Raw genomic sequence first — 132,122 nt, 5'->3', positions numbered from 1 at the left:
TGGGACCAAGGGCAGACCACCTCAAGATGGACTGCTTTGGCATGCAGACTATTTTTTAAAGGCTGGGTTTTTTTAAATATTTTATTTTATTTTATTTTATTTTATTTTATTTTATTTTATTTTATTTTATTTTATTTTATTTTATTTTATTTTTTTAACGTTTATTTATTCTTGAGACAGAGAGAGACAGAGCATGAACGGGGGAGGGTCAGAGAGAGGGAGACACAGAATCCAAAACAGGCTCCAGTCTCTGAGCTGTCAGCACAGAGCCCGACGCGGGGCTCGAACTCACGGACCGTGAGATCATGACCTCAGCCGAAGTCGGCCGCTCAACCGACTGAGCCACCCAGGCGCTCCAAAATTTTTTATTTTATCTATTTTTCTTAAGTAAACTCTATCCCCAATGTGGGGCTCAAACTCACAACCCTGAGATTAAGAGCCACGTGTTCTACTGGGGCGCCTGGGTGGCCCAGTTCGTTAAGCATCCAACTTTGGTTCAGGTCATCATCTCACGGTTTTTGGGTTCAAGCCCCACGTCAGGCTCTGTGCTGACTGCTCAGAGCCTGGAAACTGCTTCGGATCCTGTGTGTCCCTCTCTCTCTGCCCCTCCCCCACTCACACTGTCTCTCTCTCTGTCTCTCTGTCTCTCTCTTTCTCAAAAATAAATAAACATTGGGGCGCCTGGGTGGCTCAGTCGGTTAAGCGGCCGACTTCAGCTCAGGTCATGATCTCAAGGTCTGTGGGTTCGAGCCCCGCATCAGGCTCTGTGCTGACGGCTCAGAGCCTGGAGCCTGTTTCAGATTCTGTGTCTCCCTCTTTCTCTGACCCTCCCCTGTTCATGCTCTCTCTCTCAAAAATAAATAAATGTTAAAAAAAAGAAATAAAAAAAATACATTTAAAAATAAATAAATAAACATTAAAACAAGTTTAAAAAAAAAAAAGTCGTATCTTCTACTGACTGAGTCAGCCTGGTGCCCCTGGGATGCAGACTGTTGTGAGCTAAAGGCAATTGAGACCCTGCAGGCTCAAGAGAAATTTTTCCCCTCCCTCAACTACATAGAAGAATCTAAATTGAGGGTCTTTTTTTTTTTTTTTTTTTTTTTTTTTTGCAAAATAAGGGTTACCAATTAAATTTCATCTGAATGACCCATCTGTATGGCAGGACAAACATCTAATTATGAAATATCTGCTCTTCTTACTGCCCTGTGAATAGGATTTCTTCTGTTAAAAAAAAAAAAAAGATTAAACCAAGTAAATTTGAAGATTTAACTGGCTTTATTAACTAATTCATGAATCTGTCAGCACTGTAACTAGCAAGTAGAGAGGCTCACTGAAGAGTTGCTCAAAATGGAAGGTTTTTATAGAAGAATGATGGAGGCAAGAAGGTTTTTAGCAAAATAAAAGGATTGTTTCAGGTGATGGTGGTTTCTAGGAGGCAAAGCAAGGTGTCTCACGTGGAATACCTCATCTTTCTTTGGGGGATGGAGAGGATCCAGATGACAAAATCAATGTCACAGATTGAAAAATTCCTGGCTGAATAGTTAAAGACTACATTTCTGTGGGATATTGAACTGCATTTGGATTATATATCGGGCACTAGTTTGGGAACTCTGTCTAAGTGACACCATTTGGGGCTTGTGTTTATTTTTTACTGCGTTCCTCTGAAGTCCCAGACCTGTAGCCCCTTCTCCTTAGCTCAGGATGACATATATACCTCATTTTGCCTGACAGTCTTTGTAATCTCCATGTCTGTGGATTGCCTGTGCGTACACAATTAAATTTTATTATCTCCTGTTAATATGTTATTCCAGGTAGAACACTTGAAGGAGACTGGAATTCTTGCTCTGGGACAGTTGGCATAGTTGGCAGGACACTTTAACTTGCTGGACACTGCTTTCTCTGGACACAGCTGCAGCTGAGAGATCCTGGGACATCTGACGTACAGCCGGCACCAGGTAGGATTTCTTACCATGTCAGCCTGCTGGAATCTATCTGGGAAGTCCAATGGAACAAGAGCGGCAAGAGTCGTTTTTCTCTTTTTCTAAATTTAGATTAGAAGAAAATATGTGTGGAGTTGTTCCTTGGGCTTAACAACTCTTTGGTTACTGATCCCTTTCCTCCCAGAGATGATCTTTGTTTTCTTTTGTCTGTGTCTTTCATGTTGTTTGTCAAACAGACTTTGAATGTACACATGAGGGAAGGGCTATTGCTGATGGACACCTTGGAAGCCAAAGCTGCAAAACCGGTGGACAGGAGGCGAGCATTTAAAACCTGGTAGAGCGCTTGCCACTGAACTCAGAGACGCCCATGATAGGATACCTTGGTCACAGAATGGGTTAGATTGACACTAAGCTACCCACCAACTTCAAGAAAACTTCTGTGCAATCAGGTACACTATAAAATGGCACAAGATCCCCAATCCCATGGCACATTTCTCCTAGGTATTAGCGTGGCTCCAAGAGAAGACCCAGAGCTTAGATAAAGCTGTTAATGTACATATTCCAGATGTGATTTTTCCTTTCACCTTGTTCTATGTCCTAAGAGCTTGGTTTTGTGGCCAGTGAGAACAGTCTCTTTGGTCTCCACCTTTCAGATGGTGCACTTACCAGGGTGCATTTCGATGGCCAAATAGACTAGAATTCCAGCTGTCTCAGTTCTGCTGTGTCAGCTCTTAGGGGAGTTTGTCATGAGAGGTACCAGCCTACAGGAACCTTTGTTGTCTCAATCTTCACTGTTTGCTACTGCTGGAAATTTCCATTTCAGTAACAACAGCCTGGTGTCACAGATTAGTGGGCCTGTGATTGGAGGTATCTCATGTTTTTATGGGAAACCAGACATACACCATTCTTACTGCCTGTGCAAGGAAGCCCTTTGAGGTTTTAGACTAATTTCAGGAGTAAACTTTTGGATCATGGGGGTTGCATCGTTTATACCCTCTCTAGACACCTCTCGTGTCTTTCATTAAACAATTGAAAAACATACTGGTCTCCGTGGGTAGTAATAGCTCTTGCTCATTAATGGCCACCTAATGGATGCTTTAAATTGACTGGGGGTGTGCAGGTGGCTCAGTTGGTTAAGCCTCTGACTCTTGATTTCAGTTCAGGTCATTATCTCACGGTCGTGGGGCTCTGTGCTGAGCGTGGAGTATGCTTGGGATTCTCTCTCTCCCTCTCTCTCTCTGCCTCTCCCCCATTCATACTCTTTTTCTTGCAAAATAAATAAATAAACATTTTTAAAAATTGGCTGTGAGAGAGAGATATATATATATATACACATATATATGTGTATATATATATATATATATACACACACACACATACATGCAGTTGGCAGTCCCTTGGAATCTTAATATATATACACATACACATACATATACATATATATATATATACATATATATATATGTATATATATATACACACACACACATACATGCAGTTGGCAGTCTTAACCATGTCAGTCCCTTGGAATCTATCTGTGGAGTCCAATGAAGCAAGAGTGGTAAGAGTCGTTTTTCTCTCCTTCTAAATTTATATTTGCATATAAATATTATTTATAATTTATATTTATATTATATACAAATATAATAGAGAACACTCCATTGACTTAGTGGTATAATGGCTGGCCTCAGGGACTCCCTCGGCAGGATAAGAGAACAGAAACTAGACTTAAGACAAAAATAAATATCCACACCCAATATAAAATCCCCTTCTTAAAGTCCAGCCTCATTTCCCTACAAGATTTACAGAGATCACTCAGGCCTAATCTCTAGGTACAAAGTGTAAAGGCTGCTCATGTAAATGCTGAAAGCCAGAAATGAATTTAACAAAAGCACCCAGACTGACAATAGGGCTTGCTTTACTCCTACCTTCCAGGGCTCTTGAAATCAGGCTCTTCCAGCTTCAGACATTATTACCATGCAATATCCTTTACAGGTATATCCTAGACACCCACTGCAAAAGAATTTCTGTCCCCTGGACAACAGCACATCTTTTAAATTATAAAGACCTTTTACCCCTACTTTGAAAAGATCCTACCAAATTTAGAAAGTAACTAGAAAGATTATTTGACTATATTCACAACCTTCCCTTCACAGAGGAAACAAGACAACATTTTTTCATAAGTCCTCCTACAAAGGATCAGTGGAAGGCCAATATTCAGGGGCTGAAAGAACCCAAGATTGAATGGTGCATCCGGGGTGGGGTTGGGGGGGGCAGGAAGAAAGGCTTGTGTTAAAATGCATTACACAGACTTTACAAAGGCATAAATCTGTTGGTTCCTATTTTATTTAATTTTTTTCCCTGATATGAAGAAGCAAATTTAGTTAAAAAGACAAGTGTACCCTTGGTGTTTAGGCTATAATCCAGTTCTTTGGGGAATTAGAGTCAACTGTTTTTGTCTTACAAATTTCCGCAAAACCAGAAATGCAACTCTAAAAACAAGTCAAAACCCACCTATCTTGGGGCGCCTGGGTGGCGCAGTCGGTTAAGCGTCCGACTTCAGCCAGGTCACAATCTCGCGGTCCGTGAGTTCGAGCCCCGCGTCAGGCTCTGGGCTGAGGGCTCGGAGCCTGGAGCCTGTTTCCGATTCTGTGTCTCCCTCTCTCTCTGCCCCTCCCCCGTTCATGCTCTGTCTCTCTCTGTCCCAAAAATAAAAAAAAAAAAAAAAAAAACGTTGAAAAAAAAATTTAAAAAAAAAACCCACGTATCTTTACTAATCTTTAAACCTCACCTATTCCTATCAAAATGTTTGTGGATATTATAAAAGATCAGGATATTGGAACTAAATTGTTCTGTACTTAAAAAAAAAAAAGGTAAGTTTTAAATAGCAATTACCCTGAGACATTAGGAAAAAATAGGTGTTTTTTTTTTTTTTACATTCTTTCTCTATCCCTTCAAGTTATAAATCTATTTTTTTTTTTTTGAAATATAAACACAGCCCACAGTTGCCTGAGACTGAAGAAAGAAAAAACAGAAGGGGAAAGAGACCTTTTTAAAAATACAAACTCCAAGGGCGCCTGGGTGGCTCAGTTGGTTAAGTGTCTTGACTCTTGGTTTCTGCTCAGGTCATGATTTCATGGTCTGTGAGATCCCGCCCTGCATTGCACTCTGTGCTAACAGTGTGGAGCCTGCATGACATTCTCTGTCTCTGTCCCTTACCTGTTTACATGCTTTCTCTCAAAATAAACACTAAAACATGAAAAATAAAAACTGCAGGTTCTAACACCTCTGATAATGGGCAGATAAGTTCCAAATACCCACCTTCGAAAAATCTTGGGTAATCTCTGTGTGCCTTTGTGATATAAATTTTCTACCCCTACATTCTTTAGGACCTAAGAGCCGTTCTTTGAAATACAAACTTTAAGGGAGAAATTTTTCATCAGAAAAAAAGAAAACAGAGGAAGGTATTTGAAAACTGAGCCTGAAACTGAAAATTGAGCCTATAATTTCCTCTTCACAGATATTAGTAAAAACAGTCTTATCTGTGTATTTTTTAAAATGTATCTCCATGTATGTTGTAAATGTGGTATTTTTTCTGTCTCTGGATGGTGTTACTAAAATTAATCTGAAAAAGGACTCTATTTAAATGGTTTGATGGCAAGCATTTGTAAGGATTGGGCATTCTAAAACTCAGAAAGATAAGAACTAACTCATTTTTTCAAGTTCACATGATCTGGGAAAATATTAAGTATTAAAGCAAATTTAATGTTGTTGGTTTAATTAAGATATACATGTCTTTAAAATTATCAGCATTAAATATAAAACTTTTATTGTGTTTGTGTTTACTGAAAGTCAAGTAAGTTCATGGTATCTCTGTTGCAAATTATTTTTAGAAAAAAAAAGCTTAGAATGTCTGTGTCTAGTGCCTCATGAAGTTTTATTTGTAGTATAAACATAATTGTTAAGAACAAATAAATTAAAGAGATATAAATAAGTGAACACTTTTATAAGTGGATACACTTTTAAATAGCTCTCCAAATCTTTGGTAATCTAAAACTTTACAGTGTTGCTAAGTTAAATGATGAATTAAGTTAAATTTATTGAATATCTAGGTCATTTCCAAATTAGATAAATAACGAAACACTAAGTGCTAAACCTAGGTATCTGCTTTTGTCTTATTACAGAAAAAGTAAAGATAAATTTGTGTCTTTTTGTAAATATGCTTTATTAAAAAAAAATTACTGTGAGTTTCTAAGAGCTATGCAATACAGTCATATATTTGCCAAAATAAAGAACTCTTGTGTAGCAAACAGTTCACAATTGCTTACTACTTAGCTTTTGCTAGAAATTAAGGTTTCTAAGCACTAAAAAAATCTGACCAGTGTAGTGACGACTACTGGAAATCATAAGGGAAACAACTTTGTATGCAAGGAAACTAAGATTTGTGATTTCAGTAAAAAAAAGTATGAAGAATGAGAGTAAAGTTTTGGGGAGGGGGAAAGAAAGCAGTTTTGTCCTAAAGTGAGACAAAGACTTAGGAAGACTTAGGACAAAGTCTAAATGTAAAAAGGTTGCAGATTTGTGGAGGAGGAATCTTTAGAGAGGAGTTACATGTGTGGTTGACGCTTGCTAAGATTGAGATAAATTTAAGTAAACAAATGACTTTTAACATCAAAAGTACACTAGTGTAAAATATTTGTTTTCTCTTTGTTAAAAGGACAAATATTTCTCAAATATGGGTCTGCTCTTTTTTTTTTAAGTTCATTTATTTATTTACAGGGAGAGCTTGCACACACACGTGAAAGTGAGAGGGGGAAGGGCAGAAACAGTGGGAGAGAAACAATCCCAAGCAGGCTTCAAGCTGTTAGCACAGAGCCCAACGCAGGGCTGGATCTCACCAAGCTTGAGATCAGGATCTGAGCTGAAATCCAGAGTCAGACATTTAACCAACTGAGCCACCTATGCACCCCAGTCTGCTTTTAATATGAAAATAGAAACAAAGTGTTTCTTTACCTTTTAAGTTATCTGCCTAAAAAAAAAAAAAAAAAAAAGATTCTGTTTTGCCAAAATAATTTGCTATGTTTATTACAGATAATTTATTATTATAGTCCTTGATTACTTATGTAAACAGTGTAATATTAATACTAAAAGAGCTAAATTTTGCTCACAACTATGTAACCTTCTTTATTTGCCTTTGATATCTTTTATTGTCACTTCATTAAATGGATATTTCAATATTATTCCATAATGATTTCTGTTCATGTTTAATCAAATATTCAAACATTTTCATATTTTTTGACATATTTCCCCAAATGAAATTCTAAAATGAAAAGTTTTGACAACAGTCTAACTGAAATTTCCAGTGGGCCCCTGAAACATTTCAAAACAATAAAATTTTGAGAAATTAAACTAATTAGGCTTATTTTGTATGTTAAGTTACAGGGGAAGCATTGTCAGATAAGTGATATTAAACTTTTTTAGATTATATTTATAGAGATATGTTATTAAAATAAGTGTTCTAAAAATTGTGTAAATTTCCCAGAAAGCTGGTGATAATAACCAGGTATGTTATTATCTTGAAGTGTGTGTGTCACAAACTAGCCATATTTTCTTGTCAATTGCATTGTAATGAACTTGAATCAGCTCTTTAATCACGGCCATTTTTTAAGTCTTTTACTCAGATGCTCTTATAAAAGTTTCCTGCAGATGTGTTTCATCTTTAGCGAGAGTCATGGAAAGAACTCTGAGTACAGGTTTCTGATAGCTTTAAGATCATAAAACTGACTAGGTAAAAATTTCTGGTTCTACCAGAAAAACTGAATTCAAGTAGAACAAGAATTAATGTCATGAGACTTGTATAAACTAAGGAGCTATAAATTTTATAACTTTTTGTTTGTAACGTTGCTGACTTTTTAAAGCGTTTTGTTTTTCTTAATTTAAGAAAACTTCTAAGCAAACTGATAGTAATTTGATAAAATATACATTTGTGAACAAATTGAAACATTTGTTTTCTCCCTACCTGAACCCTCCAGAACTCAGAAACTCTCAGTTAGTACTCTTATATTTTTATGGCAGTATATTTATTTGCATAAGTTCAATAAGAACTCGTATTTCTTATGACAGGACACAACTGAAAACGTAGGTTATATTACCAAAACTTTGACTGGAATGTCAAAGAGAGATATGCATACACTCAGATATGACCAGCTTTAAGGAATTAGGGTAGACTCAGCTATGACCAGCTTTAAGGAATTAAGCACCTTGGAAATATCAGCCTGGTAATTTGTTTACAGACTTCCCAAAGCCTTACCAGTTGAGTAAAGAAGGTCGCTTCCTGGCAGGTGCAGGAAACAGAATATTTTGAGGCGCTTGGAAAAAAGGAATTCACCCAAATGTATACATATTGCAGGCATTGCTGATGGCAAGTATTTAGCTTGGCTTCTGTCCTTGAGAGGCTGTTCAAAGTTCAGTCTAGATATTCCTAATGAAAAGTTCCAGTAAAGTAGGTTTTAAAGAGTCTATATGGTACATCACTACTCTCACAGCACTTATGCAAATAATTGGGCCAAGTTTTGTTCTGTTTTTGTTTTTTGAAACTAGACTTGTTTTGCAAATTATTGTTAATTTGGCTATCTTTGGTAGAAATGAGAGTGATTACAGACAGAAAATTTGTTTCAATAGCACACTTTTGTAGATATTAGATTTTAATACTATTCATTATAAACTGGAGTAAATCCCTATTTATTCTAGCATCCTCCAATGTCTGGCTACAACCTCTAAACCAACATTTGATTTTTTTCCCCATCTTTTCAACTTGGAATCATTTGAGAGCTAAAATTATTCTTTTTCCTAAAGCCCTGAAAACTGACTATAAACAACTTGATGTAAACGTCAGAGAAATTGCCACAATGTTCATGTATAGATGATGTTTGTGTGTATTACTCTGTGGTCCACTCAAAAAGATGGCCAGAGACATTTAAACTACAAACGAAGACAATCTGTCAGATTATCCCTGCCTGTCCTCACTCTATCTGAAAATGCTTGCAGCCTGACATCTAGAAATCTTAACTGGCTACCTTTAAGAACTCAGAAACTGGTTTATAATTTGATCCAATCAGTAACTGTTATTTTGCTTTTGTTTCTAAAGAAATACCTCTCATTTAATACCTGAATACTTGAACCATAGGCCTGACTTTGAGAACACAATTGTATCAGTGCCTCCTGAAATGAATTTAACTGAATTGACTTGTTGTCAGGAGTAAGGGACGAGTTCAATGAGATGAAACAATATACCAGGTCAACTTCCCTGAAATTTCAGAGGAAGGAATTGTAGGGGCCAAGGGCAGCCTGCCCCAAGATGAGCCATTTGGCATGTAGACTGTTTGACCTGAAGGCAGTTGAGACCCTGTAGTCTCATGAGGAATTTTTGCCCTTCCCTTTACTACATAGGAAAATCTAAATTGGGGATTTTTTTTTTCCAGACTAAGGGTTAATAGAGATAAATTTTATCTCAGTGGCCCATCTGCATGGCAGGGCAAACATCTAATTATGAAACATTTGTTTTTCTTTGTATCACCCTGTGAAGTCCGTTCCTTTCCTCTTAAGTCTTAGACTAATACCCTCTTCTCTAATTCAGGATGACATATATGCCTCATTTTCCTGATTGTTTTTGGAATCCCGATGTCTGTGTGGATTCCCTGTATGTACGTTATTAAATTTGACTATCTCCTGTTCATCTATCTCATGTCAATTTGACTCTTGGTCCAGCTAGAAGGATCCTTAAAGGGACAGCATTTCTTGCTCCCTGACACCCTCTTCTCTGTATACCCCATGCTGAGAAGAATTCCTTAGGTAGGAATAGGAAGATCTTGAGGAATTCCGTAGCCAGCCCTAAAGTTAACACTATGTAGATCAGTTCAATGCATGAAAAATAAATATATAAAAAGACAATATGTGGCCTTCAGAAATATCAGCTGAAATGACTCACATTTTCAGGTAATAAAAATGAATTAGGTAAGTTAAATATTAAAGGTATTTTAACTATTGCTTTCAAGGCTTTTCAAGAGATGTGAAAATAATAAACCTTAGGTTAGTGACACAAAGGAACACATTTTTGGAAGGTGTTCTCAGGTCTGTGCATGTGTTTTTCAAGGTTTTGATGTTTTGCCAGTTTTTTCTACCATGGAATCAGAGCTTTGGTTTTTGGATCATTTCATGGAACAGCATGTTCTTTAAGTCCGATAATTCCTTATACAATGATTTAATTTGTATTTGTATGCTTCTTAATCTCCACGGTTCAAAGCCTGATTAATGTGTCTTCATGGAGCTTCTGGTCCTAGTGTTGGATGGGTAGTCAGTAATCACACCTGTTTTTGTAATTTTTGCTAATACAGTCACTTCAATACTTCAAAGCCAGGAATGAAGAATGCTTATGAGCCAAAACTGTTCTAAATGACCCATTAGATGATGTAGTTGAGAGACTAAAAGAAAAATTACCAGGTGTACTCACAACTGCAAAGAAAAGAAAAGACTCCCCCCATCCCCCCATTCCTGAAACCAGCCAGGGCGTGCTGGTTTTAGTCTGACCTAAAGGCAGGAACCAATCAAGTTCTGCTGAGTGGTTTGAAATAAAGGCGGGAACCAAACAAGTTCTGCTGAGCGTTCAAATTTAAATGTCAACCAATAACAGCTCTGTAACCTCAAAAAAATCCCTAACTTGTTTGTGCCTGTCTATAAAAGAAGCTGTAAGATCCTTGCTCGGGGCCTCTTAGCGTCACCGGCAACGAGTGCGCGGAGGACCGGGTTCGAACCTGCAATAAACGACCCTTGCCGCTTGGCTTTGACTCTGGACTCTGGTGGTTTGTTTTCAGGGGGGTCTCTCGAATCGGGGCATATCAGTAGTATTGGATCAATGGAAAAAATTCAATAGTTCAGATTCCTAAAGAGGTGACATTCAGATTTCCTTTGAATTTGCAAATCAATTATGAGTGTACTCACATAAAAAGTTACCATTTCTGTATCAAATTTGTTCAAATGTTTATCTTGTCATCAGAATTAATAAACAAATAAACAAAAATAGTCACACACACATAAACACCCACACACATATAGTCAAGCACTATATATATATATATATATATATATATATATAAATTATTTACTCTGTAAATAAATGGAAAGAAATGAGAAAGAATGAAGGATAATGCTTACTATTGATGGCTTAAGAATTAGAAGCATTAGGGTAAATCAACCCATTACCTATATTTATATTGGAATATATACAATTAAATAAAAATATGTTTTATTTCTGAGAAAACTTTATGAAAACAAGATTCACCTCTAATTCAGCCAAACTGATTAAAATAAAAACTAACTGGTCTCAAAAACAAAGACAGAAACAAAAAACTAACAAGTCTTACTGGCCACAGTCTGCACTTTATATATGACTGGGAGAGATTATCAGATTTTTTTATAAGAATAGGTCTACCATGACTTTGTCAAAGCTTCATCTACTTTGAGCAGTGAAAGATAATTTAAAGGCCATTTAGTAAAACTTTATTTTTCTATATCAGGAAACCTTTTATGTACTTTGCTTTGTTAGGGGAACAATGAAAAATTAAAACCTTAGCTAAAAAACAGTAATTAGTAAAGTAATAGGTTATTGGCCTCAGAAGCTCTGAAAGATTTTAAGATTCCCATGAAATTAGAGCTAAATATACTTTCCCATAGTCTCATTTAGTGGTAGATGGAGTCTATTACTTGAGCTGCATGTGTCTATTCCAAAACAGTTCACAATTCTTAAAAGCCTCTAGATATCACATTACAACATTGATCTTTTCTAGCCTACGTTCAGTTATATACTGAGTATTACTGATATCAAAGGAAACAGGAGAGAATGAGCCACTAATTCATTTGTTTGAATATTTGTTTGATTATCTTTTTTTGGTTGGAAAAAAAACAACAACAAAGAACAGAGTTATTAACTATGAGGACAATATAGTGTCATAGTTAATTGCCTAGATTCTTTAGTCGGACTGCTTTTGCCCCTACTATTTAGTAGTGGTGTCACATTGGACAGGTACTTGATTTTTTGAAGTGCAGTTTCATCACTTTTAAAATGGGAAAAATAGAATATTAAAAATATTACCTACCTCGCAGGTTTATTGTGAATAGCAAATTGCTAATGCAAATGTGTTGCTTAAAACAAGAGTGGCACAGGGGCGCCTGGGTGGCGCAGTCGGTTAAGCGTCCGACTTCAGCCAGGTCACGATCTCGCGGTCCATGAGTTCGAGCCCCGCGTCAGGCTCTGGGCTGATGGCTCAGAGCCTGGAGCCTGTTTCCGATTCTGTGTCTCCCTCTCTCTCTGCCCCTCCCCCGTTCATGCTCTGTCTCTCTCTGTCCCAAAAATAAATAAACGTTGAAAAAAAAAAAGTTTAAAACAAGAGTGGCACCCTGAAGTACTAAGAAACTGTTAGTTAATGCCCTTTTTGAAGTTGTTGCTGTTATTGCGGTTTTTACAATCAACCATTAACATGAGTCAACTCCTTGCATCCCAGATATGTCATAGGTCCACTGGCATTGCACGCATGACGATAAAAGCTGGAACACGGCAATTTAGAAGATTTCAACCAGCCTTGTCAGTTACTGCTTGGCAGGTTAACCTGAGCTCCAAATTCCCCATTTTACAATGGTGATAACATTGCCTGGCCCACTCTCCTAAACTAAGGTACAAGGAGAATCAAATGAGACGTGTTTGAAGGCTTCTCCATAAACCCTAAAGAGCTATACCACCGAGTTACTGATTGTATGGAATTAGTAACTAAATAAGGCAAAGACTCACATAAGAAGCACTCAGTGACAAGTGACAATCTGACAATCTCTTGACTTTGTTAGAGGCCAAGGGCAGGCTGCCCCAAGATGGACCACTTTGGCATAAACATTGTTTTGAGTAAAGAGCAAATGAAACCTGGGGCGCTTGGAGGGTTTTGTGGGTTAAGTGTCTGACTTCAGCTCAGGTCTTGATCTCGTGAGTTTGAGGCCCGCATTGGGCTTTGCCCTCAATGCAGAGTGCCGAGTGGGATTCTCTCACTCTCTCCCTCTCTTTCTGCCCCTCCTCCACACCCACACACACACTCTCTCTCTCTCTTAAAATAAATAAAACTTAAAAAAATATATATGTATAAGAACAAACAAAACCCAAAACCCAACAGATTCAGAAAAAGCTCTTTAGCTGTTCCCAACTGCCTGCAGGTACTAGAAAGAGAGCTATTAACAGAGATTCATCTTTATCTAAGATACTTATTTGTATAATAGGGGCACCCTTTGTTTTCCAAACATCTCTCAACTTCCTCCTAATGGTCTTTCTCATCTTTATATCCTTGGACTCCTGCCATCTCCTCACATAAGCCTCATGTTGCCTTACTGTCTTTGGGATTTCATGTCTATGTGGATTCCTCATATGTGTGAAATTCAATTTTTCTCCTATTAATGTGTCTTATGTCAGTTCAATTCTTAGTCCAGCTAGAAAGATCTTGAGGGCATAGTAAATTCTTTCTCCCCAACAGCGGCATCCACCTTTGACATTCATATTTGCTGTTCTTTAGCTTTTTGTTAAAAATAAAGTCCAAACATAATGGAATGATACAATAATGTTATGCATTTTTTAACAAACACAACATGAGTAAAAATAATGAAATGAAAGTAAATTGACCACTGATCCATTTACACAGAGAATAAGCTTTTTTTTTTCTGAATGAGTACTTTATCAGCAACATAAAAGGTTAAAATGTGATAAAATATTAATCATTTAATTGACATTTAAAGCAAAACAATTGCATTGAATGTAATCACAAGTATGTTTACAAAACCTAAGTATTTAATAAAATATCATTTAGAATGAATTTTGAATGCTCTTTAACTATGATTTCTGGTGTCTCCATATGATGGCTCCCCATATAACAAAGAACATCAAACTAGAACGAATAAACAAACAGTCCTAAACTGGTTTAATTAGATTCAAAGAGCTGGCAGTGATGTTTCACTTGAGAAGCATCAATACCTTATTGAAAAAATTAGAGTGCAAAACAACATTTGCTCTACTAGAATGATTTTAATGCTATTTAGTTTTTTTTTTTTAAATACATCTTGCCTCTAAATAGCCTTTGCCATTCACCTAGTACTTGCAAGCACATTATCCCCTTGTCTATGAGGGAGATGGGTTTGCTCATTTTAGATGTGAAGACCCAAGGGCGAAAAGGGTGAGGGACTCATACAATGATAAGGGCAATGGCTCTACTCATTGATCCCTTGGCAGATCATTGATTCCAAACCCATAGCTCTTTCCTTATGGCATCATTCTTTTCCTTTCTGTGTCTGGAGAAATCAACAATTGGTGTTTGTTTATTATAATGCCTAATAGAGTAGAAAGAAATCAAATCAAAAGAGAAGTTATCTGCAATGAGCTATGTAAATTGGAAGGAACTAACATAAACCTCACTTTTCTTGTCTTTAAAACAAAGACATTATAAATAGTAACTTTTATGCCTTTTGTAGGATTTTGGTAGGGATCAGATGAGTAAATTCAAAGAAATGCATTTTATATACAGTACAATTAATGCACGTTGTGTTTGCTCTCTTTATTATATGATTCTTTGAATGATATGAATGGTGAACATGAGTTTTCTTAACTCATGTTAAAATAAACTATGTACATTTTTATAAACACATTTCTTAAATGGATTGTAAATTCACATATGATGAGTATTTACTGTGCACCAAGCACTGTGATATGTCCTTTACATATATTATCATATTCCATCTCCACAATTGCCTTAAATCTTACAGCTTTAGACAGTTCAGTAACTGGTCCACAGTAGAACCAAATGCCAGCAGTCTTACATATCCCACTCTCCTATCTCCTTTGTGCTATTTTCTCACACGACAAAAGGGACTTTGTACATGTGAGTAAGTTAAGGATATTGATTTGGGGAGAGTCTCTTGGATTTTTCTGAGTAGGTCTAATGTAATCACAAAGGTTCTTATAAAAGAGAGACAAGAGCATCAGAGTCAGAGAAGATGTGGTGAGAGAGACAGAGGCGGGAGTGATTTGAGGCAAGAGCCATGAGCCAAGGAATGCAGGTGGCCCTACGTAAGGAAGAAAATGGATTCTTCTCTGGAACCCCTAGAAGGAATCCAACACTGCTGACACCTTGATTTTAGGACTTCTGACCTTCAGAACTGTAAGGAAAAAACTTTGTGTTTTAAGGCACTGAATTTTTGGTGATTTGTTAAAGCAGCAATAAAATACTAATACAGTTTTTTCAGTATCTTTTCTGAACCAAATTCTGAGATCTCTTGAAGACCTTGTTAGGGACTGAATGTTTATATCCCCTAAAATCCATATGTTGAAGCATTTCTTAATTCCCAATGTGATGGGATTAGGGCCCTTGGTAGGTGATTAGGTTTAGATGAGGCCATAAGTGTGGGGTCCTTATGAGGGGATTAGTGTCCTTATAAGAAGAGGAAGAGGTCAGCCATGTGAAGACACAACAAGAAAACAGGCATCTGTAAGCCAAGAAGAGAGACCTCACCAGGAACCAAATCTGTCAACACCTTGATCTTAGACTTCCTAGCTTCTAGAACTGTGAGAAGTATGATATTTAAGCCACCCCAGTCTATGGTATTTTGTTATGATAGCCTAAGATGACCAAGACAGACTTATAAGTTATATTTCTATACTGAGCTTTCAGAGATGTTGGTAATAATAGCACATCTTCCACTCTATTCCATGCATATCCTATCACTATGTGTATAGATCTCTTGTTCTGCCATTGGCTATGTTGTGTTTACTGAGAAAAGGATCATACTGATAGAGCTGATACATAATGTAGGACCACCGGTGGACCCCCTTCCCATGGTTAACCATAGCCTTCTTTGAAAGAATGATCTTTCCCCAGAATTATTGTCACAGAAATTGTTAGTCTTTCCATCAGTCCAAGTTCTGCATTGCAAGCAACATAAATTAGCTATGGCTAACTTAAACACAAAAGGAAACATACGAATACTGAGTAATTCACAGAATTACAAGGAAGACTGGAAAAATAGTGGGGAAAACATAAATTATGTGTAATTCTATTCATTTCCTGCATGAAGAGTGATCCAAGAGATATTGATTTGAGTCATCTGTATTGTATATATTACAAAAACATGTAGATTTGGGAACATTTCCTTTTTACAAGAAGATAAATAGTTTTATTTAATAGTTTTTCATCTGGGGAACTAAAAGATATATCTCTGCTCTTTGTGTTGGTAGCTGCCTTATAGGGTCTGAAGTTTTTTTTCCTGCCTGTTTTCTTAGAGCTCTCCCTTCCACTATTATCAAAATGGTCTGTTTCCCGACACTAATTAATTTTCCTTTTTTCTAAATTGCACTTGAACATCAGGAATATGTAGAGGGAGGTAGTTCATCCTGAGAGTTGAGCATAAGGTTTGAGAAAATGCCAACAGTGAAACTAGAAGGCTGGGAAAGGAAAAGGGGAGCAACATATGAAACTAATCATCTTGGGGGTAGGGAAAAAATCCCCAGAAGATGAGTCACATTTCAGTGATGAGTGTGAGAATAAAAATCAAAAGGCTATTTATCATGGGTTTAGCTAAAGATTCTGATAATGTATTTGAGAAAAAAATGCAGTGAAACCCCTGTAAACCAATTGATTGGCTTTTTTAGGTCTCAGTTCTACTATTTCATCTTCTGGTTCCTGACTTCCCTATTACTCTTTGGCACAGATTCTTACTATCTGTCATTTAGTCTTGGTCCCAAATATAATCTGATGGTGTATGGTTTAGCATTTTAAGGTCCCTTTTACTCTAGACTCAGTGTACTGGACTGTACATATCATCTGCCTAACATACTGAGCCTTGGAGAGCTAAGAATAACCAAGAGGGAAGGAATCCAAGGAAGCTGCATGTTCCTTACCTCTGTAAATACCACCATGGTCCAGAAAGTAGGGGAACTGTGAGTTGAAATGCTTACCAAGCAATCTACATAGTTAGAGAAATATTAGTTGTTAGCAGGTTTTTCCACCTGTTGGGTAAAACCTTAATAGTTACTCCAACACTTTGGGAAAGCTATAGTAGGTTATTGGGATTGAAAATGCTGATAAAAATCTCATGAGAAGTTTGTGTAAAATACAGATCTCTGGACCCCAATCCTGCTATTTAAACTGTTACGTCTGTGATTGTTTCCCTGGATTCTGCAAGTTTAACAAGCATCCTATTCCTCCAATGATTCTTTTATTTTGATGTTTATTTACTTTGAGAGAGAAAACAAGGGAGAGGCAGAGAGAGAAGAGAGGAAAGGAAAGAGAATCCCTAGCAGGCTTTGTGCTGCTAGCCCAGAGCCCAACGTGGGGCTCCAAAGGACGGTGAGATAATAACCTGAGCCAAAATCAAGAGTTGGATGCTTAACTGACTGAGCTACCCAGGCACCCACCTCCAATGATTCTAAAGCAAGTGGCCCACATTTAGGGTTCCACTGTCTTGTTCTCAGATGAAGTCTAATGCGTGGTACTCTTGGTCTCCTCTTATTCCTTGTCAAGGTTGAAAAATGAATGACATCCAATGTGCAGGGAACACCCTGTAAAAAAACTATAATACATTTTTAGACAGGTTGGATCAGCTACAAGAAAATTCTATACAGACTCTTTCCAGCTCTGGCAGTGATTGGCTCCAATTAGCGATTGCTTTGTAAGGCTCCTGCGTTTAGTGTAAAACATGTCCTGAAAAAAACTGCCCTCAGTGTGCTGGTGGGGAGAGAACCAGCATGTAAGAACTGATTGGTCAGAGCATCTGGCCAATGAACGCTTCCAGAGTACCCTCATAGCTCGTACTATAGCCAAAGAGTGGTGGCACCCACCATCCACATAAACAATGTATAAGAGACATTTCCTTGCCTTGACTCATTATTTCTTGTTAGGGGTGCCCTGTTCCCTCACCTGGGAACCACCAAGGTTTATAATAGGGAGTACGATTTTTGCTCTTAACTCACATGTGTTTCATCTTTCCCTGGAGACAAAGGGTTCTGGGCTCCTGTCCAGTAGGCTCAGCAGATGATGGGCAAAATCCAAACAGCACCATCAATGGTTGTCCTGATTTGGGAGAGGGAAAAGGGCACATCACGCTATCCCCACAGAGGCTTAGATGCATTGCCACATTAAGATTTTTCCTTCATTGTCACCTACTCTCAGTGCTACATGGCTTCCAGACTTGAAGATGGGCCTGATCTGGCCAAAAGCATCCAGTCTCCTGAGTATGTAGAACTGCCAAATGATTTGTGGCACAAAGTACAAAGCACTGCCTGATCCCAGGTACGTCTTCCGTAAATCTTTGTGCCAGGAACTGCACTGATCAACCAAGTGATCAATTTCTTCCCCTTCCTTGCAGTGAAGCTGGCCATGTCACTTCGTTTAAGCTAACAAAATGTGAACCAAAGGGACATGGGTACAACCTGCCACACAAACATTCCCATTTTCTTTCCCATCTGCCCAATGGGTATCCATGCTGAGGATGTTACTGAAGATGAGAAAGTTTTGTCTGTCCAGGCCCTGAATGAATGGTGAAGCACCACTCTTCCCCATCCCTAGTTTGGTGAGAGATAAATAGCTCATGTGGGCTACAAACATTCAGGGTTTTATTTATTTGAGGGTTAGCCTACCTTAAATAACACAGGACTAGCTGAGGGCCTTGCAGAGTGGATTACTCACCCTGGTAATAGGGTACCATATACAGCTTTCCCGGGAGAGGAACTTGAGGAAATTGTTTCCCCTATATTCTGTCCATCCAAATGAGTGTGGGACTGTGCCTTGTCCTTGTGTTACAAATTTGATTCCAGTTAAAGGACACCTGGGTGGCTCAGACCATTAAGTGTCCGACCTTGGCTCAGGTCGTAATATCACAGTTTGTGAGTTTGAGCCCCATGTTGGGCTCTGTGCTGACAGCTTGGAGCCTGCTTAAGATTCTGTGTGTCCCTCTTTCTCTGCACCTCCACCGCTCATGCTGTCTCTTTCTCTAAAAAATAAATAAACACTAAAAAAAAAAAAAAAAAAAAAAAAATTAAAAAAAGAACTTGGTTCCAGTTAAGAGGATTACTTTTCCGTAAACAGGAAGCAAAGGTGTAATCTGCGACTTTATCTGGTCTCAAAATCATCAGCCAGAAGGTTTGGCATGAGTCATAATATTCAAGATATTGACACAACAATCCTCTAGGGACCCCAAGCTGTGAATGTCTGTACTATTGGGCCAACTCCAAAACACAAACCTACCACCCTGTGCCATCTACAAAATAAATACAGCTCTCTCGTAGCAGAACGATGAGAGAACAGTATTAAAGTAAATCTCACTTTATAGAAGCTGTATTGCTGACAACTACATGCAGTTCTTAAGACCGTAAATCAAATCACATTTAGATGTACCAAGGGTAGATACTTAATGAAATCCTAAAATGAGCTAAGAGTTATAAAGGAAAGACTCTTTTGACACAGTGAACATTCCATCTTCTCATAATTTTCGTAAAGCAGGTTTGCTATCCTGGTGAAATATGCAAGAGCCACAGTCTCTAAAGCCCACTGGGTTTGGGAAGGTAATATAAAGTGATGAGGCAGTTTGGATACATTTAAGATAAAAGAGAGTGTTGGGGAATGCAGTGAACTAGTCAGTATTTTTCCAGCCCCAGTGAGGCCTCTGCTACTCAGGGACAGCCTTTCATCGACAGGATAGATTGTGGGCCAATAATGCCAAATACACTGAAATTCCTTAGCGAGATCTATAACTAGATTTTTATGCAAAATAATCTAATTTTTGAATTTTGGCATTCTGTCCTACCTTTGCCTACTTGCAAGCTAACAAGTCAGCCTGAGGCAGTTCCAACGATGCTGGCAGAAAACTCCAGATTCAGGAGAGTGACTAAGGACTGTATTATTCACAGCAATAGCGATAGCCAGTTTCCTGAGTCCCAATTCCCACAGGGTGATGCAAAGTGGGCCAGGAGACACCTGTGTATGCAGTGGGTTAAAAGATAGGAGCCTTGACCTTAGGGAACCTAAGTGTTTTATCCTGAACTGTAAGGGTGCCTCCCTTTGCTCCAGAGGGAGATACTATCTGTGTCTTCCAAAGTAGTTTGCTATACAAACATCCTTGAAAAAGATAGTGTGGAAAAAGACACTCAGAGCCTCTGGTCATAAGACCCACACCAATATGAGGGGTCCATGGAAAATGATCTCCCAACAATATTCATCCTTTGTTTCTACACCATCCTGGATTCTGGTGAATTTTATAAGTATAGCACTCTGATTAATCTAATTGAAAGAGCTGACTCCAAATCCGTTCAATTTGGCTCATACAATAGTTAATTATAGCTAGTGTCAACAGCCCTTGGGCAACAGAATGAGGCCATGATGAAGTACTGACCTCAACCTTGCCCCAGAGTCCCAGACAGCTGAACAAGCCCCCAAAACCACCAGGTCTAATTTAGAAGGCCAGGTGGCTTTCCTGTCAGGTTTTTGTAGTGACCTCTCCACTCGGTTATGTTAGAGATTGCATAGACTCCACTTTGACCTGCAAGGGGAAAGTCTACGGCAATATTATCATCATTCACAATCACCCAGACCAGTCAGTTGAGGCTGAGTGTAATGCCTTAGAGGGCCTAGGTAGTGTCTTTGACTTCAGCTAAAGGCGGGGAAATTTTAATTGCACCATTCTAACTGTATGACTCCCATCACAGGAACAACTGCTTGCAGTGTATGCATAAATAACCAGTCAGTTATTCCTCCAGGAAGCTTCCCTGAGTAATCAAGGATGGCCCCACTCTGGAGAGATCTCTGTAGCTGTGTGCAGTTGTTTACTCTGGGTGTTGCATTAAACATTTGAAGGTCTCCTATTCCTTCCTTGTTCCTCCATACCCCTACAGTACAAATCACTTGTTTTCAGAATGAAGGAAAATTAATGCTGTGCATCCACACAGGGAATACGGTCCCAGGTCGCATGTGGTGTCCCCAGAAAGGAAATGGAGTTGTTTACCATTCCTGGGATCTCTCAAGTGGATCCTGCTTTATTCGGGAGCACGGGTTGATAATGCCTCGTCTGCTGCTTCCCAGCAAGCTAGCAGACATTGGAGTGCCCAGTTCTGTTTCAGTACATGAGTCTAGTCTTTGTTCGTGGAGGCACTGGGGGCAGATGGCCCAAGCTGTGCTGTGGACCCATGCCACCAGCCAATGGTATTCATTGGGTCCATGAAATGACTGAGCAACAGTCACAGGAGTGGGGTGGAGAACACAGGTAGTTTGTGTAGGATACACACGTGCTACAGCCATCTCCTGTCTGATAGATTCAGTAAAGTTAAGGGAGTAGTAATTAATTCGTGTTCAGAGTTGTTTCACAGGAAATGGCAGGCCAGTAATCAGCAAAAGTTAAGGCATTTAAAACAGGTTAGAGCCATATTAGAGCATTTTCTTGTATGAGAAAGGATCCAGGAGTGGCTCTGGATGATAAAGATCATCAATATTCTTCCCTCTGCCACATCTCCTGGGGTTCAAAGTGTTTGCCCCCCGGGTGCCAGGGTTATTGCTCCTGCTTCACCACCATGAATTTGGGTCTTATTTCAGTAGTTATGACTTCATCTTTTTAAAATCTTTCTCTAATTGCACCCAGACCATTTATCTAGAAAGGTTAGATGGTGAAAGACAAGGGCATTTTTTAATGAAATTTAGAAAAATGGATTGAGTTCCCCACTTTGGCCTATCTGGGGACTCAACAAAAATTACAGTCAATCAAGAGGTCATCCTTATGATTTAGGACCATGTTAACACAACAAGGGAATCCAAGTGGCTAAACTCAAAATTAAGTCTGAATTTTCTAGGTCCCATTGTATATGGGGTGCCAACCTAGAGGCTGGAGAGCTATGCTGGCCTGGGATTTTCTGTTAGGAACAGAAAGAAGCATCATGTCCAGGAAAAGTCAGAGCAAAATCCCAAATTTTTAAATTCGGTCTACTTAACAGCTCTTTATCCCTTTCATTCTGTTCATTATCCAAGAAGCAGCCTAGAAGAGATGATTCCTTTCTTCAGACAACTGCATTCAGTAATCAAACTTTCTTATTAAGGAAGGTGATGGGAATACTGTCAAAAAAAATTGTAGTCAATTTTTGAGAAGCTCATTCTAGTCATCAATGATACAAGTATTTGAGGATGGTAGGAAGTATGGAGGTGAAAATTTGAGTATCAGGGGCACCTGGGTGGCTCAGTTGGTTGAGCATCCGACTTCAGCTCAGGTCATGATCTCACAGCTCATGAGTTCGAGCCCCGCGTCAGGCTCTGTGCTGACAGCTTGGAGCCTGGAGCCTGCTTCAGATTCTGTGCCTCCCTCTCTCTCTCTGCCCCAGCCCACTTGCATTCTGTCTCTGTCTCTCTCAAAAATAAATAAACATTAAAAAAAACTTTTTTAAGAAAATTTGAGTTTCAGCACATTGGTGAGTGGCTTTTGCACTAAAAACTACAGCATTGTTAGACTGCAAATGTTCCAAGAAACCTAAAACAATACAGAGCTTATGTGCAAGGACTACAATGCTTCAAGAAAGGGCCAAAGGTCTGAAACACATTGTTATGCCTGACCTATGATGGCAAATGTGTTGCTATGTTAGCTACAGTGATGAATCCAGGGTAGTGATGGTGGAAATCTGAATGGTGCAGTTTCATTCAGTCCCTGCATTCCATCCCGTGTCGTTAGAGAACAGATCCTCATCGCAGGCATTTACATGAATGATTCAGCAATTGTCATTTGTTTTGAGTGTTCATGGCCCCAGAGAGGGGTGTCTTTAGTCTGCTAATATGTAGCCGTCCAAAGAGCCAGGACATTAGCAACAGCCCAAGAATAAGTAAAAATATAACAGGACACCAATGGGTTTTAGCTTAGCTGAACCATCAGTGAACCAGGCCCAGACAGGTGGGAAACCTCGTCACCCAATGCCTCCACTGAGCCAGTAGCTTTCCTTTAAGCAGCAGAGTAGGGTATAAAGTTTACCCCACAGCGACAGCTGTCATTTTTTCTTATAAAGCAGAGATGCTGCTTGTGTGAAGCTCGCTGCCTGCTTGAATATCCTGTTTCTATTTACCTAGTGAAGCTTGTGGACCATTCCCACCTTGTTAATTATTGAGGCTGAGTCAACCCACCCTGAAATGGAAATATCAGACTGGACAGTCACAAGACCCTTATGAGTAAGGCATTCAGTTTTGACAAGAGTCTAATAGCATGCTGCCCTTCCTTCCTACCTTCCTTCCTTCCTTCCTTCCTTCCTTCCTTCCTTCCTTTTCCTTCCTTCCTTCCTTCCTTCCTTCCTTCCTTCCTTCCTTCCAGAATTCCTTCTGGCATTTAGGGAAAAAGGAAGCACAAGCATATAACACATCAAATCTTAATATACATTCAGATATTGATGTGACAACAATGCACTGAATTAATCTAAAAGGCCCCAAACACAAGGTATGTCTGCCTTCCTTCTCCACTATGATTCCTGCCTAAATCCCATTAATTTAATTCACTGCCCCATCCCACCAAAGACAGCTAGGATGATGATGTGTATACAACAGAGGTATACAATTTGATTTCCTTCCTTCCTCCTCCCCAAAGGCCTCCCAGCTCCAGATATTTAGGCAAGAGCTTATTACCTTTGATTTTCCTTGGCCCACCCCTAATTGTCTTTCTCCTTAACGCAATTGAGGTCAGAGTAGAGAAGAAAGGGTAGGTCAAGGGGTATAGAGGCCAAGAGTGGCTCTAATCCACTAAGCAAGGAACATCTGCTATTAGTTTGGAGCACATGGTGGTAGCTCATGGATTGACAAAATGAACTTCCAAAGTCTTTGACTCCGCACAACACTCTAGCAGGTGGACATCCCTTGATTCAGCAGCCACAGCAACATTGTATTCCAACTGGGGGCTTGAGGTTTGCTGGCTTTAGCTGACAAGTGATTGACTTAGACAACAGCAACTTCTTAAGGAGATCACCTTAGTCCGGGGAAATTGCCTCATTACTAAGAAAATATCTTTAAATTCTTGCCCAATTTAAATGTAAGGTCTAGGGGAGTTTTCCAAGGCTGCAGGTCTACCTTCAATAATTGATCTATTTCAGTCTCTCGTTCTCCAGTGAGTCACTTTGAGCAGCATTGTAAATCCAATTCAGAGCATTAAAAGTCCAAATATAGGCCAATGTCTGTATTAGCTGCTAGGATTGCTGAAACAAGTATCTGGGTGGCTTAAACATTACAAATTTATTGTCTGTACTGGGTACAGAAGACAAGAAGTCCAAGATCAAGGTGTCAGAAGAGTTGGTTCCTTGTGAGGCTGTGGGAAAGAATCTGTCCTATGCCTCTCACCTAGCTTCTAGTTTTTCTTGGCAATAATTCATTTCCTTGGACTTGTAGAGTCATCACCTTGATCTCTGCCTTAATCTTCATATGGCATTTTCCCTGTGTTGTCTGTGTCTAAATTTCCCCTTTTTATAAGGTTATCAGTCAAATTGGGTTAGGGGCCTAACTGCTCTAGTATGACCTCATCTTAACTAGTTATATCTGTTCCAACCTCATTCCCAAATAAGGTCACATTCTGATGTAGTGGGACTAGAACTTCAACACATGAGTTTGGGGTAATACAGTCCAACCCATAACAATGCCTTACTATAGTTTCCCATGGGAGTTTGTCTGTTTCAGGGAAATCTCCCCAAAAGAACCAAGCTCCCCTATGGCAGCCAGGACTATTGAAAAGAACATCAAGAACTTTAACTGTCATCTCTGAAGAGATCTAAGGTTAGCATGAAAGATTGCAGGAAGGGTTAAGCCTTAAGACTTCCCTCTACTGCCATCCTTCCTTCACGAGCATTGTGCATCCAGCATGCTCCTCTCCCAAGTGAGCAATCTGAAATTTTAATAATTCACCTGGTTTATGCAGATTTCCTTCCTTTGCTTTGAGTGTAAATGTGTATCTCGGTAACTATTGTCTGAAAAGGGTAGGAAACTTCTTTCAACCTGGGATTGTTCTTTCTACCATTTATGATATTGAGGTAGACTTGGGGCTGGCAGCCTGACTGGAGAGGAAGTCTTCTCCCCCAGGGGAGTGTAAGCAACAATCAAGCTGCTGCTCAGGCAACTGGCTTTGAACCTTCTTTCTGATACTTGACATGCAAATTCCTCTCTAATTCTTCCTCACTAGCAGACAACAAAATGGAGGACCATTTATCACCCTGCCGAACATACAATTTGGTCACCATCCTTGCCCTTGATTCCTACAGACTCGTCCCTCAAACCTTGTTAAATCAGCCCACAAGACCCTCATACCCTCTCTTCCAGGAAGCCATGTCTCTGTCAACATTCATCCTCTTTGCCAAAACTGTTGATAACTATGAGGAGTGAGATTTTACACCATTTGCAAATTAACAAGTTAAAATGCCACAGTTATGTGGATGCAGCCAGAAGACACAAGATTCCTGGGTCAGAGATTAAAGACTTCATTTCTCACAACTATGATAGCAGACAGAGAACATCAGCTTTATCTTGCACTGGTTCCCTGGGTCCCAACTTCCACAGGACAAAGTGGAGAGAACCCCTGTACACACAGCGAGTTGCATTATAAAAAAGAAGCCCTGAGCTTAGGAACAGAAATTTTTATAATGGCCACTAAATATGCCTGTCTTTTTGCTCAAGGGAAACATCATCTCTATTTTCTAAGATGATTTCTTATACAAGCATCCTGAAAATATAGTGTAGAACAAAGTCAATCTGTACTCCTGTTTCTCTACAAAATATAAAGGCAGTGATGGAAAGCATTTTTTTTTTGTTTTTTGTTTTTTAGCAGATTATAGCTAAAACAAATTGTCCCTAGAGCTTATGCTACTAACCATTACACTTGGGTAGTCAGAGCACAGTTTTATTCTTAAGTTTAGGTTTAAAAAATAATTTGATATTATGGGTGACTTGAAAAACTTGGATGTGAGTTCTGTTGAAAATAAAAGCATTACATACCTAATGAAATGTATCTTGGTTACATTAGTACCATCATTAACTGTAACTTTTTGAAAAGGGATAATAGCTGTCAGTCCTGTTTTTCCACACTCTTGTGTTGGAGGTTCCCTCTATCTGTAGCAGCAAGACCTACATGAGAACAAATGTGTTTGTGCTACTTGAAACAGCATTGCTTTCACTTGATTCAACAGTTCATTTTTCTTTTTAGACAGCACTAGTTTTAAATTTTAAAAAGGTTTTTATTTAACATTTGTTACAATATTTATGTGGCAGCACAAACAAGCTTCTGAGACACAGGATAACTTTTTGATAGACTTTGCAACTCTGCCAGAGGCAGAACTCAAAATAAATGTGTTATTTAAAATATCACCTGTGAAAGTAATAATAAAAGGAGTGTTGTTAGTATCAAGGTTTTCAATGCAAGGTCCAACAGTGATTCTATTTCACATAGAGGAGAAGTGAAAAGAAGAACTTAAATTAGAAAAAAAAAATTGGGATACCTCTAGCATACACATTTACCAAAAACTAGAGAAAAATAGGTTGAGAGATATGTTAAATATTGGCTGAAAAGAAACTTTAGTTGCCTATATGTGAAGCCCCATGAATTATTCTACAGAATAGTACCAAATAAACTAATTCCCTTTATTCCTCAAAAATCAAAAGTGGTTTCATCTAAACCAAAAGTCACTGATTTCTCCTGGTTGTACACTTCTCATTTCAAACATTATTTACTATTTTTTCCTCTCTTCTAATAAGTTCTCAGTTTGAGGATTATGCTACCTAACAAGAGTGGCCTAGGAACAGAATCCAGGGAGCCCTCTGGAAATACAGGTAAGTCTAGGGTATAAGGTCATATGCACATTTTTGGAAGGATGATGGTCTGTATCTATCATCTTTTATCTAGTTCTCATAGTGATACAGAAAATGAAGACCCACTAGCCTATTGCAGCAGTTTCCAAAGTAAAATATAAAGATGATTGATTCACTTGGGTTAAGTGAAGAAAATATTAGAATTTTTATTTATATTCATGCTCATTCAGAAAATAAAATAAGCTTTACCACTATACCATAGTATATCAGAGTGAGGGTAGCATATTATGTTTATAAATCATTAATCTTTGTAATATTTACATTTATGCTTATGTATTGATAATATACTGTCCATGTACCAAAATATCTTACTAATATTGTACAGGACTCCAAAGATTGAAGAACACTGCTCTAGATTAGTGAATGTTAAGTTGTCATAAGATTTTGCAAGGCATCTTTAATTAACATGTGGGAGGAGGTGAAGGAACAGTATATTCTCAAATACTAATATATTTTTATTCACTTCAAATTTCCAAGACACAAGTTGTTTGGGGAAAAAGTCAGCTTATTGTAACCGAACTGTGCCTAGATGCTGCATATCCCTGCTTCACTGGTCATCACTCTCTCTGAAGACACAGAATTCCGTGACCATTATCACTATAACTTTCTCGACCAGTTCAGTTTTGCCCCTTCCATTCTGCAATGTATTATGTGGGCTTGTCCAACTCCTGTAACTGTATGTTTGTTTCACTGTGCTTTAATTTTCTCTGAGACTACCTCAGAGTTCCTTCTTCAATACAAATGGATTTGGCAACATTTCAGATGTAACAAACATCTTAGCAGCTACTTTAAGGTTTAGACATTATGCAAAGTCATTTTTCTGCCAAGCAAATTTCTTCACAATCTGTAAGGTTTATTTGCAATGTAATATTTTGACATTAAATACTAAAAAAAAAAAAGGAAAAGTAGCACAACTTTATCCAAAATCTTCTACCAGAATATCTGAAAAGTCCTAGATCTGCCATTTAAATTTTGTCCTGATTTCTACCCTGGTATTTAAATCTAAATTATTAACACTTTCCTGAAATGTAAATTCACTATGATGAAAAAGAATCTGTACTGATGATAAAAGAAGCCTGGCTTTTAGAATATCACCTTTTTTCTCCTTTTGCTTAGTTTGTTTTTATTCTTTTTAAATCAGAATCTATGCATTTATAAAACCTATGCTTTTTTGTTTGCTTTTTGTTTTTGTTTTGTTTTGTTTTTTCAGGCATTGAATAGAAAAAATGGGGGTAGGTAGGGGAAGAGCTTTGAATGAAAAACTGTGTAGATTGTGTGAGTTAGTCAAAACAGATGTAGGTGTGACAGGTTCAGAGCAAAGCTGCTTCACAGGAAATGTATAGATGGCAACAAAATGTAAAATGTTTGAGGTGCTTTAAAGTAACAATACCAAATGAGTGCATATCAACAACACAATAAAAGAAGCACTTAAAAGAAAGTTTGCACTTTATGTCAAACCTGGAAGCAGTGGTGGCTAAGAGCAGAAGGCTGAGTGCAACCAAGACTCCCAAGGACTAATTACTTCCATAAGCTTATGCTTTTCGGGACAGGAGTGATGCTTCCCCTTCTCACTAGAGGATGCAAAGATTTCCCAGGCTTTCGGAAGAATCCTAACCGCAAATGTACATTTTTAACACTGTAAACTTTGATTAAAAGTTACATTTTGGTGTTCTCTGCTCAATAAAGCAAGCTGTCCCTGCTTTTAGCCTGTATTTAGACAAGAGGATTGAACTTATCTAGGGTCTCTGTAGCACTCAGTTCTTGCACTGCAGAAGATAAGTCCTTCAACAAAGGAATTGCAACACCTTTTGCCTAGCTCCTTCCAGTACTGCCCTCCCACCCACAGGGCCCGGCCGTATCCCCCAATCCTTCCACCTTTCAAATCTGCCTTTGTGTAACTTTCCATGTACAGCCATCTAATGAGTGAAATACCACCAAAGTGCGCAATCAGGCAAAACATGTTTTATGTTGTATTGTTCAGTGAAAGATAATGACCTCTCAAGCCACCCCAATGAATGTGTATGAGAGATTCCTTTTCACTTTTTTTTTTTTTTGAGAGAGAAAAAGAATGCATGAGCAAGAGAGGGGAAGATGGAGAGGGAGAGAGAGAGAGCCTTAAGCAGGCTCCTTGCCCAGCACGGAGCCCAGTGAGGGGCTGGATCTCACAACCTTGAGATGATGACCTGAGCTGAAATCAAGAGTCATATGTTTAGCTGACTGAGCACCCAGGCACCTCTTCTTTTCACTTTTTAATAGTGATTTATCCAGGTAAAATCCACATGCTTAAAACTACTACAATAATTCATTAACTTATTTTTTTTGGGACTACTAACTCTTGCTTTAACAGGGATTTGAAAATTGCTTTAAAGCATTGTATAGCCCTAGACTTCATTGGGGCTTTGCATGTAAAACTCCAGTTTGGCACTTTCCCAGCTGGGGAGTCTCAGGGAGCCATGTCTATACCCCAGACACTATGTGGAGTAAACACTCCCCTTCGTTCACCTCTTCAGCTTGCTGGGCCCACCAGAGAACATCCTGTTCCATCCTAGGACTGCTTTTAACTTAACCATAGGACAAGACTGGAGAGGTCAGCCTTGGCATGACAGGCAATATGACGGATAAGTGATTTGGAGAAAAAGTTAAAAAATATTGAAGTAACTTTTCCTTCCTTTCCACCAAAGGTTCTGAAGGACTAATGGCCTTTAGAGTAATATGAAATTCCAATGCCTGACGCACCAGTTCATAACTACGTGTACACACCCAGGAAAAGGTATCTTTTGAGATACAGAAAGAATAAGAAGCCACATATGGAGACAGTAAAACCAGAACTGAAGGAACAGTTCCTGGCATTCCTGGAGTTAGGAGAAGCAGGCTGACTGGGAAGCCCTCTTGGGACCCACATTACTTTTTAGAATAGTTGAACTGGCAACAATATTCAGAAGCGTTAGCCCCCAACCCCGTCATAGGCCCTCTCTGTCCATTTTTTCCTTTATCCTTAGTTCCACTCCTAACCTCAGAGGTGCTAGTTTGATCCCTTACTTTCCTTGAAAACTTACTCTCTTGGGTCTCTGGTTTCCATCAGTGGTCTGGATCTGAAAATGTCTCCATAACCACTACCCTCCAAAATGGATAAGAAAGAGAGACAAAAGGGACTCCTTAACGTGCTTGCCATCCACGCTGTGAATTTTGAACACACTCTATCATGGAAATGTATGTTCATCTTACTTATAATCCACAAGGTAATCTTTTGTAATTAATGTGCTTTTGTAGGCTGGGCTGGGTATCACAGATGATTTCATTTCTCCATGAAAATACATTTCTGATAACTTTTTATTTGGGTAAAATGTCAAACTTATGGAGTAGTTACAGGAATAGTCCAAGGAATTCCCATATAGCTTTTACTCACATTGTTTACATTGTCTTCCATTGGTTCTATGTTTGTGTATACCAAGAAAATACTTTTGAATTTTAATTAACTTACAAACTTAGAACATGAATTATTAAAAGATTGGGGTGTGTTTAAAAATTTGATAAAGAAAACATTTTATTCTATGCTTTTTAATTTCCTTTAATCCCTTAATTCTTATTATTTCGCTATAATGAGGGTTCATTCCAAAATTCTGTTTTCCCAAGACCTGTGATACTTTCCAATAATAGGATTGGTATTTAGTGAGATATAATCAGTGCTTCAAGATGTTGGGATATCATTTAATAAATGATAATCATTGCCATATCTGTAGTAGAAAACTGGGGATGCTAGAGGTCAATGAATGGTGACTTTTTTATTCCTGAGGTCACCAGGCTAGTGTATCAATGACTGCTAATACTGATTTAAATATTGCAATGTTCATCTTTCTCCTGCTTTGAAACTGAGATCTTTTAAAAATCAAATCCTTGGGGTGCCTGGGTGGCGCAGTCGGTTAAGCGTCCGACTTCAGCCAGGTCACGATCTTGCGGTCCGTGAGTTCGAGCCCCGCGTCGGGCTCTGGGCTGATGGCTCAGAGCCTGGAGCCTGTTTCCGATTCTGTGTCTCCCTCTCTCTCTGCCCCTCCCCCGTTCATGCTCTGTCTCTCTCTGTCCCAAAAATAAATAAACGTTGAAAAAAAAAAAATCAAATCCTTATCCAAAACCAAACTCTGTAGATTACTCTCTTCTTCAGAGAGCTTAGGCTAATGTCATTAAAAATAAAAGTTCCGGCTCCAGAAAAATGTTTAGGAATTTCCATAATGAAGTCGCAGCATCATTTTCATCAATACTAACATTCTCTTTAAAAAATAACATTGTGATATCTCAGAATAGAAAAATTCACGGATGTGTACTTGATTAGACAAAAAAACTTGATGATTCTTAGGATATACATACACACCAAAGTGTCCAACACACATACTTAAAAAATAAGCTATTAGCAAAAAGAACAAGTCTCATTTCCCACTTCTGAACTTAAATTTCTCACTGGAACTTTATAGAGCTCAACATGGCAATGCAGAATGGCTGCTGAAATAGATCCAAATCACTCTACGTGTGTGTGTGTGTGTGTGTGTGTGTGTGTGTTTAAATGTTTTACGTCTGTACTTCATGGTATATTCCCTGATCCTTACATTACTCCCATGTTACTTCTAATTAAATTAGAATGATATTACTGCATTTTTATACTGGCTATAAGCCTCTTGTATCCTGGATATTATGACATAAAACGAATTAATAGGAATTAAATTGCTAATATGAATGAAAATAGCCTTTACCAAAGTGCAGAATAATGTCAAACAAAAGTCGATATTTATTGATATGACACATTATGTTATGGCAGATATTTTTATAAAACAGTCTTTGATATTTATAGATGAACTATTTTATATTCATATTGCATCTAACCCATAATTGCTTATCTTCTTAAAAAATGGAGAAGAAACAGTGCAACAGAAAAAACACTCAACCTATTTTGTTATCTATGCCAACAGTTAAATGAAGAAATGTAAGAAAAGGCAGACTTGAAAGGTTCAAAGAGCTTATGGTATCAAAGACTATCATTTCTATTCAGAAAGCTTTTTTAAGGCAACACTATCACAAATACACTTTAACAACCATTCCACTAGGGCACAGACTGCAGGTAACCCCATCAGTTTGTGCAAGTCAGGTCACTACAATTACCGGATATATGTACAAGGTGCTGAGTTTTGAGTACAGGTAATAAGTGTTTGTTATAGTAACAGAAATATCCCCCAAATGTCATTTTTGAGGCTTCTTTCCTTTTTTTTTTTCTCTGAAGGCTTGAAGTATTGAAGTGAATACATTTTTGTCATGTTAAATGGAAGAAAAAGTAGATGGTGACTTAGCTCCTGAAATTTGAATATTGTTCTTAGTCATCTGCAATCTTAAAGTGCTTTCAGAGATTCCACACATGCTCGTAGGAGTCAAAACCCAAGCCTAATACCCGGGTTTACATTTTGCTAATCTATTCCTGAGGCTTTGCCTAAAAAATTGGCATTGCCATCTTCAACATCTTTCTTTTGGAACCATGGTTTTGAATTTGTTCCTTGTTGATAAGCTTCCAGAAAATGACAGATTCCAGGAATTTCACTGGGGAAGTTTGGTGGGAGTTCCTCCCTTGATCGAGGGGTAAACACAAAACCAGGACAGTCTTTGAGTAATCTGAAAAGATTAAGATAAAAATATCAATATTAAAATCTATTACCGATATAACTGTCTACGCAAGAAAAGACAACCTAAAAATGAATATTCCTGAAAATACAGATCTTCCTTGACTTATGATGGGTTACATCTTAATACATTGAAAATATCATGAACTGAAAATATCATGAGTTGAAAATGCATTTAGTACACATAATATACAGAACATCATAGCTTAGCCTCGCCTGCCTTAATGTCCTCAGAACACTTACATTAGCCTGCAGTTTGGCAAAATTCTCTAACACACAGCCTGTTTTAGAATAAGCGTTTATTATCTCATGTAATTTATCAAATATTTTATTGAAAGTGACAAACAATGATTGTGCGAGTGCAGAATGGTTGTAAGTGTATGGGTTGTTTATACCCCTGTTTGCGAACGTGGGTCATGTGGCATACTGGTAAACCAGAGAAAAAATCAAAATTCAAAATTCAAACTATGGTTTGTGCTAAATGCATGTAGGTTTTGTACCATGGTAAAGTTGAAATTTCGTTAAGTTGCATCATTGAAAGCTGAGGACTGTCTGTATTAATAAAGCAGCCATTTTCAGTATGATTGACAGATCTTAATGATGTTAACAAACATCTTCACAGAAGAACAATGAAGAATCAGTTCACAAGAACTAAAACAATTCTACCAAATAATATATTCACTCTTATTAGGAAAAGTAATTATAAAATATTTTTGTAAAGATATAATCAATAACTCATTTAACCATGAATTCACAGTACTGGGAGAAAATGCAAAATAACCCAAAAGTCTAATAATAGCAAGAAAACCCCAAGCCCATGCAGAAACATAATGTTATAGAATAAGGCTTCCTAAGTTGAAAGAGAAATAACATTGTCCCTTTAGCAATTCATTCCTTTTGTAAATACTATTGAGAAGCAATCAAGGGCAATAAATTATAGAAGAAAAATTCTATATAAGGTACATGCCAATAATGTGAGAATAACATTTGAATCTCAATAGAATTTATATGAATTCTAGGTTAGTAGGACTAAAAGGAGATTTAATTGTACAAATTGACACTCTTCTTAACTATCTGGTATTTGAAATATTTCTTTTTCTATCTATCTACCAAATTTTATTATTTACTACTATCTGTCCAGTACAGTAAAGTCATTTTAGTTATTTATTTTTAATTTGTTTTAACATTTTCATTTATATTCCAGTTAGTTAACATACAGTTTATATTACAAACAATGTTATATTAGTTTCAGGTATACATCATAGTGACTCAACACTTCCATACAGCACCCGGTGCTCATCACAAGTGCCCTCCCTAATCCCCATCATCTATTTCACCCATCCCCCTGCCCACCTCCCCTCTGGTAACCATCAGTTTGTTCTCTATGGTGAAGCGTCTGTATCTTTTTTTTTTTTAAGTTTATTTATTTATTTTGAAAGAGAGAGACAGAGACACAGAGAGATCATGAATCTGCTGACAGCATGGAGCACGATGAGAGACTTGATCTCGTGAACTATGAAATCAGGTCCTGAGCCCAAATCAAGACTTAACTGAGCTACTCAGGTGCCCCAAGTGTCTGTTTCTTGGTTCCCAGCCCCTCTCTCTGTTTTCCCTGTGCTCATTTGTTTGGTTTCTTCTACATATGAGTTCAATTCATTTTAAATTCCAATCCTACTGATGAAGTTACTGGCTCCTCTTTCTACTTGCTTCCCTAGCTTTCTGTCAAATGCAAACTTAATAAGCGTCTTTCTAATCTATTATTCAGGCAATGGATGAAAAAATGTTGTCAGTTCTGGGCCCTAAACCAGACCATGGCCTCCTACTCATTAGTTTGTGATGTCATGTCCTAATGCAACTGGAGGATGGTGCTGCATTAGATTTGGTACTGTGACATCGTTCTATGCAATGAAGGAAAAAAAACTGAATAGAAACCTAGGTCTCACAAATGACAGTCTTCCAGCAGAAAAGAACATGTGAGTATTCAGTTAGCTCATTTTTGGAAAGTCATCAATAAATATGCAATCTGAAAAATAATTAATGAAATGATGCTTTAGTCATGATCCAGAAATATTTAAGTGTGTATTATTTATAAAGCATAATATTTGGTAATATATAATGAAAAGTTACAGAATTCCATAGTATTAAACATATAGGCTTCAAAGTCTGGTAGACCTAAGTTTGAATAGCAGCAAAGGTGTCCATTTTCTAGCCTGTGAAAAGGAATAATAGTACAGGTCTCTTAGGACAGTTGTGAAGATCAAATAAACAGATTAAACAGGATTGGTTAAGCATCGATTAGCTATCACTCAACATTCATACTGGTAACATTTGGGGAATAGAAACCTTCATATACCGCTGGCGGAATATAAATCGGCAAGACCAATTTGGACAGCTAATGGATGCTCAGCAAAGCTGAACTGGATATGGCTTATGATCTGGGAATACCATTTATAGGTATGTTATAGCTGTACATGGCTTATTCATACTCTAGAATACATATTATATCACATGCACAGATAGTGCCATGCTAGATCTAGCTCATGCTGGCTTATGAGGACCAACTGTTAAACATTCAGGAATTTTATGAGCCAATGAAACTATCTGTAGCCTGAAACTTGCTATGGTAGCAGTAGGCACACCACAGAAATTGGTAAATACTAAAAAGGTAGAGATTCTCCACTTTACCCCGCCCCACCCCACCCTCCCACCCCACCGGCCCCAGTGCTGGTTTACCAGCACACCACTGCATTAGGAATAGTTTAAATAAATGAACTAGATTTACATTTCATCAAAAAAAAAATCTCAAAAACATAGTATATAACAGATTTAAGGCAAGTCGTGAAAGGATAGGGGCAGGTTGAATGGGAATCAATTTTTCTCTGGTTTTGCTTTTCTACCTGCAGGTACCTAAATGAGAGTTTAGCCTCCTGGCCTCTCTCTGTCCACTTTCTTTCCTGGTAATTAGAAGCAACGTGTCTTATTGGTGAGTTTGGGAGAAGTTGCTGAACATGCTCTTCTCAGTGCCTTCCTGCCTCTCTCTCTGGGAGCCTGTCCGTCTGTAGGAAATACATGTTCTCAGCAACTCCCGCAAACCCTAAGGGGCACAGAGTCCAGCACATCAGACAGCAGGGGCTGGGGCCTAGAATATTTTAATTTTTTAATAAAACAGAAATATGGCAAAAGAAATTCAAAAGAAATATGGCAAAATGCTGACATTTATTAAATATTAGCATTGGCCACATGGGTATCATATTTTCTTTGATTTTTTTTTGTATGCTTGAAATATTTAAAAAATAATTATAAAAATGCCCGAAACTATAAAGGTTTGATAAATAAAAACATGTAAGTGATTAAGGGCTTTCTTTTTTCTGTCCACATTATCCCAACACTTCCTGTTAAATGTGGTAATTAATTTTTTTTTCTTTTCACCTTTATTCACCTTTGAGAGACAGAGAGAGACACAGCAGGAGTGGGGAAGGGGCAGAGAGAGAGGGAGACCCAGAATCCAAAGCAGGCACCAGGCTCTGAGCTGTCAGCACAGAGCCTGATGCGGGGCTTGAACCCATGAACAGTGAGATCATGACCTGAGCCGAAGTCAGATGCTCAACCGACTGAGCCACCCAGGCACCCCTTAAATATGGTAATTATAATCATAACTTTGTATTTGAATTTATATAAAATATTCAGTATTTAGAAGTGGCTTTAAAGTATATCGTTAGAATTTATTAAGTGCCTTGCTCAAGATGAGATATCTGGAAAGCTCTGTGTTTGGGGCTGTATGGCGTGTCTTCTGGATACAAGTTTTACGTATTTAAAATTTTTTTTTTAATGTTTTTATTTATTTTTGAGACAGAGAGGGACAGAGAATGAGCAGGGGAGGGGCACAGAGAGAGGGAGACACAGAATCTGAAGCAGGCTCCAGGCTCCGAGCTGTCAGCATAGAGCCCGACGCAGGGCTCAAACTCACAGACTGCGAGATCATGACCTGAGCTGAAGTCGGATGCTCAACTGACTGAGCCACCCAGGCGCCCCCAAGTTTTATGTTTTTTAAAGAAACTTACAGATAAACACAATTAGAATGTTATGGAGTTAGAATGTTCATTAAATCATCCTTCAGAAAAGATCAGAATTTTTAAGGAAAACAGGTGGAAAAAATAAAACCATTTAAATGAAAGCTTGATGGAATTAAGGCATATGAAAAGCAGCAACAGGCTCAGGCAGGTCATGGGAGTTTTCCTTACTCCTTCTTGACCAGATAACAGTTACCTCAAAATGCTGCATCAACTATCCTATTTTCTGTCATCTCTCCCACATTCTCTTTCTTCTCTTTGTTCTTTCCCCTTATAGAATTCAAGTCCTGTTTCCCTGCTATCAGTTCCCAGCTCTCTTGCAAATAAGAGTTCCGAGGTCTACTACCTGCCTATCCTGGGCAGTATCCATTTATATTCCCCACCTGCCATGTTTGTCTTTAATGATCCCTCACCACCACATAAACCTATCTCATTAATCCACTGACCTGAAACTTGGACAATACTTCCGTTTTCTGCACTTCAGTAACAGCTAACAGGAAAGCAGAAAACTGTCCCCAATAATAAACTCCTCATGACATTTAGAATAAAGGAATGTATAACGGTCATTACACAGCAACATTCTAAATTACTGATTAGAACTGGAAATGAAAAGGGGCGCCTGGGTGGCGCAGTCGGTTAAGCGTCTGACTTCAACCAGGTCACGATCTCGCGGTCCGTGAGTTCGAGTCCCACGTCAGGCTCTGGGCTGATGGCTCAGAGCCTGGAGCCTGTTTCCGATTCTGTGTCTCCCTCTCTCTCTGCCCCTCGCCCGTTCATGCTCTGTCTCTCTCTGTCCCAAAAATAAAAATAAAAAAAAAAAAAAACAAAAAAAACAAAAAACCAAAAAACATAGAACTGGAAATGAAAGATAAGGATTTGAGGTTAGGGTTTTTTGTGCATGTGGGTGTGTATTCTGTGTCTTAAATGTATAAGTGTTTCATAAATATATCAAGGAAGCTACATCTGATATTATTTTATTTTTTGACAAATGTCACCCCAAAATTCAATGTATTACCAATAATCCCAAGGAACTAAATAGGTTTTATACTTGTATAACTTTTTAAAAAAATTTTTAATGTTTATTTATTTTTGAGAGAGAGAGAGAGAGAGAGATACGGTGCACGAGTGGGGAAGGGGCAGAGAGAGAGGGAGACACAGAATCCGAAGCAGGCTCCAGGCTCCAAGAGCTGTCAGCACAGAACCCCAATGCAGGGTTCGAACTCACAAACCGTGAGATCATGACCTGAGCTGAAGTTGGAGGCTTAACCGACTGAGCATCCCAGGCACCCCTATATTTGTACAACTTCTTTTTAATTTTTTTAATGTTAATTTATTTTTGAAAGAGAGAGAGACAGAGCACAAGCAGGGGAAGGGCAGAGAGAGAGGGAAACACAGAATATGAAGCAGGCTCCAGGCTCTGAGCTGTCACCACAGAGCCCAACATGGGGCTTGAATCCAAGTGAGCCAAAGTCAGACACTCAACCAACTGAGCCCCTCAGGCACCCCTGTACAACTTCTAATAGCTTCTACTATTTGTCCCCAGCTTTGATGAAACTGAAATTATGTCTCTGTTTTATAATCCATTTATTAAATTTCACAAAGCATGGACTTTTTATCGAAATTTAAATTACTCTCTTTTTAAGTTTTTCTATCATTTGGAAAAAAATAAACTATTTTTAAAAGAAAGCATTTTAAAATGCTATTAGAGGTATTTCATGTTAAATATTTCTTTGTTTCCTACATAAAGCATTTTAACTGCCACTTGCCCTTTACGTAAGACATAAATATTTCCTATATAAGAGTGAGAGGTAAGTAAATTGAAAAAGGAAAAATAGTGGCACATGCACCCCAATGTTTGTAGCAGCACTATCAACAATAGCCAAATTATAGAAAGAGCCCAAATGTCCATGGACTGATGAATGGATAAATATATATATATATATATATATATATATATATACACACACATATGCATACATATACACAAATATATACACACATATATATATGTGTATATATATGAATATTACTCAGCCATCAAAAAGAATGAAATCTTGCCATTTGCAACAAAGTAGATGGAACGAGAGTGTATTATGCTAAATGAAATAAGTCAGTTAGAGGAAGACAAATAGTACATGACTTCACTCATATGTGGAATTTAAGAAAAAAAAAACAGATACACATAGGGGAAGGGAAGGAAAAATAAAAATAAGATAAAACAGAGAGGGAGGCAAACCACAAGCGGCTCTTAACTATAGAGAACAAACTGAGGGCTGCTGGAAGACAGGTGGGCAGGGGACGGGTTAAATGGGTGATGGGTATTAAGGTGGGGGGCACTTCTGGAGTGCCTTGGTGGCTGTCGGTTAAGCATCTGACTCTCGTTTTCAGCTCAGGTCATGATCTCGCGGTTTCATGAGTCTGATCCTGGCATTGGGCTCTATGCTGGCAATGCGGAGTCTTCTTGGGATTCTCTCTCTCTCTTTCCCTCTCTCTTTGCCCCTCCCCTACTCATGCTGTCTCTATCTCTCTCAAATAAATAAACTTAAAAACAAAAAGGGAGAGGGCACTTGTGATGAACAGTGTTACAGGTAAGTGATAAGTCATTAAATTCTACTCCTGAAACTAATATTACACTATACACTAACTAGAATTTAAATAAAAACTTGAAACAAAAAAAAGGAAAAAAAAACATACCATATTTGTTTATAACAGATAGAAATAAAAATAGCAAATGCATTGATGCTCAGTATCGATTAAGTTTTCATTATCATTTATATATGTGCATATAAACACATACTAAGAAATAATTTAAAAAAAACAAAAAAGTGAATACTGTCTCTGGATACTGAAATTATGAGTTATTTTTATTTACGTATAACTTTCTGATATGCAAATATGTAACTTTCTGATATGCAAATGTAACTTCTGATATGCAAATATAACTTTCTGATATGCATATATATGCAAATATATATAATATAAATTTTTTAGAAAAAAATTTTCTAAAATAAGCATAGGTTACTATTATAATACAAGATATTTTATTAATAAAAGGTAACACTGTAGTGTAAAATCCTGTTTTTGCACATCTAGTAAGTCTAGTAACATGGCCAACGTGGTGAATTTAAGGATTGAAGCTATGGACCTTAACCTGTTGCCGAATATGTATATCAAAATGTCATGATCCTCTGTTGGAAGACAAGAGATCCTATATTACGTTTTGGGAGTAAAATGAGTTGCTGATATCAATGTTTCCTATCAAGATTCAAGACAACCAGACTTTGAGATATGAAACGAAGGAAGATTTTCTTTTATGCTGCTTAAAAACAATCAGAAGAGGGGCGCCTGGGTGGCGCAGTCGGTTAAGCGTCCGACTTCAGCCAGGTCACGATCTCGCGGTCCGTGAGTTCGAGCCCCGCGTCGGGCTCTGGGCTGATGGCTCAGAGCCTGGAGCCTGTTTCCGATTCTGTGTCTCCCTCTCTCTCTGCCCCTCCCCTGTTCATGCTCTGTCTCTCTCTGTCCCAAAAATAAATAAACGCTGAAAAAAAAAAAAATTAAAAAAAAAAAAAAACAATCAGAAGAAACAGAAAATCGCTTTTTCTATATGCAAAGGTTTGGTTTTAAGGATAGACACACACACACGGACTCCTCAATGTGCACATGCACATGTATGACGTTATTGAACACTCACCAGCAGTGACTGGACTAGCAACTAGTCATGTGATCACAGGATTCTTACTCTCCAATCCTCCAAAGAAAGCAAAGTCAAATCCTGAGACAGGAGTTCTCATCCCTTCCTGGTTTACCCGGGAAGCTTACAGGTCTATTACCATTACAATAATCCCTAGGAAGTTTTCCAATTCTCATGGATAGTGACTCATTTTCGTATCAAAGCGTGGACAGTCAATCAATAAATACTCACTACTTTCCTACTACTGTGTGCCAGGCATTGATCTGGGAACTAGGGAGAGAAAACGTCTACCACAGGAGGCTGACACTCTACAAGGGGAGGCAGGCAATAAACACATAAAGAAAACAACATTTCAGACACAGATATGAGCTGAGAAGATGAAAAAAATAAGATAACGTGAGGTGTGTGAGGTGAAAGTTGTTCCTCTAAGTATAACAGTGAAGGAGTGTCTTTTGTTTTTGGGGGGGGGGTGCATGTGAGCAGGGGAGGGGCAGAGAGAAAGAGAATCATAAGCACTCCACACTCAGCATGGAGCCCAACGTGGGCTCATGACCCTGGCATCACGACCTGAGCCTAAATCAAGAGTCCGACGCTCAATCGACTGAGCCACTGAGGCACCCCAGGAGTGTCTCTTTGAAGAGGGGATATTTGACTTAGGTCTAATTATGAGAAAGAAGAATACATACGATGATCTAGGAAAGGAGTGGGAAGCAGAGGAATAGCCAGTATCTTCGATTCAGGAAAGGGTTTAGGAAGTCTGATGAATAAAAGTAAGGCCAGGGTGGCCGGGTATCAGAGAGTGATGGAAAAAATGGAAGAAAATCAAGTGACACAGGCTGGCAGGATGTTGAACAAAGAGGACATTTTAGTCTGTGGTAACAAATTTAAATTTCATTCCGGCTGCCATGGGAAGCCATTAGAGGGTTTTTAACACAGGAATGATGATATCTGACTTGTACTTCAGGAAGATAGTCTGGCTACTGTGTGCAGGATGAACTGCGGGGAGGAGGTGAGCAAGAAAGTGAGCCGAAGAGTGAGGATGATCCTTGGTTGGCTGAGGTGGAACAGATGAAGGAGGCTTGCCTTGGGGTGTAGTACTGAAGGAAGTCAAAAAAAGATGTATTCGGGGTATTTAATTGTAGGCGGAGGTGGTGAGCTGTAAGGGGGAGAAAGCAACGATCACTCTGAGGTTTATAGTCTAGGTAACACAATCGACGGTGGTGCCATTTTAAGGACATTGATAAAGCGGGGTGGGAAGTGGATTCATTTCATCAGATTGGAGTGTGTGGGAAATCACTTGTTCTAAGACTATCATGTTAATTTTAGTGTGTCGACTAGTCATCCAAGTAGAAATATAAAATATGATACATGAATCTGTAGCTCGGTGGAGAATTGTGGGAAGGGCTAGAGAGAAGAGAAAAGGTGAGTCAATAAAGTTCAGACAAAGAAGAGAATAGGGACAGAGCTTTTGGGCACTACAACATTCGAAGGTTCAGTAGGGAAAGAGTACCGACACGACACTGAGAAGGTGCAGCCACGGGGTACTAAGAAAACCAGGTTAAGTGTGGTGTCACAGCCTAAGGAAGAAAATGTTTAAAGGAGGGAGTTCTCAAGCTCTTCAGTTGCCAGATGTTGAGGGACATAAGGGGAGAGAATCGACCATGATTTTAGCAAGCAACACTGACGGCCTTGATAAGAACCATTTCAGTGGGGTGCAAGGGACAAACACTGATCGGAGTGAGAAGGGCGAACGGGAGGTAAAAAAGTAGACGTGAACATAGACAGCTCTCGCAAGGAGTTTTGTTGGAAAAGGGGGCAGAAATATAGCGGAGTAGCTGAGATACACTGGGAAACAAGGAAGCAACTATTTTAAGAGTTTTAATAGTAAGATATATCTATATTCTGATGGGAATAATCGTTTCACCCGAGAATTTAATCATAGAGGGAGAGCAGGTATTTTCAGAAGGCAAGTTTTGGAGAAGATGAGAGGCAGCGGCACTCAGAGCAAACCTGGAGGGATCATCTGGAAAGGAGCTGGGCAGCTGGTACACAGTCACTGGCCACCGGAATGAAGTCCTAAGACCAGGGTACCGGGATAGCCAGGCTGATGGGATCTGCCCGGGAAGGTGGTGCAGTGCTTACCTGACTGCATTTTTTTTCTTTTCCTGTGAAATATGAAGTGAAGTTGTCAACTTAGAATTAGGGCCGGAAAGGAAAGGTTGTGGAGTTTTAAGGATAAAGAAGATGCTATAAAATATTTGTCTCTGAGAATAGAAAAGACAACTCGCTTGGTGTAGTTTGATAAATCAGCTACCACACATATCTGGAAAGTGTTTTGTTATTCAAGCATTTTCATTATGATCGGATTCTTTTTTTTTCAAAAATTTTTTAACGTTTATTTGTTTTGAGAGAGAAAGAGTATGAGCAGGTGAGGGGCAGAGAGAGAGGGAGACACAGAATCTGAAGCAGGCTCCAGGCCCTGAACTGTCAGCAAAGAGCCGGATGCAGGGCTCGAACTCATGAACTGTGAGATCGTGACCTGAGCCAAAGTTGGACGCTTAACTGACTGAGTCACTCAGGCGCCCCTATGATTGGATTCTTAAAATGAGATGAAACGTATCCCTGTCTGACACCTGAATTTAAGGATATGTTGAGGACCGTGCCCTATAACTTATGGGGACCATGCTAACTCTGGCAGTTAGCTACTGTACTGGTCAGATTAGCCATCAAAGCACGGAGAGCATTAACACATGCTTCGGAAAGAATAGCGAGGGAAAACAGGATGTGCATCAAGGATTACAGCTGGGCTACAAATATCTCAGGAGGGTTGTTCTCATGATGCTAATGGGTAATTTTAGAAAAAGTGAGGATGATAAAGTCATTGCTTTCCTTTTCCTCGCAAGATTATCTAAGCAAGAAAATGTCATGGAGGATGAAGGAAACCAATGGGAAAGATACAACAACTCTGAATCAATAAAAATAATAGATTTCAGGCATTCAGTGCAAACAGTACCTGTACGTTGTCGGGCTGACGTTGATTTTCCGTGGTATGCTGCAGGACTCAAATTTGTTTGCCAAGGTGACGTTGTTTCCAAAAAGACAGTAACGAGGCATTTTAACGCCGACGACTCCAGCAAAAACTGACCCAGAATGTAGTCCAATCCGCATCTGAAGGCAAAAAGTAACACGGGGTCCTCACCGTCGGCAAAACGTTTCCTGCTAGTCGGTATTGTACAACTGCTGTTTATTTATTTATTTTTTTAAAAATTTTTTTTTTCAACGTTTATTTTTTTTTGGGACAGAGAGAGACAGAGCATGAACGGGGGAGGGGCAGAGAGAGAGGGAGACACAGAATCGAAACAGTCTCCAGGCTCTGAGCCATCAGCCCAGAGCCTGACGCGGGGCTCGAACTCACGGACCGCGAGATCGTGACCTGGCTGAAGTCGGACGCTCAACCGACTGCGCCACCCAGGCACCCCTATTTATTTATTTTTTAATGTTTATTTATCTTGAGAGAAAACACATGAGCACTCAGGGTAGGGGCAGAGAGAGAGAGAGAGAGGGAGAGAAAGAATCCCAAGCAGGCTCCTTGCTGTCAGTACAGAGCCTGACATGGGGCTCGATCTCATAAACCCATGAGATCACGACCTGAGCCAAAATCAAGAGTCAGACACTCAACTCCATTGACTGAGCCACCCAGGTGCCCCAAACGCTGTTTGAATGATTTTGCCTTTTGCTGTCGCTACACCATTCCTCCCTCGGCAACACCTCCTGCCAACTTCCTTCTTTTCGCATCCAATTACTAGTACGGGGGGGTGCCTGGGTGGCTCAGCCAGTTAAGCGGCCAACTCTTGATTTCGGTTCAGGTCATGATCTCAAGGTTCTTGAGTTTGAGCCCCACATCAGGCTCTGCGCTCACAGTGTGGAGCCTGCTTTGGAGCTTCTCTCTGCCCCTCCCCCACTCTCCTTTTCCCTCTCTCTCTCTCTCTCTCTCCCCGTGTCTCTTTCTCTCTCTCAAAAATAACGTTTAAAAAAATAAAAAAAAAACATTACTAGTGCAAAATCAATCACACTTCTCAACTCTTCTCCATTAAGCACCTACGTCTAAACAAGGCATCTTGCACCTGCCTTCAATGTCTGAAACACATTTCCACACATACCCATCACAGTCACCAGAGTGACAAGACAAAGGGTCTATGGGCAGTTTACGTGAACCTGTTCTGTCCATCAGGTGAGACAGACATAATTCCTGGACCCCAGGTGTTGTTTCCCAATGCGCTGTCAGAGAAGGGCAAGAGAAGCCAGCTCTTAGAAAAGAAAGAATAAAAAGAACTTTAAGACAAACACTACCCTACTGTTCAAATGACTAACAGGAAAGAAGAAAGGCACTGTGATGTTTTCATAGAAAATGACAGAGGAAGCAGAACGGGGACCGCTTAGGCCCGCATCACAGTGACTATATCAACACTGTTGTTAAACACACCCGGACGCACAGAAAACCAGAGTTGTGCCATATCTAGATATGAGGTGCAGTCCGGGAAATGTTGGCATAAAAGTTTAGGAATTCGGAAGGTTACCAGTGATTTGGAGAACAATTAAAACAGTATCTTAAACTTGCATCTTCCAGAAGATCTGAATTCTTGATGATCTTAGAGGATGCGCAAATTCTTAAATTGCTGCTACAACTCAGCAAGTTCAAGTGGGGATGTTTTATATCACAATCAGACACCGTGTTCATTATTTTCAAGTCCTATGTTTAGTTGACCATTTAAAAAAAAGTGACATTATATATGAATTTTAAACAAAGGCCAAGTACTCAACAATTTAGATGTTATTCAAGGAGACTCCAGTTTTGCCTAGTTTTGCAACAAATTTTTGGTATTTGCTAACAACGTTCTAGAATCATTTGTTCAGAAGGTGTCAAATATGAATTCTGCAAAATTTTCAAACAAAGCACCAAATTATAAATCAGGAGATCTGCATTCTCAACCAAACTTTGCTAATAACTGATGGTCTGACTTTCTGTAAGTCTCTTTATCTTCCTCTTATTATTTCCTTATCCATAAAATAGAGGACTGAATTAGTTTTACAGTCCCTTCTTTGTCAGTCTCATTTTAATCAGCAAAACTTAGACATGTTACCTCTAGCATTTTCTTCTTTATGGACAATATGGTTTTACACATCTACCAACTGATCAATATGAACAATTTTAGCATACTTCAATCAAGAAGTTTCTGCTCTTTTTGGGCACTCTTCTGGTTAAACCAGTTTCTCTCTGTGTACTTAATTATTCTAGTTTCTTCTTTAAAAATTTTTTTTCACAGATTTTATTTAAATCCAAGCCAATTAACATATAGTGTAGTAATGATTTTAAGAGCAGAATGTAGTGATTCATCACTTACTTATAACACCCACTGCTCATTCCAATAAGTGCCCTTCTTAATGCCCATCACCCATTTAGCCCATACCCCCAACCAACACCCCTCTAGGAACCCTCAGTTTGTTCTCTGTATTCGAGAGTCTCTTATGGTTTGCCTCCTTCTGTTTTTATCTTATTTTTCCTTCCCTTCCCCTATGTTCATCTGCTTTGTTTCTTAAATTCCACATATGAGTGAAATCATATGCTATTTATCTTTCTCTGACTGACTTGTTTCGCTTAGCATAATACCCTCTAGTTCCATCCACATTGTTGCAAATGGCAAGGTTTCATTCTTTTGATGGCTGAATAATATTCCGTTGTGTATATAAACCACATCTTCTTTATCCATTCGTCAGTCAATGGACACTTGGGCTCCTTCCATAATTTGGCTATTGTTAAAAGTGCTGCTATAAACATTGGGGTTCATGTGCCCCTTCGAATCAGCATTTTTGTATCCTTTGGATAAATACCCCGTTCCTCCCATGCTGCTCTCCCTCCCTCTCTCCCCTTCTCCAGTTCTGAATTTCCCTCTTAACTCCACAGCTTTCTTATCAGGGAACTTTTCAAATTCACAAGCAAATTCACAAATTCATTTCAAATTCACAAGTAAATGATCCCAAATTTAAGATGCATATCAAGCCCTGACTGGAAACCTGTTGGGGGCATCTTCCATTTGGGGACCACTTTTGATGCAGCCCACGTCCCATCATGGACATCTGGGAACAGGAAGGGGGTTAACAGGAGTCTGTTTCCATGTTCACTTTGCACTCACTAACTTTCCCTGCCACATTCAGCGCTCTGGCTTCTATCAACACTCCACCTGCAGTTTTCTAAGCCAGAGTTGAGGGGTGTCAGTAAGGAAATCAACAGCGATAGAGGATTTATACACATGGCATGTTGGAGAAACACACAGAGCTTGAGGGGAAAAAAGGAAATATTTCCTATTCTTTCACTCTGATTCTAATCCATGGGGTGGCAGGGCAAGGAGGAGAAAAGGGCTGGGCTCAGACATATGGCTTCTATTACGAAGAGCACCAAGACTATGTTTTTGTATTTTGCATTTTTCTTTCTTTTCTCTATATCTTATAGCATGCCAGATAGGATTCTGTACGATTTCAAAGGCCCATTTCTGAAGGTCATCAGTTAAGGACCGTCCAATAAAAATTAAGTGGCAGATTCAATGTAAGTAGGACAAATAAAGGTAATCTTCTTGTGTTCTATTAAACCAATGCCTAGCATGGTAATTTTAGGTTCTCATCTGCAGTAAGACATTATTCTGAGATAATTTAGACATTTCAGAGTGTCACGGGCTTTGGAAAATATTGGTGGATTAGCGGTCGATTTTCGTTGTAGTGTAACGGCCTCCCCTGCAGGGACTGGAAAACCAAAAATTACACTTTCCCAACGCCCTTGCATTTTCTAGGCGCACTGAGGTTTGGTGAATCTGATACACTCACAAGAGGTCTGGAAGCCAGAATTTCTGCTGCGACGGCCTCCAAGTGCAAGCACAACTGTGGACGTCTTTATTCTGTGGACGTCATTCATTCTGTGAGGGTCGTGATGCAGAATTTCCACGTTACTGATTCAAATTATAGTAAGTGCAGTTTTGTTCTGCAGCCAATAATGGAGGCAGCAGCTTTCTGAACACAGCAGTTTCCTGACTGTGGCTGTGGAGGTATGGTGCTGGAGCCAGGTTCTTGATCCTGGGAAAAACAATGGTTTCTAAAGTGCCGCTTTGGGAGCCATTTTGTGAAGGTTGAATGTATAGATGGCTTCTTTAGCTCTCTCGATAGTTCTGTAAGCCACTCGATACCCCCGAGTACATTCCTTCTCGCTTCCACAAGTTAGAGATTTTGCTCTCCGTCAACCCTGAGGGATGCACTATTCTTTGGGTAACTAAAAAGCATTCACTCTCTGTTGACACTTCCCGGACAATATCTATCTGCCTTACCTTGATAGGTTCTCCGTGGGGAGACATAACTTCATCAGACAGCTCCATCATCTTCAGGGCCATCAGTGCTATCTGAACAGCATGGGTATCACTTTCTTTGTGTAATCCCCCAGCCACACAATATGCATCGCCAATGGTCTCCACCTACAGAGGACAGATATTCCATATTACGAGTTCAGAAAGAGTTAGAGTGCACATCAGAGAGCAGAAAATCTCAGCGTTTGGGTCCTATAGGAAATCAGAGTAAATCGGATACACTCAGCAATGGCTTTCCCTTTCGGGAAATTCATAAAGTTTAGATGCCTTATATCAGGCACTGCTCCGAAGGGCAGTGGGGTCCTGCGAGCCCAACGTTAGGAGGTGGCTTCTACTTCCAGACTTGCTGCTGAGTCAATACATCCATCAACTCACTTTTTTCCCCCTCACCATGTAAAATGGCTCTTTAGAGGCAAGTGATGCTATGTAAATGCTATTTTGGGTTATAACAGAGATAAAGATCATTGGAATCACTTGCTGACTTTATATCCTTTTAGCCTGAAGTATTTTGAACAGTCACCACTCAATCAGTGTCATATGAATTTAGTAAGAATGTGCCACATAAAACTGAGACATTTTAGCTCTTCTAAAGGATTTGGAGGTTCTCATAGCAACTCTAAGTGTCTACATGAATATTAATCACAAAGTACAGAAACCGAGAAAGATGTCAAATAACGGTGCTTGGAAGGCTACTGAAAATTAAGCCGTTTGATAAATTCCGAGTATTAGCATTGTCATCGCTGTTGTTGTAAGAAGTGATTTTTATGTCTGTGATGCTGATGACAAAGCTACCGGTTAATTTAAATCTACAAACAATCCACCCAATTAAAAAAAATTTTTTTTCCAACGTTTTTATTTATTTTTGGGACAGAGAGAGACAGAGCATGAACGGGGGAGGGGCAGAGAGAGAGGGAGACACAGAATCGGAACCAGGCTCCAGGCTCTGAGCCATCAGCCCAGAACCCGACGAGGGGCTCGAACTCACGGACCGCAAGATCGTGACCTGGCTGAAGTCGGACGCTTAACAGACTGCGCCACCCAGGCGCCCCTCACCCAATTTTAATCATTGCATTTTCTCCTCTAAATATTTATGATAGCTTATCAGATCATATCATTCCTCTTCTCCAAACCCTCCAATATGGAGGGATGGAGATGAGAGAAAAAAAAAAAAGGGAGACTAATCTTCAGTGATTCTCCATCTCCTCAGAATAAATGTTGAAACTGTTATAACACCTCCAAAGTTCTACTTCCAGACTTGCTGCTGAGTCAATACATCCATCAACTCACTTTTTTCCCCCTCACCATGTAAAATGGCTCTATGTATAACTAACTTTTCTGCGAAGCTCTGACTTTATTTCCTAATCCTCTCCCTTGCTCACTTTGTCTCAGTGCCATTGGCCTCATGTTAGCCCTCAAACATACCAAACATATTCCTGCTTGCTATTCCTTTGCCTGCAGATACTCACTTGGCATGTCCCTCATTTCCTTCAGTGCCTGCTAAACCATCACCATCTGAGAAATGCCTGTCCCAACTGCCTTCTATAAAGTAGCAATCACCCCTTAGCTTCTGTACTTCTCCTCCTTTAACTTTATCCAGAATATTACACCAATTGGAATACTATAAAATATACTCATTTGTTTATTGTCTGTCTTTCCCCCGTAGAATATTAGCTCTCTGAGTTTGTCCGTTTTATTAACTCCTGAATTACCAGCACCCAGATATCTGCTAATGAATGAACCAGGCAGTAGTGCCTCTTATAAGATTTTCCTCAGTGAATACATGAGAAGTGCCTAAAATAATGTCTAACATATCTCCGGTGCTCAGTACGTGTCACTAACCAGATGAAGCGGTGCCCTCACTCCTTGGTGTTCGATGCCTACTCTCTATGCTATTATAGCACCTTGTCCACGTGTGTTTGGGTTCGGGCATTCACCAGGTCATAGAGATCGGGCATCGGTCAGTCCCACCCTCCTTTCCTTCCACATATGAGATATTCTTACTCATGCTGGCCAATGCTGGATGGCAGGAAATATTTGCTAAAACAACCAATAAATGAATACTGAATCAACTGAAAAATGGACAAAAGGCTGAAGGACAATAAGCAAATGAAATTAAATAAAGTCCTGAAACAAACAGGTCCTGGAAAAGAAAAGTTCAACTATTCCTTGGAAGCCATCACACGCACAGGTGAGCGTGTGATGATACATTCTGTGTATCTTACATTTATCTCATGGTTAAGACCCTTCCTGATGTCTTCACCGCTGCCTTCAGATATTTTCATGCAAAATCAGAAGTGAAGAGAAGGTGGAAATAAGGGCAGAGCAGATGGTTCCCTATCTAGCTTGGGTTGTGGTTGGATTAACCAGGGAACTCTGTGGCTACTATCCTTGGAGCAAGGAGCACAGATCCTGAAAACTTGATTGGAATAACCACAGTGTTTCAGTTTCACCAGTTCGAAATTTGTAGAAAAGGTGGAATAACCACAGTGTTTCAGTTTCAACAATTCGAAATCTGTAGAAAAGGGCTGCTACTCCTGCAAGCAATCACAGCAGTTGCAAAGGAGACCAAGAATTTCTTCTCACAGTTTCGAGAGGAGACAATATCAAGATAGAAACTGTCTACAAACAAATACAGTCAATTCCACAAGAGGCCGTCAAGCTTAACCTAACTGAAGCCAATTATTTTATCTGTAATTATACATGGATCTCTTTTTTTTCCCAAGGGAATCATGGTTCAGTCTGGAATTTCCTGCTAGATATTTTAAAAAGGAAGGCTTTACTTCTCGCCATCTAGATTGGAACAAAGCAGAAGCTTATGTATTTCCACAAATGGTATTTGTTTTCTCCTCAATAACTGTATTTATTTCTTGTCGGGCAAAGTTCTGAAATGCCAGGTTGTTACGCGGGAAACTAAAAGGTGAGTCAAGCCACACAAACGGGAAGGAAGATTCTTAATGCCAATAGCTAAAATAATGCAAAATACTTTAAATTAGTAAAAATATGTTTTAATTCTAAAAACACGGAACCCCAAATCACTTTATTAGTTCTCTTATTGCTAATACAGTTACATTTTAAAAACTTTTGGGGCGCCTGGGTGGCTTGGTCGGTTAAGCGTCTGACTTCGGCTCAGGTCATGATCTCACGGTCCGTGAGTTCGAGCCCCGCGTTGGGCTCTGTGCTGACAGCTCAGAGCCTGGAGCCTGCTTCGGATTCTGTGTCTCCCTCTCTCTCTGCCCCTCCCCTGTTCATGCTCTGTCTCTGTCTCAAAAACAAATAAACGTTAAAAAAATTTTTTTTTAAAGTTTATTACACATTAGGGATAATTACTGTGCCTCCCTGTGCCTAGAGTGATGCGTGGTAAGCACTCAAGAACTCCTGCTGCATCGTGGATAACCGATGTTATTTTCCATAATCTTTAGAACAGTCTTCTTCATGAAGATAATGGGACATAATGTATGTTATTCATGCGTATAAACTCTGTAGGCGGATATCACTTTCTCTGTGTTAGAAATGGGAAAGGCTACTTGACTTTCTCAGCTTACAAGGCAAGTAGAGAACAAGATTTGAAGACAGACTCTCTACTTCAGAGACATCTCTGCCCTTGGTCTCTTCAATAATGCCTTAAGTAGGGTTTTTTTTCCGCTCCTAATCAGCCATGCAAACTATCATGTTAACTCTGTATTTAGTTAATCTATTTATTTCTTTAAGTTTGTGTATTTATTTTGAGAAAGAAAAAGGTTGGGGGGGGGAAGCATGCACAGTGGGGGAAGGGTAGGGAGAGAGGGAGAGAGAGAATCCCAAGCAGGCTCCGTGCCGTTAGGATAGAGTCCGAAGCGGGGTGAGTTAATCTATTTAAAGATCATATAATATTCATGTTTCTTCTATACTTTTATTTTTACAAACGATAAATCTTCCCCATACAAGTCATATTTAAGAATCATCTCTCGCCTAATAACTCAGTTGCCACAGTCTAGTACCAGGTTCACTGATTCTTTTTTTTTTTTATTTTTTTTTTAACGTTTATTTATTTTTGAGACAGAGACAAAGCATGAATGGGGGAGGGTCAGAGAGAGGGAGACACAGAATCTGAAACAGGCTTCAGGCTCTGAGCGGTCAGCACAGAGCCCGACGCGGGGCTCGAACTCACGGACCGCGAGATCATGACCTGAGTCGAAGTCGGACGCTTAACCGACCGAGCCACCCAGGCGCCCCAGGTTCACTGATTCTTAAACTGTACCTGCTCAGGGGTCCTATACCCCATCCTCCACTCAGTCAATCACCCCTACATTCTGTGCCTCTTATCTGAGAAGACAATGTGTCAGTCCTTTCGTGGAATAATGATCTCTGTTTCTGAGCAGATTCAGAGCTATTTCTGGCTGGAGAACACCCACATGATTAATGCACAATGCCGGCTCCCAGGGTGCGGCTTGTGTAGCCCTGCAGAGAAAGCCCTTTGTCTGCCTTGTAACTCGAGACCTGGTTGCAGAGCTTTTTTTTCAGTGACTTTTGCCTGTAAAACGGGCCTAGCGCTCCTCCACCCCTACCTTGTAGACATCCAGCTCTCCGCACTGCCGGTCAAAGCGAGTGTAGAGTGCATTGAGCATGGTGATAACCTGCAGCGGAGAGCACTGGGAGCAGATGGCGGTGAACCCAACGATGTCTGAGAAGAGCATGGTGACATCACTGAACTTCTTGGCTTGCACGACTTGCCCTTGCCACAGCTGCTGTGCAACCTCGCAGGGAAATATGGAGCACAGGAGATCCACGGTCTTCTTCTTCTCCTCTTCCAGGGCTTGGTGGGCCTGCTCAAGGGTGGCCTTCAGCTTGCCCAGCCTCTTCTTCAGGCCGTCCTGTGCCCTGGCCTGCTCCCCTATCAGCACCACATCCCTCAGTGCATTGTGAATCGGGATGTCTGAGAGGTAGAGCCCTCGTCCCGTAAAATCTTCTAATCGGTCCACACAGGGTGAGCCCAAGAACAAGACTGCACTGGATTCAACAATGTAGATCATCTGGCCTTTGAGGTCCATCACCTGTGAAGCAAAGGCAAAGCCAACTCTCATAGTTTATCCAAGTTTTCAACACCTTTCTGAGACAAAAGGAAAGGCATTAGATACAGCGACACTCCCTTTGCATTTAAACTTGATTGCTACCACTTGCAGAGAAGGAACAATATGCTTTCTATACTTCTCATTTACTGTGCGTCCTAAAATGCATGCAGACATTTGAAGAACAGATAGACTGGAGAAACTCTACACAGAGATCATGATTTCCAATAAGCAGTGCAAAAAATTCTTGCCTCAAGGCGTTCTCACTAGGGGGAATGCTGATGCTTTTGCTATTATATTCCTTTGATAGTAGCAGATTGCGTGAAGGATTGTACCAAGGAAGCCTTGAGAGAGCTGAGGCTTTAGGTGATCATCCTGGGACACCAGATTTACTTTATGAGGGTGAACAAATATGTATATGTGTGTTCACTGCAGCAAAGAGTCCAAATCAACACAAATGTCCTCCGATAGGACTGGCTAAATAAAGTAGAGGATAACCATACAATGGGATTCTATGTGGCCATTGTGAAAGTGAAATAGACCAATACCTCCTGACATGGAAGAATGCCCCAAATATTGTTTAGCGAGAAAAAGGAAGTGGCAAGTAGGATTTTGTTTTGATCTATCCCGAAAATGTATATAATTAACGTCTTTGATTTTTTTGCTGCAATGAACGTCTTTAAGTATTACCTATTTTGAACATCTACCGGCATTATTTTTTATGATAAAAAGTAGTAAAACTGTTTTCACTTTGGGAAAAAAAATGCACAACTCCTGGAATTGTGCATGTTTCAAAGTGATATCCATCATAAGCCTGACTGTTGGCTTTACTTACGTACCCTCAACTATGATTTTGCAAACTCTTTCCTTAGACTAAATGCTTACCAAAGTTCTCTACCATCAGAACAACCCTCCCAACATTCCTCTAACAATTAAAAAAGTTAGTGATCCTCCATGTCTATTTTTTTTTAATTTTTTTTTTAACGTTTATTTATTTTTGAGACAGAGAGAGACAGAGCACTAACGGGGGAGGGTCAGAGAGAGAGGGACACACAGAATCTGAAACAGGCTCCAGGCTCTGAGCAGTCAGCACAGAGCCCGACGCGGGGCTCGAACTCACACACCGCGAGATCGTGACCTGAGCCGAAGTCGGACGCTTAACCGACTGAGCCACCCAGGCGCCCCTCTCCATGTCTATTAAATATTGATTAAAAAACCCATTTAGTCACCTCCAATTAGAAACAAGTAGGTTTTGTGTGTTTGTTGTAGAATAATGCTTCCTATTACCCCAAACTGTCAGCTATTTGGTGATAACTGAAAACATATGTTTAAATACATATTTATCTAGTTTGGTTTATAAAATACTCTGAAAGGATTTTAAAAGGTACACTGCATTCAATAAATGTTTGTGAAGTAATAAATCAAGTAAGCAAGCCAATGATTGCAAAAAGGATTTTGCTTTAAATTGATCTCAGCCTTAAAATTATGTCAGACTTGCCTTAAACATAAATGTTTTATCAACACATTTGAAGTGATGCATATGTTTTTACCTTTTTGATTCTAGTCCTTAAACAAGAAGTGACTTATTTCATATTCAAAACACTATTCCGTTCTCCTTACCCTGGAAGATTTCTTCACAGAGTTGTCCCACCTCCTCACTCGGACCACAAACTGCATGTTCAACATGGTCAGGATTCCACTGAACGTTTGCTTGATTTTTGGAGTCAGAATTTCAAAGTACTCTTCAAAATTAGGCTTTCCTTGAAAGTCTCTCCTGTTCATCAGCCTTCTAATGCCATTGCCAAACTGCAGAATTGTCATGTCTTTGTCGAACATGAAATGAAAAGGAAAGGTCTTGCAGAAGAGGGAAGCAGGAATCACCAGCGAGGACTGGGGCTTGCCCGGGGACAGGGATGGCTTGGTGCTTTTGACGTGAAGCGAGTATAACAAATAGGGCTGATTAACGAACTCGCTGCCTTCAGTACGGAAGCAGGGAGGCATCAGTGACACATCCACTTCGGTTTCGTACAAAATGTGAGCAGCTGCCTTAATGATGCCAGGAAGAATCAGAGACGTGATTCTTTTAGGGAAAAAATAGTAAACATTTAAGAAATTGTGATCTTTATCCAGGCATAGAATGGAAGCGTCCTCGAACCTGCCTCTCTTTTCTGCCTCTTGGCAGTGGCTGCTCTGTTTCAGAAGGGTGCTGAAGCTATTTAAAAAATCTTTGAGGGTTCCTCCAACCACACCTAAGATGTGTTCATCTTCCTCATAACATATTTTAAAAAGCTCTTCGCCCAGAGATTCTTTGATGATTTCTGCTGGAACTCCTGAAAGTAAATAATACATTTTTTGCCATATCAAACAGATCCTCTTGGAAGAGCTGTACCATTACTACTGTTTTTAACATTGTTTGATGATTTAGTTCCCTTTAAGTCTGGTAACAAGAGTTCCAACCAAAATTAACCACCTATATTCAAATTATCTACATGGATTAGTTTCTAAAATCCTGGTAGCTCCAAATAAAAACTTCCCACTCAGTTAATTATACAAGAATGATCAGTTAAGTCTAACACATAATTTTAAATCTCCCTTAAGAGACGGTTCTTACAAAAGAACACCTAGAATTTACAGAATCAAGTTCATTTCAGAAAAAGCTCTCCCACCTTTCTGTTAATGGCAAAAACAGTATGTCTTGATGAAGGGGGTACTGTCCCACCTGGAGGGCCCCCAGAAGTAGGAACATCAGAGAGGAATTTAAAATCACTGCTCATGAAACTCAATTTGTCGTTTTTCTCTAGATGTGACAGAAAGTAATTGTTTTTGTTTTGTTTTGTTTTCTTTTTTAGCAAAACAGCATTCTTGTTGTTTAGTGTTACCTGGAAGAATATGTGTTTGGAATATATTTACTTCCTGTAACTTCTCCTTCCGCAATCTCTTATTTTTTAAATTCTGTGTGTCATTTTTTTTTTTTTCTCCTCTGTAGCTGCAAAGACAATAATGCCCTTTCACAGCACCGTTGTGATGTGTTGGGACTGTGTTTAGAATACTGCCTGGCTCCCAGGAAGGGCTCAGGATGTTTGCCATCACCATCATCATCCTTCAATTCTTAATACCTTGTACCTTCAGAAAGATTTAACCCGTTACTCCATGCACTCCAATTTTGAAAAGGCCAGTATGACACAGTTACTCGTCTACTTGTTTTCCTCAAACTCGTTAATACGAGAACTCTGTTAATCCTTTTTCCCACGATTGTTTCCAACCTTTAAACAAAATTCTTTATTTTAGTTTGTTGAGTAAAATTTCTCATGTACAAATGAGGAATACTTAGTTTAAGTTCAAGGCCAAAGCATGTAAATGTCTATGAGTCAGCTTCCCATGCAGCCTTATCTCCTTCTCAACAGACACACATAAAGAAGAGGAAACGTTTTAGGTCAAACAAAAATACACAATTATTCTTTAAGTTAACACAATACATAATATTGAACACTTCATACTGGAAATCACCTTTCAGGTGAAAATATTAGTTCTACAGGTAAATATTTTCTACTAATAGAAAATATTAATTTATAGGTAAAATATTAGTTCTGTATGTATAATTACTCCTTCATTACATATACTTAAACAATTCTATTACCTGCTGCAATTGCTTGGTCTGTAATTATTTTTTCAAAGTCTTCTCTTTCCAAAGATTTCCTGAAAATATGTCAACATCTTAAATTATAAACTGAAAATTGGATGTTACAACTTCAGATTATAACATACAAACATGACGATGGGAAATAATTTAAACTACCTTTTCTGCAGAGGTGAATTGTGACTGTTGAATTTACAGGAAAGGAGCCAACCCAAACAATGTTGGAAAACCCCAAACTATACCTGATTTGAAGTGTTTCATCATCTTCTGAAGCATATTTACCTTTTAACTTAACTTTACCTAGGCTAATACTGTGGGTGTTTACACTGGCAGGGAACCAACCAGAAGTATGAAGTGGCCACGTAGGGGATGGTAATAAATCAGCCAAGGGGTCGTCTGATAACACAACCAAAAAGAAAAAATTACATACTGATGGATTTCACTTTTTAAGTATCACCATCTTTTTTCCAAAGCAAATACGTAGCATGTCTTGCTTCTGAGTTTAAGGTTCTATACATTTAACTCTCAGGCATTATTACACTTAACTATCCACATATAAAAATTAGTAACTAAAGAAATCTATTCTTCATTCAATTACTGCATTCAGTTTTATCACATAGAGGTTGATAATATCATAGCATACATTTTTTTTTAATTTTTTTTTATATATATGAAATTTATTGACAAATTGGTTTCCATACAACACCCAGTGTCATAGCATACATTTTGAATGACAAAAAGTTTTGGCAATTTCAACTGGATAACTTATTGATTTATGTTTGCCTAATTGTTTTTTTGTGATTTCTGATAGTGACTGATTTCTGACCAAGTTGGCCAAACTACTAACAAATTTTAAAAGACACCCAAAGTTCTATTTGTACTTCAATTTGCCATTAGATAAGCCAAGTTTACAGACAGGCAAAAATCTAAATAGTAGACAGATTCCAATAAAACACAAAACATGCAGAAAAGTTTCCAAAGGATATATTTTCAAGAAGGAAAACTGCTCAGTCCATTACTTTATCACACAAAGGTACATTGCTTTTAACTGTTTAAAATGTTATAGAGAGGGGCGCCTGGGTGGCGCAGTCGGTTAAGCGTCCGACTTCAGCCAGGTCACGATCTCAAGGTCCGTGAGTTCGAGCCCCGCGTCGGGCTCTGGGCTGAGGGCTCGGAGCCTGGAGCCTGTTTCCGATTCTGTGTCTCCCTCTCTCTCTGCCCCTCCCCCATTCATGCTCTGTCTCTCTCTGTCCCAAAAAAAATAAATAAAAAACGTTGAAAAAAAAAAAACATTAAAATGTTATGGAGAAACACTTTCTTATCTAAACTGGTTGAGGGTCACTATGTAATTTTCTATGTAGTTCACATAATTTTATAACCTCTTGTTATATATTATTTTATATTAATCACTCTTCAGATTTGCTTATTTTTATCATTTAAGCAATTTCTGTTTTTTCTTTTTTTTTTCCTAAAGAATGAGAGCATTTCTGCTCAGGGGACTCTAATTCTGCCAATTCCCAGCATCCATGATATGCGATGTGAGCAAAACTTAGTTCAAATAGCACATAACGCAATTAAAAATAAGTTCACTATCTTTAACTTAACAAAAAAAAAAGGAGTAAGCTTGCATATGTACCAGCAAATGTGTGTGTGCTTGTACACACACACACACACACACACACACACACACACACCAGCCATGCACAGATATGATGATGTGGTCAAAAGATCCCAGGGAAAGAAACAAAGCAAAAGCTCTCTGTGAAACCAACTGAGAGAGATATCACAATGACTGTACTAAAATTCATTTACTTAAAAGGTGGGGTACAGGGAGCTCCAGTCTTTCATTTAGAGACAGTTTATTCTTTAATATATTTATTCTTTGCTTTTCAAATCACACAAGATACTGAACGTTCCACAAAAAAAAGAGTTAACTTATGGTCAGGCAAGCTGAGAACAGTAGAAATGGCAGCTGACTTTCCAAAATGAAGATGGGGGAGAAACAGGAACAAAAAACAAATCCAAAAACCAAAAAAGCAAAGCAGAGAGAAGCCATTTAGCATATCAGCAGGCAGTCATGAGAAAAAAGGCTTGTTATTTTATTTCAACAACTGAGTAATTATCATTAGGGCAGTTTAAAAGTATGATCAGCTCTTGAAGAAATAACGGCAGGGATAAAAAATTTTTCAAGATTTCCAAAGAAAATGACTTTGTTTTAAGTTCTTTAATTTTTAAAGAGATAGAACGCTGGGAGTACATCCTAACTGAACCCCTGCATCTAGTTTAGGAACATTTCAGAACACAAAGCCCTGAGAATAAATTCTGAGCAAACTGGCTGCCAAAGTCTTAAGGAGACAGACACAGTAGCATAGCTACAATGACTTGTGGCTATCTTATCAGCTTGACTGAGAATTAAGGTCAGAGGCATTCTGGAATGCTTTTGCTATCACTCGTGTAAACAAAGCTTCTGTCAGACACACAGATTCACACTCTCTCCTTCTGGACCCCTCATGACCCCTTCTTGGCTTGCCTGCTGCCTGCAGTTTGGGACCAGTTAGTCAACAAGGAAAATTATGGGCAGATAATCCACTCATGAGAAATAGACGGATGAATGAATTTATAAAACATTCCCAACAATCGTGCTGGTTTGCAAAGCTGCAATATTCAATTCTGCAAATTGGAATACGAGTACTTATTCCATTGTTTGCAAAAGGAATAATCCTTGAGATTGCATGGAATCAAAAAATAAAAAAGCCAATCAAATTATCCACTAGTAGTGGATGTGCCAAGATATATTTGAAAAATCAACTATATAAAGCAGGTTTCTAAAAAAAAAAAAAAAATCACGTTACATATTAAGCCTTTACAGAAAGCATTCTTTAAAAAATTTTCAGACTACAAGAAAAAAGTATAAAAGGAACGGACACTCAGCCAGTGCACACAAATATAACCCAACTGGTTATGAAAATATGGAAACACCTCCCTAAGGATTGATAAATTGTCGCTGCTGTTAACCCCCTGAGGCAACCCCTCCCTTTAAACAGCCTCCCAACTTTGATTCTTCTTGAATCTCCTCCTGATGCAGCGGCTGAAAGTTGAACCCGTGGGAGGCAAGGGCCACTGGGACTCTGCTCCACCTTTTGGCAGTATCCTTCAGGCACAGAGTCTGTATTGAGCATCCGGGATCCATGCCTTCCATGTTAAGTACTGTGGGGATGATTACCTCTTAGTAGGAAAGAACAGGTTTAATGACTTGTCAAAAGCAGCGGTATATGGCAACATGGTTAAAGCCACAGGCTCTGAAAAACCCAGGCTTGCAACTCAGATCTGCCTTTTCCTAAACGGCTGTAAAATCCTAAACATTTCACATAAATCTGAGCTTAGATGTATCAACTGTGAAAAATTAAGACACTTCCTTTCACATTAGTAGCAGCTAAAACACCTAATCCGGTTTCTGGCAGTGATTCGAAACACGGTGATGCATTTGCGAAGTGATGGCCATTGGCAATGGTATCAGTGATTGTAATGGGGAGTTCACACAACTAAAGTAAGCGGTTCAATTTACCTGCTTTCTTTTATTTTGTGTTTTGCCAATGTTCTCTGAAGTGCAAGGTTCAGCCGCTCCAACTAAAAATTGAAAAGAAAGCTTTTAAACATTCTCTTAAATAATAGTTTAATTGAAGACGCGGATTTTACAAATTTGTACTGTAAGCTTCTTCTCAAGCAAAAACACGATTACTGGTAAGTGTGGCGAATTTACGCTTTGGAAACAGAGACTGATTTTCTAGAAGTTTCTCAAGCCTAGAAGAACCGATGAGTCCAGACAAATTTGAGTTTGGATGTGGGCTGTGGCTCACGGGCTCTGCCCTCTGTGGGTGGTCTCCCTGACAGCCACAACACAAGGTCAAGTTGAACCGAAATCCAAACAGCAGACTCCAGTTTGGTAATGCCGGGTCTTCCAAGTAGAAATTGTAGATCACTTCCTCTGGGTCAGGAAATCCTCTTGGATGTGCTGCCAACACTTCAATCTCAGTATGGCTCTCGCCAAGCAAATTTCTGTTCTCTTCGCAAACCCTACACCCAGCCACCCCACTGTTTTGCCCCGCCCTCAACTACAAATGGGAATTTATGTTGCCTATTTCATTTACATGCCCTGGCCTAGAAAACTCTGAAGCTATCCCTGCACCGCCCTCCCCCCTTCTCTAATTCTCTAATCCCTTAAATCCAAGCTTTCACCAAGGTCAGTTGGTCACTGATTTGAAACAAATCTCCGGATTTACCTTAACGTGTACTAAGTTCCCTTCTTAGAACTACTAATTTTCATCAAATACTTACACTTTTACTCTCTTAGATTTCTGAGTATTTCATGAGTTTCCCTACATGGCAAGTTATTTTTCTGTAAGTCTCCATACTTTGTAAATACCTGCCTATCAATTAATCTCTCTTAACAGCTTGTTTTCTTTAACTAGGTCGTAAGTGGCAAGTACAACATTGGATAGCAGCACTGCCAATTTTTTTTTTGTTTTGCATTTCATATAAAAACCATATGTATCTATATGTGTATATATCATTGTTGACTCTTTCTGTAGTTTGCCCAGAGGAAAGTGAAAGATTTTCTGGTTATGTTCCAAGTTAGGAAATTCCTTTTTCCTTAAGAACTATTTATATCATGCTTAGAGTTTCCACTGGTCAAGTGAGGCAGCACTGTTAAGCAAAATAGAGCAAGCTTATGTTTCAATAAAATGAGTTATGAAAAGGACTTTCAGTTTTAAAATGCATATAGAGCTTAGAAACAAATCTAGAATTTATTGGAAAAAACAAACAAACCAGAAATGAAAAGTCTGCATTGGATGAGCAATAGCACCTTTCCAGGCCCTTCTATTCTACTATTCTGGAATGACACCTCCCCACTCTAAATTTGCTATGGACCTGCCAAAAAAACAAAAACAAAAACAAAAACAAAAACCATGATTGTGGAGTTAAATCGGATTATCTAAAAAGCAAGAGCTGTAATGTTGTCAAATGCTGTTTTGAGTCTTTCTTTTGGGTTCCTGATAGAACTGAAACTAAACAGTAGGCTAAGCATTAAATCTGTCCACTCAAAAAAGAATCAGTAAAAACAAAAACAAAAAAAATGCTGTATTTGATCAAAGACATGCTGACATTTGGATGGCTGATGGAGTAATCTACACCGATCACCAGACAGTCCAAATGCATCCAGCACTGGGACATTTATTGTTATAAGGCAAAATGGCCTCAGTTGTCAGAGTTCTAGTTGCTAATGCCAAATGTACCTCTTTTACCCTCTAGAGTTCCTACAGCTTTGCCTTCCCTGCTACATGATGCAACAGTCAAATTTTGATGTCTGTTCCTGTGAGTTCACAAACAACACAGATTATTCTAGAAAAAGAAAAAAGAAAAAAAGAGTAAAATATCATTTATATTTGGTATTCAGAATGTTTTTAAAAGAGATTCCAAAATGTGTCTGACTTCTATGGCAGGAATTCAAAATTTATCAAACAAAATAATGAAGCCAGGATGGTAATGACAGGACCCAAGGAGAGCATGGAAGCTCTCCAGCATCCCCATCATCACCATCTGTTCATCTCTGTGTATCTCACTCAGTTCTTGGAAATAAGAGTCTCAATCACTTCCCGGACTATGATGCCAACCAGCACCCTGAGAAAGGCGACATCGCTCATCCCAGCCAAAACTGGCTGTCTAGTGACTTGGGTGGGGAGAGAATAATGAAATATTCCCATTTCAAAGGCCATTAACCAAGGCGCAATTGTGCTAATACTGTATTTGAAGTAAGTTCCCTCAACTTTCTGCTGATTCTGCTTTCTCCATCTTCAAGCTACAGTGCTAGTCTCTTCTTTCACAGTCACTCTAGGCATACTGTTGACAGCAGTAATTGCTCTACCCCTGCAAAAGTTGGGTGACTTTAGTCAAGTCACTTAACCTCTCTAATCCTTCCTGGGAGTAAGACAAAATCACTTCTAAAGTTCCAGTAAGTTCTAAAAGTCAGCAATCTGTGGTTCTTCAGTGCTCTACACAAAGCAGAGGGTTGGTGCTGGGTCAATTAAACATTTTCAACGGATTATTATAGCTGGAGTCAGATTATATCAATGTCCAATCTCCCAGATGAAGTGAGTTTACATAGAACTGTAAACACTGCCAGAAGGAGAAAGACATCATGAAGACTTTTTCAGCTGCTCTTCTCTTTAGCCCCACAGGGGGAGAGGAGCTCTCCATATACTCTGTGATTCCTAATATGTGACTTCATTAGATATTTGCCCTGGCCCCAAGGTTCTCCTATAGGTGGATTAACAGAAGGTGCTTCAGATCTTGAAGAGGCATTAGGCTACACAGCTCACAGAGCTATACTGAGAAGTGTCAGAGGTAATTTGCAAGCACAGGGCCATGACTCTGGCTCAAGGACTCTGGCTTGAACAGAGACTTCTGGGTCACACTCAGAGCCAGAGGAGGAAAGGGGAGATTTTCCCACCTCAACAAGTTGGCAGGGAACCTATGATGCTCTTTGGAATTAGAAGAAAACTGGCAGAAAAATAAGTTATTCTTCAAGAAATTTAATTTAAAAATAATAGCTAACAACTACCAGGCACTTAAGGTATGGCAAGAGCTATGGATTATTTCACTTCATGCTCATTGAAACTCTAGGCAGTAGGTACTATAGATAAGGAAGCTGAGGATAAGAGGGCTTAAGCACTTGCTCAAAGTCATAAAGGCCACTAAGGCAGGATCCTTTAGAAAAGAATTCAAAATCTTAAACATTTAAGAATAAACACAATTGAAGAACATGACTGCTTGGGGGCGCCTGCGTGGCTCGGTCAGTTAAGTGTCTGACCGAAATCAGGTCAACTTTCACAGTCCGCAAGTTCGAGCCCTGCATTGGGCTCTCTGCTGTTGGCACAGAGCCTGCTTTGGATTCTCTGTCTCTCTCTCTTGCCCCTTCCCTGCTCACTCTCACTCTCTCAAAAATAAACAAACATTAAGAAAAAATATTTTTTAAAAAAGAACATGTTTGCTTTTAAGAAGTGTTTTTAGATGTTTCTAGGAAATACTCTACATCTATTATATACATATATCCTTGAAAGTGAGAAAGCAAATGTTCACATTCCCCTTAAAAAATGTTCTTCTACAGTATTCAAAATATCAGGAAAATCTCAAAAGAGCAAGCACTCACCTCTGGGAAAATCAGTTTGCAAATGCTCTCTGCTAACGTGTGAAGGTAGACGCGGCTCCTACTGGTCTTTCTTTGAGGAAGACTTCTTGGTACATTCTTCTCAGGAACATCCTGACAGATGGGCAGAGTTGTTTTGCCACTCTCTGAGCTTCCTGCTACCTCTTCTGCGGGCTCTTTGGGAGCCTGCCCCGGTGCCAGTAAGGACAAAGGGCACTCTCCTGTGATCTTGAGATCCTTCAGCTTCGTGCAGAACATGGTGTTGGTAGCCTCTCGCCCTGCTGTGGATAGCCTCCCGATGAGCTGTTCTTTTTATGCGGGACTGACAAACAGAAGCCACTATCAGATCAAAGGTCCTGGTGACTGCGGTGTCTAGGGGTAGTGGAGAGTCAGAAGAGAAAGGGAAGTGAGGACGTGTACTTGTGTAAACTGGAAAAGACAGGTGTAAAAAAGGCAAAGACCACATGTCCATGTGCCATTTTCAAGTAAAAAGAAAATTCTGGTGGACATGTCAGCTACTATATGGATGAAACATTTGGTAAAGACCTTAATAGGTGTGCATTTTAGTGTACTAAATACTCGGGTTTTGTATTCTTCAAATGGAATATAATCTTCTCCAAAATGTCCTTACCGCAAACTACTGATTTCCATTTTTATAGATAGCCCACTTCGTTAAGTTTGATTTCACAAGAGTGGAACTTTATGGTTTCATGACAGAAGCCAAGTATAAATCTGTGTCTTAGTGCTAAGTCCTACTACATTCTCATTATGTTTCCCTTCCTGAAAAATCAGAATAGCAGAAACTAGTGTCTCCAATACTTAAAAAAAAAAAAAAAAAGTATGTGATGATGCTCAAATATATGTTTTTGGCTGAAATACTGAGGTTTAGAGGAAAACAAAATTAATTGAAATGATTACTGCAGGGGCACCTGGGTGGCTCAGTCGGTTAAGCGTCCGACTTCGGCTCAGGTCACGATCTCGCGGTCCTTGAGTTCGAGCCCCGCGTCAGGCTCTGTGCAGACAGCTCAGAGCCTGGAGCCTGTTTCAGATTCTGTGTCTCCCTCTCTCTCTGCCCCTCCCCTGCTCATGCTCTGTCTCTCTCTCTGTCTCAGAAATAAATAAACGTTAAAAAATTTTTAAAAAAATGATTACTGCAAAAGAAGACACTTGTTTCTATAAATAGCAAAATAATTTTAAAATATTATCAAAATGTAAGAAAGTAATATTTTTTTCCAAGAACTCTTGATCCCTAAGCACATGCCACTGGATTTGCAGGGGTCTCTGGATCCAAATCTAGAGGACACTGGAGTAAACCTCTCAGGGGCCCACGGGAATCATATACGTGGCTATTGCAGCATGTTCCCTTCGTACTTTTGTTTTTGCCGATGCGTGACTGTAAATCCTCCCACCCACAGTTTACAACCCATTTATAATTAGTTATTTGTCGCTCAAATGGTCTCATGAACTGTCAGCAATACTAACAGTCTTTAGTAACTGGGTCCACCAACCATCTTCATTCTTTGAAAAGCAAAAACACAAAAAGAGTGCAAAAGAGCCCAAGCTTACTTACTTCCTACAACGTGCCTGGCACTGCTGGGGACTCTGTATTTACAGTCAAGCCTCACGGGAACTGTTCCATCGATCCTCCCAACAGCCAAACGACACAATCCCCAACGATCCAGAGGCTCAAAAGTTTAGGCTATTTTCTTTCATTTGATGTGCTGGAAAGTGACAGAGCTAGGGTTCACAGGTAGGTCCCTCTGACACCAGAACCAATGTGTTTTCTATCAACCCAAACTCCTAGGCCAGTTTCTAAATAATCAGGCTTAGTTCATAAACTAGGAGTAAAGATATGGTTTGCAAGTTTATATTAAAAAGCAAACAAAAACATAATTCTCCTGCTCGTTGGTTGGTGGTAGTTGAATCTTCCAGGATAAAACCTTGTATTTCAGTCTTTAGAACTGGAGTTCAATTACTTATTTTTTTTCTTTTCTGTGTGCCTTAATGCTCTTAATATGTTCTTCATGTATACCAGCAACAGATTGTAATTTGACACAGATATGTTCTCTAGTAAGTTTAGAACAATGGGCAATTCATTTTCTGAACTGGGGCAAATAAGGAAGCTAAATTCACCACGTGATAGCCCTCGGGAGCGTCATGAGGTATTAGGTATGGGTGAAGATTATGGATGCTGACAGGTCAGAAGAAGCGGGTGCTACTCTCTGTTACTTAAAATCCCCCAAATCTGTGATCACATGTAATTTATAAATCGTCAAGAAGACACAAGGAAGATCCTATATATTCACAAGCAAAGGCCATTTCCTGCCAGAATAAAAGAAGCAGCTATCTCAGCAGGCTAGAATGACCCAAAGGTAATTTGGTAAGAGAGTGAATGGTTACTTTGATTTTGAAAGACCTAAAACTCCAAGGCTCTCAAGCACACTTATCTTGATTCAATTCCACAAATATATGTTTCTCAGTCTTTAATGCGTCCGAACATAACTATTACTCTTCACTCATTCGCTTCCTCATACATGCTTTAGATCAGTGGACAGACAGCAAACTTTTCTGTGAAGGGCCAGAGAGTAGATAACTTCAACTTTGCAAGTTTCTATCAGTGACTTAACTCCTGCCATTACATCATGAATGCAACCACAGCTGATACACAAAGGAATGGTATGCATGTGTTCCAATAAAACTTTATTTGCAAAAACAGGCTGTGGATTTGGCCCTCAGAATGGCCTTATTGATTTGGATCAGGCCATGGCTTGCTGACCCCTGGTTGTAAAAAGCTGAGAAGGTTAACTGAAGCATTTTAATCCAGGTATAATTTGGACTACGGGACCAGAGTCACTTCCTCATCTCCTCTACCCACTCCACTCCCAAAATATAGTAGCCCATGTGAATCCAATTTAGTATAACTTGTCAGTAAAAAAGACAGTGTAGAAGATAATATTAAATAACAATAAAAATTATAATACATTACTTTATGTTAATTTTCAGGAAGAAGAGCTATATTAACTGAATGCCATGATTTCAGTCATATCAAAATATAACTAGAAGAAGAGAGTACACATAAAAAAAGAAAAAAAGCCAAAAAAAATTTGAAGATTTTAGGTTGGATCTGATGAAGGTATAGAACTTCTCTCTAAAATAAGTAATTCTGGTACATATTAGAATTTTAGTTTGGGAGTTTGACATAAAAGAGTTTATGATAAAGTCTCCTGTTAAGTTTCTTTTTAATGTTTATTTTTTTTATTCTTGAGGGGGGTTAAGAGAGAGAGGGGGACAGAGGATCAAAAGTGGGCTCTGTGCTGACAGCAGAGGGCCTGATGTGGGGCTCGAACTCAGGAATCCTGAGATCATGACCTGAGCTGATGTCATACACTTAACTGACTGAGCCACCCGGGTGCCCTGAAGTCTCCCATTAAGTTTAACCTTCTCATTAATGTTGGATTTCAACACTTGTCCCTAAACCCAACATTTTGACTCTCAGTTTCCTGTTAAATCTCATTGCAGAAGGATAAAACGGACCAGTCAACCTTGAAATTCTTTCTTCTCCTCTATTGCACATCACTATAATTTCCAGAAAATGTGTCTAACGCTGTTTTTTTTTATTAAGAAAAAACAGCAACAGGAAACAAGTTGTGCTTACTTTAAGTTCAGTTAAGTGTTTAGTCTCATTAAATCACATATGTATAAACAAACTAATTAGCATTCTTCATCTGTTCAACCGATGAAATTACATTATGAAACAGATGCTCTCAGTGCCGATACCTTGGAAACCTATGTTTGTCTTGTGTTTGCCTGCTAGGAATACAGAATATGTTCTTCGACTAAATGAGTGGTGATATTGATGTGTAACATTAGCAGTGACTTCGGAAGTGGTTTGGTCAATGGCTGAACTCAGTCCACAGCTGGTTATAGAAATGAGGGTAACACAGTAAGGGAAAAACAAATTAATTAAAATAATAAGCTTGGTGACAAGGCCTTGGCAAGCAGTGGGATATATGTTCTCAGAAACCCAGAGATGTTATTTGCTATCCCCAAGGTTAATGATTAAACAGCCTCTGAACATATTGAATGCTCTCTCCCTCTAGCTAGTAAGTGATTAACTCTTCTATAGTGAGAAAAAGGACTCAGCTACTGGCCTCATATTAATAACCTGGATGCATTATTGTTCGGGTAAGGGGCCTGTCCATCATTTAAACTCCAGAGTTATACACAAGAATCTTGTTTTCTCCCTATCAAAGACCTGAGGGAAAACACTCACAATAAGGGCTCTGACACAGAAAGCCCCTTTTGCAGCAACTTAAATAGAACAGCAGGTCGTAAAGAGCAGGTTTGAAATTAGAAATTTCGGAAGGGGGCGCCGAAGAATTGAAGTCTCCTTAGAAGAAGTCAGTAGTTACATCAAGTGTCCAATATCAGGCCGAGGACCTAGCCGTGCCAAAATCCGGGGTTAAAGAGGTATAAGTGTTTTAAGATCAAATTCCAAAGTCCAAAATTTTAAGTTTAGCTGAAGGGAGAAGAGAGGCTCGAAACACAAAGTGCCCTGGTAAGGGGAGAGTCTGCACACAGAAGCACAAACTAATCACGACGTTCATAAACCGATGTCAAGGAAAGAGCTTATTTTGCAGGTAGGCTGACAATCTGCAGTTTTTGTTCTTCAAAAATTGAAAAAAATTAAAACTCCGTAAGTCAAACTTCCAAAATGTGTTTCTTTTCATTTTGCAGTAGGAAATATTTATAGGACATTCCTCTGTGATATATCAGGAAAGCAGGACAAAGTACTAGAAAAACTGGTTGAGAATGTCCAAGTTACTCCAGGACTAAGTTTGAAAGAAAAACAAAAAAAAAGCAAGCAAATGTCAGACTCTCTCATCTCACCATGCCTCCTTTGCCTCGCCATTGTCTCTGCTCATTATGGTCACACTTCTTGAAAGATCAGGCCTTATTTGCTGGGTTCACTTCCTTACAAAATAGTAATTCCTAAGTGTACAACTCCCTGGCCTTTGCTTCCACTGGGTTACTGACATGCACCTTGCTCAAGTCAACGACGACCTCTGAAAAGTTAAAGCTCATGAACCTTTTGGCTTGTAACATACTTGAGTTCTCCAATGCTATTTTCATTTTCTTTTTTATAATCTCCACTCCCACAGATTCTTTGATACACCGGATTACCTTCTACTGCATTCACTTTTCATTCTATTCAACAAGTATTTATGGATGACCTACTGTGTGTCAGGAATTCTTACAGATGCAGGGACAGAGCAGTGAATGAAGGACATCGCCTGCCCTCGTGGAGTCTACAATCCAGCAGGAGAACCATTTCTGACACATCAGTTCCATGTGTGATGCGTGCTAATGAAAGGGGAAGTGCATAGTGCTCTAGGAGTGCAAATCAGGGATCCAAACCCAGTCCCAGGAGGAAGAGACATCTGAGCTGAGCTATGACCCTGAAGCAGGTGAAGAGAGTTCCAGAAAGAACAGCATTCTTGGAGGTCGAGACAGACCTAGCCATGTTCTAGGAACTGAAATAATTCCAGAATGGCTAGAGCATGGGGTCAGGGAGAGCAGGGTGACGGTGGAGGGAGCTGAGACAGTGAGAGGTCACAATTGTGGAGGGCTCTCCAAACCTTGCTAAACAAAGGAAAACTCTATTCCAAGGGCAACTAACTGAAATCTAAGAGGTAAGGATGTGAACGTATTAGGTTGTATTTTTTAAAGATTATTTGGAACGGAGAATGAGAAATGTGGCAGAGTTGGACAGGTGGCTGATCTGGGTTGGACTAAAATAGTGACCCTGAAGATGAAAAAGTGGATCAATTCCAGAAGTATTTCAGATAGAAAAATCTACAGCCCTTGGCTACTGACTGCATATGGGGTCTGAAGGACAGTGAGGACATACTCCTCTGATCTCACTTCTCAATACCACAGCCCAGGAAAGACTCTAGGCCCCATGGGGAGCAATCAAGAGTCCATAATCCATTTCCCACAACATTGGTTATTCAATCATAACCGAGCCCAGATTTTGGGTTCTCACTATTACATAACACCTTGTGGGAGTCAGAATGCTCCAACTCTCTTGCTAAAAATCTCCTTTTAGAAAGTAATTTCTCCTGCTTCAGAAGCCCAGACGTGGGAAAGCTGACTCCAGTTTATGTCACAGCAGAGAATGTTCACCTTCCATGACTGCATTTACATGCAAGTGTAAGGTGCATCTTCTATCTGGATGAAGAGTAGGGGATACTTACCTTGAATTTTTGTAACTAGAGAGCCCATACTGTTAATCTTCCCACAACAAAGAAGTCAACTCCAGTGCTCGCTTCAGCAGCACAAACACAAAGAAATCAACTCTAAAGGCAATGGCCATGTCAATGCTAGGGCCCAAAATGCCAGAAATCCCCCTTCACCTGATAGCAACTACCTCATCAGAGCCACGGTACCGATTCAAATTATGTTTAATAATAATTGCCACAATTGTATTTAATACTGATAATTACAGTTTAACAAACTGTATTAATTCTTTGTTAAGAATAATAGGGGTGTGATTCACAATCTTTTTTCATTGGAATAGGGAGCAATTCTCTGACATCTTTGAAGTGATAGCAGAGTTTAGTATACTCTAGTAGGGAGATTTTATCTCTGAGAATTAGCATTATGGGATTCTCAGTTTTTATAGCAAAATGCTTACAGCATACTTTATACAGCAAAAGTTTTGGGACTATAAATCCTAAATCTCTATGTTTAAAACTCTCTAGTGTGATTATCACCGAAACTTGAATACACACAGTTAGTATGTCTTCAATATCATTACCACTGATGGCAGGTCATGTCAGTCATGAGGAAACCAGATAACCATTTCAATCTTTTGTTCCTGTGATATATAAAACAATTTCCTGCAGCTATTTCTGTAATTGCCATCATAGTTTTTTGGGGGTTTTTTGTTTTGTTTTGTTTTTTACTAAAATAGTTCTTTGGGACTTGGTCCTTTAAAAATATATTTACTGAAAATATAACAATTATTGTGAAAGGAGTGAAATGAGAAATGGAATTCCTTCTTACCCCATAAAAAGCCATTTTGGTTTTTTATCTGTTTTCAGATAAATACTGTGTATTTCTGTGATGTGAACTGGCTCAGACACAGTCATAAAGAGGTGAACAAAGTCGGTCTAGAGGAGTAGTCATGGTGGGTCTCCATCTATCCCATGGTCTTCCTCCTAGCTCCGGTCTGACCATGTGTCCTATCTTGGAAGTACTTACTACGGTTGTCCTCTATTTCTTTCCCCGTCTCCGACACTCAGCAGGCTCAGCACTTTCTTATAGCCCCTTCCCATCAAACTACTTTCACCCTTTCCCCTAATGTCAGGCTTATAATTGCTTTCGTGCAGGATTCCTCAGAATTCAACTGGTCTCCTTAACAAGCTTATACAGTTTTTATGATTGTTACTGCTTTTGTTGTTGCTCAGGGTGTCGACTGGTTTTTACCCTAACACATTTTCTTCCCACAAGTCCTTTTATTTTTAGTGTGGTTCTGCAGCATGCGAGGTTTTTCAGGAACATATGTAATGTGTTGTTTCAGAAATGCCTGTGCTCTCGACAATGTTTGATTTCAGTTTGCAAGGTGAAAAGCGGACATAACTACTTGGAAAATACACCCAGTGAGGCCGCATTCTTGAGGACGCTATAGATTCCATTATGATCTAGGTACTACAACTGGATGAAACTTTTAAAATGAAAACAAGTCCATGATGATGAAACAACTGGGCTGATTGGTACATTTCGTTTAAGTAGCATAATAAAACTCCTGACTATCTTAACATCATTACTTCTCGCTTTTCTTTTCTTTTTAACGTTGGTCAGTCAGGAAGACCTGGAAGCACATGTTCGACTTGATAAACCTGCATACACGCACAGAAACACCTATTTTCCCTCTCGTGCAACGGTGGGTTGTTTTTAGTGTCTGAGACTCTATGTTTACTCATTATCTGTATCACTGTGAAGATACTTGGTGTGATAGAGACTTGGTGGTTGGAAAGATCAGTTCACATGAATGTTGGTGCCACGCACAGGTGTGCCCTGAGGTAGTGGAGTTAGTGCAGCAGTGATGAGCTCAGGCTCCAGGACCAAGGACCAGATGGTCTGTGTCTGCTCCCTGCCTCTACCATCTACTAGCTCTGTGACCTTAGTTAAATTCGTAACCGCACCTCAACTTTCTCCATCTGGAGAATAAGGACGTGAACAGCCACTATCTCATAAATGTGTTGTGAAAGTAAGCAAAAGGATAAGAGTAAAGGACTTAGAATAAGCACCTGTACCCAACATGTAATGATTAATGTTGACTATCGCAATTGCTATTTAGCAGGAGGGCGGCAGTGGGCAGGTTTCTCTCTTTTTTCTTTTTAACGTTTATTTATTTTTGAGACAGAGCGAGACAGAGCATGAAATGGGGAGAGTCAGAGAGAGAGGGAGACCCAGAATCTGAAACAGGCTCCAGGCTCTGAGCGGTCAGCACAGAGCCTGACGCGGGGCTCGAACTCACAGACCGCGAGATCATGACCTGAGCCGAAGTCGGCCGCTTAACCGACTGAGCCACCCAGGCACCCCATGGGCAGGTTTCTTAGCTTCACTGAGCTTCTGTTACCACGACTGTAAAATGGTAAAAAAAAAAAAAAAAAAAAAAAAGATTAAATAGAGATGTAGGAAGGATTAGAAAAGAATCTACACAAAGGCACTGTACAAGATGCAAGATGTAAAGCATGCTAAAGGAAGTCACTAAATAGAAGAATGACAAATTTATTCTATTTTCTCAGTAAGATCCAGTAATGTTTTATATCTATGACACCTTTCCTATAACTTGTCAAAACCAGTTTGAGGAAACTAATATATAGCAGGTGCTTGGTACTCTACAAATTTGGAAAACATTCTCCCCTTGAAATACATTAATACATACTGGGGAAAAAATAACATCTATGTCAATACTTAGGGTTTATTTTATTGAATTACAAAATAATAGAGTTTACAGCACAGCCCAGATTAGTAAGATTCTAATTTGGTTTTATCTTATATAATTCCATTAGCTAATAAGTTGCATGTCAAATTTCTTTAATATGATATTAGAATAAAAATTGAAGGACGATGCTCGATTTTAAATCTCTTTTTCCACTCATGAAACCAAACCTGTTAAATAAATCAGGCAAGCCTGACATCAGTGGAGTACATAGTATTTTCCATAAATCCACACTATTTCTTTTTTTTTTTTAATTTTTTTTTCAACGTTTATTTATTTTTGGGACAGAGAGAGACAGAGCATGAACGGGGGAGGGGCAGAGAGAGAGGGAGACACAAAATGGGAAACAGGCTCCAGGCTCTGAGCCATCAGCCCAGAGCCTGATGCAGGGCTCGAACTCATGGACCGCAAGATCGTGACCTGGCTGAAGTCGGACGCTTAACCGACTGTGCCACCCAGGCGCCCCAATCCACACTATTTCTAATGTGGAAACATTTTTAAACAAAATAAACCCATAACAACCGAGCTTAAACAGTGGTATCTGATTTTCTTTTCCTAGAATGTTAGATTGACAAATGATTAGTATTGTTACACAAACACTCTTGCCTCCAGTTGTGGCTTTTATAAGCCAACTGTTCTCCATATTGATTCAGTGTTAACTCTTTTATGTACTTATCTCCTCAATATTTACTTATTTTGTATAAAGGCTTAAGAGATGGGCCGGAAGATATGAAACACTAACCAGCAATGTTAATTTTAGGATATTTGTGAAATCTAGGTAAGTCACCCAAAGTCTGATTAAAATAGGAGATGACAGGCTTTCTAGCAAGAGTAAATAAAGTGGATTCTGGTTTTCACAGTCATACCTGCAGAGCAATTGAATTAACATTTCAACAATGAGGAGATATCAAAGTGGCCTCATCCTTGAAGGGAATAAAGGGGTAATCCGTGCAGCACAGAATTCACCCTATGGTAGACAAAAGTGCACTTATCTGGGCTTTAATTTGTCGTATTTGGAGAGAAAATTCTGGAAGAAGACACAATAGTGACCCTCATGATTCTTCTACTCCAGCCCTTGAAACTTTTCTCAAAATCCTTGAGAAAAAGGGCCACAAACTAATAAAGCCATAGAAATATAGCACTTTTCTCTCAACAAAGAGAGAAAACACAAGAACAGGAACAGATATACCAATAGTAAAGGCTCAGGCAGTGAAGGAGATGCCCATACTGGGCCAGGGCTGGCAAGGGCAGATAAAGCCAAACCACCACTCAGGAACACACTGGACCTTTCGGACCCTTTAAAGCAGACTCTGGCATAAAATGGCCTGTGATCCAAATCTAACCTGCTGCCTTTCTTGTCCAGCCCTAGAGCTAAGAATGGTCTTTACGTCACTAAACGTTTGAAAAAATCAAAAGAAGAATATTTCACGATACTCGAACACTATATGAGATTCAAATTTCAGTGTCCATAAATAAAGTTTCATTGGAACACAGCCGTGCTGTGACAGAATAAGGGATATATATTTGGTTTCTGCCTGTTGTTTCCTGGCACACAACTACTAAAACTCAAGGAATCTCCAAAGTGATAAGTCTCCTTGGATAGCTTCAGGATGGGGCCTGGTTGCCAGGGGAACCAACCAAGTGATTAGAGGGTTGGAACTCTCCATCCCACAGTGGTATCTGGAGAGAAGACAGAGTCCGAAGATTGAATTAATCATTAACAGTCAATGATTTCGTTAATCATTCCTACCTAATGAAGTCTCCATGAAAATTCCTAACCAACAGACTTTTGGAGAGCTTCTTAGATGCTGAATGCATGAAGGTGCTAGGTGGATAGCATCCCTGGGGAGGGCATGTAATGGCTGTATTTTGAAAAAGACCTCCATCTTCTACAATTCCCTCAAAACTTCCACCCTGAAGACCCCAAGAAAGATGTTTCTCTGGAAGCTCCTGGGGACACGATGGGGCAGGGGGGTTGGTCAAGAGTCTATGCTCTTTCTCCACTTCTCTGTTAAGTTAGCTAAGTGAAAAACCATACATGTGTCCAATACCTCACTGCTTTATCAGAAGCACTGAGCACAGTATCATGTATTATCTGGTATTCAATAAATATGAACTCTTTCATCAATAAAATACGCTATTATCAGGCTATTAATTATAACCAATATAAAGGACAAAACACAGACAAGAAAGTATAAAATAGAAGTAAAATGAGGCTAGATTGGAACATATAAAATGTGTTGCCCCTTGAAAACAAGTTTTATGAGCTATTAATAAATCAACCTTATTCAATCAATATTCACTAAGTTTCTGAAAAAGATAAAACTATTTCTTTCAAAGTCTAGTATGGGTGATATACATTTTCTTAAATGGCTAAAATAAAAGGTGGAGAATAGGTAGAGATAGAAAATTAATGATGTTTATAAAAAACATTGCTTTCAGGCAACAGCAGCAAAACGGTGATCAGGGAAAACTTCTTGGAATGCAGGGAATTTGAGCTTAGTTTTGAAAATGACTAGGGTTTGGGCACAAAGTCATTAGTAAAAACTCATGCCAGAGAGGGAGAACAGTATAAGTGAATGTGAGTGAAGGAAGTTGTGGGAAAGGGCAGGAAAGCATGGGTGATAGAGATATTATAAAATTAAAGTTGGCATCACATGGCCAATGACTAGGTCTGAAGAACAAGATGACTGAGGTTTTATCTGGAAAGATAATGGTGCCATTAATAGAAAGATGTAACAGAAGTAGGCTTGACAGAAGGGATGTTGAATTTTGTTTTGTACACATCTTGAACTGCTGGCAGGGCATCTATGCAGAGATGCATTTGAAAACTGGAATATTTAATTAAGGATTAGAGATAGGAGTGTGTGGTCTGCCACACTGAGGAAGCTATTAAAGTCGACTTTAATTCAAACTGTTCATTGTCAAAAGGATGCAAGTGGAGAGGGAAAATAGCCAAACTCATTACTCTGGGGGAACATTCATTATTTAAGAGTTGGAGAAGGACGTTATGACTAAGATGGAGAAGGAGCAACCAGAAAACTATGACAAAAGGGGCACCTGGGTGGCTCAGTGGGTTAAGCATGACTTCAGCTCAGGTCATGATCTTGTGGTTCGTGGGTTTGAGCCCCATGTTGGGCTCTGTGCTGACAGCTCAGAACCTGGAGCCTGCTTCAGATTCTGTATGTCTTTCTCTTTCTGCCCCTCCTCCACTCGTTCTCTCTCTCAAAAATAAATAAACATTAAAAAAAATTACGAAAACTATGATGAGAATGGAAACAAAAGAGAACACATGTTCAAAAACAAGTGTGCATTTTGCAAGTCTGAAGAGGGGAAGGGGGTGTATTAGTCAGCTCAGTCTGACACACACAACAAAATACCACAGACTGGGTGGCTTAAACAATAGGCATTTATTTCTCATAGTTCTAGAAGCTGGAAGTCCAAGGTCAGGTGCCAGCATGGTCGAAGAGCAAGCTGCCTCGTCTTATAAGGGCATTAATCCCATCATGAGGGTCTCACCTTCATGACTTCATCTACGCCTCATTATCTCCCAAAGGCCCCACTTCCAAATACATTGGGGATTTTTAAGAGCTTCAACATATGAACTTTGGTGGGGACACAATTCAGTCCACACCAGGAGGACTGAGAAAATATCATCTGACTTTTAGATTAAAAAAAATTTATAATTTTTATGAGACAAATTTCAATAAGAATAGTAGGGTAAAAGTAAAGAAAACAATGGGTTATGATGAGGAAATACTACAGTGTAACTGATTGCAGATTACACTGAAAAACAGCAAGTTTGAAAGAAGGATTTTGAGAATACGAAATCTTTTCTTCTTTGTTTATGTTTATTGGTAGTTTTCTGTAAACAGAAATACTTAACTAACTACATACTGTATCAAGTTAGTTCAAAGTCACAGTACAGAGACTTCACTTCTGATTAGGTTGTAGAAAATCATGAGAGACTCCCACTCAAGCCCCAATGATGAGAACTAACTCGATACACTACCTAATCATAGTTTTAAAAAACCTATCAGAGGGTATCTAAAAAAAACTACAGTTAAAGTCATACCCCAAGTTAAAGATTTAACACTTATGCAGGGATACCTCCTCTCACCACCCCTAATCAATTGCATTGAAATTAGATCCTAGCCATTGCAATAAGTTAAGAAAAGGAAATAAAAGACACAAAGATTAGAAAGAGAGAAGTGAAGGGGCACCTGGGTGGCTCAGTTGGGTGGCCCAACTTCCACTTGGGTCACGATCTCATGATTCGTGAGTTCGAGCCCTATGTCGGGCTCTGTGCTGCCCCTCCCTCCTTCACACTCTGTCTCTCTCCCTCTCAAAATTAATAATAAAAGAAAAAAAAAGAAGTGAAACTGTCCCCGTTTGCTATATGTATATATAACTGTTCACATAGGAATTCCCAAGGGATCTACCAAATATAGGCATGTCTCAGAGACATTGGAAGTTTATTTCCAGACAATGGCAATAAAGTAAAATTGCAATAAAGTGAGTCGAATTATTTTTCTGGTTTCCCAGTACAAATAAAAGTAAAAGTTGTATTTACACTATACTGTAGTCCATTAAGTGTACATTAAATGTGTATTATGTCTCTGTACATACCTTAATTGAAAAGTACTTTATTGCTTAGAAATGCTAACCATCATCTGAGCTTTCAGTGAGTTGTAATCACTGACCACAGATAACCATAACAAATACAATAATGAAAAAGCTTGAAATATCATGATAAATACCAAAATGTGACACAGAGATACAAAGTGAGCAAACGTTGGAAACATGGCATCAGTAGACTTGCTAGATTCAGGGTTGCTACAAACTTTTAATTTGTAAAAACACAGGATCTGTGAAGCACAATAAAGTGAAACACAAAATGAGGTATGTCTGTAACAACTATGATTAAAAAGTGAGTGTAGCAAGGTTGCAGTTATACCTATGTACTTATGTATGCTAATCTACAAAACTCCATTGTAATTTCTGTACTCATAGTAAATAACTGGGAAATAACATTTTTAAAAACCTATATGTAATAATATAAATAAAGTACTTAGAAATAAATCCAACCATCCTAGTACCCAAAATCTATAAAGAACTCACCAAACTCCACACCCAAAAACCAAATAATCCAGTGAAGAAATGGGCAGAAGACATGAATAGACACTTTTCCAAAGAAGACATCCAGATGGCCAACAGACACATGAAAAGATGCTCAATGTCACATTTCATCAGGGAAATACAAATCAAAACCACACTGAGATACCACCTCACACTGGTCAGAGTGACTACAATGAGCACATCAGGAGACTATAGATGCTGGAGAGGATGTGAAGAAGTAGGAATCCTCTTGCACTGTTGGGAATGCAAACTGGTGCAGCCGCTCTGGAAAACAGTATAGAGGTTCATCAAAAAATTAAAAATAGAACTACTCTATGACCCAGCAATAGCACTACTAGGAATTGACCCAAGGGATACAGGAGTACTGATGCATAGGGGCACTTGTACCCCAATGTTCATAGCAGCACTCTCAACAATAGCCAAATTATGGAAAGAGCCTAAATGTCCATCAACTGATGAATGGATATAGAAGATGTGGTTTATATATACAATGGAATACTACTTGGCAATGAGAAAGAATGAAATCTGGCCATTTGTAGCAACGTGGATGGAACTGGAGGGTATTATGCTAAGTGAAATATGTCAGGCAGAGAAAGACATATGTTACCATATGTTTTCATTCATATGTGGGTCCTAAGAAACTTAACAGAAGACCATGGGAGAAGGGAAGGGGGAAAAAAGTTACAGACAGGGAGGAAGGCAAACCATAAGAGACTCTTAAATACTGAGAATGAACTGAGGGTTAATGGGGGGTTAATGGGAAAGTGGGTGATGGGCGTTGAGGAGAGCACCTGTTCGGATGAGCGCTGGGTGTCGTATGGAAACCAATTTGACAAACTATATTTAATAAAAAAAAGAAAGAAAAAAATCTAAACCAAAGGTTTGCAAGACCTCTATACTGAAAACCACAAACACTGGTAAGATAAAATAAGGAAGGCAAAAGAAATGGAGAGGTATATCATGCTTAATACTGTTAATGTATCCATTTTTCATAAACAGTCTACAGATTCAATGCAATCCCAGCGGAAATCCCAGGAATAATTTTGGTAGATGTTGACAAAATGATACTAAGAGGTAATGAAAGACACAGAATAGCTACATCAATACTAGAGAAGAAAAGCAACACGGGAAGATTTATACACTTTATTTTTAAAATTGTTATAAAGCTAACATAATCAAGAGAGTTGGATATTGGTTTGAAAGAGTAACACAGAGATCAATGGACTCTTAGAGAGTCCAAAAACAGATCCAGATTTGGATGTTCAATTATACAACCAACATATCAAGGCAATTCAACGAGGAAAATTTTTTTTCAATAAATGATGTTGGAGCAACATATGATGTTGGATATGCATATGGAAAAAAAATGAACATTGACCCATATTTCACACCACATACAAAAATTAATTCTGTATGGATCACAGCCATAAGTGTCGATGTTAAAATGGTAATACTTGTAGAAGAAAATAGGAGAAAATCTTTACTTTGTATGAAGCAAAGATGTTTATTTTTTATTTATTTTTTAAAGTTTATTTATTTTTGAGAGAGAGAGAGAGAGAGGGAACAAGTGGGGGAGGGGCAGAGAGAGAGAGAAACACAGAATCTGAAGCAGTTTCCAGGCTCTGAGCTGTCAGCACTGAGCCCGACGTGGGGCTCAAATTCATGAACCATGAGATCATGACCTGAGCCGGAGTTGAACTCTTAACTGACTGAGCCACCCCCGGTGCCCCAAAGAAAAGATGGTTAAATAGAAAAAACAAATCATGAAACATCAAAGAAAATGATAAATTAGAGTTCATCAAAATTTTAAATATTTTACTCTTCAAAAGATACCATTAAATAAACAGACAAGTCACACACTGGGAGAAAACATTCGCCACATATATATCAGCAAAGTAATTAAATCCAGAATATATAAAGTTTTACCACGAAATAAGAGAGCAAACAATTCAACTAAAAATGGGCAAGAGATCTGAACAGATATTTCACTAAAAATGATATAAGAATAGCCCATAAATATCTGTTTCTATGTTCAATAATATTAATTATGAGGCAAAACCCCACTGGAATGTCTAAAATTTGAAAGTTTGCCAATGTCAAGACTTAGTGATGATGTGAGATACCTGGCATTGTTTTTATATGTTGCTGGTGGGAATGTAAAAAGGAACAACCACTGTGGAAAACAGTTCCGTGGTTTCTTAAGACGTTAAACATGCCTTCTCATACCACCCAGCTATTCCATCGCTAAGCATTTACCCAAAAGAAAGGTAAAGATATATTCAAACAAAGACTTGAATGCAAACATTTACAGCAGTTTTATTTGTAATAGCCAACACCTGGAAACAATTTAAATGTCTTTGTTCATGTGAACAAATAAAGAAAGATGTCCTATAGCCATACACGTAAAGAGCTATTAATTACTCAGCAGATACATGCAACAACGTAGCTAAATCTCCAAATCATTATGTTGTGTGAATGGGACCACACATACAGGAATATATCATTTTCACATCAAATCTAGATACTGCAAACAAACCTGTAAGTACAGAAAACAGATCAGTGATTGTCTGGGGACAGACGAAGAGGGAGGAATTGATTGGAAAAAGACACAAGAAAACTTTTAAGGGGTGATGGGAATCTTTTTTTAGGTTGAGTTTGGTGGTAGTTTCACAGGTGTATACATCTATCAAATAGAGTCCAGTTGGGTATTTTATATATGTGGGATTTAGTGTATGTAAGTTATACATTGGTTAAGTTTTTTTATTTTAAAGTCAAGGACTCAGATACACCTCAATGAACTATATTCCTAAATAAATAAGTAAATAAGTAAGTAAATAAAAGGTCTAGGAGAGATGAGGGGCTATTTTCAACCCAGATGAAGTAGTGGAAGGTTACAGAATCTCCCCCAGGCAGGGGTCAAGAAAAGTTGGTTAATTGTTTATCAAACTTTTAACTGCCGTATGACAGATTAGAATCCGGAGAAGCCCCACAATTTATAATGACTCAGTCTTCTGCACTTGCAGCTTAATGTACACATGTGCATAAGTAGAGTATCCACTGAGAAACAGAAAGCAAAGAAAATGAAATAATTGGAAATGTGCTAAAAATGAAAAGTGCACAATCTGCAATAAAGAATTCCATTTAATTGGCTTAACATCAGAAGAGAGGATCAGTGGACTTGAAGTCAGGTTGATAGAAACAACTCCAACAGAATCACAAAAGAACAGAATAAACAGCAAAAATACAGAAGAGCACCTGACATCTATAGAACAATGTCAAAAGGTCTGCCCTACATGTATTTAGACTCCCGGGGGGGGGGGGTGGAGAGAGTGGGGATACAAGAAGAAATATTTGAAACGGCTAGAAACAGTCCATGTTTGATAAAGCACTAACTCACAGATCCAAGAAGTTCAGCAAATCCTCATGCACAATAAATACAAAGAAAATCACACCTAAGCATATTGTTACCAAACTTCCGTAATTCAAAGATAAAAAGAAAAAAAAAACAGCGAAAGAATCACGGAAACTAGCAAATAATGAAACAAAAAGTTAAGGACTGAGAAAAGGAAACAAAAAACAAACCTGTTTCCCTTAAATTATACATCCAACAAAATATTCTTCAAGAGTTAATATACGTGAAAAGAGTTGCCTGACTATTGCAATCATAACTTCAGACTGATGGAAAACTTAAAGATACTTTATTTTAATTTGACTGAATTTCTATCAAAATTCTTTCAAACGCATTAATTTTCTGTTTCATGCATTAATTTGGAAGTTCACAGGTCTTTGAAACCTAACTCTAGAGTCTCATTTGACCCTGTAAAAGCAAATATGCTATTGACCATATGCAAAATCATTTACAAACCACCAGAAAAACATATATATCCAGGAAAGATGGTGAAGCATAGTATTTAAGAGGATGGACGCTGCTTAGCTACAAACACAGGTTCCACCACTAACTGAAGGTATGACATTAAGGCAAATTACTTTTCCGCTCTTGACTCCATTTCGTCATCTGGACATTAAGTAATAAGGTAGGACATTTCTCAAGGGGCTCGGTAAAGTTTTCATTTTAATTCAGTTTTAACAGTGCTTAGAATATAGTATGTGCTTAATAAAATGTTGACTCCTATTTTCTGAAATTAGGTACAAAATTAGTCTGGCACCTCTCTGCTACATTGTTCAAGGCTTGGTTGATCTAAGGCAGCAGCACACTAGTTCTCAAAGTGTTGTCTGTAACTTCTTGGGGATGCCCCCGAGACCCTTTAAAGGGTGTGCAAGATCGGAGCTGTTTTCATTACAGTACTGAGGTATTATGTGTGCTTTTCATTCTCATTCTCTCAAAGGCACACAGTGCAGCTTTCCACAAACTATGCAACATCTAACAATGTCCTCATTCTCCCAGCTAATGGAATGTGTGCTTGTGAAGAACTCTCTAAGGTAGCGGATTTAGTGTACAAATATATGTGTGTTCAGGGATTAACTCAGTTTGTTCTTAGAATTTGCACTGTGCTCTTCTCAGCAATCACTGGTTAGACTCGCTATTATCTCTGCAACCTTATCATTGTGCAGTGTTATTATTTTAAAATTCCCGAGTCTTCCTTACACCTACATGTATACACAAAAAGCAACTATACTCTGCTGTTTTGTTTTGTAGTAATATTAAATTATGTTAAAGTTTTCTAAATTTTAAATTTTCACTCAGCTGTTAGTTTAGAAGTTGATAATATTTATTTCAATTTAAAGGGAAATGTATTTGTATCTTTCATATATTTAAGGATGCACTCTTGGCTTGAAAAGATGACACTGGAAGACTTTCTCAGGCCACAACTGTACCATCTACGCCTGCCACGGCGGACTTGACATCCTCCCAATACTTAAAATTCTTTCCAGATGATAGCCACGGCGATATTAACAAATGTGGTTTTTTGATAAAATGCAAAGTGTGTCAACATTTGGAAGATCTGAAAAGCTCAGTGAACCCGTATTTTCCAATGACCATGATGTTACAAAATCATATATTAATAAAGTATCCATTCACAGAACACAGATTTTAGTGGTTTCATGCCCCATATTGCAAGTAACCTTTAAGTTATGATCATTTCAAATTTTGAAATTTTTTACACCAGAAAAATCTACAATTATCTTTTAAAAAAATTTTTTTAATGTTGATTTATTTTTTGAGAGAGGGAGAGAGACAGAGCATGAACAGGGAAGGAGCAGAGAGAGAGGGAGACACAGCATCTGAAGCAGGCTCCAGGCTCTGAGCTGTCAGTGCAGATGTGGGACTTGAACTCACACACTGCGAGATCATGACCTGAGCCAAAGTCGGATGCTTAACTGACTGAGACACTCAGGCTCCCCCACAATTATCTGAAAACACTATTAAATCACTCCTCCCTTTTCAACTGTGTACCAGAGTAAGGCTGGAATTTTTTCATATACTTCAAAAAACCTGATTTTGTTTTATATTTTGTTTTAATATATTTTGATATGTTTTAATATAATAAATTATATATTTTGTTTTAATATTAAGAAAATATTACTTTTTATTTCAGACAATTATATAATTATTGTGGGTTCTTATACCAAATGCACAGTTAGTGCTTACAAATAATATACTTTCGGTTTATATCTCACAAATCAGTTGGGTGACACCACTTTACTCTTCCACAGGCTGTACCTTAATGTGACACTAATTCTATATCCAGTGGATCCTTCCCTGTGATACTGGACAAGACAATGTCTTTCCTCTTCAAAGCCTATGCATGGCTCTAGACTCTAAAGCAACATGCTTTCTCCAGGGTAATTCTTTATAATTACCTCATCTTCCCTTAAAATCTTTACTCTTTCTTCTACTAGAATCCCTCAATGTATCCATTCATCCATCCAACCATTCATTTATGTGTTCATATATCCTAGAAATATTTATTAAGCACCTCTATCATTGCATTCTAAGACATGAGGTTTCAAGAATTCAAAACAAAAAGAAACAAAAACAAAACACCACTAGATCCTTAAGGAATGTGTCATGTAGGGATTGGGGTGTGGACAGGATAAAAACACACAAATTCAATTAAAAGGTGATCTCATGTGACAAGTGATGGGGACCCAGAAAATCTGCATCTAAATCTGACATGGTACATTGGTAAATGCTTCATCAAAAAAAAAAAAAAAAAAAAAAAAAGAGTTGAGTCTTCTAGAAAAAGTAAGAAATAATAAGGCACAGAAAACAAGAAAGGTATTCCAAGGAGTAGAAAAATATGTTCAAAAGACAAAGACAAACAAAAAAAGAGTTTGGTGTCCAGTTACAGCAAAGGCAATATGGCTATAACACAGAATTCAAGTAAGAGAATAATCAAACACTGAACAGCAGAGTTAGACAGAAAAGTAAGGCTGTCAGAATACCTGCTTGAAATTATGAACACTGCATGTTTTTACACCACTTACAATGGCTTTTAACACGTGGCATGCAGCAAATTCTTAATACTCATACAATGACCAATGACTATTTATCGAGGACAGTTAATGTAAAGAAACATAGCCAAGTACCATTTCACTGTGTGTAAAATAGACTAAGACAACATACAACTACCCATTTTCACTATGTACTGAAACAGATCCAATGTTAAGATAAAAATAACTCAACCAATATTACTCTGGTTTGATTTGTGTAGATAACCAAGGCCACAACATGCTGGTGAGGGAGATGTTCTAACTGCCCCCAGTTCGGACAGGAAACAAAAGTGTGAAAAAACAACTCTTTTCAGGACCTTCTTTATTTTTTTTAACCTTACTCTTCCTGTTTGAGCACCATATTGCCACCCAATGTCCCCTACTTGTATCTGCCTTTCTTATTTATGTCATGCATGCTACGTCTTTCAATTTTCTTTTTCTCTTATATTTAAAAGTCTACATCAACGAAACCATGCTCTTGACTGATGGTAGAAGGCAACATAATAAATGTGACTTTTGGTATTGGGCAAACAAGTTTATACTCCTCTTCTGAGTAACAAAGTTATTCTATAAGTTATTCTAGTTATTCCTAGAAATAAAATCCAAAGGACTACATTGATCCAAAGGAGTTGTCTCTAGTATCGGACAAGTGGAAGAAAAACTTTTGTGGTAGATGGTCTTATGATACCCCTTATATACATACCTCTTATACAACCTTCTTGCCCTTGGCCAAGCCATCAGGTGAGTTGCACGTGGTAACCCAGTCTAAGTCAAGATAAATTCTTATAGCTTCCAAGGATGGGGAAGAAAGGGGGAAAGATAGCAAATTCTACTAGGTATAATTTAGTATCTAACCCAAGGAACAGATTCTAGCAAGAAATATCACAACTTTTCTATATACTATTGCTGATATACATGTTTTTAAGCATAAGACAACACAACATGAGCTTAAGAATTACTTGTAAATCAGTCACTACAAAAAAAAAAAAAAAAGAACCAGAAATAGATGCATGGCATATTAAATTATTATTTGGGGTAGAAGTGGAGAAAGAGGAATGTTACTTACAATTAGTGACTGTGAATATTTTAAAACATTTAAAAAATGGCATTTTACCCAAAGAATCTTCACTGAGAAAAGTGCCTTTGCTAATCACATTTACAAATGAATGCTAATCTGGTGTAAGCATATCTTGTTTTAAATACTACATATCAAGTATTGACAGTGTTAATGTGTTTACCCAAATCTCTTCCATGCTACAGTTGTAATCGCCCATTGTGCTATATCAATTAAACTCTAGGTTCACAAATACACAACTTAAATGTTTATATTATGTCAGTGGAACACTGAAATCCCTTGTCCTGTGTGTTAACAATATAAACCAAAGAACATTTGACTACTTATAATAGTAAGTATCTGAAGCTGCAAAATGATGGAAAATTGAGCACAATTAGCAGCTAATAATTTCAGTTCCTACAAACAAAATTAGACTAGTAAAATAACAAAACTTCTCTAATAAAACACACGGCATTAAAGTCACAGGGTTTCCCGACCTCACAGATGGAAACACCTGATGCAAGGTAAGGAGCCAAATAATCCCTCGTTAAAGCTAGAAATGCATATCAAGCTTTGAATAGTTTGAATTGATTTATGAAGGTCTAATTAAAAGTCAGGAATATGCCGTATCCTGTCCCCAGACTCAAAAAACAAAATGGTTCTACATTACCTAATAAAGCGAAAACTCTGCCTGACATCCTGGCCTTTTGTAATCTAACCTCTCTTTACCTTAAATCTTTTTATAAATAAGTCCCCGCATAGCCTCATCACTCCAAGCAGGCCCCTCTCACATCACACATTTTTACTGAGTGCTTATGATCCATGGGACACTTCTATTAGGTGTCTGTGAACAGAATGAGAACTGAACAGCAATGGCGCCTCTGGCCACTGAATAGGAAGGAGTGTAATGGTGAAAACAGACAATTCGGCAAGCAATTACAGGACAATACAATCATATGACGGGCAAGTGCAGGGCCTTGAAGAAAAACATAACAAAACACTCCACGGAGACTCAGAAGGTCAGGGAAAGTTTCTGAGAAAGTAGAGCCTAGTTTGAGGTTTGAAGGATGAGTAGGTATGGGCCTCTTGATAACTGAGCAGAGGGAAAAGGGATCTAGAAGCGGAGGGAGGAGTAGAAGGGTTTCCAACAAAGGAATACTGGCAAGTTGTGCTTGAGAAGTCTCGGTGTGCCCTTTCCCCCTTCACACCCTGGTTCCACGTGGACGCGCACGCACACCTGCACCCCACACTCATCCCACTCACCTGCTTCCGGCACCGCGCCTCTCTTTTCCTCTGCCCAGAACACTCTTCCCACGCTTCTCTATATTTAAGTCCTATGGGTCCTGCAAAGTCCTACACGGGTCCTCTTTTAAAATCTCAGCTAAGAGCCAGATCCTCTCTAGAAAGCCTTCAATGTTTCCATCCTGCAAAGCGCTTTCTCTTTCAAGTTCTTCAGAACTTATTAAAAAGGCACCACAAATATTAAGCTCATTGTTAAGTGCTGACGTGTGTAATTCTGAGACTATTTCTGGGTTCTGTTATCTCTACGCGCAGACTTCAAATTCCCTCAAGTCGGGGGCTGTGTCATAAACTGTGCTTGTATGTCCCACAGTGACAACCATAATCCATAATAAACTTTATTGTGAGAAGTACAAAAAAGGGACTGAGCCTCTGAGAAGAGTATCGTAATACATAAAATAAGCCGAAGCTTCCAAAAATTACAAATTCAAAAAAAAAAGTTCTTTCAATTCTTTATTATTACCAGATCAAGTGGAGATGATGGCATTTGCATTAGGTGTATGAGGAGTTCAAAGACTGGGGGGGATGTGAGAAAATTCAAATGATGGCACATGACTGGTCCAGCAGAATTACTCTACTTTCATTTCATCCCCATTCCTCAAGAAAATAATTTTCATACTGGCAAAAGTAAGACTAAAATCAAAATAACAAATTTAAGGTTCAAGATATGGAATGATGGTAAATATTCTAAATGAGTTTAAATCCATTCATTTGAAGAAACTGCATTACAACGTACCAAAAGCATTTGCGGATGAAAGAAGGGGAGAGTTAAAATCACCTTTAAAAATATTACAATGAAGAAAAGTGTTGATAGAGAACAAAGAATCCAGTCATTGTCTCAATTTTCAAAATAGAGAAGGTGAATTCCACCAACTGCAGCCTAGAGAGCTTGACATTTCATTCCAGGCACGATTCCCAAGAGATTCTTAAATCTATGGTATGGTATGGCAACTCAAAATGTGAGGTGTTGTTACCTACAAACTAGTGAAGTGTCGCAAGGAGCATATCATTCTAAATTGATCTAGTGTTATTTCCTTTTGTTCTTTTTTTTTTAATGTTTATTTATTTTTGAGACAGAGAGAGACACAGCATGAACGGGGGAGGGGCAGAGACAGAGGGAGACACAGAATAAGAAGCAGGCTCCAGGCTCTGAGCCATCAGCCCAGAGCCTGACGCGGGGCTCGAACTCACAGACCGTGAGATCGTGACCTGAGCCGAAGTCAGACGCTTAACCGACTGAGCCACCCAGGCGCCCCTTCCTTTTGTTCTTAATAAGGGTACTTGGGATCTATTCTGCAGAAAGTGGAAATGCATTTTAGAAAGAAGTTTGACCAAGTCTATCACCTGTCACTCCTGGGCCACACGAAGGAATGCAAACTCCAAAGAAAGAGAGTTACTTGGCGATGTAACTGGTTGGACATCCATGTAAAGAGGACTACTAACTCACGGACTCATGTAAAGAAGAGGAAGGTATCTAGGATGGTGACAGATGTCCTTCCAGTTAGCATTTTTAACAGTTGCTTGGATGAAGACATTAACTGTATCATAATCAAATCTGTTACGGCCTCTGAATTGGGAAGAATGGCTAATCTTCATCAAGGAATCAGAATCCAAAAATACCTTGACCTTCTGGAACAACAGGCTAACTAAAGGTAAAAATTAAATTTAATTGCAGCATCTTTAAAAGTCCCAACTTAAGTGGCCAAATCTATAACTGAGTAGAAGTGTATCTTCAGAAGAGTATGGATAAAAAGGATGTATAATTAAACAGTACAGTGTGGATGTAAAAAAAAGTGGGGGAAAAACAGATTCGCTTTTTAGGATGATTTACTATATGGTATCCAGAGGAGATAATCAGATATATCCAATGATATCCGTCCACTCATCCATGTTCAGCTCGGGGCACCACATTTTAAGAAAAACACGAATGCATTCAAAAGAGAAATTCCCTGATGATAAGACTTACAAACCGTGTCAATTAAGGATGAGTTGAATGAACCAGATATTACCATAGAGACACAGGAGTTGTCATATATAAAAGCATTTTGTGTAAGTGCTCTAAGAGGTAAAAATCAGGATACAAATATTGCAGTGTTAAATAGTTTCATTCAATACAAGAAAAGGATTCTTGGGGCACCTGGGTGGCTCAGTCAGTTAAGTGTCTGACTTCGGCTCAGGTCATGATCTTAAGGTTCATGAGTTTGAGCCCCGCACTGGGCTCTGTGCTGACAGCTCAGAGCCTGGAGCCTGCTTCAGAGTCTGTGTCTCCCTCTCTCTCTGCCCCTCCCCTGCTCATGCTCTGTCTCTCTCTCTTCCTCTCTCTCTCTCTCTCAAAAATAAATAGAAACATTAAAAAATTAAAAATAAAACAAAATAAAATAGTTCTTATGCTTGGGATGGGTCAAATAAAGAAATGCCTCCTAAGTTCCAGATAATTCCTGACAAACAGTTTGCCTAGACTGATCTTAATATTCTCCGTGAATCTGGACATAAGGTCATCCACTAAGAATGAACAAAATCAAGATAATGTGGGTGGGCTGGAAAACCTGGAAACATCGAGAACAAGCACGATGGAGAATTTGATACGGAATTATCCAAGAGAGGATAAAAGAACTTCCTAGCACTGTTAATCATCCCTTAAGCAGAAGTCAGAATGAACTAGATTCTGGTAGGCACAGTGGCTAGAGATCTGAAGTCTGCAGCAGAGTTGACATTGTCCAAGATGAGTGTGGTGAGGAAAGAGAGGAAAACATGAGCAAATTGGGCGTGGCCAATGAACAATAACGGGAGAAAAGGATGTTGGGTAGTTGTGCATGAGTGTAAGGATCGGAAGGATAAGAGGCTGTGGAAGAAAGGACATGAAATTCTTAGCTTTCTGTTCAGCTGGGGCAATCCTGAGCGATGAGAAGACCCAGATGGGTAAATACCAGCAGACTCCAGGAGAGCAGCAGAAGTAGAACAGGCCAAGGTGCGGTGAAAGCCAGATGCGTAGATGTTGAATGAGTGTCCGAACAATGACAGCTGATGAAAACCCTTCATTATTTTAGATTCCTGAGGAAAGGAGAATGTTCAGGATATCAAAAAGCACCGCTAACGGGGTGAGGGTAACATGAGTGAAGGATGTAAATTTAAAAAGATAGAGGGTAGAGGCACCTGGGTGGCTCACACGGTTAAGTGTCTGACACTTGGTTTCGGCTCAGGTCATGATCTCACAGTCTGTGGGTTTGAGCCCCGTGTCGGGCTCTGGGCTGACAGCACAGAGCCTGCTTGGGATTGATTCTCTGTCTCCCTCTGTCTCTGCCCCTCCCCTGCTTTCTGTCTCTCTCTCTCAAAAATAAATAAACTTAAAAAAAAAAAAAGATAAAGGGTAACTGGATGATGATAAAAGAAATAACAGTTTACAAGCAGTTCTGAACAGACTGCACGCCATGAGAGAAAAGCACAGCAGTGTCTCTGGATGATGAAGACGATAATATTCCACAGAAGGTCAGTGGAAAACAAATATATTTTTTTTAAAAATTATATTCTTAAACAAAATAACTTCTAGCATCAAGACATAAAAAAACCTTAATTCAATCATTACAAAGACAACATAATTAATCTTATTAGACACCTACTATGTACCAGGCACTGTGTATCCAACGGTTGAATATCCTGAAAGAGATGGGAGTTTGGTAGGCAATACAGATATCTTAACAGGAATTTTTAATGCAGTGTGGTGCAGACAAAGGAGATATATATGTAGACAGGTCAGACCTGGAAAAAATTTCAGGATTAAGAAGTTTTTCTTCGCCCAACTTCCTTTCCCCAGGGTGCTCCCTCTCAAAGCCATCGTCTTCTGTTGGCTTCTTGCTAATTCCTACTACAGTGAGTAGGAGGAGGTGGTCTGTGAGTTAATTAATTTGAGCTGCCTTTGATTTTCTGAAAGGGAGAGTACATTTTATAAAAAAGTATGAATTGGCAGAAAGCATTTCAGGTCATTGACATGAGTAACTATAAGCAGTTAAAATCACATTTTTGTAGCAAGGGGGAATCGTGACCAGAGACCCTCAGATTTTATAAGATAATCATTCTCTTCTACTGTAGGCTGAGGAAGGAGCTGGCCTATCTTCACTCCTTGCAAATAACTATTCATACTCAATAACCCTCATGGCTATAGGAAGATAAAATCTGTTGGCCTGAACCCAGGAAAGAGAAAAAAAATATGAAATAGGTCAGACGCTTCCAAACTGATTGAAAGAAATAAAATAAGCAAATATGATTCAGGATAGCCAAAAACTTATCCCAACCCCAAATAAGTCAACTAGTCTATGAACAACTAAATTTGTTCATAGAAAGCCCTAAAAGTTGCCCAAAGTTCTTATTGTATCAGGTCAAGATAGAGATACTCAAAACAAACTTATTGGATAAACACCTAATAAATACTTATTGAATAAATCTAGATGTTCTAGAGACTAAAAACTATTGCAATTATTAATATTTTACAAAGAAAATATCTTTCTGCAAATATGCAGAAAAATAATAAGTAGTGATGTTTAAGAACAGTTGCTTGGATGAATATTTATAATCAAATGGTGTAAAAATTAGTGCCATAAAAGTTATATATCCTAGCAAATGAAAGAGAAAAGCTAAGCAACTTCCTGGCAAATCTGACATATAGAAAATATTCTGAATAACTAATTTCCTCCAAAATACTTTCCCATCAATAACATGCTTTTTGGTTTATTCAAATACTGCTTTAGCTTTCCACTTCTCTTTACCTGGAAAACTTCATTAAGGCTAATTTGAATTTTTTCTAGTTTTGAAAAAATACTAACTACAGACATTTTGGGTATCTATATTGTTTTAAACTAACTTGTAAAAAAAATCAGTATTATCCCCTCTATAGTCATTATGAATTGTTAGCAAATGTAATATATAAGTGTAAATATAAGATTTAATTTCCCTGACATGGTTTCTGACAAAATTCAAGGTTATCTAATCTTAATTTATAAAAAAAAATGATATTAACTAAAGATTTTAGGCTTTTTTGTTTGAAAAATGTCTGCAACAAAACAGCTAACATTTAGGCACAAAACTATCTTATTGACATATTCATAATCACATGATAATGGTTTAAATTTTATCACTTCTTTAGCTTTCAGTGCAATATTAATTAAAGCAGTTTTTCAAAATGACACCTTAGAACAAAATTGTTTCATAAACCATAGTTATAAGAGATATAAGGACTAAGGCTTTGAAGTTTACCACATTTCTTTCTCCTTTGGTGTTGCCAGATAGAAGTCAAATACCTTTACAGTTTCTTTCACATTCTCTAAATGACAGAAAACTATCTTAGATATATTATACCTGGAAGGGCCTTTAAGAGATTATTTATATTCATATACTTTGAAACACCACACCATGTAGAAGTACTTTATCTTTTTGTTGGGTTCCAAATAGAGAAAAATATAATTTTTATTTTCTATGTCATACACTAGAAAGAGATCTCCCAGTACAAGAAGAAACAGAATGTACCTATCCTATTCATCACAAATTTCTACTAAACAAACTTCACCAACCTAAGTTGCCTGATACATTTAAAAACATGCAAGTGTTATATGAAATGTTTAAATATTACAACGCTAATTATTCTAGAATTTTCCTAGTTTATGTCTGCAGTCTTTATGCAGAAAGCCTATTGTTGTGACAAGAAGTAAAGCTTATATATTTTAACCTTGTAGTTCTTATTTTTCTGTTGAGTCAGAGATCCCTCTGGACTACCACCTAAAAATAGAGCGACTCAAATGTTTAAATACAGTATCAGGGGCTGCATGACCCTTTGAAGCAGATACACAGACTTGAGTTGGTTAATAACTAAACAGAACACAGACCATCTCACAAAAAAAAGTAATAGAGTTTATATGGCTTTTTGACAAATTAAAGTTTGCTTGGAAATTTTAGATTTTCATACTGTTGTGATATTTTTGTTGCTCTTGATTTTTACCACTCTTCATAACATAGCACCTGAAATGACCCCTCTTGAAAAGAAAACATAGCCATTTTCGGAAAAGCAACAGATTACTTCTGCACTATGAACCAAGACATGAAAATCTCCACCATTAAGTGCTTCAACGTTTATGTATCTGTCACCAGAGGGTTAATGACGTTCCCACCAAGACTAGTTCAAGTAAGTAGGTAGACCTTTAATGATATCACCAATGGAGGGCTGAGCCTGAAGAAAATCACTACTGATACAAAACAAAAGCTCAAAAAAACCCATATGTATATAGATATCTAGAGAGAGAGAGAGCTCCTCTTCTATTTAAAACTCAGACGGATTTTCAATATATTGTAAACCAAGGTGCCTTTGACCAGTTACCATTAAGTGAAAGGTTCACTGTGGTTTATTTCAGAAGACACAAACTGTTTTACCAAGTGCAAATGAAGGAAGAACCATATGAAAATAAGCGAGCAAAAGAAAGACGCACGAAATCCATAGCCTGAATCACATGATCACGATGCACCGCAGCCCCTCGCACGACCGACCGCCACAGCGAAGCTGCTCAGCTCACCACTACAGGCTGCAGCCACAGACCCGACACGCAGAGGCTGCTGTGATCCCCTGCTTACCATTACCCCGAAGCGCGGCGGTCACAATGAAAACAGAAATTAGACTGCCAAATTAGACCGCGAGCGCGCGCGCGCGCGGGCGCACACACACGCACACGCACACGCACACACTTACTCTTCGGTCGAGCCCCGAGCAGCCCGGCTGGAAGTTTGCTGGATGCTTTGTCTAAGCAATTCAGCAATCGTTCGCGGTTTGCTCTCCAGAAGGGCGATTGGCTCGCCCACGCAGCAGCCGGCGGGGTGAAGTTGCGGTAAAGCCGGGGCGCGGCCTCGAGCCCCGTCCGGCTCTGAGGTCCCCGCCACCCTTTGCTCTGCCGCAGCTGAACCTCGCGTGCGCCGGAGGCCCGGGCGCCCTGGCCGTGGGAGAGCAGCGGCCCCAGCGCGCCCCGCGCGTTCTCACGCCCCGGCCGTGCGAGCCCGGCCGCTGGCGCTGCGCGGCCCGGCGCCTACCCCCTCAGTCCTCTTCCCTCTGGCCCCGCAGCTCCCCCGGGCCCTGAGCCGGGCCCCCGGGCGCCGTCTCCTCTGCTCCCTCGCTCCTCCCCAGCGTGGGAACCGCGCCCCGGCCCCCGGGGGCTGAACAGCTGGGAGCGCATGGAAGTCTCCCCAGGGAGGAGAAGGGGCACGAACCCAGCCCTGGAGCCCCGGCAGATGGCCTGCCCCTCTGGGGAGCCCCGACCCGCGTGGGCACGCAACGACCACTTACTCGCTGGCTTCCCAGACCTCGCGGCTGCGTTTCGGGATCTCCGGCAGCTCCAGGGCGCGCCTCGCAAATCCCCACTGCCAACGCAGAAAGAGAGTGGGCGTCAGGAACCAGAGAGGGTGAGCGGGAGAGGGGACCCTACAGCGGCACCTGTCAGTCCGTGCTCGAGTGCACCTACCGCACAGGCGACCGCGGTACTCACGCTCGGGCTCACTCCCGTCTACCTGCTCAACAGGCTGGGCGGGACGCGACGTGCCTTGCAAACCGTATTCCCCGCGCTGCTCCCAAACACTCAATCGGTTCTGGCCGTGGTCCCTCCCTGTCTCCGTATCTCTCTGCTGACCCCGAAGGATCCCTTATAATCCCTTTCCCTACTGCATTCAAGTTCTTTTCAGAATCCCTCCCCTTCTCTGCACCGAAAGACTGAAAAAGAAAGTAGAGACTAAAACGCACCATGGTGAGGTCACTCAGGGTCTGGGTCCTCCCGAGGCTCGTGACGCTCCCCGCCCCCTCTCCCCCGACCCAGCCTGCCGCAGGTATGGGTCGCCTAGGGCGGCTCCCCAGCTGCTCTCGGCTTTTTGCCTGGGATCGAGAGCAGCGAAACTGTCGGAAAGCTTCGAAAAAACCTGCTTTGGAAAATCAGCTCAGTGTTGGAGTCCCACCCACTACGCCCAGACTAGGGCTGGGGACCTGAGTCCTGGCCTCTCCAGCCGTCACATCGCCATCCCAGCACTTACTGTGTGGAGACTGAGACGAAGGGACAGGGACAAAGAAAGAGAAACAAAACAAAAACAAAAGGAGGGAACTCAAGGAAAATCTGCTCCCCCCTCCGTCCCCCAAATCTTCTCCACCATGCATTGCTCCGGAAAATCTGTCGTTTTCAGCAGTTAAAACCTCCAACATTTCTGCTGGGAAGTTAATATCCGCACAGATGGTTTTCCTGTCCTGCTTTACAGGTTTAAAAACAATCTACGCCTTTGCAAATGCAACCTTATGGTTGCACAGTATATACCATCTTCCCAATAGAGTTCTGATACAGCTTGGTTCAGTGCATTTAGTCCTGCTGGGTGTGTGTGTATCCCAGCACAGAAAAATAAATTCTGATACTGATTTTGAGTCAATTTTCTGACTTAAAAATGTCATTATGCTATTTCCTTGTGAATTCATAATTAATCATGATTACCGTGTGATCCTTCTTCAAATTCAGTAACTCTGGAACATTGTTCTTGGTTATCTACAATTCTTAAATCTCTCCCAAACCCCACCACATAATCTGGTCTCATGTTAGATTCACCACATTTGCCAAATTTTCTCCCAGCCTTGTCGACTATGCTCTCCTCATGGCAGACATTAGAATAAGCAAAGAAGGGGAAAAAAAGACATTTAATTTTTTTTTAAAAGGCATTTAAATAAACTTTGCCTTAGTATCAGGCAAAAAGTTCAGAGCTATAAATTTGAATTTTTTTGGTTCTACCATATCTGAAACCTTCTCTTCCTCTATAACCAACCCATGAAAATGTCTTAAGTCAGTAGGGCTTTTGTCTTCAGTGCTCTTAGAATTCAAGACCTAGAATAAAAAATAAAAATAAATACCTAGTAATGCATTGTTCACTAAAACTGCAGTAGGTGACTATGTTAGCATTGTGTGATTGTCTCAAGCGATGTCAAGGAGAAATCAAGAACAGGAAGAACAGGAAAACCAGTTAGGTAGAGGCAGGCAAACAATATTTTTAAACAGCCAGATATGATAGATACATAATGTATTGAGATGACTAAGGATCTTCATTGTGTCTATGTAGAAAGCACAAAACCGTAATTTTTACAACTATATTACAGTTATAACTACATTATATTTTACAACTGTATATACATATTTTTACAACTGAATTATACCTTATGATGTACAGGTATCTGGAGAACTACTTGTGAGCACATGTACCCCTTTCCCTTTTGTATATATAATTCTCTGTAGCTAACAAGCTTTGAAGTAATTCTTCGGAGCAATCTGAAATACTATGTCCCAGGCTATAGTCCTCAGTAAGACAACCTACTGTGGGGTTGGCTTTCTTTCAGTGGACACCATCATTAGAAGAGGGCCCTTACTATAATTGTTAAAAAATAAATTTGATGATGTGGAAGCTCAGAGGAGAAACAGCTATCTTCTGACAGGAGAAATACTTCTTAACAGAGCAGCATTAGAGTTAGGCCTTAAAAGTTTGGTCATCTTTAAGAAAAGATGAAATACAGGAAATTTTTGTTCATTTTGTTTTGTTTTTGGGCCAAGGGAAACTTGTGAAGAAGGGCATGGAGGTGGGAAGGCATCAAGACCAACATTCAAGAAACAGAGAGTGATGCCATTAGGTAGAAATGCCAAGCAAATGGGAAAAAAAAAAAAAAGTATAGGAAGATAAAGTGGAAACATCAGTTGGGGCCAAATGATCTCATTGGCCTGTCTTCTAGTTGCTGCACAGAAGACTTGTATAAAAGCAGTGTTTGTGTTTTTGTGTTCCTTTACTGGCATTACTCTTGTCAATATTCCTTTCATCCTGGAACACGACTTGCTTAACCCATTCATCTCTGCCTTTACCGTCCTAGTATCCCATAGCACACCAGAATCCATAGTACGTTTAACTTCAGTCCTCTCTGCAGGGGCCTACCAGCTTTACCAAGGGTAGACTCTCAGCTTGTATTCTCCTTCTCCCATCTTTTACGACTTCCAGGCAATGGGGTGTGTGGGAAAAGCAACCAATCTAGGGTGCCGGGTGATTGTGAAAAACATGTTCTAATCTGAATGTTTGATACGCCCTGACAAAAGGTTAAGAGTTCCCTGCTGTTATGGAAGGAATCTTTGTAGCTAAGTGCCTAGCAATGTATACGGTTCCTAAGAGGGATTCAGTAAAATAATTATTGAGTGGCTAAATGCATATATGAGTGTTTCATCATCTTCCAGGTCTGTTCTTCTGTCTTATAGATAATGTGTAGGTTAAAGCCTACTTGTCTCCACTTTATTGAGAATCAGAAAGTTGTCATGACAACTTAATAAAAATGTTAACAACGACAAATATTTGGTTGAAAGCAATCCTTGGTATTCTTGTCAGCTTTGGCAGAAAAGCTCAAGTTTTTCTTCTCAAAATGCTTTGTTTTTCCTGTATCCACAATTGATGATAGCACAAAAGCATTTAAATGTGTATTCTTTGCACACTTACAAATGGCAATGGCAACCAGACATGTGATCTACGCCTTGCTACTCAAGATATCAGCAATATCAGCATGACCTGTCTTCTTGTCAGAAATACAGAGCCTTGGACCTCACTCCAAACCTACTGAATCAGAATATTCATTTCACAAAATCTTCAGGTGAGTCTTGTGCATATTAAAGTTTGAGAAGCCCTGATCTAATATCAATGCATTAAGTATGCTAGACCTAGAAACATGAATCTGTTGAAATCTAGGAATTTTGAGAACCAGCATCTTTTTTTTTTCTGGAATATTATTACCAAGTCAGTTTAAATAAAGTAATGGGACTAATTAAGTCATCTCTGCTGGCTTCTTGGTCCACTTAAGAACCAAACACAACTTCATAAACCAAAGGGAATTGAGAGAGAAATGAGGGGGGAGGGCAATGTGGCAGGAGGGAAGATATGAGAAACATTGTATGTTTTTTATTTTTTTATTTTTTTTTTTATTTTTTTTTCAACGTTTATTTATTTTTGGGACAGAGAGAGACAGAGCATGAACGGGGGAGGGTCAGAGACAGAGGGAGACACAGAATCGGAACCAGGCTCCAGGCTCTGAGCCATCAGCCCAGAGCCCGACGCGGGGCTCGAACTCACAGACCACGAGATCGTGACCTGGCTGAAGTCGGACGCTTAACCGACTGCGCCACCCAGGCGCCCCAGTATGTTTTTTAAATATATGTCACAGGCAGAGCTTCACTTTATTTTTTAGCAAACAAACTACTTGATTGTACTGTTTATCAAATCAAGATAACTTGTCAGACACAAGAAAGATAACTTCATTATCTTTTTCCCCTTTATTACTCTTTTTTTCTTCCTTCTTAAGATTATTTACTTTCTAAATTTTTTTAATGTTTGTTTACGATTATTTACTTTCAATTCGTTTGAAATACAACTAGTTAGACAGACTTTACATTAGTAACTTGTAATTATGGGGGCCATGTTAGTACTCCAAAATGTCCCTTTTAGAATGTGAAGTATTAATTAGGGAAAGGCCATGGAGGGTTGGAGTCCCTAAATTTCCAGCTCTGGTATAGACATTCATGAAGCAGTTTGGACTCCAAGAGATTCTAATGGTGACAGAAATGGTCACCATGTTGTCTCAAACAGATGGTGTTTGTTATCAGCAAATAGGGTGGTAGGCAGAATAATGTGCCCTCCTTGCCCAAAGATGCCCATGCCATCCCTGAAAACTATGACTATGTTACAATATGGCAAGGGGAAATTAGGTTGCACATAGAATTAAGATTGCTTGGGGTGCCTGGGTGGCTCAGTTGGTTGAGCGTCTGACTCTCGATTTCGGCTTAAGTCATGATCTCATGGTTCATGAGTTCCAGCCATGCATGGGGCTCCTGTGCTGACAGCGTGCAGCCTGCTTGGGATTCTGTCTCTCTCCCTCTGCCCCTCTCCCTGTTGTATCTCTCTCTCTCTCTCTCAAAATAAATAAATAAACTTTAAAAGGAAAAAGAAAAAAAAATTTTTAAAAAGGTTGCTAATCAACTGACCTTGAGATGGGGAGATTATTTTAGATAATCCATATGGCACACTGTAATCGCAAGGTCCTTATAAATGAAAACTGGAGGGGAGCCTGGGTGGTTCAGTCAGTAAAGCATCCGACTTTGGCTCAGGTCCTGATCTCATGGCTCATGAGTTCGAACCCGGCGTTGGGCTCTGTGTTGACAGCTCGGACCCTGGAGCCTGCTTCGGTCTGTGTTTCCCTCTCTTCTCTCTCTGCCCCTCCCCTGCTCACACTCTGTCTCTCTCTTTCTCAAAAATAAATAAACATTTAAAAAAAAATTTTTTAATGAAAAATGGAGACAAGACAGTCAGGGTTAGAGTCAGAGGGATGCAGTGTAGAAAGACCTTACCAGCAATTGCTGGGTTGGAAGATGCAAAGGGGTTATTACCAAGAGATGTGTGCAGCCTCTAGAAACGGGATTAAGGTAAGAAATCCTATTCTCCCTGAAGTCCTCCAGAAAAGAAGCAGCCCTGCCAATATTTTGATTTTTAATCTGATGAGACTCATTTCAGAGTCTCAGTTTGTTTGTTTCAAGCAACTAGGTTTGCAGTTATTTGTTGCAGCAGCAGTGGGCAACTAATACAGATTTTGGTACTGGAGAGTGAACCGCGGTGGTAACACCTAGAAATGGGGAAGTGGCTTTGAAATGGGGCATCGGCAAAGCCTGCAAGAATTTTATTGAGTATGATTTTTTAAAAGCCTGAGCTGCTTTGAATGAGCTGTCAGTGAAAACATGGCTGTTAACTCTGCTAGTGAGGACCCCACGTGGTGGAGAAGTAGAAGCATGGTTGGGAAAGCCTATAGCATTCTACAGAGCACTTACCGTGTCGTGATCTGACTGGTCGAATTATGATGTTAAAAGCGCTGTCAGTGAGGACATAGATGGAGATGACGAATCCGTTCCTGGAAACTGGAGGAAAGGCTTATCCTTATGCACTGGCAGGACACTTAGCTGAACTGGAGTCTGCAGGTTTGCAGAAAGAATGAATTTGAATGTTTAGCGGAGATTTCTAAGCAAAGCGTTGAAGGCGTGGCTTGGGCTTTTCTGGCTGCTTATTATCAAATGTGAGAGGAAAGAGAAATTGAAAGGAGGAACTATGAAGCAAAACGGAACCCGGATTGGTGATTTCGGACATCCTCAGTTCATCGAGACTGCAACAGATGCCATTCCACCCTTTTCTAGGTCCGTGTAATGTCCCTGTACTTTGGTGCCATGGAGAGGCTTTCTCGATTCTCGTATTTGAAAAATCTGCTGAACATACTGATACAATAGATCCCCAGATTCTAGGCTCATGTCCTAAAGTACTAGTCACATTGACTCTTTTAGCCCCAATATCTTTACGTAGCACCAGTAGTATTCCATGAATTGCGCTTCAAAAGGCGGCCAATGTCGTAGCCTACAGACCTCCATATATTTACTGCTGTTGACTTCAGAAAATTGACAAGAAAATGTAGAGTGGAGACAGTGATGTAGAAGTCCTTAAGATGAATGGGTTGATGAATACTGCAAAGGAAACACTTGAGACACTTGCTCAAAGATACTTATTGAGTGTAACTCTTCACCTGGTAAAACATATTTCATTTAAGTAAAAACTGACACATGTAAAAGGAACATTTCAGCCATACACAGATATGATGTCTGTGGAAACAAAACAAAAAGTCCATAGCTACGGTTAAGCTATCATTCTAACTTAATTCAAAACACACTTATTTTTCAATATTGCTATTTCTTCCCTAGCTAAGTCCCCATTCCCTACCATGCCTTTATAAGATTTCTAGACTTTCCAAAATAATTGACCATATAAAGACAGATTCTGTTTTCTGAGCTTTTTATTTTACTATTTTTTTAAATAGAAAAACTAGTGCCAGCTTCTAGCAAAGGTTATCTGGACTATTTATAATAGCCCCAAACTGGAAACAATTCAAATGTCCAGCAACAGATAAGTGGATGAGCAAATTATGATATATTCATATAATGGAATACCACTCAGCAATAGAAAAAAAAAAACAACTAATACAAAGAATAACAAGGATAGATCTCAAAAACATTGCACTGGGGGAAGTGGGGAAGACATAAAAGAATACATGTCCTACATGATTGCCTTTGTACGGGATTCTAGAAAGGGCAAAGTTAATCTGTAATGACAGAGGGATGATTAGTAGTTGCCTGGGGCCAGGGTGGGAAGATGGCAGCAAAGGGGCACAGGTGACTCTTTGGGTGATGAAAATGTTTTATGTCATGATTGTGGTTCTGAGGGTATATACATGTATTCAAACTTATCGGAGTACACACTTAAAATGAGTGTATTTTATCATATGTACATTTATCTAATAAAGTTGATTTGAAAACATTAACAACAACCAAAGTTAGCAAAAGAATGGATGACTTCTGGGATTCGAACATTTTAGTTGTCAAGAAGAATCGTAATAGTTGGCATGGTAAGATATTAAATACGTGCCAGACACAGTTCAAAGCACTACACGCATTAGGTCATTCTTTTCTTCCAGTAATCCTTTGAGGTAAGCACTATGATTATATTTGCTTCACACATGACAAATTGAGGTATAGGAAGATTAAGTAACTTTCCCAAAAGCACACAGCTAGCAAGTGACAGAAACAGGACTCAGACTCAGGCCATCTGGTTCATAATCTTGAGGTGTGAATTACTCTAGTTATGTTGCAAAGAGCTTCTTAATTATGCAAAATAAAGAGCCCCAGTTCAGATGTATTAAATCAGATTCTTTGATGGGGCGCCTGAATGGCTCAATTGGTCAAGTCTGGCTTTGGCACAAGGTCTTGATTTCACTGTTCTGAGTTCAAGCCCCAAGTCGGTCTCTGTGCTGACGGCTCAGAACCTGGGTCCTGCTTCAGATTCTGCGTCTCCTCTCTCTCTATGCCCCTTCCCCGCTCGCACTCTGTCTCTCAAAAATAAGTAAACATTAAAAAATTTAAAAAAAATCAGTTTCCTTGGGTACTGGTAGGTCCCAGAAACCTGCTTTTTAACAAACACCTGTGGATCATTTTGATGGTTGAGTATGATGCCCAGAAACAAATATTTCAAGGTAGTGTTGAGAATTCTTTGAACAGGGACATATTCCTGACACAATTATGCAATAGGTTTGGATTTTCGACACTTGCACTTCAAACTGTGTATATATTCTCTTAAATTCTTTGCTTGACATTAGTTTTAAGCTACCAAGTAAGCAGTGGGGAACAAAAGTCAATAGCTCTATTTTTTAATAGACTGGTTAATTAAATAAGGGTAGTATGTTCTCTATGAATTATGTATTTATAGAAAGAAAAGGGAAACAGAGAGAGAAGGAATGAAGGAAGGGAAGAACAGAGCTAGGAAGATTGTTGAAGAGGTAGGCAAAGCATTGGGAGTATATTGGTAAGCAAAGCATCTCACAGAAGAAACTATTAAGGAAAACACACTTGGGTAATTTTCTCCCAATCCTTCAAATGTCATAAAGGTTGATTTCTTCTTGTTTTCTCTTGAAGCAAGGTATGTTAAAAAGTAATCATTGGGGCACCTAGGTGGCTCAGTTGGTTAAGCGTCTGACATCAGCTCAGGTAATAATCTCACTGTTCACGAGTTCAAACCCCCCACTGGGCTCTGTGGTAACAGTGCATAGTCTGCTTGGGGGTCTCTCTCTCTCTCTCTCTCTGTCACTCCCCCACTGGCTCTCTCTCTCTCTCTCTGAAAAATAAACATTTAAAAAATAATCATCGATTAAATGAATGCACCATACAGAGAGTTGAAAATTCTCTAACACTTTTTTTTTTTTTCAACGTTTATTTATTTTTGGGACAGAGAGAGACAGAGCATGAACGGGGGAGGGGCAGAGAGAGAGGGAGACACAGAATCGGAAACAGGCTCCAGGCTCTGAGCCATCAGCCCAGAGCCCGATGCGGGGCTCGAACTCACGGACCGCGAGATCGTGACCTGGCTGAAGTCGGACGCTTAACCGACTGCGCCACCCAGGCGCCCCTCTCTAACACTTTTTATCTCTAGGCACTATATGTATAAACAACCCCAGAGCTCCTGTAAGTGAAACTCCCAAGAAATCTTCCTCCACAGGATGACAATACTATCTCAAGGGGTTCCCGTATAGCTGGGTTAAAATACAGTTTAAAAATATCACAGTCTTAATAGAATATTACTTATAAAGGAGAAGATTTAATCAAAATGAGAATTTTTATATGTGAATATAAATATGTGAACATCTATCAATCCTTCAATGTTAAAAGAAACATTCCAAGGCAACATGACCTACTGGCCCATAGAAAAGAGAGCCACCTGTGTGCAAAGACATATTTTTAATTTTTTAAATAATGGTAAATGAAATGAAAAGTATGCTTTAGCCAGTAAAGGTATCCTCTCTCCTTTTAAGTGTTGTAACATAAAAACTTTGCTGCTTCCTGCATTACTCTATTATAATGCAAAGCCACAAAATATGGTATAAGAAGCATAATATGCCTCTCACTAAGCAGCCCAGTGTGACCATGTCCCCAGTAGTTTTCATTATTCTAACACAGGACACTCACCAACTGGTGATGTGTTCTACTAATGAGCTAGATAGAGAGCTCTACTAATGTGTCAGAAACATCTGCTGAATGGGATCAATTTTGCTTTCGGTTTGCAAGTTACTTCCAAAGCCAAGATGTTTTCTTTGAGCTTTGCTTATAAGAGTGTTTTATGTACGCTTCTCCTTCTGAGCACATGGATCTCGAAACTGGAAAAAGCAGCCAAGGAGACTGAGATGCTCTTGAATGATAGTCCCACCAGACAGGGCCAAAAGGCATCTTCTGTGCCACAGATTAAAAAAAGGGACGAATTCAAGTTTCAGAGTAACTCTGTTTTAACTCTGTTTTGACACTGAAAAAAAAAATAGGCAAATTATGCACAGGCAGACTTGTTGAAATCTCATTTTGTGAAAATGACAGTTATAGCTGCTGCTTTTATATTTATAAAATAATGTGTTTAAATAGTTGGCAATAGTACCTAAGGGAAATAGTGCCTTACCAAATCTCTTCTTACTTGTTAAAATAGTCTATTTGGGTCTGATTATGAAAGTAATGGAAAGTAATAAAACAGGTCTTCCCTTTCCAACACTATGGCAGATGTGCAGAGAAACCCTGCCTGGGACACAACACTAGACGATGCTGGATAAAAAATTAAACATGACTTTAAGGTCTCACCAGGCTGGATGTCCGGAAAGTGTAACAAGCCCAAGCTAGATACAGTGAGAAAGAAAGACTTCCCTGGGAGGCAAGCACCGTAGCTGGGTAGCTGGCAATTGTTTAATGGTCATGTGCTTATCCACCGTGGGCCAGAGCTTGGGTTGTTGGACAACATGTGACCTAGAAGACAGAACCAAATGCAAAGAGGAAGTGACAGCACACTTACTAGGAATCTTGGAGGCCATGTTTTCACAAGGTAACTCTCTCTCGTAAGGTATTGACTCAGAATGGAGGGGGGTGGGGGGTGGAAAACAAGTCTCTCCTAAGTATTCCTGATCCCAAGCCAGTTTGGGACTGGAAATTAATACAAATTCAGTGGCTTGAAAATCTGCAGGCAGAACCTGTATTTTAAAGTGGTCGTGCATTGGGAATGCTACAAGGAACCTGGCAGAAGCAGACACAAATCTCCCCCCTGGGGGGATCCATTTTAAAGAAAGTCTTCAAATAATTTCTACAGATATAGTCCTAAGAAAACTGAGCCTGTAATAAGGAAGTCACCAAACACATGAGGAAAAAGACAACCATATTATAGAAAAAACTCAATAAATTAGAAGTCAGACCTACAAAGAGAAGTTATTCAAAAAATATAAAGTATGTTTAATATATTTTATAAAATAATATATATTCATTGTGTAAGAACGAGACCAGAATATAAACTTGACCAGTCTGAAACTAGAACCAAAAGGAACTCTCAGGAATAAAAATATAATGATTGAGGGGGACCTGGGTGGCCTAGTCAGTTAAGCATCTGACTATGGCTCAGGTGATGATCTCACAGTTTGTGGGTTCGAGCCCCACATCAGGCTCTGTGCTGACAGCTCAGAGCCTGGAGCCTGCTTTGGATTCTGTGTCTCCCACTCTCTCTGCTCCTCCCCTGCTCGCACTCTGTCTCTCTCAAAACAAAAACAAAAACAAAAACACATAAAAAAATATATATATATATAATGATTGAAAATAACTCCTCTGCTGGGAGAGTTAAATAGCAGATTAAAGTGAAGAGAATACTAATAAACTGGAAAATAGATCTAGATAGATCTAGATAATTTTAGATAATTAGATACACAATTAGATACACAACTTAGATAATCAGTTGGGTAAAAATATAAAGGACAGGTGAAGATACTACTGAGAAGGGATAGACATCTAGTAGAAAGGTATTTAAAAGGATATTTAAAGGTATTTAAAGGTATTTAAAAGGATATTAAAAGGGACAATTGATAAAGTTTTCCAGAATTTAATTCCCATCGTCCTATCCTCTTGTTAGTCCAACAATTTTCAAAAAGGATAGATGCAGTTTTTAAAAATCCACTTATGAAGCATTTCATGAAATGACCCAACCAAAGATACATAGATTTTAAACGTGACAAAAAAACAAAAAACAAAAAACAAATTAAGATCACCTACAATGGAATGACAGGTTGACTGCCAATTTTCCTAACTTCCGGACAGAAACGATTGAAGGTAGAAGAAAATACACTATTACCTTATAGGTGCTAGAAAATGCTGAGAGAAAAAGAGCTGTCAATTTTGAACTGTTTACCCAACAAAATTGACTTGCAAGATTTGGCAGGTAGGGTGAGAGGAGGGTGATTTTACAGCCATCAAATTCTTAATAACACAATGTCTAAAGATATACTCCATTTTTATTAGAAACATTTTTAGAAAAAACAGTATCTCCAGTCAGACCATCGGAAAGCAAGGCAGAAGAGTCAGTAAAAAAAAAAAAAAAAAAAAAAAAAGGAAATATTTAATATGTTTAAGATAAATTTAGACAAAGGAACTGATTGCTAAACTCTGACTAGTTTCATCAAAGACATTATAAAGAGACTAAAGAGACAAGATATAAACAAATTGAAGTTATTGACAACACATAATTAACAATGGATGAACAATTTTGTAAGTAAGTACGTTTGTTCACATGCCTTGTATTTTCCTTTATTCATTCCCAGGGATTTAGGTTCTAGAAAATGAGTTATTTTATGGTTACTAATGCCACTTGCCAAATGATTTCATAAGCTTTAATCAATTTATAATACGAATTTTGTACAAAGGATGTTCCACATGCTTGGTATTATTTTAATTAGACATTTATTTTAGGTTAAACATTTTCATGAAAAGTGAATCTCAAATTGTATTAGTTTCATAAACGATTTTAAATACTTTATTTATATACTTATGTGGTCATTATTATGATCATTATCTCTTGTTTTTTGAAATGTCAGTGTATGCCCTTTGCCCTTGGTTGAGGTTTTAGTGCTTTCTTCCTAATTCGTGTGAAGGACCTGCTTATATACTTAGAATATTCTTCTGAAATATCAATATTATCAACCCCCAAATTGAATTCTTCTTGATTAAAATTATAAGCAACTATAGATCACAATGGAATTTAATGATAAACCATGAGAAAAACACTACTCTGTTGGGCCTCCGCTCCTTTTTTTTTTTTTTTTTTTTCTGTTTACTGACACTCAGGAAGAATGAAAAAGCACTCCCTCAGATTCATGCATTTATTTAACTACTTGTACTGAGTAACAATCACATAACAGGCACTGTTCTAGAAACTGGGGACTCAACAGTATGATAAACAAGGGTCCTTGTCGTCATGGCACTTTTACTATGACGGGCAATTAAAAAGATTAAAAAGTAAAAGATACAGGGTGTCAGACAGTGATTTTGTGCTATGGAGAAAAATCAAGCAGAGAAGGAAGATGGAGGTGAGGTGCTAAGAAGAGGTTCAACTGTTCAACCAAGAAGGTTTTAAAAAAAATATCTCAGCTATCAAATATTTAAGTTTTGGCATAACCACTATATCAGAATCTTTTTCTTCAGGAAAGCAGAAATCATCATGCATTTCAAGCAGAAAGAGGTGTTAGGAGAACTCCCGGAAGACCCTGAGGAGGAAAGTACAGATTAGAGGAAGATACCACTGAGGATGTTAGCTGCGTGTGGCATGCATGTGGCTGATACAAATCTCAAGAGTCTCTTTGTCAATGCAGGTGCCTGCTGCTGCCAGAGGGAAATGGCACTTCTCCTTTTCTCTGCCATCTGAAGCTCACGATTCAAACTAAATCCTGTGGGTGAGGGATTCTGGGAACTGTAGTTTCCACGCTCCAGCTTGCATCCTTGCATTGCAAGAATACAGGAAGGGGCAGGGCTGATGTTCAGTTTACAAGACTGGCATAACAGCAAAGTTTGAAATAAATTTATTATTGCAAAAACTGCATAAGTGTGTTTTTGTCCTATTAGCTTATGCAATATTTTTGTTATGGGACATTGAATTTGCTCATCCAAGGTATAAATAAACCCACGAGTTTTGAGTTAATTAGCCAGAAGTTCAGGGCACGGAGATGGTGTTAGAAGAAGACCCAGTTGCCTCTGTCACCAGGCCTCAAAGGCAGAGGAAGTGCTTCCTGGAGCACAGAGGAGGTACAAATTCTGTGAGCACGGCTTTCAGGGGAGACTCTCTTTGAAGCTCTTCCTGAATTCACAGTGGAGAGAACACGGCAGCCCAGAAAGCCAGGTGTGGAGATTGATCCTGTAGAGAAAGGGGTTCATCATGGCGGATGGCCTAAAGCGATTCCTGTATAGAAAATTACCAGGTGTTGAAGGACTCCATGCAATTGTTATGTCAGATAGAGATGGAATTCCTGTTATTTAAGTGGCCAAAAATAAAGCTCCCGAGCATGCCTTGAGACCTTGGTTTCTTATCTACCTTTGCCTTTGCAACAGACCAAAGGAGCAAACTTCTTTCAAAAAAATAAAAGTATCAGCCACCAGGTGGTTCAATTCGATCATTTACAGTTGGTTGTGACTTTCATAGCCAGCAGCAATGCCAGTACAGAACTAATTGTCAGCTTAGAAAAGGAACTTGCTCCGTTATTTGAAGAATTGGGACAAGTTGTGGAAGTTTCTTAATCTGGCAGTGGTTTTGATGTACACCGTTTTCATCATAAGAGACGCAATAGCAATCCAACAATCTTTAGACAACAATAATACTTGAATTTCATGTACTCAAGAAAGGGCCCCTTTTTCTACCTTACACTAAAGAAAAGAGCCAAAAGATGTAATTTATAGACAGATTAATTGTGTGTGCGTGCGCGTGTGTGTGTGTGTGTAGGGTCTTTTCTTATTTAGTGAGATCTGGGGATACCACAGAAATAGTTCAATACATCACAACTCCCATGAAGTTAGTCCAGTCACCAAATATGCACGAGATTCTATTCAGTGGGTCAGAATCAAAATGGTGCTTTGATCCACACGGGCCATTAAGTGCTGCTTATTATAGAATATGCCCAGGACTGCAGAATGGAAGCAGACCCTTTTTATTGTGAATAATAATGAGGACGCATTTTTCTTTATATTGTTTTATTTCTTTGCATTGAATGTGAGGAAGATAAAATGGCTTAGTAAAAGTAATAAAATTGGTACAACCACTAGAAAGAAAGAAAGAAAGAAAGAAAGAAAGAAAGAAAGAAAGAAAAGGAAAACAGAAAAGAAAAGAAAGAAGAATAAAGGAGAAAAAGAGCAAGCCAGAAGAGAACATTGTGGGGAGATGGGGTTAAGGCTGACAGCAAAGGACAGCTCTATTGCCATCCATGCCCTTTATGAGCTGTTTGGTAAATCAAGAAAATCTAAATCATGAAGTGCAATATGAAATTTAATTCAATCAGCTATATTTCAGATTTATTCATTGATTTCACACATTGAAACAGTCTACCATTTCAGGAGATAAACTAATGCCACTAATCATAATGCTTCAATTAATTAATTCTTTCACTTGATTCAATAATATGTCATTAGTTGCCTATTAACCTAACTGTTGAGGTTTTTTTTTTTTACAAAAGTGATCTAATTATGGCCCTCCAGAAGTTCACAGTTTAAAAATGGAAAGGAAAATTGAAAAATAATTGCAATGCAGAAATGCAAATGCTCTGATAGAAATACTCAGAGAGTGCTCTAGGACTCCATGAAGGGTCATGAACAATTTGAAGAACGGATGATGTTTGAATTGAGATGTCAGGGCTAGCTAGTAATTTTCTAAGTGGAAGTATAAATTATTATTCCAATTTTACAGACCAAGACTTGAAGATTGAAAGGCTAACTTTGTGAAGCCATACAGTGGGCATAGTGTCTGTCACAGAACAGGGACTCCTAATGCGAATATTTATTGAATGGATGGAAGGGTGAAGGGTGATTTAGTGTCCAGAGCAATGGGGATGAGGGTATTACTGACTTTACTGAAGTTTTCTAAGGTTTATATTTTCAAAGTTTAGAAAATGCTTAGTGCTTGATTCAGATTCTTTTTGAAAGAATCGTGATGTACTTTTTTTAAAAAAAAAGACAAAATTCAGGGCACCTGTGTGGCCTCTGACTGAGGCTCAGGTCACGATCTCGTGTTTTGTGAGTTTGAGCCCTGCCTCAGGCTCAGCACTGACAGTGCAGAGACTATGTGGGATTTTCTCTCTCTACCCCTCCTGGACTTGCTCCGTCTCTGTCTCTGTCTCTCTCAAAAATAAATAAATAAACTTAAAAAAATGAAATAAGACAACATTCTAATTGTGATAATAACCTACCAAACAATACCAGTAATAAAAAAAAAAAGAATAAAGAAATCGAACCTGCTTAAAGGGCCTATTACATAATTACGTTAGATGATCATAACAAGGCGAACCAAGAAGGCGAGTGAAACCTTCAAGAAAATTGACAACTACATTCATACATTTTAATTATGGCTTTGTGTAATTCAACAAATGCTATTAAGAATTCCCAAATACTGGGGCGCCTGGGTGGCGCAGTCGGTTAAGCGTCCGACTTCAGCCAGGTCACAATCTCGCGGTCCGTGAGTTCCAGCCCCGCGTCAGGCTCTGGGCTGATGGCTCAGAGCCTGGAGCCTGGTTCCGATTCTGTGTCTCCCTCTCTCTCTGCCCCTCCCCTGTTCATGCTCTGTCTCTCTCTGTCCCAAAAATAAAAATAAACGTTGAAAAAAAAAATTAAAAAAAAAAAAAGAATTCCCAAATACTTTCTGTTTTTCCTGTAAATTTGTAATCTAAGTTAGAGATAAAAAATATAAGAACCAACTCAGACTATTGCTTTTACAGAACAATTATTTTAGCCTAGAGACCATGGAAAGTAAATAGCAAGTGTCCAGGCACTTTTGACGAGTTATCAAGTAAATTAATTATTTTAACTATAATGGAGCAGCAAGAACATTTTTATCCTATTACCTATATGCTTTTCTTCTACAAATGATAACTTTTTCTTTTGGGTATTAAAATGGGTAAATTAAAGTACCTAGAAATTTGATATGTTAAAGAACAATTGTGGCTAGATAGAAAAAACAGTAAGAGTAGCAAAATTGCCACGGCTTAATTTTTCTTTCTTTGTACAAAGTTAATTTGGTACATATAATAGAACTATTTTTAAGGACTTTAAGACCATCAGCTGAAATATAGAAATAATTTATAATGCAAAATAATTTAACATATTTAGTAATCAACTTTATCTGACATTTTGGTATGGAAAATGAGCAAAACAAGGCAGTTATAATGAGCAAATAAAAAGACCTGGCTATATTAAATTATTCAAAAGTCAGAACTGGTGATGGGTCTGAAGGTTGGAAGGATGACTTATCTAAACTGAGCCACTTATGAGAATGGAAAAGATAAGAGCAATTATTATGTTGGGATAATGGACATAAAACAAGAATTTCCCCCAGGCAAATTGTCTCTATCTCTTTCCCCATCAACACTCTTAGGCGCCTCGCCTCCTACCCCCTACAGTGTGGTAGGATTGTAAGGTAATACATTTTACTGAACACAAATCCTCTGTTCCCACCACCCATATTCTCTTCTAGACTGTCAGATGCTGCAAATTTGGAATCCTTTCTTAGTTTGCCATCTCTCCAGTCTTATCAGGAAGGGTTCTTTCATCTCCCATCTTACTCAGGATGTCTTCCCCTAACCCTACAATGTCCAAGTCATGATGGACCGGTTGGCCATATTATTCTTGCCTATGGTTTCTCCTGTCAGATGTGGTAAGCAAGTTAGCAGCAGCTACATGTACTACATAAATGTGGCTCACAGAGATATGGGGCTTTGTGGTAAAGGGATCTGAGGAAATGGTAGATGGAGGAACAGAAAACAATGGTCTCTGGAGAACAGGATTTTCTATGTTTGAAGTCACAGTTGTGGGTCAGGAAAAGAGAGAGAGAAATTGAGAGGAGATTGGATTTTTGTGTAATATTAAGGAAGGAAAGGTATCCATATAGGTTATTTTTAAAGATACCAGAAAAACAATAAAAAAGAGAGTGAAGAACAGATACGGCTTTGTGGTTATGCAAATGAAACATGATATAATCTGATATCTGGACTTCCTTCTGGTCTTGGTAAATCACAGTGCAGTAGATTAATTGTTAACATATTATTAATGTTAGTATTTTACTTATTTTATTTGATTGTAATTTTTATCTTCTGTTGCTTCAATAAAAAGACTACTGTAATTTGGGCAGCTGCTGGCTATTAACCCTTCTCAGATACGCATTAATTTCCAGTAAATTATCTGTGTTTTACACTGAGCTTCTCAGTTACTTCTCAAAAATTTTAAATTATTCTTGTGAGCATTTATGTATAACTATTTCATGGTGAGTAACTCGACCTAGGGCACGCACACCAATTTGGCAACGAGACTATTAGCTAAGTATAAGCTTTCCAGCACCCAGTGTTTTTCACTTTCCTTTGGAGGTGGGGTGAGAGTAAGGCTGAATCATCTCCATAGCCCCTCCTGGGTTACAAGCTTTTTATCACATGAGTATTGTGAGGACATTTAAAGGGTTGGGATAAAAATCAGAAAAAGTATATTCTTTTTCATTTCTTTTATATATGTTGGAAATAGGCATGCAGAAATTTAAAGAAGAAATCTTCTATTCAGTAGAAAATAAACATTGTAAGTTTAAATACCTGTAATTTAACCTTTGTTAAAATTAGGTTGAGAAGAAAAGATAAAGCTTCAAAAACAAGCACCTTTAACAGAAGTTAAACAGTTAGCGATGCTAGTCCTTTAACACATGAAGCAAAGGGTTGGGTAAACAATGCTTTTTTTTTTCTTTTTTAAGCTAGAAAATATGTGTGCACCTGTGTTCATATAACAAGTATAATTTCTACCTCTTGTGTATCTTATGTCCAAAAGCTGTTTCATTTTCATTGTATTCCCTAAAAGAAGCAAAGAATGGTCTTATTATATGAAGGATATGTTTCAATATACACAACTGAGATACAATTTTGAGAACATTAAATTTTTTGTAGAAAACTTTACTTGCTCGCTTAGTTATAAAACCATGTTTGTCATCAGGAGGAAATTTTACTCACCGTCTCTATGACAATTAATATACTGATTATTAACCCGTCGATCTCCTTTTAATTAACTCAACCAACCTAGAAAGACATTGCGGTGTCCTTTAAAAATGGGAAATATTTCGTAATTCTCCTTGCTAATAGGGAGTTTCATAAAAAAATAAATGCGACTCTCTTAGATGAATATTATAATAGAGTACAGGATTTCAAGTTCCCGTGACAGTTTGGAAGCATGGTTTGGGGCACACTTAAGGTTGATGGAGTAAAATTTGCTGTACAATTCGATTTTTTTTAGGTGTAGGTAATGCTTCTTCCACCAGATTTTCTTTGAACAGTGCAGGATAACACTTTGTACACTTTCTCTAATGCTTCTATTGCAGAGAGAAAAGCTCACTTCAGGTAACAGTGATTACTATGGACATTAAATAATTCAAGAAGTGTGTTTTAAACTTTCTGTAACATTGCAAAACTGCAGGAACTATTACCTGTAATTAGTAAAACATTAACATTGGACTCTTAATTTAGTCTGAATTTTATTTTCTTTCAGCATAAACTTTATTTTCAGAACTTGCTTAATTGAGCCTTGATTTTATTCCATAACTACGTGGAATGAAACTTTCTCAGTGAATGTAACGTCTTGTAAGCTGGATTCTCTCAAGAATTATTTAAATTTGCTGGTAAATTGAATAGTTACACAAAGCACTAAAGTTCGTCTTCCACTTACGTCTTAACTTCTGTAAGAAAAGAAAGTGGTTTTTGTTATTTTTGGGAAAGACAATAGCTCAGCTTTTCCAGTGTTTTCTTCTTCATTTCAGCACCCCCCCTTTCTGCTCTTATTGTCAGAAATTCATAGTGAAAACATAAATGTATTTGGATAAATGGCTATTTTTATTGTGGATGTTTGGGTGAGTGCTTGGCACAAGAGCATATTTTTGTGGTGATAAAACAATTATCAGAATGTTTTAGCTCTTTTTTTAGGTGATACGATATGAATTTCACCATATGGAGAGGCAAAGTTTATTCATCACAACACAAGAAGGAAGATATCAGAATTATCCACAAGCTTAGCCTGTCCAGAAAACACAACCGATTCACTCAGATTCCCAACATTCATCTTACTCAACTAAATTTAATCAATGTCAAATCATTATACTGTACACCTGAAACAAATATAACACTGTATATTAACTATACTGGAATTATTTAATTTTTATTATTTATTTTATTATTATTATTATGTTTGTTTATTTTTCAGAGAGAGACAGAGCATGAGCAGGGAGGAACAGAGAGAGAGGGAGACACAGAATCTGAAGCAGGCTCCAGGCTCTGAGCTGTCAGCACAGAGCCTGACGCCGGGCTCAAACTCATAAACAACAAAATCATGATCCAAGCCAAAGTCGGATGCTTAACTGACTGAGCCACCCAAGTGCCTCTGGAATTAATTATTTTTTTAATTTCAAAATAAATAAATTTAATGAGCATTAGCCTTAAGATAATTCCAAATCTCCTTAAGAACATACTCTTGTTTTAGATATTGAAAAAAGAGAACAAACTAAACGTTCTTGATGCTTTTTATTGTTTTTTATTATTGTTCAGCTACACTCATACTCCTGTAACCTAAGACGGGGCTATAGAACCCTGAATCTGTAGACCATCTTTCCCTTCATTCATATTCTGAGAATCACCACATGAATTCATTTCTTAGGGCCGCCATAACACGTTATCACAACTTGGTAGCTTATAACAATAGACATATCTTCTCCCACAGGTCGGGAGGCCAAGAGTCAGAAGTCAAGGTGTTGGCTCCAAGGTGGGAGCCTCTGAGGGAGCACTCCTTCCATGCCTCTCTCAGAGCTTCTCCTTGCTGAGAAGGAGCAATGCTTGGCCTTCCTTGGCTTGTTGCTACATGACTTCCATCTCTGTCTCTATCTTCAGGACTTCCCCCTCTGTGTCTCCATGTCTTCTCCTTTTCTGTCTCTGATAAAGACACTTGTCATTGGATTAAGGGCCCATCCTACTCCAGGAAGATCTCATCTTGAGATCCGTATCTTAATCACATCTGCAAAGACCCTTATTCCGATTAAGGTCACATTCTGAGGTTGCAGATGGACCTATCTTTCAGGGGCCACAATTCAACCCACTACAACCGAGTTATTAACAACTGGACAGTTTTCATGTAAACTCTAGTTTGCATGAAGTTTCGGTGAAGGATTTCAGGACTATCTTGTCATAAACACAAGAAATTAGGAACTTAAGAAAGGTGATCTCCAACTGTACCCCCTCCATCTCTAAGAGTCTGTAACTGTGATACTGTGATAATGATTACATTATGCCATTTGCAATATTGATGGTCTTATAAAATTATCACTTCATTTTGTGCTGTATCCAAACAATGGAAATAAAATCTATTCTTTATCTTTTCCTTTTCAATGAATCTAGTGTATTTTTCCACTGGAAAGATCAATGTCATTTTAAAAGATACTCTCACAGAGTATCATAATTTTAAAGAAATCAATCAGCCTCCAACAAGGGTTACAAAATTAAAAATGAGTGAAAGACCAATTTTTGCTTAAAATGAACATATTATTAAAATATATTGCTTTAAAAAATTTACATGTTTATTTTTGAGAGAAAGAGAGAGAGAGTGAGAGAGAGAGAGAGAGAGAGAGAGAGAGAGAAAGTGGGGGAGGGGCAGAGAGAGACAGAGACACAGAATCCGAAGCAGGCTCCAGGCTCTGAGCTGTCAGCACAGAGCCCCACAGGGCTCAAACCCATGAGCTGTGAGATCATGATCTGAGCTGGTCAGACGCTTAACCAACTAAGCCATCTAGGTGCCCCTAAAATACATTTCTTATTAAAAATACATATTCAAGAATTTGTCTACAACAAAGTTTGGTTTATTCTTAGGCTTCCACTTATATTGATATGTTTCTTCATGCATCAGGATAGATCTATATATTTATTATTTGTTATTATATATATTTATATATAATAAATATTTTGCCACATTTGCTACTTTTTAAATAGTATAAAGAAATCAACTAGTGATACTGTATTCACCATAGACTGATTGATATTTCATTTCCAAACCACTTGTTATAAATCCCTTTTTGGACTCACAGCTCACTCTCTCTGTGTGTGTCTCTATCTTTCTCTGTCTTTCTTTCCATCTCTGTTTATCTCTCTCTCTCTCTACACACACTCTATATAAAACATATTAAATGTACATTATATAATTCAATATATGTAATATATATAACTTTGTATATTCATATATATAACTCCATATCTATATCATATTTGTACATATATATGTAATATATATATGTTTGTGTGTCTAATTAACATCTTCTCCAATAAAATGTTAAACTTTACTATAGCTTTGCCAGAATGGTTTTTAGTCATTTATTTCTTAAAGTATATTTCTGCAATTATCTTTGAAGTATCCTTTTAACTTTTTTCCTGGTTACAATAGTTTCTAATAGTTTTCTTAATAGTTCTTGTTTAAAAGCATATTCTCTCAGTGTATTACCAGAGAGCCAGACTAATGATTTATCTCTTTCATATTGCCTTCTTTTAGGCTGCTAGCATTTTTCTCTGCACTTTAAATAGCAGTCATGATCAAACAGTTGATTTTATAATCAGAGTTGTGGTAAATTGGTCACTTCTGTTAAAGTGAATTTTTGAAACTTCTCTTGTTCAACTTTTAAGTAGTTACATTACCTCTTTTAAATACACAGCAACTTTTATATGCCAATAAATATTAAATTTGTTAGAGAAGCCAAAAAGCAGGTGACTTGAATTGCTTTTGCTTGTTTTAATATCTTTTGTTACATACAAAAACGTTCTAACTTAAATACTGATTATTTATACTGGAATAATTAGTTTCCAAGAACCTCTCTAGACAAAGTGGTTCCTAGTGAAGTGAAAAATCTCTCATATAGTGAATTATAATCCAAAATCATAGCCCAAGAGCGCAGAGCCATACAGTTTTTCCCTGGAAGTATTACCGAGAGATGCTGATTCACCCTCTGTCAGGGCTGCTGGGTTGTGCTGGGAAGATACTTAGGGAAGGTGACATGTTACTATACCCCATTCCATCTCTGAGATTCTGTAACTGTGATAATGGAGAGTAGCTACGTCATCATTTCAATATAACCTTGAATTTCATATAGCATTCATTTATTTATTATTTAATAATAATGCAACACAAATTTAGCGGAAGAAAGAAATGATCACTATAGAGAAACTTAACAATTAAAATTAAAATTTCATGTAACATTCACCATTTTGTAATATTTTGGCAGATATATTCTTATTATTTTATTCATTCATATGCCTACCATTAAACTTCAAGTCAGAAATCAAACCATATTTTCTTTCTTAAAATGACATTACATTCTCCTTGCTATTAATTACTCTAAATATTTCTAAACATTAATAGGTAATTACTAAGGATAAATTCCCCAAAATTTAACTGCTGCATCAAAGATTACTATTGTCTTTAAGTCATGTTTGTTTTTTTTTTTTTAAGTTTATTCATTTTGAGAGAGAGACAGAGAGAGACAGAGAGAGAGGGAGAGTGCGAGCTGAGGAGGGGCAGAGAGGGAATGAGAGAGAATCCCAAGCAGGCTCTGTACCGCCAGCGTGGAGCCCAATGCAGGGCTTGAACTCTCAAACCGTGAGCTCATGACCTGAGCTGAAACCAAGAGTTGGACGCTTAACAGACCCAGGTGTCCCAAGCCATAGATGTTTTTTAAACAACTTACACATTTATGAAAGAACTATTTCTTCTAGCCTTAGCAACGATCCTCATAGGGAAACTGAAGCACAATTATCAGGTATAATAGTGTTGCCATTGTAAACATATAATTAATTAGAAAAATTTTTGAAATAAAACCAAGGCAAGAAATAGTTGTTCAGAATCCATGCTGTGTGAACTGCTGCAGTGTATTTCTGCATATGCCATCAGAGGATATAAAAAATGGAACAAGTTCAAAGCCTATGGGAGTTTCAATATTCTTGGAATAAAACATAGTCTGCACTATGTTTTTGGAACTCGTATAAAATAAGATGAATGACATATGATAACTAAAAAGGAAATAAAACAGATTTGTAAAGCTCTCTGGATGTATTTATTTCATTCATATGAACCTTGCCATTTCAAAATTGTGTCCAGTTTTTTAAACATTTGTAATCTTCTGGGGCGCCTGAGTGACTCAGTTGGTTAAGTGTCCGACTCGGCTCAGGTCATGATCTAACAGTTGGTAAGTTCGAGCCCTGCATTGGGCTCTGTGCTGACAGCTCAGAGTCCGGAGCCTGCTTAGGATTCTTTGTCTCCCTCTATCTCTGCCCCTCCCCACTCATTCTCTCTCTCTCTCTCTCTCTCTCTCTCTCTCTGTCTCTCTCAAAAATAAATAAATATTATTTAATGAATTATCTTTTCTCATATACATCTAGACTGATACTAGTTATATAACATTCATTGGAGAATAGGGTTTAAGTCTTTCATGGAATACTGGTGGAGAAAGGCTGTCCTGTGATATTCATGTGCTTACGTGACCCAGGCATAGGACTAAGGCACAAGAATAGGATGACCACGTGGACGCGAGAAGGTCATGATGTCAGCAATGCAAACACCAGCTCCCTGGGCGGTGAGTGAAGGAGCAAGCATGCTCTGGCAGCCTGACCTGATTATCACCAAAGAAGCTGGAATTATTTCTACCTGCCCAATGGGCTGTCTCTGAGCTTTGCCTCAGCCCAATGTAAAGAACATCCTTAATTACAGGATGGAGAGACCATAGATCGTGAAAGGGTCCAATGGCATGCCTTGTTTATTCCGAGTGCTGGGGTACAACGTGGGTACACCATTGGAGCTCAGTAAATGCGGTGTAGAGGACAATAAACTGCAGACATCTTAATTCCGCACTTGAACTAGTCACCATTTGAGCCTCTGTTTCTCCATATATAAAGTGGAGAACATGATACATGTACTTCAAAGGGATTGCTTCAAGAATAAAATCAAATAATGCTGGTAAAGATGATTTTGTGAATTTTAGAACTCCAAATAAGGGATTTTTTAGAAAGCAACTTCCATGGGGACCAGTTCTCAAAAAGAGAATGTTAACATTTTGTTGTCTGGCTAAATCGCAGTACATATTTCCTCACCGACACGCTATTGTGTAATCAAGTACAAGAAACCTGTACTACTAAAATATAATTTTCCCCATGAGATTAAAAAATGTTTTTTTTAAATTTAAAATTTAAATATAAATTTTTTAAAGATTTATCTTTTTTAGGACAATTTTAGGCTTACAGCAAAGTTGAAAGGAAGCTACCGAGATTTTCCACATACCCTTTGTGCCTATACATGCATAGCCTCCCCATTATCAACATCCCCCCCCCCCCCCGTCCAGTGATACATTTGTTATAATTGATCAACCAACATTACCCATCATCTGGAAAGTTCACAGTTTTGCTAGGGTTCACTCTTGGCTTTGGACACATGTATTATGACATGTATTATCGTACCATGCCAGGTATTTTCACCGCCTCTTTGCTGTGCCTTTGATAGACCATTTAAATCATTAGACAGCCATTTAAAGAGGTCCATCACTACCACTCTTTTGTTTGACATCTGAAAATGTGTCATGTCAATTTCCAACAGCTATTTTGAGAATGGAATACAAATTTTAAAGCAGGAAGAACTAAAATTTGGGGGCGTCAGGTTGGTTCAGTTGGTTAAGCGTCTGATTCTTGATTCTGGCTCAGGTCCTGATCTCACCTCAGGCTCTGCACGGACAGTACAGAGCCTGCTGGGGATTCTCTCTCCCTCTCTCTGCCCCATCGCTGCTTGTGCTCTCCTTCTCTCTCTCTCTCTCTCAAAATAAATAAACTTAAAAAAAAAAAGTGGCCGTACCATTGTGAATTCCAACCAGCAGCTAATAAAAGGTCATATTGCTCTTCATTCTCACCAGCAACTGGTATTGTCAGATTTTGGGGTTTTAGGCATTATAATGTGTGCTAGAGTATCATTTTTGTGTTAACTTGCAGTGCCCTCATGGCAAATAATGGGAGCATTTTTGCTCGTGTGATTATTTGCTATCTGCATATCTTCTTTGCCTATTCAGATATTTTACCCGTTTTAAAATTGGCTTATTTGCGGGGCACCTGGGTGGCTCAGTCGGTTAAGTGGCTGACTTCGGCTCAGGTTATAATCTCGCGGTCCGTGAGTTCGAGCCCCGCATCGGGCTGTGTGCTGACAGCTCAGAGCCTGGAGCCTGTTTCAGATTCTGTGTCTCCCTCTCTCTGACCCTCCCCTGTTCGTGCTCTGTCTCTCTCTGTCTCAAAAATAAATAAACGTTAAAAAAAAAAATTGAAGTTAGCTTATTTGCTTTTGTACTGTTGAGTCTTAAGAGTTCTTGTATAGTTGGGCATAATTTTATATCAGATACGTGGTTTGCAAAGATTTTCTTCTAGTTTATGATGCAACTTTTCATTCTTTTCATAGTGTCTTTTGTAGAGCACAATTTCTTAAAGGCACTTTATTTAAAAGATACAGTTTTATATTTATAGAAAACTTCAGAAGTAATTACAGAGTTCCCATATACCTTACATTCAGTTCCCCTTATTATTAACATCTTACATTAATATGGTACATTTGGTATAATTAATAAACCAATAAAGATAAATTATTATTAACTAATAATATTCCCTTAGTTTTTATGAGATAGTGTACTTTTTTTTTTTCCAGAATCCCATCGAGCATGCTCTCTTTCTATACTATACACTGGTCTGTAGTTTTCTTTCTTGTAATGTCTCTCTGGCTTTAATATTAGGGTAATACTCACCTCATAGAATGAGTTAGGAGATATTTCTTCTGCTTCTATTTCTGAAAAAGATTGTTGGAAATTGTTATCATTTATTCCTTTAAGTTTTGGTAAAATTCACCAGTGAAACCATCTGTGTCTGGCGATTTCTTTTCTGGAAGGTTATTAATTTTTTACTCAGTTTTTTTAGTAGGTATAGGACTATTCATCTTTCCTTGTGTGAGTTTTGGTAATTTCTGTCTTTCAAGAAATTGGTCCATTTCATCCAAGTTATCAGATTTATGGGCATAAAGCTGTTAATAATATTCCTTTTTCATTCTTTAATGTCCATACGATCAGTAATGATAACCCTTCTCTCATTTCTGGTATTAGTAATTTGTGTATTCTCTATTTTTTTCGTCATTTACCTAAGAGATTTATCAATTTTATTTATCTTTGTAAATGATCAACATTTGGGTTGACTTTCAGGTTTTTGTTTCCTACTTTCAAGTGCATTGCCATCTGCACTAATTTTTGCTGTTTCTTTTCTTCAGCTTATCTAGGCTTAAACTGACCTTCTTTCACTAGTTTTCTAAGGCAGAAGCTTAGATTTTATTTTTACATCTCTTCTTTTTTAATACATGAATTGAGTACTCTAAATTTCCCTCTCAGTATCTTTCACTGCTTTTCACTTTTATTTAGCTCAAATATTTTTAAATTTCACTTGAGACTTCTTTGACCCATCGTATTCGGAAATACATTGTTTAATTTCCAAATATTTGGGGAATTTCCAGCTCTCTGTCTGCTAATGATTTCTAGTTTAATTTTATTGTGATCTGAGAAAATATGTCCTATGATTTGTATTCTTTTAAATCTGTTAATGTTATTTGTATTCTTTTAAAATTGTTAATGTGAGTTCTGTGGCCAAGAATGTGGTTTATCTTGGCAAATGGTCCATATGGGCTTAAAAAGAATGTGTAATCTGTTATTGTTGGGTGGATTATTCTACACATATCAATGAGATCAAATTAATTAGTGGAGCTATTCAGGTCATTTTTATCCTTATTAATTTTCTGCGTGCTTAATCTATTAATTATTAAATGAGAGATGTTGACGTCTTCAACAATAGTAGTGGATTTATTTGTTTACCTATCCTTTCAGTTCAGCTTTGCCTATTTTCATGTTCTGTTGTTTTGCACATTCACCGTTAGGACTGTAATGCTTTATTGGAGAATTGACCTTATTATTGTCAAAAGCCACTCTGTATACTGATAATTTTCTTTATGCTGAAGTCCACTTGGTCTGAGAGTCACACAGCTACTATAGTTTGCTTTAGATTAGTGTTAGTATTGTATGTTTTTTTCTACTGCTTTCCTTTTAGCCTCTCCATTTATATTTAAAGTGGGTTCCTTATAGACTATCCACTCATACAATTATCTTTTTTTAATTAGTGTATGTATACAGTTTAAGGTATTTATTGGTATAGCTAATATCCACCACACCTGCAACTTTTTTCTATTCATTACATTTGTTCATTGTTTCTTTTTCCTTCCTGCTTTCCCGTTCCTGGTTTTAAAGAGCATTTTCATGATTCTGTTTTATCTTGTTTCTTAGCATATCAGTTATATTTGTTTTAAAAAAAATTAGGGTTTTCCCTAAATTCTTTAATATATATATAATAGAATATCACTTATTTTGAAAGAGAGATTGACAGAGCATGAGTGGGAGAAGAGCTGAGAGAGAGGGAGACACAGAATCTGAAGCAGGCACCAGGCTCTGAGCTAGCAGCACAGAGCACGATGTGGGGCTTGAACTCACACTCTATGAAATCATGACATGAGCCAAAGTTGGGTGCTCAACCAACTGAGCCACCCAAGCACCCCCTATATATATATATATATATATAGGCATAAAGTTGTTCATAATATTATATGAACAACTAAATATATATATATATATTATAGCATATGGATAAGTGACATGAATGACGTAGTGTCATAGGGATGGGAACAGGAATAGAGAATATTCTAAGTTACCTACACTACATATGAAGCAGTCTAAGATTAGTTGAAGGATAACTTGTATTAGTTAAATATATATATACGTATGTATATATGTATATATATATGTATACATATACATATATATATACGTATACATATGTATATGTATACATAGACATACATATACATATACATATACATATATACATATGTATACATATATGTATATATGTATATGTATATACACATATAAATATAAATACATATATACACACACATATATATAAATACATATATATATATTTAACTAATACAAGTTATCCTTCAACTAATGCTAGACTGCTTCTTATGTAGTGTAGGTAACTTAGAATATTCTCTATTCCTATTCCCATCCCTATGACATTGATGTCATTCATGTCACTCATGCATATGCTATAATCACTCAACACACTTTTACTATTGTTACTTTAAAGGAACAATCATTTTTTTACATAAACTTAAATAGGAAAAAGAAAAAAATACTTTTATTGTTTCTCCAACATGTTATTTTTGTGGATCCAAGCTTCTGACCTATATCATGGTCTTTCTCTTTGAAGAACTTTATACATTTCTTACTTGGTTGTTGGCAATGAATCTCCTCAGTTTTTGTTTGTCTGAGAAAGTCTTTATTTCTCTTTCATTTATAAAGGTTAATTTTGCTGGATATGTAATAGTTGGTGGGTGGATTTTTTTTCACTTAATACTTTATTTTTTTTTTAAGTTTATTTAAGTAATCTTTACCCCCAACGTGAGACTCAAACTCACAATCTCAGTGGCGATCAAGAGTCACGTGCTCCTCTGAGAGTCAGTCAGGTGCCCCTCACTTAATACTTTAAATATCTGACTCTACTTTCTTCTTGCGTGTTCCTGATGAGAAGTCCAGTATGATTCTTCTCTTCATTCTTCTACAGTTAGTATTTCCTCCCTCCCAACCACTCTCCAATTTTTTTTGAAGATTTTCTTTTTGCCTTTGTAGTTTTGCAGCTTGAATATTGTATGCCTGGGTGTTTTGTTTTTTTTTTAATTTTTTGTTTGTTTGTTTGTTTGCTTGTTTTGGTGTTTATCCTGCTTGGTGTTCCCTAAAATTTCTGCATCTGTGGTTTGCTGCCCTTCATTTTGGAAAGTTCTCAGCCATTATTATTTCAAATGTTTCTTTTGTTCTATCTTCTTCTAGTAATCCAATTATGTTATACCTTTTGAAATTTTCCCATTGTCATTGAACGTTATATTCTGTTTGTTCTTTATTTTATTTTTTATTTTTTATTTTTTTTTTTTTTTGGTTTTTGAATTTCAGTTTGTAAAGATTCCATTAAACTGTCTTCAAGTTTCTTGATTTTTTCCTTGGCTGAGTCCTATTTACTAATAAATCAGTCCAAGTCATTCTTCATTTCTATTATCCTATTTTTTATTTCTATCATTTTCTTTTCATTCTTAAGAGTTCTCATCTCTCTGCTTATATTACCCATCTGTTCTTGCAAGTTGTCCACTTTTTTCATTAGCACCCTCAATATACTAATTTTGTTTCAAAATTAGTTGGTCTAATGATTCCAACATTGGTGTCACACCTGAGTCTGCTTCTGATGCTTGCTTTGTATTTTTTTTAATGTTTATATATTTTTGAGAGAGAGAGAGAGAGCATGAGCGGGAGGGAGAGAGGGAGACACAGAATCCGAAGCAGGCTCCAGGCTCTGAGCTGTCAACACAGAGTCCGACAGGGGGCTTGAACCCACAAACAACAAGGCCATGACATGAGCCGAAGTCAGATGCTTAACTGACTGAGCCACCCAGGTGCCCCAACTTGCTTTGTTTCTTTAGACTGTGGGGGCTTTTGTTTGCTTGTTTTTATCATTGTTGTTTTCTTTCATTTTTTGGCATGACTTGTAATTTTTGGAGAGAGCTGTACATATTACACCGTGTAATAAAAATTGAAGAAAATAGGACTTTAGTGTGAAAATTTATGTTATGAAAGACATTGGGGTGCTTGATGTTTGCTTTAGCTCTAGGTGCCTGAGGCTTCAAATTCCTTTAGTTTTTTTTGTTTTCATGTCTCCTCTTGACTCTGGGCTTCCCTGAGTTTGTATATTGTGGCGATGTCAGCTGTGATCCACTACTGCTATGCGAGAGCTCTGTCGGTGTGGTGGTGAGATGTGGAAGATGAGAAAGTGTTCTATAACCTTACGATTGAATCTCAGTCTGTCAGTGGGCCTGTGACTCTAGGATGTGACATTGATAGTGTTTTTCCAGTGGTTGCATTTGTCCCTCCCTTAGATAATACTGGGAGGTTGGAGTGGGAGGAATGCCTTCCTCCAGAAAAGATAAGGGTCTGGCAAAACTTTTTCCCTAGAGAATAGGTTTTTGTCATGGAGGAGGCAGTGGGCATATTTCACAATTATTTCTGTCTTTCCCCCTACTAGTTTTCCCAGATCCTCACTATGAGAACATGAAGAGATGCCTGGAGGTAAAATCCACATGCATGGGGACCCTTATTAGACTGTGGCCTTCAGGAGTTTCTCACTCTCATCCCAGACCATTCTCAACATCTGGTGATTAATCAAAATGATCATGTGAATGTTTCTACCAGTTTATGTCATCCCCCAATTTTCCTATCTCTTTAGATTTGGGGATTGTGATTTGCTGTGCCACCTCAGTTCTCTGGTGGGTTTAAAACAATAGCTGATATTCTGTTTATTGGAATTTTTCTTTTTGTGAAAACAGGGAGTGACAGCTTCTTAGCTCTTTACATGTCAGAGCTGAAGCTAAAAGTTCAGCTTACATTCAAAGTAGTCAGTATAAAAAAGATTAAAAAGGGGCGCCTGGGTGGCTTGGTCAGTTAAGCGTCCGACTTCGGCTCAGGTCATGATCTCACGGTCCGTGAGTTCGAGCCCCCGTCGGGCTCTGTGCTGACAGCTCAGAGCCTGGAGCCTGTTTCAGATTCTGTGTCTCCTTCTCTCTCTGCCCCTCCCCTGTTCATGCTCTGTCTCTCTCTGTCTCAAAAATAAATAAACGTTTAAAAAAAAAAGATTAAAAATATCACTTTGATTTAATTTATATAGATATGTTACTTTTTTATTTTAGAGAGAGAGAGCGCCAGTGGGAGAGAGAGGCAAAAGGAGAGAGAGAGAGAATCTCAAGCAGGCTCCATGCTCAGTGCAGAGCTCAACGTGGGGCTCAATCGATCTCACGATCATGAAATCGTGACCTGAGCTGAAATCAAGAGTCAGATGCTTAACCAACTGAGCCACCCAGGTGCCCCCAGATATGTTACTTTTAAGAAGAAAATACTTTTGAAAACAGATGTATTTTTTTAAAAATCCACAATATACTAAAAGTGTCTTATCAGAAAAAGTTAAACATTTTGAAAGTTATATTTATATAATTTTACTGTTATTATTCTCTTGCCATCTCAAAAGTGTTTGAATTGGACTATACATGGTATGGGGAAACTTGAGAACCTACAGTTACAGAGCCCTGTGCAAGTGTTTGACTATAATGTATTCTGTTTCATCTACAATGACTCATTATATAGTTGTCATTACCATATTCAAATATTTGATAAATATAAAATCATCCTGCATTCACAGAAAATGGTGTAGACTTGCCAATAACTAAATATACTTACCTATATTAGGTACAAACAGCAAATATTCCCATCAAGCTGATAAAAATGTTGTTTAATATCTATTTCTTTAGAAGGAGCAAGTAAATTCCTGTGCAAGGGATTTCTTGGATTTGTTATTAAGTTATTTTTATTCCTAGGTGGGAATAGATGTTAGCAATAATAACTTTCTTAGAAGTTATGGAAAAGGAAACATCCAACTTCCTCTGTTTATAACAGAAATTTCCTATGCTTCACTTTAGAAGGGCCTGTGGCTCAGAGGTCTTTTCTTTCTCAGAAGAAAATTTTTATAACTGCCAAGTTAGATGTATCAAAAGAACAGCAAAAATGAAAAAGTGGACAGTAAAGATTTTTCCCTTAAGCCTTACTTTTGAAAAAGCAAAGCTAATTTTCCTTTTCGAAAATTAGAGATTATATACTAGAAGGTGCAATGGAAAATAAATAAAACATCTGATTTGAATAGTCTATGTTGAGATTCAGAAATGAAGGGTACCACTGAAGGAGTCATAACAAAGGAGTATATCAAAGATAGCTTTTTCAAATATATTTAAGCATATATTTTATTTATTAACTAAAGTCTAGACTAAATACACGTTAACAAAATACAGTGGGGAGCCAAACAGTTTAATATTTTGTCCATATTTAGTGAGGTGGGAAACAATAGCCAAATACATAATTAAAAACAGCCTAAGTGCTATGAAAAAAACAAAGAACAGGGAAGAATGAGAACTTACAAAGGGGCAATCTGATTTTCTCAGATGGGAGGTGGATAGGTGGTCAGGGACCTCCCAGAGGAAGTGAAGTTGAAGCTGAGATGTGATCTGTGCTTGGGAATTTCATGGAGTGTTGAGGAAGGAAGGGTGTTTTTTTGACAGAAGGAACAGTATATGCAAGAGCCCTGAGGATAGGAAACAAAGCATGGTGGAAGAACTGAAAGGGAGATGAATGTAGCTGGTATTGAAATGGCAGAGAGAGGGGCGCCTGGGTGGCGCAGTCAGTTAAGCGTCCGACTTCAGCCAGGTCACGATTTCGCGGTCCGTGAGTTCGAGCCCCGCGTCGGGCTCTGGGCTGATGGCTCAGAGCCTGGAGCCTGTTTCCGATTCTGTGTCTCCCTCTCTCTCTGCCCCTCCCCATTCATGCTCTGTCTCTCTCTGTCTGAAAAATAAATAAACGTTGAAAAAAAATTAAAAAAAAAAAAAAAAGGAAATGGCAGAGAGAAAGACATGGTGGCCTTGCAATGTATAAGAGCAACTTCTGACTTTGATCTGTGTTTCAAAGCGCAGTGGTCCAGGGGGGAGTCAGAGATCACATTCTCTGATCTCCATGTCCACTTTGGACCCATGTTGTACTCTATTCTCTTATAAATTTGTATTTCTTCTCAGAAAACATTACCACCTGCAGGATGCAGGGGAATTTGGCTCTGTTGTGAAGAAGCCCCGACCTCAGCCCCTTGTACACTCTTCCATGGAGATTTCTTCTTCTATTCCAGAGGTTAGAGAAGCCGAGCATGGCACTGACATTCTTATGGGTCCTACTCCCCTTGCTGCTCTAACTTCCTGTCGCGTGCGAAGTCTCCCACTCTAGGCCCAAACCCTAAAGAAAGATCGAGCCTACTTCTTTTTTGTTTTGCACGTACATGGATTTAGGATTTAGGATGTTATATTGCACTATTTTGTTTACAACAGTCTGCATTACTTGACTATGAGCTGTTTGAGAAAGAATTTCTATACATTAGAAATTAATATATATTTGTTGAATAGATGAGTAAAATAAAGCTTATGTAGTTACTAGAGAGTTAGAACTTTGACGCTGAATTCATTCCCTTCAGGCTTTACCTAAGAAGAGTGGCCTGGTCAGAAGAAAGTCTTCATTTGCAATAATCATGGAAAGGTGGCCAAAGGGGGCATTGAGTCAGGCCAGAAACAGCTGCCAATGCAAATCTGCTGCCCGTGACTCTGGGTCTCAAGGTTGTTTGTTTGTTTGTTTGTGTTCACTTTCCTATTCTTAAAGGTCGGAACTTCATCTTGACTAGACTGTATTTGTGAATCTAACTCATTTTCAGAGCAGGCCTCCTCTTTTTTTGTCTTCCCAAAACATTGTGCCCCACATTCCCATGGGTCCACCTCTAGTAGGGACTGTGGTACAGGCAGAAGGGGGCACTGATCAGACAGTCCTAGAGGTGCTCACTTATGCTCATTCCTCACCAGCTACTCCAGAAAGCACTTTGAGATGCAAATGAGAGTGACACTATTGTAGGGATAACCTTGAATCTACTTTTATTTTTCAAGCAAAGCTTGCACGTACTTGAGGATTTTGCTAAAAATCGGTCAGGTTTTGAACGCAGTTCACAATTCAATCTTAACACACCGTAATTTAGAACTTCTGTCTCGTTTAACACAGTCACTCTGAATGGAACAGAGTAAATTTTCTCTTAGCAAACGTAGGGCCAATCGTGACATAAAAGTGAGAATCATATTAATCATCAAACCTGTTAATCAAAACATTAATACCAAGCCACTTGCAGGCTCTCAGGACAGGTGAAGATTGTACACATTGCATACTGCACAGCTCCGGGAGTACCAGTCACCTGTACTCATGTAAATCGTAGCTGCACATGGAGTCTCTGTGGACCTTCCCAGGGTATTATGTGATATGTCATTACCAAGTTAAAGATCACTGATGTACTAGTAATGCATTCCAGACAGTTCCAAGTGCATTCACCAGATTAGTTTCCTATAATTTATTAAAGACAAACTACAGCCGATGATTTGTTTAAAAAAAATTTCTTTTCGGTGATTTGTTCAGTTGATTTTGTCAACAGACAAGGTAAGTAGGTGAATAAACCTTGCTCAAGGTTTTTTTTTTTTGTTTTTTTTTGTTTTTTTGTTTTTTTGTTTTTGTTTGTTTTGTTTTTGTTTTTTTTTAAACAGACTGATTATTTGACTTCAAGCTCCACCAAATTATAAACTCCTTAAAAACAGGGACTGCGTCTTATTATCTGTGTGTCTCTAAATCTGGCGGAAGAAAAGGTGTATGTTAGGTGGTTGAAGTGTTGGCTATATGTGAGACGAGGCATGTGTATTTTTAAGAAATACTGCTAATGAAAAATCACTTAATATTGAGTGAATCGGTCCATTTATTTAAGATGTTTAAGTAGTGATTTGTATAAATAACTTACATATATTTATTTTATTTTATTTTTGAGAAGAGAGGAGAGGAGGGGCAACGAGAGGGGGAGAGAATTCCACGCGGTATCCGTGATGTCAGCAGAGAGAGCAGCATGGGCCTTGAACTTGGATCATGACCTGAGCTGAAACCAAGAATCACTCAACCGACTGAGCCACCCAAGTGCCCCATGATCTGAATGTGTTTTAATGATTATACTCCCACAATCATACAATATTCATAATAAAAAAATAAACAAATAACAATTTATGATAATTACAATTATTTTTTACCTAAAGATCCTTTGATAAGTAGCCATAAAAGGTTTTCATAGCAAGGACTTATTAAGTTGATTCAAAGTGAGTTTTAAATGTGGACTGTCTAAAAAGAAATATATTAAGTATTGTTACAAAGCCAATATATTAAGATTTGTTTTTAAGGAACTACATTTCTAAGATCTCATGCTAGTTAATTTTTTTTTTAATTTAAATTTTAGTTAGTTAACATACAGTGCAATTTTGGCTTTAGGAGTAGAATTCAGTGATTTATTGCTTACATTATCACACCCAGTGCTCATCACAATAAGTGCCCTCCTTAGCGCCCATCACCCATCTAACCAATCTCCCACCCACCTCCCTCCATCAACCCATAGTTTGTTCTCTATCACTAAGAGTCTTTTGTCATTTGTTTCCCTCTCTTTTCTATTTCTGCCCCCTTCCTATATGTTTATCTGTTTTGTTTCTTAAATTCCAAATATGAGTGAAATCATATGGTATTGGTCTTTCTCTGATTGAGTTGTTTCACTTAACATAATATATTCTAGCTCCATTCACATCATTGCAAATCATAAGATTTCATTCTTTTTGATGGCTGAGTATACTCCATTGCATATATATACCACATCTTCTTTATCCATTTGTCAGTTGATGGACATTTAGGCTCTCTCCATAGTTTGCTAATGTTGCTATAAACATTGCTATTGTTGATAATGCTGCTATAAACATTGTGGTGCATGTACCCCTTCAAATCTATATTTTTGCATCTTTTGGGTAAATGCCTAAAAGTACAATTGCTGGATCATAGGGTAGTTCTGTTTTTAGTTTCTTAAGGATCCTCCATACTGTTTCCCAGAGTGGCTGCACCAGTTTGCATTCCCATCAACAGTGTGAGAGTGTTCTTTTTTTCTCCACATCCTCACCAACACCTGTTATTTTTTATGTTGTTAATTTTAGCCATTTCGACAGGTGTGAGGTGGTATCTCATCATGGTTTTGATTTGTATTTCCCTGATGATGAGCGATGTTGAACATCTCTTCATGTGTCTGTTGGCCATCTGGCTGTCTTCTTTAGAAAAATGTCTATTCATGTCTTCTGCCCATTTCTTTTTTCTAATTTTTTTTTAATGTTTATTTTTATTTTTGAGACAGAGAGAGACAGAGCATGAGCAGGGGAGGGGCAGAGAGAGAGGGAGACTCAGAATCTGAAGCAGGCTCCGGGCTCCAAGCTGTCAGCCCAGAGCCCGACACAGGCCTCGAACTCCAGGACTGCAAGACCATGACCTGAGCCAAAGTCAGATGCTCAACCGACTGAACCACCCAGGCACCCCTCTTCTGCCCGTTTCTTAACTGTGTTATTTGTTTTCTGGGTGTTGAGTTTGACAAGTTCTTAACAGATTTTGGATACTAACCTTTTATCAGCTATGTCATTTGCAAATATCTTCTCCCTTTCTGTAGGCTGCCCTTTAGTTTTGTTGATTGTTTCCTTTGTTATGCAGAAGATTTTATCTTGATGAAGTCTTCATAGTTCAGGTTTGCTTTTGTTTCCCTTGCCTTCCGATACGTGTCTAGTAAGACGTTGCTCTGGCCAAGATCAAAGAAGTTGCTGCCTGTGTTTTGCTCTAGGATTTTGATGGTTTCCTGCCTCACATTTAGGTAAGATCTCACATTATGATGCTATGGACAATGAGATATCATTGCATTTTTCCATGACAGTTGGAAATCTGTTTCATGCTGTCAACCAAGAACTGTGCACTGTAATAAAGTTTCCAAGCACCCCCAGCCAAGAGGTCCAGTATAACTCTCATCACACAGCTTGATATATATATATATTATAAACTATATATGTAGTTTATATATACATATACATACATATACATATGTATATAAACTATACGTATATTTTATGATATACATATCATAAACTATAAATATCAGACATGTATTGTTAGATAAATACTAAAATATGAATCTGTTGAAAATTTGACTTGAAAAAGGGACAGATATAAAATGTGGTTCAACAGGTGGAATATTTAAAACAGAAACAGCTGCTTATCTTCAGTCAACTCATTTTCTTTAACAAATCTCATTTCCCAGTCATTAAAACACTTTTTTCAAGGCAATGTACATAGTTTGGAATAGCTATTTTGTCAACACACGTCCGCATGATCTTAAAAGCTACCTGATGTGACTTTACAATGCAATTCCTGGAGTTTCGCTTGAAAGAGCCTAAAATAATGTAAGAAAGAGGAAAATGCCTCTCAATAAGAAGCAAAAGGATGTATTCCAGAAGAATAATGATAACTTTCCACATTAGTGTATAATAAATGTCCATTTTGTTATTGCTTTACAAACAGTAATGAAAAGATAAGCTGAAATATGAAAAAATAAGCTGTAGTCATGGAAGTGATAAATTGCATAAGATTTTAAGTCAACATGTTCTTCCATTTCTAAAATAACAGTTTACTTGAAGTGAGCGCAGTGATAATTGTTAGATGAGCATTTAATGATTAACAATTAGCAAGCACTTCATTCTTTTTGGATGGTAGTGAAGGGTGACAGAGAGGATACTGGCCAAAAGTAATAATTCAATACTCCATAAGTCGTGTTAATACCTGTAAAGAGTAGTTGTATAGAAGTTTCACGCTTATAGCATAATTTAAGTTACAAGAAAGATTTGTTTTTACACTCAAAGATTGTATCTACATACAAGATGTATCTACTATACAATAGGATGAAATACATCCTATTGTATAGTTTCGGTGTTTATCACTATCTAGACTGTTGGTCTCAGAGTGGCAAATCAGTTTCTCTTCTTTGCCAATTCTAAGTGATTGGTAGTGGCTGCCTGTTGTGTTGTGTTGAGAGAGATTCTGAGGACACTTTGAGAAGATATATGATGACAAGTTAGTGACTTTGGGGGTGGGGGTGGTGGGTCATCACCCATATACTTAATATATATTATTTCTAGAGCTAAATTACATTAGAAATGAACCGTAAAGACCAAAATTTCTAATTAT

The 132,122-nt window shown here is 38.5% G+C and overlaps 1 protein-coding gene, 1 long non-coding RNA gene and 1 pseudogene across 11 annotated transcripts; 2 read left to right on the top strand and 1 right to left on the bottom strand.

Moving 5' to 3' along the window:
- Positions 1-31,620: 31,620 nt before the first annotated feature.
- Positions 31,621-94,396, bottom strand: GUCY1A1 (guanylate cyclase 1 soluble subunit alpha 1). 10 transcript variants are annotated; one of them, XM_047090683.1, is made up of 11 exons: positions 94,074-94,162; positions 93,853-93,926; positions 65,147-65,297; positions 63,580-63,948; positions 59,938-59,999; positions 56,373-56,431; positions 54,356-55,065; positions 52,235-52,720; positions 47,655-47,798; positions 43,298-43,452; positions 31,621-32,515 (listed from the first exon to the last, which is right to left on the bottom strand). In XM_047090683.1, exons 4-11 carry the CDS (start codon positions 63,832-63,834, stop codon positions 32,314-32,316), a joined length of 2,073 nt encoding a protein of 690 aa, XP_046946639.1. In that variant the 5' UTR covers positions 63,835-63,948; positions 65,147-65,297; positions 93,853-93,926; positions 94,074-94,162; the 3' UTR covers positions 31,621-32,313. The 10 variants fall into 10 exon arrangements, 9 of the variants coding, with proteins under 9 accessions (XP_046946639.1, XP_046946638.1, XP_046946641.1 ...); XM_047090682.1 differs by having other exon boundaries at positions 94,028-94,113; XM_047090685.1 differs by lacking the exons at positions 93,853-93,926; positions 94,074-94,162 and adding exons at positions 90,294-90,458; positions 93,008-93,104.
- On the top strand, positions 89,432-92,641 carry LOC124520086 (uncharacterized). Its single transcript, XR_006964249.1, has 3 exons — positions 89,432-89,505; positions 89,898-90,023; positions 92,541-92,641. It is a non-coding gene; the product is annotated as an uncharacterized LOC124520086 (long non-coding RNA).
- A 13,009-nt stretch (positions 94,397-107,405) lies between the features above and the next one.
- Positions 107,406-107,764, top strand: LOC124521320 (ragulator complex protein LAMTOR3-like; annotated as a pseudogene).
- The last annotated feature ends 24,358 nt before the right edge of the window (positions 107,765-132,122 follow it).

Source organism: Lynx rufus, unplaced genomic scaffold, assembly GCF_022079265.1.
Source record: "Lynx rufus isolate CCGP_SWC_20201006 ecotype Redwood Valley unplaced genomic scaffold, mLynRuf1.p SCAF_3, whole genome shotgun sequence".
Classification (NCBI taxonomy): domain Eukaryota; kingdom Metazoa; phylum Chordata; class Mammalia; order Carnivora; family Felidae; genus Lynx; species Lynx rufus.
This window is presented reverse-complemented; position numbering and strand designations above follow the sequence as displayed.

Coding starts and splice junctions, on each gene's coding strand:
- GUCY1A1 (XM_047090681.1), bottom strand. CDS start 63,834: ATGTTCTGCACGAAGCTGAAGGATCTCAAGATCACAGGAGAGTGCCCT. Junction 60,000..63,579: donor GCAAACTGATTTTCCCAGAG/GTGAGTGCTTGC, acceptor TTCAATTTTTAG/TTGGAGCGGCTGAACCTTGC. Junction 52,721..54,355: donor CTGTGAAGAAATCTTCCAGG/GTAAGGAGAACG, acceptor TTTGCTTCACAG/GTGATGGACCTCAAAGGCCA.